Source organism: Triticum urartu, chromosome 6A (genome assembly GCF_056163025.1).
Source record: "Triticum urartu cultivar PI428250 chromosome 6A, HENAU_Tu73, whole genome shotgun sequence".
Taxonomy (NCBI): domain Eukaryota; kingdom Viridiplantae; phylum Streptophyta; class Magnoliopsida; order Poales; family Poaceae; genus Triticum; species Triticum urartu.
The window spans coordinates 208,747,988-208,892,166 of record NC_141878.1 but is presented as its reverse complement, the minus strand read 5'-3'; the positions used below and the strand labels follow the sequence as shown (position 1 = coordinate 208,892,166).

General features: G+C 44.7%; 3 protein-coding genes, 1 long non-coding RNA gene and 1 pseudogene across 4 annotated transcripts; 1 reads left to right on the top strand and 4 right to left on the bottom strand.

The window, feature by feature from the left end:
- The first annotated feature begins 9,382 nt into the window (after positions 1-9,382).
- Positions 9,383-13,868, top strand: LOC147964772 (uncharacterized). Its single transcript, XR_015607929.1, has 3 exons — positions 9,383-10,969; positions 12,302-12,477; positions 13,223-13,868. It is a non-coding gene; the product is annotated as an uncharacterized LOC147964772 (long non-coding RNA).
- A 5,891-nt stretch (positions 13,869-19,759) lies between these two features.
- On the bottom strand, positions 19,760-25,390 carry LOC147964771 (uncharacterized). The gene is made up of 2 exons (XM_087531298.1): positions 24,169-25,390; positions 19,760-20,162 (listed from the first exon to the last, which is right to left on the bottom strand). The coding sequence occupies exons 1-2, from the start codon at positions 25,388-25,390 to the stop codon at positions 20,044-20,046; spliced, it is 1,341 nt and encodes a 446-aa protein (XP_087387424.1). The 3' UTR covers positions 19,760-20,043.
- A 43,177-nt stretch (positions 25,391-68,567) lies between these two features.
- Positions 68,568-71,718, bottom strand: LOC147964770 (uncharacterized). The gene has a single exon (XM_087527591.1). It carries the CDS (start codon positions 71,584-71,586, stop codon positions 69,082-69,084), a length of 2,505 nt encoding a protein of 834 aa, XP_087383717.1. The 5' UTR covers positions 71,587-71,718; the 3' UTR covers positions 68,568-69,081.
- Positions 71,719-72,326: 608 nt separating this feature from the next.
- LOC125515688 (uncharacterized) lies at positions 72,327-73,314 on the bottom strand. Its single transcript, XM_048681205.2, has 2 exons — positions 73,008-73,314; positions 72,327-72,915 (listed from the first exon to the last, which is right to left on the bottom strand). Exons 1-2 carry the CDS (start codon positions 73,189-73,191, stop codon positions 72,659-72,661), a joined length of 441 nt encoding a protein of 146 aa, XP_048537162.1. The 5' UTR covers positions 73,192-73,314; the 3' UTR covers positions 72,327-72,658.
- A 1,491-nt stretch (positions 73,315-74,805) lies between these two features.
- On the bottom strand, positions 74,806-116,341 carry LOC147964769 (uncharacterized; annotated as a pseudogene).
- Positions 116,342-144,179: the final 27,838 nt, after the last annotated feature.

Genomic DNA, 144,179 nt, shown 5'->3' with positions numbered 1-144,179 from the left:
ACAATTCTAGTATGAATAATAAACCTTTATCATGAATAAGGAAATATAAAATGACAAATTTATTATTGCCTCTAGGGCATATTTCCTTCCTATAGCACTATAGGTGGAATAGAATATGGTGGTTGTGGAGAAGACAAAGAAGAAGGAGAAAGACTCACATCAACTAGGCAAATTAATGGGCTATGGAGATGCCCATCAATTGACATCGATGCAAGTGAGTAGGGATTACCATGCAATGGATGCACTAGAGCTATAAGTGTATGAAAGCTCAAAAAGAAACTAAGTGGGTGTGCATCGAACTTGCTTGCTCATGAAGACCTAGGGCAATTTGAGGAAGCCCATCATTGGAATGTACATGCCAAGTTCTATAATGAAAAATTCCCACTAGTACATGAAAGTGACAAAATAGGAGACTCTCTATCATGAAGAACATGTTGCTATTTCGAAGCACAAGTGTGAAAAAGGATAGTGACATTGTCCCTTCTCTCTTTTTCTCTCATTTTTTTGTTGGGCTTCTTTGGCCTCTTATTTTTATTGGGCTTCTTTGGCCTCTTTTATTTTTTTTAAGTCCGGAGACTCATCCCAACTTGTGAGGGAACCATAGCTTCCATCATCCTTTCCTCACATGGGATAATTCTCTAATAGTGATGATCATCACACTTTTATTTACTTACAACTAAAGAATTACAACTCGATACTAGAACAAATATATGACTATATGAATGCCTCATGCATATGAGAACAATATGACAATGATGGTGCGTGTCATAATAAACGAAACGGTGGAAGTTGCATGGCAATATATCTCAGAATGGATATGGAAATGCCATAATAGGTAGGTATGGTGGCTGTTTTGAGGAAGGATATATGGTGGGTTTAATGCATCGACGAAAGTTGCGCGGTACTAGAGAGGCTAGCAATGGTGGAAGGGTGAAGCGCGTATAATCCATAGACTCAACATTAGTCATAAAGAACTCACATACTTATTGCAAAAGTTTATTAGCCATAAAAACAAAGTACTAATACGCATGATCCTAGGGGGTAGATTGGTAGGAAAAGACCATCGCTCATCCCCGACCACCACTCATAAGGAAGACAATCAGAAAAAAATCATGCTCCGACTTCATCACATAATGGTTCACCATACATGCATGCTACAGGAATCACAAACTTTAACACAAGTATTTCTACCAATCCACAATTACTCACTAGCATGACTATAATATCACCATCTTTATATCTCAGAACAAGTGCAAGGAATCAAACTTCTCATATATTCAATGCTCTTTATATGAAAGTTTTTATTATATCCCTCTTGGATGCCCATCATATTAGGACTAAATTCATAAGCTCAGAAAATTACCATGTTGTTTAAAGACTCTCAAAATAATATAAGTGAAGCATGAGAGTTCAACAATTTCTATAAATAAAACCACCGCCGTGCTCTAAAAAGATATAAGTGAAGCACTAGAGCAAACTGCCTAGCTCAAAAGATATAAGTGAAGCACATAGAGTGTTCTAAAAAGTTCACAATTAACACATGTCCCTCTCAAAAGATGTCTATAACAAGGATTATTGTGGAAAACTAAAAAGCAAAGACTCATATCATACAAGATGCTCCAAGCAAAACATATATCATGTGGTGAATAAAAATATAGCCTCAAGTAAATTTACCGATGGATTGAAGACAAAGAGGGGATGCCATCTGGTGCATCCCCAATCTTAGATGCTTTACTTTAATATTACCTTGGGGTTCCTTGGGAATCCCCAAGCTTAGTCTCTTGCCACTCCTTATTCCATAGTCTATCAAATCTTTACCCAAAACTCGAAAACTTCACAACATAAAACTCAACAGAAAAATCGTAAGATCCGTTAGTATAATAAAATAAATCACCACTTTAGGTATTGTTTTGAACTCATTCTAAATTTATATTGGTGTTAGATCTACTATATTGCAACTTATCCATGGTTCATACCCCCTCCGATATTACCCATAGATTCATCAAAATAAGCAAACAACACATAGAAAACAGAATCTATCAAAAACAGAACAGTATGTAGCAATCTGGAAATTTTGTATACTTATGTAACTCCAAAAATTCTGAAATATTAGGAAAATCTAGGAAATTTGTTTATCAATCTTGTGTAGAAAATTCAGATCAAAATCACGTTTCTGTGATTTTCAAAAATTCTAGCAATGAGCACAAATGTTTCTGTTTTTCAGCAAGATCAAATGAACTATCACCATACACCATAGACCATCCTGAAGGTCTTAGTTTGCTCAAGCACTAATTTAAACACCAAAACACAATTACTACAGAAGTAATAATGTGTATTTATTTAAAAACAGTAGAAAAAAATTTGGGTTGCCTCCCAACAAGCGCTATTGTTTAACACTCCTAGCTAGGCATATTGCATAGATCTAGGTGTTGTCATCTTTGGTATTATCCATAAATAGCCCTCATAATAGATTCATATGGTAACTTAATTTTATTTCTTGGAAAGTGTTCCATGCCCTTCCTTAATAATGGAAATTGGAATCTAATGTTTCCTTCTTTCATATCAATAATTGCACCAATCGTTCTAAGGAAAGGTCTACAAAGAATAATAGGACATGTAGGATTGCAATCTATATCAAGCACAATAAAATCTACGCGCACATAATTCCTATTTGCAACAATAAGAACATCGTTAATACTTCCCATAGGTTTCTTAATAGTGGAATCCGCTAGATGCAAATTCAAAGAACAATCATCAAATTTATGGAAACCGTGCACATCACATAAAAGTTTTCAGAATATTGGAAACGCTAGCACCAAATCAGACAAAGCATTGCACTCATAATATTTAATTTTGATCTTAATAGTAGGCTCCCACTCATCATAAAGCTTTCTAGGGATAGAAACTTCCAACTCAAGTTTTTCTTCAGACGATTTCATCATAGCATCAACGATATGTTTAGTAAAGGCTTTATTTTGATTATAAGCATGGGGTGAATTAAGCATGGATTGCCACAAGGAAATACAATATATCAAAGAACAATTATCATAATTAAAGTTCTTGAAATCCAAAAGAGTGGGTTCATTGCTACTTAAAGTTTTGACCTCTTCAATCCCACTTTTTTCAATTTTTTCATTAAGATCTTCACCCTCCAAATTATTGTGATGCCTTCTAACTAAAGTTGACTCATATCCAATCCCATATTTATAAAGATTTATATTAGAAAACAAAGATTCAATAGGATTCACACCGATCACTTTAAGATCTTCATCATTATTGTCGCAAAAACTAGAAGAACATGCTTTTACAAACCAATCTCTCTTAGCACGCATCCTAGCGGTTCTTTCTCTACTTTCATTAATAGAAACTTGGATGGATTTTAGAGATTCAGTAATATCAATCTTGGGTGGAATATATCTAATATTAAAAGAATCAATCTCATGATAAATTCTATCAATGTTCCTAGCCAAATCATCAATCTTAAGCAATTTTTCTTCAACCGTAGCATTGAAAATCTTTTGAGAATTAATGAAATCTTTAATATTGTTCTCAAGATCAGAGGGTATTTTATTATAATTTCCCTGTTGCAGGAATTACCATAATTGTTAGAGGAATTACTAGGAAACGACCTAGAGTTGAAATTACCTCTATATGCGTTATTACCAAAATTATTCCTACCAACAAAATTCACATCCATAGATTCATTATTATTCTCAATCAAAGTGGACAAAGGCATATCATTATGATCAATAGGAGCACTCTTACTAGCAATCAGTTTCATAAGTTCGTCCATCTTTCCATCCAAAGTATTAATTTCTTCAATCGCATGCACTTTTTTACTAGTAGAAGATCTTTCGGTATGACACTGGGAGTAATTTGCCATAATATTATCTAGGAGTTTCGTAGCTTCTCCTAATGTAATTTCCATAAAAGTACCCCCCCTGCGCGGCGGAACGTAAAAGATTTCTAGATGCAAAATTCAATCTGGCATAAAAAAATTGTATGATCATCCAAAAACTTAAACCATGAGTAGGGCAATTTCTTATCATCAATTTCATCCTCCCCCAAGATTGTGCAACATGTTCATGATCAAGTTTCTTAAAATTCATTATATCGTTCCTAAGGCAGATGATCTTAGCGGGAGGAAAATACTTGGAAATAAAAGCATCTTTACACTTATTCCATGAATCAATACTATTTTTAGGCAAAGATGAAAACCAAGTTTTAGCACGATCTCGTAGTGAGAACAGAAATAGCTTCAATTTAACAATATCATTATCCACATATTTTTTAGTTTGCATATCACACAAGTCAACAAAAGTATTTAGATGGGATGCGGCATCTTCATTAGGACTACCAGAAAATTGTTATTTCATAACAAGATTCAACAAAGCGGCATTAATTTCATAAGATTCCACACTAGTGGTGGGAGCAATTGAAGTACTAATAAAATGATTATTATTAGTGCTGGAAAAGTCACACAACTTGGTATTTTCTTGAGACATCGTGACAAAGCAAGTAATCTAGCACACAAGCAAACAAAAAGGCAAACGGAAAGGTGAATGAAAGAAAGGCGAAAAAAGGCAAATATTTTTGTGTTTTTCTGAAAATGTTTTAAAAGTGGGGGAGAGGAAAATGAGAGGCAAATGACAAATAATGTAAGTGCAAGAGATGAGAGTTGATGATAGGTACTTGGTAGGTTTGATGTAGAACGTCCCCGGCAACGGCGCTAGAAATTCTTCCTGCTACTTCTTGAGTTTGCGTTGATTTTTTCCCTTGAAGAGGAAAGGGTAATGCAGCAAAGTAGAGATACGTATTTCCCTCAGTTAAGAACCAAGGTATCAATCCAATAGGAGGCACAAGCAAGTCTCTAATATATGCCCCTGCACAAACTAACAAACACTTGCACACAACGCCAAAAAGGGGTTGCCAATCCCTTCACGGTCACGAACAAGAGTGAGATCTAATAGAGATAGGTATAAAAGAGAAATAAAAGAGAAAACTAAAGTAAATATAAATAAATTGCAGCAAGGTATTTTTTTGGATTTTTGGTTTATAGATCTGAAAATATATGACGGAAAATAGACCCGTGGGGCATAGGTTTCACTAGAGGCTTCTCTCTTGAAGAAAACATACGGTGGATAAAAAAATTACTGTTGAGCAATTGATAGAAAAGTGTAAAGTTATGACGATATATAAGGCAATGATCATGAATATGGGCATCACGTCTATGACAAGTAGACCGACTGCTGCCTGCATCTACTACTATTACTCCACACATCGACCGCTATCCAGCATGCATCTAGAGTATTAAGTTCATAAGAACGGAGTAACACCTTAAGGAAGATGACATGATATAGAGGGATAAACTCAAACAATATGATATAAACCCCATCTTTTTATCCTTGATGGCAACAATACAATACGTGCCTCGCTACCCCTTCTGTCACTGGGTGAGGACACCGCAAGATTGAACCCAAAACTAAGCACCTCTCTCATTGCAAGAAAAACCAATCTAATTAGCCAAACCAAACCGATAGTTCAAAGAGAAATACAAAGATATCTTAATTATGCATAAAAGTGTTCAGAAAAGACTCAAATAATATTCATAGATAATCTGATCATAAATCCACAATTCATCGGATCTCAACAAACGCACCGTAAAAGAAGATTACATCGAATAGTTCTCCAAGAACATCGAGGAGAACATTGTATTGAAGATCAAAGAGAGAGAAGAAGCCATCTAGCTACTAGCTATGGACTCTTAGGTCCGTGGTAAACTACTCACGCTTCATCGAAAGGGCAACAAGGTTGATGTAGAGGCCCTTCGTGATCGAATCCCCCTCCGGCGGAGCGCCGGAAAAGGCCCCAAGATGGGATCTCAGGGGAACAGAAACTTGCGGCGGTGGAAAAGTATTTTTGATGCGCCTTCTGGTATAGGGGGAATATTTGAGGATTTATAGTGCGAAGATTGGGGCTGGAGGGTCTACGAGGGGCCCACAAGTCAGGGGCGCCCCCCTGGGGTGCACCCCCACGGCTTGTGGCCGCCTCGTAGGTCTTTTGGCGTCCTATCCAAGTCTCATGGGTTTCTTCTGGTCCAAGAAAAATCACCGTAAAGTTTTATTCCATTTGGACTCTGTTTGATATTCCTTTTCTGTAGAAGTTAAAAACAAGAAAAAAAACAGAAACTGGCACTAGGCTCTAGGTTAATAGGTTAGTCTGAAAAATAATATAAAATAGCATATTAATGCATATAAAACATCCAAAACAGATAATATAATAGCATGGAACAATAAAAAATTATAGATACGTTGGAGACGTATCAGTGCCCTAACCCCGCCATGATCTGTCCCGAGAGCAGGCGGAATTGGGAGATGAACTGACGATGCGTTGCGAGAGAGGGGTTTGAAATCGGGCGTACCATTGGCCGGAGTAGCTATTGGGAAGGATCCCTCCTCGGCAGCTCGCTCTGTAGGTGATGTGTCGCGTCGTGGCCATCAGGCCCGAGGATCTCGGCGCGTCCCGCTGGATCGGAGAGGCTAGGCGCTGTCGGACCACCGGAAGTCGCGACCGTTGGGGGCGGCGCGCCTTGCAGGAGCATGACTGCGTCCTGCAGCTTGGAGAAGCGCTCCTCTAGATCGGGATTCCATGTGGTGAGGGCCTCCACTTGTGGCGTGTGGTTATCGATCTGGGTCTTGAGCTCCTTGATATCAGCGTGCGTGTCGTCGCTGGCGCCGGGTCCATGGTGGCTAGGAGCTGCTGACACTCGTTCGCCTGCCGGCGAGTCTCCAAGGCGACGACGGAAGGGTGGTGAGGTGGCTACTGATACCACGTGTTATGTATCCAGTACTACTCTCTCATAGATCAATGGAGGAATCAAATATTGTGGCGATTACAAATGGTCTCGAGGAGGAAGAAGAGATACAGGAAAGAACAGATACGCTACAGCCGCCGTGGTTCTTCTGATCCAAGCCAGGATACCCTCGCCGTCTACAGCCTCTCTTTATATATTCACTTACACTCCTTGGGCTCAAAACATGTACGAAACCCACTGGGGGCCCGCGAACTTGTGGTTGAGCTTTCTCTCCCGCCTTGGTCTAGTGGGCTTGACGTTCTCCTCCTCTCGGCCTTGAGCTATTGCTGCTCCAGTTGCTAGGTTGCTGATAAAATGGGTCTTTGGCGGTATGTGTTGCAATTTTTTAGGAATACGCTATTTGCCGCACGTCGGAGCCAACTGTCGGGGCTCCGGAGAGGTCGCCCCTGACAGGGCAGGCCATTTTTTAATATTTTTCCTTTTTTGTTATTTTATTTCCATTCGTTTTACGCTTTCCTTTTTCTTTTCCTTTTTTTTGTTTTCTTTGTTTTTCTTTAAAATTTCCTTTTTCCTTTTTTGTTTTCGTTTTCAAGTTTGCTTTTTCCTTTTCAAACTTGTTTAAATTTTTGAAATATTATCCATTAATTGAAAAAATGTTCTCATTTTTTCACAATCTAAAAGATGTTTGAGAAATTAAGAAAATAATCGTAGTTTTTAAATTTTGTTCACAATGTCAAAAAATAATTCATTTTTCAAAAATACTTCATGATTTCCTAAAATATTCAGCAATTTGAAAAAATATCTGCGGTTGAAATTGGGTGCCCAATTTTAAAAAATGTCCCCTTTTCCTAATTTTTGTTCAGGAGTTTCAAAAAATGTTCACAGTTTCATTGTTTGTTCATAATTTTGAAAAATATTCTTGTGTTTTCAAATTTGTTTTCAAATTGAAAAAATGTTTGGAATTACAAAATTGTTCACATTTAAAAATGGAATTTCGGAAAACAAATTATGTTTTCAAAATTGTTCATGGTTTCCAAGAAATGTTTGAAACTTTACAATAAATGATTTTGACTCTGTTGTTGTTGTCTATCCTTAAAGATTCGTGCTACATGCTAGTCACCAGCAACCATCAATTCGAGTGGTGCATGCGGTCAGTTCTTGTGGTCGCAAGTTCGAGTTCTAGCAAGCGCCCTCTTTTAGGATTTTTGGCATCGCGTTGTTGTGCTCAACTCGCTTCGATTCTATGTTAGTGGGCCAGCCGAGCCATCGTCCCCTACGCGGTGCATGCTCTATTGGATGCAGTGGACGTCCCAATAGAAGCTCTCCTTTCGCCTGGTCATTACAATGGGAGTCGGGCAGATCCTATTTGACGCCCGCAGGCGTCAAAAGGAGGTGGCTCCGCTGAAGCCTGGACACCAGACCCCCTATTTGGGCCGGCCCACGGTCGCGATGCTTTTTCTTATTTTTCCTGTTCCTTTCATTTCTTTTTTTCTGTTTGTATTTATTTTCTTTTCTTCGTATTTATTTTTTTCTTTGTGTTTCTTTTTCGTGTATTATACACATTCCATTGCATATTTATATATAAAAATGTTCATAGTATACTTAAGAAAATGTTCATTGTGTACTTTAAAATTGTACAACACATATTCACAAAATGTTCAATCAGTATTTGAACATTGTTCAGCGTATGTCACCAAAATGTTCAATGTGTATTTAAATACTTGTTCAGCGTATATTATAAAATGCTTAGTGTGTATTTCAAAATTGTTCAGCGTATATCACAAAATGTCCAATGTATATTTATAAATTGTTCATCATTTGAAATTTGATTTATTGTTCATGTTTTGAATAAATGTTGACGTTTTTAAAAGTTTGATCAAATTTAGAAAAAACAATCACGATTTCAAACTCTATTTAAAAAATAAGATTCTTTTCATTTTCCCCAAGAAATGTTGAAAAGTTTGAAAAGAGAAACGAATTTTCCGTTGTGCGTAATAGTTTAATTGATCAGGCGATGTAATTTTGTTCTTATAGTCGTGCGCCGGAAATCTATTACTAGAACACGTCAGGTCTATTGGTTTGGAAGAGCTATACACTAGTCGTAATTCACGAGTTCCAGTTCTCTTGCTTGCGCAACAGTTTCCTGGTCACTTTTTTGTACGCTCGTTGATTTTGGTAGCTCTAACTGGGCCGGCCCGTTCGCGGTGCTGTTCAGCGAAGGCTCAACAGCCTGACGCTCGCGACCGTCAGCCCATTACCTCTTTATCTCACATTTTCACTACACATGCTCGGCTCGGGAGATTCGCGGTCCTGGCGCCTGCAGCGCCCCGCGCTGGGCCGGCCCACGAAACACGCACACCAGTGAACCCAAAAGGCTCGCAAAAGAAGGAAAAAAAACATTGGTCTCTGCAAGCTTCGAACTCACCACCTCCCGTTAGCGTGCAGGTGCAGCCAACCACACAAGCTACTTGTTGTTTGTGTTTAGTAACAGCGGTAAACATCTCTATTATTAAAGAGGGATCGAACGTCGTGATGGTTCAACCTCGATCGATGGTTTGACCTCGCCTTCGCTACCTCCACCTTGTTCGACAAAAATCGCAGGAAATAGAACCCCACGTTCCATGGTAGCGAAAAAATCGAGATAACCCACACGTTCTCCACCTTCTCCCCAACCTGTCCATCTTATCTCCAGATCTCTTTGGCACGAACCCGAACGACCCGGCTCTCTCCTCTCCTGGCGACCGCGCGGCGCCCTCCCTCTCTAGGTTGGCCATAGCCCGAGCCCCCGGGCGACGACCGTCCGAGCCACTCTACCGTCATGGATTGAAGGAGGCAGCGGCGGGGGGCGGTGCGGATCCCATCTTACCCTCCACCGTCACGTATGGAAATAAGCCATGGCAACCAGCTGTCCGAATCCAATCCTTCGCCTGGCAGTTATGTGCGGCTCCCTCCGCCGGAGCTTCTCTGCACATGTACATTGTCTCGTCGGTCTCTTCATCCCTTCCGTCGGCACGCACCAGCGCTGCTGACCCGTGGTTGACCAGCAGCGGAGGCGTGTGTCAGGAGTCTCCAGCCGCTGCATGCTACATTATCAGGTTTGATCTTCTGTTAAATCTTGATCCCTTCAGTTTCCGTTTGGAATATTCCATTCTTGTTAGTGATCATCAGGGATGCCATCAGCCCTCATATCTGGACAAATATATGGGATTTTTCATCTGTGTGTGGTTCAATTGGCATATTATTAGCCATCTAATAAAATTGCCTAAAGGTGACCGCCGAATACCATCCCCTCACCGATGAGGCCTAGAAGATGGTTAAACTCTCACAAGGTGAACACCATGGGGTAAAGCTAGCTTATAATTTAGCGGCGGCGTGGTGTCATCATGGTCGGAGGAGGCAACTCATATGGGGATGCCAAGGTGATCAATCAGAATTCTATCGCTGCTGTTGCACCAAATATCTTTACAGCTGCTATTTTTTTAAATATCCCAAATACAGATTATTTTGTCAATGCAACAAAATGATCAATCTCAATCTGGGACAATGCATTACTCATGGTATCTCTACTATTAAAGAGGGATCGAACGTCGTGATGGTTCAACCTCGATCGATGGTTCGACCTCGCCTTCGCTACCTCCACCTTGTTCGACAAAAATCGCAGGAAATAGAACCCCACGTTCCATGGTAGCGAAAAAATCGAGATAACCCACACGTTCTCCACCTTCTCCCCGACCTGTCCATCTCATCTCCAGATCTCTTTGGCACGAACCCGAACGATCCGGCTCTCTCCTCTCCTCGCGACCGCGCGGCGCCCTCCCTCTCTAGGTTGGCCATAGCCCGAGCCCCCGGGCGACGACCGTCCGAGCCACTCTACCGTCATGGATTGAAGGAGGCAGCGGCGGGGGGCGGTGCGGATCCCATCTTACCCTCCACCGTCACGTATGGAAGGAAGCCATGGCAACCAGCTGTCTGAATCCAATCCTCCGCCTGGCAATTATGTGCGGCTCCCTCCGCCGGAGCTTCTCTGCACATGTACATTGTCTCGTCGGTCTCTTCATCCCTTCCGTCGGCACGCACCGGCGCTGCTGACCCGTGGTTGACCAGCAGCGGAGGCGTGTGTCAGGAGTCTCCAGCCGCTGCATGCTACATTATCAGGTTTGATCTTCTGTTAAATCTTGATCCCTTCAGTTTCCGTTTGGAATATTCCATTCTTGTTAGTGATCATCAGGGATGCCATCAGCCCTCATATCTGGACAGATATATGGGATTTTTCATCTGTGTGTGGTTCAATTGGCATATTATTAGCCATCTGATAAAATTGCCTAAAGGTGACCACCGAACACCATCCCCTCACCGATGAGGCCTAGAAGATGGTTAAACTCTCACAAGGTGAACACCATGGGGTAAAGCTAGCTTATAATTTAGCGGCGGCGTGGTGTCATCATGGTCGGAGGAGGCAACTCATATGGGGATGCCAAGGTGATCAATCAGAATTCTATCGCTGCTGTTGCACCAAATATCTTTACAGCTGCTATTTTTTTAAATATCCCAAATACAGATTATTTTGTCAATGCAACAAAATGATCAATCTCAATCTGGGACAATGCATTACTCATGGTATACTTAATAATTAAGTGGAGTTCCAAAAGCGACGGTGATGGTTGTGCCACCACCAACAGCAGAGAAGAAAGAGGCGTGGCAGTGGTGGTGCAAAAAGAGCGATAGAGAAGTGGGAGGAAACTAAGTAGCGGCATTGGTGTAAAGACTAAGGAAGAAGGGGAGAGCATGGAGAGCAAGATGAGGTTCTGGGGAAATGCGACAGGGTAGTCGCTCCCTAAGCCTATCGGCATGACCCAATTCACTCCAATTTTTTTCCAGGTTCAGTTTTGTTAGCATTGGTATTCACATTCTACTATTCAGAGAAAAATATATTCATTATTACAGGATGGAAGTTATCTGTACTTTTGTTTTGTACATTTTTACAGCTATACCTTTTTTTAATGCCATTATGGCTTTTTTACAGCTATGCCTTACTGGAAGTGAGCCAGGCCCTTGAAAAAAACTCACGGTAGTCACTTCGTTCAGTAACATTTTTGCATGTATAGCATGTAGGTTTCATTCACATCTAGCAAAAGACTCTCCAGACAACGGAGGTTTGCTTTGTAGACTTTATTTTCTAATACAGTCAAACTTCAACATATATTTACTTTTTTTGTTAATCAATACACACATTCAATTGAACATACTACCCGCAGAAAAGTAGTCAGTCAAACATGCTTGCATTTACTTAGATGGTATATAGGTCCGAATTAATGATTGTAGGTGTTGACATACTATGTACAATGTAAGAGAACGACATGGATGATATATTATTAGAGGAAAAAATGAAAGAATTAGGGTGGATGTTAATTTGCTGGAAGTGAGTACTCCACTACAATCTTCTAATAGCTTTATAGTTCTATATATGATGCAAACGTATGTGTTCAGGAGCCGTTTTTGCTACGGAACTCTGAAGCAGGTGGTTGAAGTAAACACTGGACGGAGAAAGACTTTGCATATTCTAGCAGCAGACTCAAAGCTGCTGGTGCGAAAACAGAATTTGCACCGTACAACAGGCAAAGCCTCACTATAGAGTTCCGCCTAGGGATACGCTTTTTGCTAAGGTAATTGAGATTTTTTTTGAATGATGATAATAAAGATTTATACCTTTAATACATGTTCCAGCTATACGAGGATGCCAAGGAGATCAATCAGATTTCTTTACACATTAAGACATCTTCATCTTTTATTGCTACTGTTGCAGCACAATAGCTTTACTGTCGCTATTTTTCAGAAAAATGTCCCAATTTACACATTGTTTTGTCAATTTTAATTTTCAAACGGAGGTTTGTTTGGTAGACATTACTTCTAAATATAGTTAAACTTTAACAGATATATACATTGAGCAGAGTCAACTGAACATGCTACCGGGAGAAAGAGTCAATTAAAACATTATGTATTTTCTTAGTTCTTAGATGGTATGTAGGTCCTGGACTAATAATTGTAGGTGTTGACATACTATTTCTATTGTAAGAGAACTATGTGGATGATGCATCATTAGAAAAAATTGACAGAATTAGAATGGTTGTTATTCTGATGGACGTGATTACTCCACTACAATGCTTCTAATAGCTTTATAGTTTTATGATGCAAACCTATGTGTTCGGGAGCCTTTTTTTCTACGGAAATCTGAAGCATGTGGTTGAAGTAAATACTGTACGGGGAAAGAGTTTGCATATTCAGCAGCAGTGCAGACTGCTGGTACGACAACAGAATCTGTCCAAGCTGAAGTGAAACACATACGGCAAACTGTCAATCTTGTATCGAATGAGAGCCAAAAATTGATGGTAACTTCCTTCATCTTATCAGGACCAGATAGGAAGATCTCCTGAGTACACGGTCGAGAGGAAGCTCGGCAAAGGGGGGCTCGACCATGTTTTCGCCAGCCGGCATTTAGCTGGTGCAACAGGATAGTCCACATGTGCGAGTGCTCAACAGATGGGTGCTATTTTTACATGTTCCCTGCTTTCTTACTATACCCTTTGCCAAAAAAAAACTTTGGCGACGGGTTTTGTACTCACTGATGTGAAGCAAGAGGAAAGCTAATTGCACATTTGGTCACGTTACTGTTTCTGTTTGTGGGTTGCAAGGACTTTGAGATTACCACATGTCCCCTGTTTAATTATCTATATTAAGGCGTGGCCTTCATGTGTAGCCATTTTTTCTAAGAAGCAAAGAACCTACAATTCATTGGAGTTGGATAAAGAGTGCATATGTAACAAAAGCAGCTGCGAGCCCGAGGCAGAGATGAACGACAGAGATGTACCATCGTCATGCTTCATCTTCTTCAGGGTTGGGAGGGAGAAAGGGAAATGGTGATTTCCGAAGAGGGAGCAAGCGGGAGAACTGTAGTTCATCAACGAATGTTGAAAACTGAATGAACGCCTGCTGGATAAATTACATGATCTGAAAACTTGACTCTATGTTGTTGCATATAAATAATTTATCATCCAGTATTCACCAGTCTCCCTGTGTTGTTCAAATTCCCTTCAGTGATGACAAAGCATGCAGGCAACTTTGAGTATGTGTTTCTTATATATCATTGTCAGATTGTAAGATGTTGACGTGTTGTCCACCTTACATTTTCAATGTCTCCAACACAGTATAGTTTTGAAGTTTCTGCACTTGCTTTGACCAGACAAAGGCAATAATTCCAGGACTTAGCCAAATAGGAACACAAGGGAAAGAGGAATAAAAATTTATATTTGAATGGCCTGGTTAGTCCAAATCCGATGGATATCTTCCCAAGTCTTACTTATTTTGCAACATTCTATAGATTGATTTGTTATGCTGATTATATATCAAATGTTCCTCGCGACTCTCGCACAAATTATGTACTTAATTCTAAGAAAGACGGTGGGAACAAATTCCATGATAAAGATATTTGTATATAAAAGAACCAACGTGTGTAGTGGCAAGGATCGAAGGAATGGTCAACACATTGATATTTTGCATGGTAGGCATAACAGAATGAGATGTCATACAAATAAAGTGGGTTTGAGGCGTACATGATAATCAATGAGGAACAAGACACTATTTTTCTAATACATTGTATAGTTTACCGTTGTCACCGTAGCAACGCACGGGTATTTAGCTAGTATAAATAGTAAGCCATAGCGCTATTTTATTGAACAGAACCATTCATCTATTGTACCACTTTTTTTGAATTATTTAAAAAAAGATCGTGATTTTGAACAAATTTCATCATTTTGGAACAAAACGTTTAATGTTTTTTTAAGTTCATCGATTTTGCAAAAAAGTTCATCGAATTTGAATATTGTTCACAAATTCTTAAAAGAAAAAAAATTCAAATTTTAAAAACGTTCATCAAATTTGAGAAAGGGGTTCATCAATTTTGATAAAAAGTTAAGAGATTTTTTAAAACGTTCATCAAATTTGAAAAATGTTAACCGCTTTTCAAAAAAAGTTCATTAGAATCAAAAAAAGTTCACAAAATTTGAAAAAAGTTCATCAAATTTATAAAAATGTTCATTGAAAACATTGATGAAAAATGTGAATTTATGGAAAAAATATAAAAAATTGGATAGTTGAAGAACATGCATAAAAAAGTTGGCCAATGTAAAAAAGGTTCATGTATTCAAATATGTTCAAAAATTCAAAAACAAAAGTTCATGAAATGGAAAAAAGTGCACAAATTTTGTAAAAAAAAGATCACAATAAATGAAAGCGACCATGAGTTTGAAAAAAGTTCACATATTTGAAAAAAGTTCATTGAATTTGAAAAAAAGTTCATCAGATTGGAAAATAGAGTTCTTCGGATTTGAAAATTCTTAATCAAATTTTAAAAAAAGTTCAAAAAGTTCACTAGATTTGGAAAAAGTTCATCAACTTTTCAAAAAAGTTCATCAGATTTTAAAAAGAGTTCATTGAATTTGAAAATTCTTAATCAAATTTGCAAAAAGTTCATCGAGTTTGAAAAAAAGTTCATCTAATTTGAAAATAATTCTTTGAATTTGGAAAAAGTTCATCGAATTTGAAAAAAAATCATCATTTATGAAAATAGTTCACTTAAAATAGGAAAAAGTTCATTGGTTTTGAAAACAAAAACACCATCGAGTTGAAAAAAGTTTACGCATTTAAGAAAGAGAAAAAAACGAAACAAATATATGAGGGAATAAACCAGGAAGAACAAGAAAGAAAAAACAGAAAACGGAAATGAAAAAAAAAGGAAAACTAGAAAAAGGAAAAAGAGAGAGGCATGGAATGAATGAAAGAAGTAAAGAGTTGAAGTTTACCTTATCCGGCTTGCTGGCGCGGTGCTTGTGCGAACGAATCTGTTCCAGCGATGTCTACGGTTCGATTCTCAGTCAGCGCACTAATTTTTTGCGTACGACGAGAATGCACTGTAATGGGCCGGCCCAGCGCTGGGTGCTGCAGGAGCCCGTTTGTAAATTTGCCTATAACGGGCGCCTGCAGCGCTAAATAGGAAATGCCGCTCGGCTCGCCTTTACAGGTTATGTACTGGGCTGACTGTAAAGCACCGTCAGCCCATTACCTCGATTTCTTTCTTAGGCATGAGGACCTCCTATACGGCGCTTCACGTGGACATTAGCGGGCTATGGCCCAACCACTCGCTCACACCACTAATGACGCAGTCGCTTGCTCGTTATACACTAAAAAAAACAAAAGAGAAGCTCTTTTCTTGCTTGATCTGCTGATCCGATCAGTTGACCATTGACCTTATCCATTTTAAAAAAGTTTATCGGCTCTACAGACTGAAAATAATTCATGATTTCAAAAAGTTTGCGAATTCGTAAAAAGTTCACAAATTCATTTATTTTTTTGCGAATTGAAAGAAATCATGGATTTCAAAATTTTCACAAACTTGATTTTTTAAAAATTCAAAAAATGTTCACGAATTTAGAAAATATTCACAAAGTCAAAAACATTGCGACTTTAAAAAAAGTTTGCGAATTTAAAAATCTTCAGGAATTCATAAATGTTCACGAATTCAAAAGAAAGGCACATGAATTTGAAAATAGGTTTTGTGTATTGAAAAAAATCCATGTAGTTGAAAAAAATGAAAAAAGAAAAAGAAAAGGAAAGCAAATAAAACCGAGCAAACTCCTATCCAGAAAACCAAAACGACAGAAACCCTGACCAGAAGCTTAAACACCTGACAAAAAATAATAATTAAATCCAGACAAGAGAAACACAAAAATATCCAGTGAACGAGGGGGGAAAAGCTAGTTAAAGAACGAAAAAAAGCTAGTGAACGAACGCAGTGCGCACGCTTCCGAACTGGATCGGTCATTCTCAATCAGGTGCTCGCGAAGCCACACCTATTTCACATCTACGTGTGTGCCCCGTTCGACTAGATCTAGCTTAGGTATGCCAGCTAAAAAGAGAAGATAACATAGGTGTATTTTCCTGTCATATTTATAATAATATTTATATCATTATTTTTGTTTATCACGCAGTTTATATTTAAAAATGATCATCAGATATTAAAAAAATCTTCACTGAGTACTTCGAAAATTTCCTTTTGTTTTAAAAACAGTGTTTGTGAAATTCCATAAAGGGTTAGTGACATTTAGAAAATGTTCACATGTTTCAAAATAAGCATATGACAATGCAAAAAAAATGTCCACAGAAATATAAAAATATTGTTCGTGTAATATGTAAAAATGTTGATACCATTCAAAAAATGGTCATAAAATTTCCGAAATACTTGCGTATTTAAATTTTTTGAAACAGTGTTCATGTAATGTAAAAAAAGTTCATGTAATTTAAAAAATGCTCATACCACATATAAAAACTTTGTACCTTTAAAAATATCCGCACACTGAAAATAATATTCATGAATGCCCATGTGTTGCACGGAACATCAAGATGCATTTATATGAGTAGTTTATCTTGTGGGAGAGAAAGATGAATAAGGGAATGCCTTATTTGCAAATGTGGAGAGGGGTGTGGGTATCTTTTTGCAAAATTGCCATAGTTTCCTTCCTATCCGTCGGATATAAATCAGATGGCCTATATTGCAGGATGGCAGGAACATCATCATCACCAACTCTGTTTTTTATAAGAATAGAGAAAATGTAAGCAAAATATGTTCATGACATGTAACAAAATGTTCGTACACTAAAACTGCGAGGATTAAAAAAAGTTCAAGAATTTGAAGAACAAAAAAAAGGGAGAAAAACAAACAAACAAAAATAAAAAAACAGAAAACCGATTTAGAAAAAAACACATTAAAAAGATAAATGGAAAAAATCGGTTAGGACCTTTCCAAAATTGGGTGGATGGTTCTCAAAACCAGTGTGCACTATACATGGAAGCTTCCGAAAACCGCTCACAAATAATCATTATCGTCCCGGCCTACTCGGGCAAGCGTGTAGGCGAGTGCTGCATCGGTTCTGCTTTAGGTGAGATAAAGAAGCGCTTAGAATGAGGCCCTTAAGGTTTACAACACATGTCATCAAGTGCAAAGTTGGTTTCAATACAGGGCCACAAATGATCAAGCATGCGCTTTGTAGTGCTCAAATGGAAGGAAGGGTCGGTTAGATGATTAAAGAAAATGCCCTCCCTTCAAGCCTTTATTTTGAGCATTCCATAAGGCCCATGCCAACACCACAAAGGTCAACCAATCTATTTTCGTGTCACACCCCCCCCCCCCCCCCCCCCTCGATTCCTTGAATGAGTTGATGAAATTCTACGAACCCATTCCAAGAGCATCCCCTGGCGTCCCTAATTACACTCTAATTTTTTTGGCTACGATGCATATAAAAATATGTGATCAGAATTATCGTCGTGCCCACACAACAAGCACGTCCTCCCTTGAACGGTATCTTTTGAGAACTTCGTCCCCACTAGGGATCATGTTCCTAGGCATTTGCTAGAGGATTTTTTGATTTTTTGCCGGGATCCTCGCTCTCCAAATACCCCTAATTCACCGAGCCTCAGAGACTTGATGATCTCTTCGTATAGGGAGCCCGTGGAGAATTGTGACGCCCGGACAATTGAGCTACAGTAAACTCACCCAAATGTGCCATGTCATCATGTTTTGCTAAAGCCATTTTGCCACTTGATGAAAACCGAGTCAAATTCAAGTTTCAAATAACAAGTCAAATTCTTATTTTTTCAAACTGTCAAATAAAAATGTTGGTGGTGTTGCAAATATTCATTAACTAATTATCATGATTAAGCCAATATTATTTTATTTACTAAAATTCCCCTAACCTAGTTAAAACTGAGCTGGCAACGGTTAATTGATACATTTTAATTTAAATAAATGTTTGGGCTTTCCGAATATTTCCAGAGCTTGTGTGTGGTCTTGATACATTGTCTAGTATTTATGTATGGAATGTCTAATGCAACGAAAATCAGTTGTTATTAACTTAAATTGCAAAACAGTATGGGAAATGAAAACACAAAGAATATATGAAAATGAAACTAGAAATAAACCTAACCTACTGGGCACTTGGCCCATCTAGCAAAGCTCACGGCCCAGCCCACTCACCACCTCACCTCGTTCCCCTCCTGCTACAGGAGGCGGGGAGACCGTGGCACGCATCCACGGCCATGGTCGCAGCCATGGCGTGCGTGGCGGCCATCGAGCCCCTCCCCGACGCCTTATGACCTGTGCCGCGCCCCCCATAACCCTAGCCCCTCTCTATTCTCCCCCCACCTCTCGCGCCGCCTCCTCTTCCCGCGCCATCACCGAGCTCCGCTCATCGCCGCGCCTCGCCGTGGCCTTGACCAACAGCCTTCCTGAGCCACGTGAATACGTCGAGGAGCTCCGCCCGCCTCATCCTCATCGACGCCAAGCAGCAGCTCAGGCGGCGGAGCACCGCATCGCCACCATCGGGGCATCCTCTCCGCGCACGGCTGTGGCACCTCGCCACCGATTGCATCACCGTCGAGTCGTCCCTGGCCTCCCCGAGCGCGTCATCGAACTCCGCGGTGAGCCGCGCTACCTCCCGCGTATTTTTCCCCGTCGATTCTCCGCTGTAACTCCACCCGTGTTCGCATGGCCGCTATGGCCGGAGCTAGCCGCGGCCACACCAGCGTTCCGCCCGCGCTCTGGCCGTCCATGGCCGCGCGTCCTGGCCTGCCTCCGCTCCCCGACCATGGCAAGGCGCCCGCCCTCGCAACCACGACCCTGCCTGTTGCCCGCACGCTGCTATAGCCGCTGGCTTTTGCTGCTGCTCCTCCTCTGGCCGCGGCTGATCATTTTACCTGCTAACCCTCTTGCCGTCGCTGTCGTTTGCTGCTGCTGCACCTTGTACTGCTACTGCTGCTGCTTTCCTACGCTGATGCTCTTGCTGTTGAGTCGTTGTTCCCTTCTACTGCTATCTCCGTTGCTTTTTTTTCGAACCGGGCTATACCCCTTTCCATTGCAAATGAACGGAAATACAGAGTTCAGACACATGTCAGGAGGAGGGAAAGAGGTAAAGCGAGTCCGGGCACTGCCAGGAAACCCACTACATTCGCCCGCCATCGAAACGAATGTCATGGGGCGAAAACCTAGACAGCACCGAATATCCACGGCAAACACCCATAAGTTTTAGCTACAGACCGAGACATGAGACATTCGCAAAAGAACCATAACGCCACCACATGATCGTACGGTCGCCCAGCTCCAGCCAACGAGGTATTGCAGCCCTTCAATCTCCTCCTATCGCCACCCTCGCCGCATTGCACATCTCCATCATGCGCATCGTGCTCGACCTGATCATCTCAGCACCGCTTCGCAGCTCCTTGGCGCCCTCCTCTTCCTGCAGTCCTGTCCAGTACAGTAGGAAAGAACACATGGAGAAAACAATCTCAAAAGGCGTTTTGATAATCTTTTTTTTGAATGTAGCTCGATTTCGAGCTAGCCAAATGGCCCAGCAAGCAGCAGCCAAGCCCACCGTATAGTACTTTTGTCCATCAGGAAGAAAAGTGTGGCACCAAGCAAAATATTGCCAGTAGCTATTCGGGCACATCTCAGTACCCAGAACCATCCCAACGCATCTCCAGATCACTTTAGCAACAGGGCAAGTAAAAAACAGATGTTGGGAGTTTCCCAACTCATTACAGAAAGAACATGTGGGATTCCCAGTCCATTTCCTCGTTCTCATAACTTGTCTAGTGAGCACAGCGTCCTGGGACAGTTGCCACATGAAGATTTTGATTTTGAGAGGGATCTTGGCTCTCCAAATCAATCTATAATGGCAACCACTAGGAGGGTTTTCAAGCCATTTATACACAGATTTAGTGGAGAATTTGCCATTGCTATTAAGCCCCCAGTAGACCCGGTCCACACCCTGACTCAACTGGATATTATTGATCATTTTGTTTATTTCCTCCCATTGACGAGATAATTCAGGGGTGAGTCTTCTTCTAAAGAAAGAGTGGACGTCCACATACTTGAAACTATCAATAGTGCAATCCTGATTATTGCAGATCTCAAACAGCAAAGGGTAGAGGGTCTGAAAAGGACTCAACCCGTTTATGGAATCTTTCCAGACTCTAACAAGGTCACAAAATTCCAAACGAATTTTCCTACCTACCAAATAGATATCTTTGACTTTAAGCAGGGCTTTCCAACAGGGGTAATTAGAAAAACTGGGCTTTACCGACGCCACAGATTTATTAGTCAAGTAACGCGCCCGAACAATATCTTGCCACATACCCGTTTGGTTCTCTAGTTTCCACCACCATTTGACCATCAAACTAACATTCTGCTTGTGTAAATCCTTTACACCCAGGCCACCCTTATCTCTGGATCTGCAGATCCTATCCCATCTAACCAGATGGTACCTCCTCTTCTTATTGCAGCCTTGCCAGAAAAACTTTCTTCTGTGTTTGTCTAAGCGCTCAATGAAAGTTTTATTCATGAGCCACATAGACATATGATATAAGGATAGTTGGGTGACTACCGAGTCCAGTAAGGTCAGCCTCCCCCCCATCGAAGCTGCATTGCCTATCCAGGCTTCAAATTTTTTCATATATTTCGTAACAATGAATTCCCAATCTGAATTTCTAAGGTTGGTATAGCTGACAGGCATCCCTAGATATTTGATGGGGAAACTGCCCACTTCACAACGAAATAGGTCTGCATACATTTTCACCACATTATCATCGCCTCCCACAGTGAGGATCTCACTTTTCTGGAAGTTCACCTTAAGACCAGACATCAATTCAAAAATATGGAGAAGCATTTTCAAGTTAACAGCTTTGTCAATGTCATGCTCCAGGCATATGATGGTGTCGTCCGCATACTAAAGAACTGCTACTCCATTAGGAATTAAATCAGCGGCCAGCCCCACTATCAGGCCACTTTTTTGGGCATTTGTAATCATTTTAGCCAAACAGTCCACAGCTAAATTGAACAGGAAAGGGGAATGGGGGTCACCTTGCCGGACCCCTTTCGCACTTTGAAAGTAAGGGCCAACTTGGTTATTCAACTTAATGCTCATAGTCCCATTGTGTAGGATACTTCTAATCCACCCGCACCATTTTTCGTTAAAGCCTCGGAGCTTATGACACTCAAGAATAAAATCCCAATTGACTTTGTCGTAAGCCTTCTCAAAATCAAGTTTCAGAATCACCCCCACTCTCTTTTTCACGTGAGTATAGTTAAGAATTTCATGCAGAGACATCACCCCGTCCATGATGTTCCTTTTTTTCACGAAAGTGTTCTGGGCCCTATTTATGAGCTTATCAGCATATTTTTCAACTCGCCTATCTAGGACCTTAGTGATAAGTTTGTACGGACATCTCAGGAGGCAAATCGGCCGGAACTGTTGAATCTTGTCTGCGCCCGCGGTTTTGGGGAGAAGAGTAATCACTCCATAATTAAGGCATTGTACGTCCAATTCCCCTTTATGAAAGTGTTCAAACAGGAGCATAATATCATCCTTCACGATATCCCAACACACCTGATAGAATTCTACAGGAATGTTGTCCGGCCCGGGTGCTCTATTGTGTGCCATAGCAAACAGAGCTTCCTTAACTTCAGTCTCTGTAAAGACCCGACACAAATCAGCATTATGCTCCTCATCAAGTTTTTCATTAATGGTCCAAGTATCAGGATCCATATGGAACTCATTGCCGGGTGCAGGTCCGAAAAGGTTTTTGTAGTACTCTGTTGCATGAGCAATCAAATTACTAGTCCCTTCTATTTCCACATCCCCAACTTTCAGGGAATGGATCGTGTTTTTCCTTTTACGCCCGTTCGCAATCTTATGATAGTAGTCAGTATGGAGATCCCCTTTCAGCAGCCATCTTTCATGAGATTGCTGCAACCAAAAGATCTCTTCGTTCACCAAAAGCTCATGCAGTTCCATACTAATATCCATTTTGTTACTGTACATCTCAGGGGATAGGGGGCCATTTTCTTCCAATTCTTCCAATAAGGCTAACTCCAACCTGAGCTCTTCTTTCCTTCTCTTGTCATGACCATACTTGTTGGACCACCACCCTTTAAAGTAATTCTTAAACCTCTTAAGTTTGATATTTAAGATATCAATAGGGTCCGAGGAGTGCACTTTCCTCGACCAGATCCTACTCACAGTAGGATGGAAATTTTCATCTTTAATCCAAGGAATGTTGAAACGAAACTCACGAGGCTTAGGAGCTTCACGCCCCTCTTCTCCATCAGAGAGAAGTAAAGGATTATGGTCTCTGATTTCTCGAACCAACTTCCTGACAGATGCCATAGGAAACAGATCCTCCCATCCTTCAGACATCAAGATGCGATCCAGTTTTTCCAGGGTAGGGTGAGCTTGGTTATTAGACCAAGTATATTTCCCCCCACTGATATAAATCTCTCTCAGGCTAAGGCATTGATGATGGAATTGAAGATGTCAGTAGCTCTATTATTCTGCATCTTTTTATTTTTCTCATCACCATGGCGCAAGACATTGAAATCACCCCCTACAATATAAGGCACAGTCATGCTACTACAACTAGCAGCCAGTTCTATTAGAAATTCCTCTTTAAACTCCTCATGAGCTGCCCCATAGACCACCAGCAGGCCCCAATCAGCTTTCTTCTTCTTATCGTGCAGGTTTAACTGCAAAACATATTTCCTTTTTGTACAGGAGGTGATTTCCATAGTATCTTGCCTCACTCCTCCTAAGATGCCACCAGACTTCCCCACAGATGGAATCCATTCCCAATGGAAAAGACCAAAAGGGTCAATTCTCCTAATGCATTTAGGAGTAAAATGTTCCTTCATAGTTTCTTGCAAACCAATAAAATCCAGAGAATGGTCACTAATCATGTCTGAGAGGCAGGTGGCCATTCCTTTCTTGCCTACCCCTCTACAGTTCCAAATGAGCCCTCTCATTTGGAACATTTTTTGTGAAAATAAGATCTAGTAGTCCTGCCAGGAGGCAATGCAGGACTACAACACACATCTTCAGAGGATACTGCCTTATTCTGGCTCCTAGTCACAGGCCTAGAGAGCTTAACGGCAGATTTCTTTTTATGTCTCCTATTCTTCAGTTTACCAGAGGCTTTTTGTTCAAATACAGTTTCATCTTGGTCAAGCCAGGTCAAGTTAGTAGGAACGGATTTTCCTAGTCCATTGGTAACTAAAATATCATCCTCAATATCAGTATTATTGTCCCCAATATTCTTTTTACTATCTAGATTTTCTTTCACCCTATCCAGCTCTCTAAGCACATTCACACATGTAAAATCATTATCAGGTATTTTGACCCCCATACAAGTGGCTCTATACATTAATTCTTTATCAGAAAGAGCACCAAAAGAATTCTTGCAAGATATACTGATGTTACCTTCCAGGTTCTTCTTCTGAGCCAGGTTAATAGCTTTAGCTTCAATATGCTCCTGTCCCCCCTGCGTATTGCGCTTGCTGAATCTTAGTGCCACTTCAGGCGCAAGGGAAGGTGTGAGGATGATCTCATCGTTGTGATCAGAAAGAGGAAGCTGTACCATGTAGTCACTTGAGGTCTTCAGATCTGGGTATACGTCACCATTCACCTCCACAACCCAAGCAGAGTTATCCCCAGTAACATCAAAAGACAATGAACGACGAGTTGCGGGTATATCATTTACCTGCACATCTTTAGGCTCAATTACATGTTCCAGCGGGGCCATATGTATATCAGTCTCCATAGCCACCATCCAGCGTGAGGTATCCAGAGTTGTTCCTCCTCCAGCCATCTCATGTTCTTTTGCCAGTGTTTCAATAAGCAGGGATGTATCATTTTCACTATCAGATGATTCTGAGAGGTCATGGTCTTGTGGTGACAGACGACAGGTCTTGCCCCCACGAGCACCAGCACCATCTCTGCTACTCTCAGGGATGTCAGCTTGCTTTTCCTCTTTTTCCTGATCAGCTCGTTTACGTTTAGGAGTCTGACCAGGTTTAGTAGGTGCATCTTTCGCTTCCACTTCCATAGGGTCTTTGATCACAGGATTCCTGACAAGAACTTCTTCCACCTCATAGGTAAACTTATAGAAACGCCCCCCCAGGACACCTTCCGCCGTAGCAGGCAACTGATCAACAGAGCGACATCCAATTTTGGCTCTAACAGACAAAGAACGATTTATAGTAGACACATCTACCTCAAGAGTAATGCCCACTAATCCACCCACATAGGCCACCGTCCTATCACATCTCTTGTTCGGAGGGATCTTCCCAATTCGAACCCAAGCAATTTCCAACAGGCCCTCAGATTCAATATCTTCAGACCAAGGAGAAAACTTAACTGAAACTCCACACTGCTTTAGTCTCACATTTTCCACAAACAGAGCACGATCCACTTCCCTAGGATTAGGCATCCTCATCACAAATTTTTGAGGTGCGAAAAATCTAGCAGAACATCTCCACCCCTGTCCCACATAGATGCTTAATTCATGTTCTATATCTTTGGTCGGAGCAGCCCCCTCAGTTATAGTAACAATCACGTTAAAAATCCTCTCCCTAGCTTGCATATCAATGCTAAAATCAGGAATATAGAAGAATCCCTGCCCCTTGCTTTGGAACGCACACATCATAGGAAAACACTCCCACGGCAGGAACTCAGCACATACCACATGCAAATGACCTTTCTTCTTACATCTATCACACACAGCTTGCGGGCATCTAGTAGTGAAATGACCAGTCAGATTACAGATCTGACATGGTTCAGGGCGAGGAGCAATATTACCAGGGTATGCAGGAGGATCTTGCGTACGAGGAGGAGTGGTGTTCTTCCCATGGGTGCGGACCATGTTCGTGTCCCCTTCATCCGCTCCCCACCGCTCCCGGCGAAGAAGCTCAGCCTGGTTGCCTCCGGCCGCCTTGTCCCACTTCTCCGATCCCGCATCTCTAGATCCCGAAGCTCTCTGTGTCGACGAGTCCCCCGTCTCCGTCTTGCGCTTCCAGACGTGGTGGTCAAGGCCATGGCCGCGTCCCCGGCCACGATCGAAGCGCCCAGCCCCACGACCATGTCGCCCCGCACCAAATCCCTCTCCCCTCATGGTGATTTTGCTTTTGTCAAGCGTATCGAGCGGTGGAATCTGTGTGGGGGATGCCACAACTTGGGCAAAATAACGACTATCTCCACGAATTTTTCCTTCCCACCAGCTGAAGGATTGAGGAACCCTAGATCTAGCCCCCAGCGGCGCGTCCCAGAAGTGAGACAAGCACTTGCTCAGATCGAAAGTGAGGGGCGGGGGCTCAGGATTTGGTTTTATACCTGCAGCGCACAAGGAAACCCTAGGGTTGGGTCTATCATGGCGGTCCGATCTCGTCTGCCCCACGTGTCGACCATCAGGGCCCTGGTGGACCGGTCCATGCCCCAGCAGCCCTGGCCCTCCTGCCAGTGGAGGAGGAAACGTACCCGCACCGCACGCCACAGGCCTCCCCGCTCGATTCTCGTCTTCCGCTCGAACAACACCGGCGACCGGCGCCGGAATTCGATCTCGAACCCTAGCGAAGTGGCAGGGGAACGAGATGATATTTCCGATGTCTACGGACTCACCTTCCCAGAGAAATCGGGCGTCGACTGTGCAACCACGCTCGTCTAGAAGCACGATGCGCAGCGCCTCCCGACGAAACCAGAGAACTCCATCGGACATCGTTACCCGCCGCGCCATCACGATGTCCGACGCGTACAAGACCGCCACCTCGCGTCCTCCCCGGGGTCGGGGACGGCGTGCGCCGCGCCGCCCCGCTCGTGCGTGCGCGCCGCCACGCTTGTGCGCCGCCCCACTCCATTGCTGCTCATAGCCACAGCTGCCGCTGCCTTTTGCTGCTACAGAACGCTCTTGGGCCTCGGTTTTGGCCGTAGCCATGGCCGAGTGTCCTGTGCGGTGCATGTGTGCACATGCGTGAGTCTTGCTATGCCTCTGGCCGGACTGTTCAAATTAGATTAGGCCTAATCATACTAGTTAGTATAATTGCTACACTATGATATATGGCCCCATTTGATCAAGTTAGTTTTTATTTATTAGATTAGATTTAACTTTGTGACATGTGGGCCACCACCTCCCCTTTGACTAGTCAAATTGACTTGGTCAACTCGAATTAAAACAAAACCAGAAATTTTAGAATATTGTTAAAACCTTAGAAGATCATATAAAATAAATCATATATCAGATGAAAATGTTTTGTACATGAAAGTGTCTCCGAATTTCGGGACGAATCCGGTTACACAGCCCGTTCGTCCGCCACACACCCCTATCATATCAAACATGCAACTTTCCCCCTCCGGTTCACCGGTCCGAAAACGCGAAACACCGGGGATACTTTCCCGGATGTTTTCCCCCTTCGCCGGTATCACCTCCTACTGCATTAGGTCACCCCTAGCACCGCGTATCACCATGTTATGCTTTGTGTTGCTTTGATTGCTCTGTTATTTATTATGTTCCCCCTCCGTTACTTCTTTCCGGTAGACTCCGAGACTACTGTCGGTGTCCGTGTGTTCGACTACATTGAAGATGACCCTTCCTTCTTGCTAGAGCAACCAGGCAAGCCCCCCCCTTGATCACCAGATATCGCCTATTCTTCTCTCTACTGCTTGCAATAGAGTAGTGTAGCATGTTACTGCTTTCCGTTAATCCTATTCTGATGCATAGCTTGTCCTTGCTACTACTGTTGTTACCTTACCTGCTATCCTCATGCTTAGTATTGGATGCTAGTGTTCCATCAGTGGCCCTACACTCTTGTCCGTCTGCCATGCTATACTACTGGGCCGTGATCACTTCGGGAGGTGATCACGGGCATATGCGATATACTTTATACTGTTACATTACTTATGATACTGTTCGGAGTTGGGGGCTGAAGGGGCAGGTGGCTCCATCCCGGTAGAGGTGGGCCTGGGTTCCCGACGGCCCCCGACTGTTACTTTGTGGCAGAGTGACAGGGCAGGTTGAGACCACCTAGGAGAGAGGTGGGCCTGGCCCTGGTCGGCGTTCGCGGATACTTATCACGTTTAACGAGATCTTGGTATTTGATCTGAGTCTGGCCACTTGCCTATACGCACTAACCATCTACGCGGGGACAGTTATGGGCACTCGACGTCGTGGTATCAGTCGAAGCCTTCGTGATGTCAGCGACTAAGCGACGCGCGCCGGATTGGACTGGAACGCCTGCTAGGCTAGGTCTGCTTCCGGCCGCCCTCGCAACGTGCAGGTGTGCAATGGGCGATGGGCCCAAACCCCTGCGCCATAGGATTTAGACCGGCGTGCTGACCTCTCTGTTGTGCCTAGGTAGGGCTGCGACGTGTTGATCTTCCGAGGCCGGGCATGACCTAGGAAAGTGTGTCCGGCCAAATGGGATCGAGCGTGTTGGGTTATGTGGTGCACCCCTGCAGGGAAGTTAATCTATTCAAATAGCCATGATCTTCGGTAACAGGACGACTTGGAGTTGTACCTTGACCTTATGACAACTAGAACCGGATACTTAATAAAACACACCCTTCCAAGTGCCAGATACAACCGGTGGTCGCCCTCTCACAGGGCGACGAGGGGAGGATCATCGGTTAGGATTATGCGATGCGATGCTACTTGGTGTACTCGATTGCTGCGACCAGACGATGGAGCCCAGGAGCCAGACGCCACTGTCGTTGACGACTACTACTACTACTCGTGAGGTGCCTACTACTATGTGCAGCCCGCTGACGACGACCAGGAGTAGTTTAGGAGGATCCCAGGCAGGAGGCATGCGCCTCTTTCGATCTATATCCCAGTTTGTGCTAGCCTTCTTAAGGCAAACTTGTTTAACTTATGTCTATACTCAAATATTGTTGCTTCCGCTGACTCGTCTATGATCGAGCTCTTGTATTCGAGCCCTCGAGGCCCCTGGCTTGTAATATGATGCTTGTATGACTTATTTTATTTGTAGAGTTGTGTTGTGATATCTTCCCGTGAGTCCCTGATCTTAATCGTACACGTTTGCGTGTATGATTAGTGTACGGTTGAATCAGGGGTGTCACTAGTTGGTATCAGAGCCGACTGCCTGTAGGAATCCTCCTTCCACACTCCTTGACCGAAGTTGAGTCTAGTCGATGAAAATTGTTTTACTAACTTGGCTGTGCGGCCCATGGGCCCACGTCGCCATTGGGTGATATTAGTATCTTTTACTCCTCGTCTATACTCTGGGACTCTAATCTCTCTCCTATTCGGGTTAAATGATTTGACAACTCTAACTCTAGGTTCTCGTAAATACTTTCTCCCGGAGAGCCCCTCGGTCCGAACGATCGAATGCTTCAACAGAAGATTCTGACAATACTCTCAGATATTCTCCCGAGACTTTGTGCCATCGCTTTTGCAATTCCATTCCATCGATAAACCATATGGATAACCACATACACTTTCCATTCATACAATCATTCTCTATTGATCTTGTTATTACAAGATACCCTGAAATTCTTTTTATTGTTTTGAGAATACTTTGTCCTTACTGCCTTGTAGTTCTTGCAACCTGAATATCCCTATGGATAATTTCTCGCACTTACCGAGAATCCACTCATTCCCAATATTCATGTATTTCATAGAAGCATTCGAAATACCACTCGATCTTCCAAAAATCCTCAACAACCTATTGCTCTTGAAATTCTTGCTTGCTTGCATTATGGTTAATCCCATAAGTTTAGTAATCTTATTGACATTCTTTGTCACTATCATTTTGAGTCCATTGATTCAATAAGTTGTGAATGCTCGCAATCCTCAATCAAATCCTAGAATTCATCCTTGAAGATCAGACGTCATTTTGAACATGAGCTGGCTCGCGACCAATCAAATTGCCATCAATTGCACCCCTATGGCTATTCGACTTATCCATCCCTAATCAAAGTGTTGCTTCTGATCCATTGATTTGGAATTCATAATTCCTTTGCAATTGAGCTTTGAGTTAGTCAGTTGCTTCTATCTTCTGATCTCGTTGCATTCTTTTTCTTCTGGTTGGGTACCGATCATCACATCAGATCCCTCATGGACCACCAGATCCTTTGTTGGATTTTGTCCGACACCGTCCTTCATATTCATTAAACTTGTGAGCCTTTCATCGGATACATAATGCCTTTGGTAAATTGTATCCCCTGCTTTGACAACCATGCTCTACTTTCGAGCTTGTGTTAATTACTCCTAAAAGTTTGTGGTATATGTTTTCACGATGCCCCGATGGGTTGAACCTATGCCTTCCTTAATATGTGTGAACTCGAAAGCTTTCACGAGTCATACTCTTCTGGTATTTTCCTAGATAAAATTTCAACATTACAACCTCTTCGAAAAAGAGAAGTGAATGAAAGGTTATGCATTTGAGAAGTGGGAGTCGACCTTGAACTTTGTGTTCATGCCCATGGACACGATGTAAATCCTATCATGGAAGCTTCTTGAAATAATAACTATTTCCTTGATATAATATCATCTGGTATCTGTGAATTGATCCTTTGCAACTGTGGCTCCGACCATGATTGTTCTCCTTTGATTCCATTTCTCAGACAAGATGAAGTGCTTGTCTTCTGAAGATCATTTCACGTGTCCACCCTCTACTCTGCTCTACCGTCGAGTATTACACTATGGTATCTCGAGAATATCATGGAACTGCATAACTTCTTATGGGTTCTTCATCAACTGTTCTGATTCCAATTTTCCTGGGTTCTGGGTTGTCATCAACTGAGAACACCAAATAGTGAACCGAGTCCGCACTACGGTTCAACAAATTTTAGTAATCTTCTTTACTTATGGGTTGTACCCGATCACGTCATTCCTAGCCTGTTTGGCTATATCATTATCGTGATGATTTTAACTGTGCTACCTGGTCCTTATTCCTGGAGCACCACTTTCGATGATGAGCTAAGCTTACATCGATTCTCCTCGTCATATCATTTCGCCTTGAACAACAAGCTTGATTTCGAGTTCGTGTCGTGTACATCATCGTTCCTTTGACTTGATGTCATCGCCGATCGATTACATCTTCATGAAATCTCGCGACAAATGTGTCGTGAACATCATCAACATTCTGAGCTCTTCCAAGACATCTATCGAATTCTGGATGAGAAATACCATCCTTTGCCTTCGATGATTTGGGTTATCATCGACAACATTATTGCATTCCCTCCAACACAAAACTTGTTCATGTTATGGATGCAACTTGCTATCCAGCTCGTATTATGATCTACCTTGAAGTATTACTGCCTTGTTATCAAGGATCTTGTGAGAATTTCACCACCTCTTGAGAATTCTTGATATAAGTGATACTTCACCATCACCATTCATTTCTTGGTCCCCGTGTTGTTCCTAACAGGAATACCAAAAGATGGACTAGTAATTTTAAAACTTCTAGCAACCTTATTGCTTTGAAGCTAATGGTCGACATTTCATTCTTAGACCATTGGTTATCGAATCACCATCCTAACCTTGATTATGCTACCTAAGTCTGTATTTCAGGTGCACCGTCAACCAATGTCTAATCGTGTATGTTTTCCTCGAGCATAACTCATTATATCATTTGATCTGACAAAAGCTATCTCCTTGTTCACATAATTGTGGAAATCCATCTTTTGGAAATCTTGATGAATTGTCGCTGAGTTCATCAGCCACCTCCTCATTCTCTCCTTGATTTAATAGCGAACTCATGATTCGGAACTTGCTTCCATAGTTCATTTACCGAGAATCTTACAATGTTGTCTCGTCAATTTGTTTTGCACCTTTTCTTCTCAGGCATCCTGGGTCTGTGATATCCTGACAGCAATCAGATCTGAAACTCTGTCAGATATGACGGCTTGAACATATTTCCAAGAGTATAACGTTGGTCTTTAGATGACCCGGTAAGGTGATATCATGCCTAGCGCACCTGGCAGGAGGACCTAGTGTTATAGTTTCCTTTTTAACAAGGTTAACCATTTTCCATGAGGAAATTGAATGCCTTGTTTAATAAGTTTATCCTGATGGATCCTTCGTGTATCCGAAGTCCGACCTTTGCTTGAAGACCATGTCAATGCTATCTCAAAGCATGTATGTGGTACTCCTATCATCAATAAGAACACTTGAAGCACAATGCTAAATTTTCTTAATCAAATTATCCAAACATTGTTGTATGGGTAATGTCATGAAATTTCTCTCCCCTTTCCTAAAGGGTTTTCTTCGTTATATCCTGTCATGGATATCATGCTCTATTTGTCCTTGGGAAGAATATACCCCTATAATATGTGTTTAAACACATTTTCCTTTCCATTGTTCTGTTTAATCTGATAACCATATTCACCTTTCCGTCGTTTGGTTTAACCTTTCTTGTGATCTATATGATCTAAGCAGTAATAATTCACTGCTTATGTAAACCCCTCGGTGTACAACTCTGTCAGTGAGACCCTGTTTCTACTGTTGATGATTTTCCGGTAACCGCCGATGGACGAGAACTTTGCCTATTGGCCCGCCTCGTTCAACGAGCAGGAAAACGGTTCTATTCGTTCCTCGCCCTTGGTACCAATGTTGTTGTTGACATAATCGACATGCTATCTTCTGACATGTCTTGCGTACATGTTTGTGCAAGATGTCATCGCTCTTCCTACTTTTAACCCACATGGTGGGCCCATAACCCACAGGTCCCATGATCGAAACCCGACCTCTTGTACATCCATGTTTCTAAAGTTATTCCTCACACTTGGCTTCATATGAAAATCACGAGCCACCTTCTAGAGATGATCTACTCTAGTATCCAACACATTTTTTCCTTTTGCTCTGAACCCCCTTTTTCACCTTCTGATTAGGCATCGAATGATTTCCTGCCTGTTCGAAACTTTTCTACCATCGCATATTGCTCTCAATGAGTTCCCTGAGTTATAACTCGAGAAATAATCCATGCCTTCTTCCCCAAGTTCACCGTCAGATGCCCACCTTTATGGAGATGCGTTCTTCCAGAGTTTTTTTCCCTCTTATCGCATTCGTAAGACGAATTCCCGAAGAAAGGATGGCAAATTCATCATGAAGACTTGAAGCAGAGAAATGAAGACATCAATATAATGGATCAACCTCTTCAGAGCAACCAAGACCGAGAAGATTCGTTAGAATTTCGTAACCAGATTTTCCCCCTTACTCCACCTCTTAAATCTCGGGACAAGATTTCCTGTAGTGGAGGAGAATTGTGACGCCCGGACAATTGAGCTACAGTAAGATCACCCTAATGTGCCATGTCATCATGTTTTGTTAAAGCCATTTTGCCACTTGATGAAAACCGAGTCAAATTCAAGTTTCAAATAACAAGTCAAATTCTTATTTCTTCAAACTGTCAAATAAAAATGTTGGTGGTGTTGCAAATATTCATTAACTAATTATCATGATTAAGCCAACATTATTTTATTTACTAAAATTCCCCTAACCTAGTTAAAACTGAGCTGGCAATGGTTAATTGATACATTTTAATTTAAATAAATGTTTGGGCTTTCCGAATATTTCCAGAGCTTGTGTGTGGTCTTGATACATTGTCTAGTATTTATCTATGGAATGTCTAATGCAACGAAAATCAGTTGTTATTAACTTAAATTGCAAAACAGCATGAAAAATGAAAACACAAAGAAAATATGAAAATGAAACTAGAAATAAACCTAACCTACTAGGCACTTGGCCCATCTAGCAAAGCTCACGGCCCAGCCCACTCACCACCTCGCCTCATTCCCCTCCCGCTACAGGAGGAGGGGAGACCGTGGCATGCATCCACGGCCATGGTCGCAGCCATGGCGTGTGTGGCGGCCATCGAGCCCCTCCTCGACGCCTTATGACCTGTGTCGCGCCCCCCATAACCCTAGCCCCTCTCTATTCTCCCCCCACCTCTCGCGCCGCCTCCTTTTCCCGCGCCATCACCGAGCTCTGCTCGTCGCCGCACCTCGCCGTGGCCTTGACCAACAGCCTTCTTGAGCCACGTGAATACGTCGAGGAGCTTCGCCCGCCTCATCCTCATCGACGCCAAGCAGCAGCTCAGGTAGCGGAGCACCGCATCACCGCCATCGTGGCATCCTCTTCGCGCACGGCCGTGGCACCTCGCCACCGATTGCATCACCGTCGAGTCGTCCCTGGCCTCCCCGAGCGCATCATCGAACTCTGCGGTGAGCCGCGCTACCTCCCGCGTATTTTTCCCCGTCGATTCTCCGCTGTAACTCCACCCGTGCTCGCATGGCCGCTATGGCCGGAGCTAGCCGCGGCCACACCAGCGTTCCGCCCACGCTCTGGCCGTCCATGGCCGCGCGTCCTGGCCTCAGGGGCGGATCCAGACTTAAAATTACCCGGTGTCCATATAGAAGAACACATGCCTACATATCAAACAATTGAATGGCCTACACACTAAGCTAATAAGTGCATGCAAATTGCACCCGGTGCCAGTGACACCGGGTAGCTATACGTAGCTTCGCCCCTGCCTGGTCTGCCGCCGCTCCCCGACCGTGGCAAGGCGCCCGCCCATGCAACCACGACCCTGCCTGTTGCCCGCACGCTGCTATAGCCGCTGGCTTCTGCTGCTGCTCCTCATCTGGCCGCGGCTGATCATTTTACCTGCTAACCCTCTTGCCGTCGCTGTCATTTGCTGCTGCTGCACCTTGTACTGCTACTGCTGCTGCTTTCCAACGCTGATGCTCTTGCTGTTGAGTCATTGTTCCCTTCTACTGCTATCTCCGTTGCTGTTCATAGCCATAGCCGCCGCTGCCTTTTGCTGCTACTGAACGCTCCTGGGCCTCGGTTTTGGCCGTAGCCATGGCCGAGTGTCCTGTGCGGTGCATGTGTGCACATGCGTGAGGCTTGCTATGCCTCTGGCCGGACTGTTCAAATTAGATAAGGCCTAATCATACTAGTTAGTATAATTGCTACACTATGATATATGGCCCCATTTGATCAAGTTAGTTTTTATTTATTAGATTAGATTTAACTTTGTGACATGTGGGCCACTACCTCCCCTTTGACCAATCAAATTGACTTGGTCAACTCGAATTAAAACAAAACCAGAAAATTTAGAATATTGTTAAAACCTTAGAAGATCATATAAAATAAACCATATATCAGATGAAAATGTTTTGTACATGAAAGTGTCTCCGAATTTCGGGACGAATCCGGTTACACAGCCCGTTCGTCCGCCACAGACCCCTATCATATCAAACACGCAACTTTCCCCCTCCGGTTCACCGGTCCGAAAACGCGAAACACCGGGGATACTTTCCCAGATGTTTTCCCCCTTCGCCGGTATCACCTCCTACTGCGTTAGGTCACCCCTAGCACCGCGTATCACCATGTTATGCTTTGTGTTGCTTTGATTGCTCTGTTATTTATAATGTTTCCCCTCCGTTACTTCTTTCCGGTAGACTCCGAGACTACTGTCGGTGTCCGTGTGTTCGACTACATTGAAGATGACCCTTCCTTCTTGCCAGAGCAACCAGGAAAACCCCCCCTTGATCACCAGATATCGCCTATTCTTCTCTCTACTGCTTGCATTAGAGTAGTGTAGCATGTTATTGCTTTCCGTTAATCCTATTCTGATGCATAGCTTGTCCTTACTACTACTGTTGTTACCTTACCTGCTATCCTCATGTTTAGTATTGGATTCTAGTGTTCCATCAGTGGCCCTACGCTCTTGTCCGTCTGCCATGCTATACTACTGGGCCGTGATCACTTCGAGAGGTGATCACGGGCATATGCGATATACTTTATACTGTTACATTACTTATGATACTGTTCGGAGTTGGGGGCTGAAGGGGCAGGTGGCTCCATCCCGGTAGAGGTGGGCCTGGGTTCCCGACAGCCCCCGACTGTTACTTTGTGGCGGAGTGACAGGGCAGGTTGAGACCACCTAGGAGAGAGGTGGGCCTGGCCCTGGTCGGCGTTCGCGGATACTTAACACGTTTAACGAGATCTTGGTATTTGATCTGAGTCTGGCCACTGGCCTATACGCAATAACCATCTACGCGGGGACAGTTATGGGCACTCAACGTCGTGGTATCAGCCGAAGCCTTCGTGACGTCAGCGACTGAGCGGCGCGCGCCGGATTGGACTGGAACGCCTGCTAGGCTAGGTCTGCTTCCGGCCGCCCTCGCAACGTGCAGGTGTGCAATGGGCGATGGGCCCAGACCACTGCGCCATAGGATTTAGACCGACGCGCTGACCTCTCTGCTGTGCCTAGGTAGGGCTGCGATGTGTTGATCTTCCGAGGCCGGGCATGACCCAGGAAAGTGTGTCTGGCCAAATGGGATCGAGCGTGTTGGGTTATGTGGTGCACCCCTGCAGGGAAGTTAATCTATTCGAATAGCCGTGATCTTCGGTAACAGGACGACTTGGAGTTGTACCTTGACCTTATGACAACTAGAACCGGATACTTAATAAAACACACCCTTCCAAGTGCCAGATACAACCGGTGGCCGCTCTCTCACAGGGCGACGAGGGGAGGATCATCGGTTAGGATTATGCTATGCGATGCTACTTGGTGAACTTACCATCTACTCTCTTCTCCTGCTGCAAGATGGAGGTGACCAGAAGCGTAGTCTTCGATAGGACTAGCTATCCCCCTCTTATTCCGGCATTCTGCAATTCAGCCCACATATGATACCCTTATTCCATTTGATACCAATGCATACATATGTAGTGTAGCGCCTTGCTTGCGAGTACTTTGGATGAGTACTCACGGTTGCTTTGCTCCCTTTTTTCCCTTCCTATACTCGATTGCTGCGACCAGACGATGGAGCCCAGGAGCCAGACGCCACTGTCGTTGACGACTACTACTACTCGGGAGGTGCCTACTACTACGTGCAGCCCGCTGACGACGACCAGGAGTAGTTTAGGAGGATCCCAGGCAGGAGGCCTGCGCCTCTTTCGATCTGTATCCTAGTTTGTGCTAGCCTTCTTAAGGCAAACTTGTTTAACTTATGTCTGTACTCAAATATTGTTGCTTTCGCTGACTCGTCTATGATCGAGCTCTTGTATTCGAGCCCTGGAGGCCCCTAGCTTGTAATATGATGCTTGTATGACTTATTTTATTTGTAGAGTTCTGTTGTGATATCTTCCCGTGAGTCCCTGATCTTGATCGTACACGTTTGTGTGTATGATTAGTGTACGGTTTAATCGGGGGCGTCACAAGAATTCACTCGAGGGCTCAAGTCTCTAGGATACAGTGTCATCATGCTCTGTCAACCGCATCATCATGAGTTCATTGGAAAGCCTCTGCCAATCCTACATGTCAAGTGGTCCTAATGACCATCTAACCCAAGGGTGAATGGCTCCCCGTCCACGTCTCGACAACTTTGCCTTCAGGATTGGCCACAATGATGAACGATGCATGTTGCATAGAGTCTAGAGAATCACAATATAAGCCAAAAGTTCCAGAAATATCAGCAAGAACGCAGTGCTTCTTGTACATGGTTAAAAAAGACATGCATAGTGCGTGCAAACTTGAGAGGCCTCCAAATACTCTCTTTTGATGGTCTTTACGATTTCTGTTGTGTTTCCTTCATAGAAAATAAAACAGAGGTAATTAAAATTACATACCACAATTTTCATATGCCCTTCCCTTTTTGAATTTCATTTAGCAAATATCGCATTTTATTACCAATCAATTAAATAGTGTACATTGATTGTACGTGACTTAGGAGAAAAAAAGCGGCCAATCTACGCACCTCTCCATGAGGACAGATGGCCTTGCTTCCCCTAGTCTAGGAAAAGCATCAATTTTTCCCAAGTAGGTTTATCAAACTAATAAGAGTATTTGTACTATGCTAATGATCAGTACCTACACACACAAATACATAACTTGTCTTGGCCCCTAACGAAACTAATAGGATTGCTAGTCTTGCTACTTTGAAGGATTAATGCAACTTGTGTTCGAAAATATTTATTTCAACTAAAGAAATAAAATTTCATATTGTAAATGGAACTGAGATAACGTTGATTGAGATTGATAGCAATAGGGATGAGTGGAAATGACCATAATTTCACTAGTGGCATCTCTCCATAAAAGGTAACATGACATGGTGAACAAATTAAAGTTGCATATTGATTAAATTGCTGATTTTATGATTATGATCGTACATGGCATAATTGCATGTAGGCATCACATCGATACATATATAGACCATTAATCAAACACCATCTATAGCTAATATTTTACCCCAATACCACTATCCAACATGCATGTCAAAGTATTATGTAAAATTGAGTATCGAATTAATTATGATGACATGATGTAGATAGTCTATTGTCTTGACCCTGCATTTAAAGGACAACTACACAACTTTGTTTTTATCCTTAGTGGCGACAACACAACAGAAAACTTTTTATGTTTCTATCACTATGGTAGATTACTTAAAAGATCGAACCCAACTAACATACACAACTCCCTTTTGGAGACCATTCATCTAAACATGGCCAATGCAAGACTGGTAGATCACAGAACATATATGTATATAAATTATGCATCAAAGAACTCAAATTAATCCATGAATTAATCATATATAAGTATGATGATAAAATTACAATTGATCACACCGCAACAAACACACCATAAAAATTACATCAGATGGATCACAATAATGTAGGACAGTGCTGCTAATGGTGGTTAGCCTTTGTTGGGCTCCTCGATCTAGTAGTTTGTAGTACGCAACAAGCCTTCTCTTAGGCTGTGTTTGGTTGGGCTTTTTACCCAACTTCGGCTTTGAAAAATCTAGAAGCCAACCAAAGGGATAAATTTTTGAAGCAGTTTTTGACAATATGTAGCTTTTACATAGTGTAAATTTCACAACTGGGGTACCCCCAACTTCTCAGCTTCTAAACCAACCGTTTTTAGCTGTCCCCTTACAGTTGAGAAGTATTTACCCACCAATGCCACTAGCAAGTCATACCGCTTCGATCTTTCTCTTTCCTCTAGCACGAAAGGAACGAGTTGGCTCGCACTCGCGCACGAGCGACGGGAAAGGACGGGAGCAGCCGCCGCCTCCCACGCACGGCTAGGGTTTGGCCGTCGCCGGTCGCCGCTCACTGCCACCGCCCGCCACCTGAATCCGCCCGCCGCCCGAGGACCCTCCTATATCCTTCCTCCCTCCTCCCTCCTCCCACATCCCTACTTCCTTCCTCTTCCTCCCCCGCTCACGGCGGCACTGGTCCAGCCGCCCGACTGACGGCACCGGCGCACTATTCCTTCGGTCTCCTCCTCCCGTCGCTTCTCCCTCCCACTCCTCCCTCCTCATCTTCCATCCCTCCCCCTCCCTTGCTCACGGTGGCCCTGATCCACTGGCGCCGGCGCACCGGCCCTCTGGTCTTCTACTCCCTCCCCTCCTCCCTCCATCCCTCCTCCTCATCCAACATCCCCATCTATCGTTCCCTCTTCATTATTCATTTCTGTTTTTTGTGATGTAACGATTAATAACACAGATTGGACATGGTGAGTACATTTTCATTAGTAGTTGTTGTATATTGTTGCTATCAGTGCATTTTCAAGTATATGTGTGCGTGGAATATTGTGATTTATATGTGTACTCCCTCCATTTACTTATACAAGGCCACTATGGGATATACGTTTTGCATCTATACAAGGCCACCAACAGTAATCGAGGAAAGAATTAATGATATTTCCTCATACTAGTAACATGTTTAATACTTATATGCATGCTAATATAATGACACTAGCTACTTCCTCCACTCAGTATCCTTGCATGCATGTTGCGTATTAATGATCCCAGTAAACGAAAAAAGGTTGACTTGCAAAGTATGCATTAAATTTTACCTTGTATATAAAAATGGAGGGAGTATGTGGTAATGCTTCTACGGCCAAATGATTGGAATATCTTGTTGAATTTGTGATTGGATATCATCCGATGCTATTATGCTCACACAAATTCTATGTGGTTTCTTTTTTTAAACACAATTCTATGTTTCATTGCCTAACAATGTACAGGTCACTGTTTTCCTAAACAACTGGATCCAGATTTTCTATATTGTCTTCGGCTCAGTTGGATCAAGTTAATTTTTTGTATATATAGTATAAAGCAACATCTAAAAGATGATTTTTTTTCCTTATCAAAACAACCACTTACAAATAAGTGTTTTACGGTCAATCAGTAGTTGGTTGCAAATTCAACCATATGTATTTTGTATGATGCACGTGTTCCGTAATAATAGTCGTCGAGTTACGTATGCGTTAACTATGAATCACCTGCATTGTCATAATTTTTCTTTGCAAAATGATCGTTCAATTACCTACAAATGTACACATCACTGCTTTATGGTCAATTAGCATATAAACATATTCACTCAGGCCCCATGGACATTACAGACAATTCACAGCCAAATCTACAGTTTCACAGTCGTTTTAACCAAACAACTTCCAGCTTTTTCACAGCAGCATTTTCACAGCAGCTTTTCCACAGCAGCTTTTCAGAATCTATAGCTCAACCAAACACAGCCTTAGTTAGAAACCAATGTACCAATATGTGGATGTAACTATATTCATGTGATAGTTGAATGCTCTGAAGTTGAGAAACCAAGGTATCAATATGTGGAGGTTTCACTTATGGTGTTGGAGGGTCTCAATTTTGGCAGGGGTTGATGAATGTTAGAGAAATTTGATTGAGCTTATCCAATAGGATTGTTGTTGATGGGTCTAAAACTCTATTGTGGGAGGATGTATGGTTAGAGGACAAATCACTGGCTCAGCAATTCCCTAAATTTTATAATGTTTCTTTTACAAATATGGTGACTGTGAAGCAGGTTAAAGAGGCTGGATGGGAGTGTTTTGAATTTAGGAGTTTACATGGCAAGACTGCTATCAGTGGGCTGCAATGGGGCTGATAGGCCGTTTTGATTAATGAGAAAGACATATTGAGATGGAACCTCACTAAAAGAAAACAAGTGGTGAGAGATTTGTACATTATCCTGAAATCCTCAACCATAGTGGGCTTTAGAGGCATTTGGAAGCTGAAGATTCCCCAGTAGATTAAGATGTTTCTTTGGTTGATGCTAAAGCAGAGTATCTTGACTAAAAAAGTCTTGTCAGAAGAGGATGGACTCTTAAATCACAACGAGGAGTGTCATTTTTGTGGGATCAAGGAGAGTGTCGATCATTTGCTCTTTAGATGTAATATTTCTAAACTTGCTTGGCAAGTGGTGAATTTTCTTTGGCCTATTAAAGCCTCCTAGTAGGGGTGGCTGATACGACGGGACCTGGTTGCACCCCCTCCCTTGAAATCGAAGACATTTGGGTATGAGGGGTGGGGGACAGTTAATGTTTGCTGGACAATATGAAAGACTAAAAATAGGGCTTGTTTGACAAAAAAATCATGATAATCATTCTGCTATGGTTTTTCATTTGTGCTATTATCTTAAAACATGGAGCATTTTGCAAAGAAGCCAAGACTAGGAAATAACCGAGCAAGAAACAATGTGGATGAAGATGGTCATGGAGAAAATCTATGCAAGGGAGCATGGTTGGAACCCAATGGTGAGGAGTATTGTGCTTTCTATTTCTAGTTGTTCCTCCCTCAGTGTTTTCCTTTGGCCAATTCCTTTTTTTCTTCTGGTTGTGATGTGGTCTCTTGGCTTGTATTTTGTAATAGCATGTTTCCTTCAACATGCCTTAACAATGAAAGGATTCTTTGATAAATAGCGTTAGTGGATCCAAAATTTTGTTACTGGAGGTAGTGAGGCTATCAAAGTCAATGATGATGTAGGTCATTACTTTTAGATGTAAAAGGACTACACCAGAGTGACTCCATGTCTCTAGTGTTATTTAACATTGTTGCTACCATGTTGGCCATTCTATTTCATCATGTCAATTAGGACGGTCATATTGTGGGAGAAGTGCCACAACTATGGATGGTGGACTCTCTATTCCACAATATGTCGATGCTTCTTTTTTATGGAACATGACCAGGATATGACTCGCAACCTGAAAGTCTCACTTTCAACGTTTGAGCAAATGTCGGGTCTTAAACTTAACTTCCACAAGAGCGAATTGTTCTGCTTTGAAGAAGCCAATGAGATGGCGGTTGATTACACCTACATGTTTGGTTGTGCGGAAGGTCATTTCCTCATTAAATATTGGAGAATTCTGATTCATCATTGGTGTCACACTAATGCAGAGTGAAAACATGTAGAGGAGCGCACAAAGAAGCGGTTGAGAAGTTGGACAGGCAAGTTGCTCTTTGTTGGAGGATGGCTGGTCTTAATCAACTCCGTCCTCGCAAATATGGTTCTTTATATGCTCGCTTTTTTTAACTCCAAACAGGGGTCTTGTAAAGGCTGGATTATTTCAGATCCAGATTCTTCAGTAAGGAGACAATGAAAAGAAAAGGTACAGGCTGACCAAATGAAACGTGGTTTGTAGGCCGAAAGACAGAGGTGGACTTGGTATTCATGACCTACAAGTAAAGAATGATGCATTACTTTGTAAATGGTTGTTCATACTATTTATTGAGGATGAAGTTTGGAAATCTCTGCTGCGTAATATGTATCTAGGCGAAAAAGCCGTGTCTCAGGCCTATTGAATACCTGGTGACTTGCACTTTTGGGCTGGTCTAATCTATATCTATACCAATATAAAAAGACCCAAAGGGGCAGATCCAATTAATCTCAGTCATCAAATCATGTCAATCCAACGACCTAGACTGCTTCGATGTCGAGCGCTCAACACATTTAGCGTGCAGTTAATTTCATGCCAAAATAGTGCTAATCACATAATAACACGCAAATAATATCCTACTTAATATCCGCATGCACTTAATATACTTCCAAATTAACGTGCATTGCACATACACATTGACTAGTGACAACAAAGAAACACATTTTCTGCTCCGGATCCTTTGTGATAAATGACGGGTATGAGATTCGTTTCTCGAAGGACAAGTGGCTAGGCAATGCAAGCCACCAAGAACAATATCCAACTTTGTACCACATTGTTTGCGGTAAGAATGATACTATTGCACAGGTGCTCAGTTCATTCCCGTCGGATATTTCTTTCATAAGAGATTTGATTGGCTCCCATCTTATGTCGTGACAAAATCTTTTACCCTGATTGAATTTGATTAACCTGACACAAGTATGGGATGTGTTTTGCTGGAATCTCACTACATCTGAATCCTTTATACTTCCTTCGTCCCAAAATAAGTCTCAAGTTTGTGGTAACTGCTTGAGACACATATTTTGAGACGGAGGGAGTAGTATTTATCTGTAGAGGAGAGTTTTGCTAACCAAAGACAACCCCGCCGGTTGCAATCGGCAAGGAAACAAGAAGTATAGTTTTTGTACTCATGATGAGACAATCAAACACCTCTTTTTATAGTGCAAGTTTGCACGTTTATGTGGTCAGACATCCACATAGTGTTCAGTTTGTATTCGCCAGTAGTGTTGCCAATATCTTTGGTCATTGGTTCGACGGGGATTCAAAGTACTAATAAAAGTGGAAGCTTATGCCTTATTATGATAGTTTTGGCTAGGTGAAAATGATTTGATTTTTAGTTACAAAAACTCTTCTTCTTTACAGGTTATTTATCGTTAGAGACACTCGCTTCGTAAGTGGTCTACGCTACATCGAATGAAGTACCAATCGTTGTTTAATGCGGTGTTTATGCTGTTGAAGCGGGTGATCGCGGAGGTTTTTACCCGTTGTTGGTAGCAACATAATCTTCAGGTCGGTCCACCATACTCTACCGTGGCCGATATATCGATATTTTATTTTCTTTTGTCAGACTAACGATGTTTTGGCCGTATGCATCTTAGTTTATAGAGGCCGGGTGTTGGTCATCATACATCATACCAGTTTGATGCTACATTTTGAATTAATACTAGCAAGATGCACATGCGTTCCACGGAACATCAACATGATCAAAGGGAGGCCTTATTTGCAAATACGAAGAGGGGTGTGGGTATCTTTTTTCAAAATTGCCATAGTTTCCTTCCTATCCGTCAGATATAAATCGGACGGCCTATATTGCAGGATGGCAGGCACATCATCATCGACAACTCTGTTTTTTATAAAAGTAGAGAAAACGTCATTTATCATTTAAAAAAACTTGTATTTGCTGCACTGAGCCTGACTTGTGTGCCTTTTGCTTGTTTTGAGGTTGCTTAGCACATACACCATGTGGTAGCCTATGCTCTGAGTTTGGTTTTGGTTTTGGTTTCAGTACATGGTTTGTAATAACTTTGTGGCATTCTTTTTAATGAAAATTGCTGATGCTCGTCTTTCCGAAGAGAGCAATAATTGATCAAACCATAGAAGATATGAGCAAGCACCCGGCTGCGTTCCTGATATTGTATTACCATCTCTTTTTTGTAGGAAGAAGAAGAAAAGCACAAAGGAAATAGTACAATGGTAGGTAGAAGACCAGCAAGCAAGTCCTAGTTTATTCTGCTCCCGGTCCGCATGCTTGGCATATACTACAACTCGCCTTCATATAGTACCGCAATCAAGCAATGTACTTACACTGGTATATTACACCAAAAGTGGATACAGGAATCTTCCTCGCCGGTTGTGAACATGCGCTGCCTGTCCTGCTCCGGCACCAACCTGTTTACGGCCAAACCGAGCGAGATCACATGTGCAACACACACAAAACCTTTCAATGCATCATCCTTGCATGATGCAACGGCTTCCTGAGCCACCACCCTAGGGGACCGAGGGAAGCAGTCAGCATTTTCGTGTTTGCCAGCACACTTTTCTTGCTAGTCATGGGAAAATTCGTGAATGTAATGCACGATATACCATGTGGACTTGTATATTCAACCAAAAACGTGATTAGTTGTGACAAAAGAAAACAAGAGCTACTGACTAGTGTATTGTATAAAACGGTTAACACCAAGGGGGTGATTATACGGGCCTTAGAGCATCTACAACCGGACTTGTCAAATCCGGCCCCTCAAACGCCTGTGGACGCGTCTGGACACGTCCGCGGGCACTAACCGGGCACCCCTCAAATGTTGCGCCACAGATCCACAAATCGCAATTTTCGATCCTCAAATTCATGCAATTTATGCACGTCGATCATACAATACAAACTGTTCGAATGCCAAAATTGCCGCATATTGGATCCATCGTTGTGACCAACAAAGATGTCCTCAAATCTTGAGAATGCCAGACCTCTTGCCTTCGGCGTCTTGGTCTTCTTCTTCTTGCTCGGATTGGGATCAGATGTTGTCCCAACTTCAAATGCGGTGGTGGCCTCCAATTCATACTCCATTTCGATCGGTTCTTCATTGTCATTGATCATGTTCGACAAGAATGCCTCCTACATGGTTCAAATTTGCAAGCATTCATCACGAGCAAATGAACTAGTGGTCTATGCTAAAATATGACCGGACAAGAGTAAAGAAAGCGTACTGACTCTTGTTCGGTCATTCCGTTGAACATGTTGAGGGCATCCCGGGCACTGCCGAAGCACGTACTCATTTGCGCCCAAATGAGCTGCGGCGAGTCACACACGTCGACCACCGACATCTGCATGGGCGGAAAGCTCTCCAGAATGGCCTAGCCAGCGCTTGGATCATCCTCTGTCCCAAAGGGGGCAGACAGCGTAATCCGCATAGGCGCTCGGAGGGAAGGTGTGCGGGGATCTGGGCGCGGCGGAGGAGACAGCCGCTCCACCACGTCTGAACCTCCCTGCGCCGCCGCCGCCTCCCTCTCTTGCTGCCGGCGTCGCCGCAACTTGCGGGCGACGTTCTTCGCCTTGCAAGTCACCGACAACGACACCGCGCTCCCACAGACGAGGCGGGCCGCGTCTCCGTCGCGATGGTGTGGCTCGGGCTGGACGACATCTCCGCGGTGTATCAGGACCGAAGGTGAGGATTGGGAGTAAGGGTGGAGGTCGGCGAGGGTCCGGACGTGGGAATGGTTTGAGGGCGACAGGAGGAGAAGGAAGGGTTTGGTGAATTTGATGCAATTTGGAGCGGGGTTGGGCTGTCGGGTCCGACGTGGCAGGCGTGCCCGGGCGCCCCCATATCTGCCCCATATTTGGGCTGGATATGGGGGGTGTCGATCAGCCCGAGCGTTTGAGAGGCCCGTCTGGGTCAAAAAAACGTGACCAGGAAGCGACCGGACAGCCTGCCGGGCGTTTGAGATGGGCTTGAGGGGTCCGGTTGTAGATGCTCTTAGAGCATCAACAACCAGACCCCCATACCCGCACCAAACGCCCGGGTGGGTTACCTAGTCAGTGCTAGGACGTTGTTTGACCACCCATCCGGGCTCCCATAGCTGGCCCAAATGTTCGAACTGAGCAACACTACTCATACTCGGCTCATATCTGAGTGGATATGAGGATACCCGGCTCATATCTGAGTGGACACAGAGAGACCGCTGGTTCGATGGGCGTCTCCTTCGTTCCATGACACGTGGCGCCGCTCCGACATGCTTTCCGAGGAAGAAAGGTCGCCTATTTAAGCTGGACGACAGCAACCGAATCCTATCCCGTCCCATTTCTTCCCCTTTCTCCTCTCCGCTGCCGCCCGCTTGCCATGCTGAGGCGCCGGATCACCACTTATGCCATGCTCACTCCGGAGTGGCGACTGCAGTTGCTGGAGGAGATCCGGGCCAGACCCGTTGCTCGTTTCGCTGCCGGCCTGCCTCCGGATTTGCCGGAGCCAAAGAAGGTTGAGGAGGAGCAGGCAGAGGAGGAGGAGGGGGAGCAGCAGCCATAGGAGGAGGTGGTGGAGGAGGGGAAGCATCCGCCAGAAGCGGAGCCCAAACCCATGGAGGAGGCGGAGCCGGCTGCAGGCTTCGCCGTGAAGGACGCCATGGTGGAGTACGAGGTCGTGCAAGAGACGAAGATGGCGGAGCAGTCATCCATCTGCGAGTCCATCCGAATGAGGCCTATGTAGAGGCCAACTGACGCTTCATCTGGCAGAAAATGACGGAGATCGACGAGCTCTTCGCCTCTAATTCAAACGACAACGAGTCGGAGCTGCTGCAGTTGTTCGTCTACCCGAGCCGGGCATGAGGATCGATGATATCTCCGACGATAAGTAGTTTAAGATATGTATGTAGTACGTAGGTTTTCAATCTGCATGATTATAGATAGTTTAAAATATGTACGTAGTATGTAGGTTTTCAATTTACATGACTATAGGTAGTTTAAGATATGTACTCCTTCCGTTTTTTTAAGTCTGTATATAAAATTTGGTCAAAGTCAAATTTTATAAAGTTTAATCAACTTTATAGAAAAAAATATATCAACATCTATAATACTAAAATCTATATAGTGTGAAAATTAATTTCATGATGAATCTAACAATATTGATTTCATACTATGAATCTTGATATATTTTTTCTATAAACTTAGTTCTTTTTTCGAGAGTACGCCAATGGCGCACCATATTTTTATGGAAGAGAGCAAACATAATTATAAGAGGCTAGGCATAGATGCGAACATCATGCTAGCAGAACCCACTCAACACCTAAAGGAGAAAAGATCTAACTTCTCACAAAATGGTGTATTCTTCCTACTCCGGCGTCATCCCATTCTCTAAGCTCGTCAAAGATTTGTCGCACCAATTGTGTTGGCCTCCTCTGTTGCTCCAGACGCCCAAAGACTCTGGCATTTCTTTGTTTCCATAGTGACCAAGCGACGAATATGATAATAGTGTCAAAACCTCTTCTATCCCTTGTCACAATTGCACTCCTCACTTGAAGCCACCATGCCTCAAGTGAGTCACCAGGTTGCGGTTGCCTCACGGTGACACTGATTTGTGTGAAGCATAGATGCCACACCTCCCGGGCGTAGGGGCAATGAAGAAGTATGTGATCGACCGTGTCTTCCTCTTGTAAGCATGTAAAGCAAGCAGCCGTACTATCCTGCAGGCCGTGCCTAGCTCTCCGATCCGACGTCCAAAGTCTATATTGCACCGCAAGCCATGCAAAGATTTTGCATTTGAGGATCGCCCCACTCCTCCAAATACACTCATACGTTGGAGAGGTCGCAAGCCCTAGGTGCAGAGCCCGATACACGGACCGAGCTGTGTACTGCCCCGAAGCGTCCCACGGCCAGGTAAACGTATCCGGAGCTTGAGGGTCATTATAAGCATCCCTAGTAGCCACTCTGAGATGCATGAGCTGTATAAGGGCCATGAAAGGTGGTTCTCCATTAATATCCATCTCCCACGTGCTATCCACCATGGCCTGACCGACTGTCCGCTTGTTTTGCACTCTGGTGGGAACCAAAGGCAAGATGGCCGGCGCAATGTCTTCAACCGCCATGCCGTTCATCCATCGATCCTTCCAAAATAGCACTTTGTTGCCGGCACCCACCGTGATTTGCACGAGTTGGTTGTAGAGCTGCCTCGCTTCTTCATCGACCAAGAACGGTATGCCTTGCCAGGGCCTTTTCAAGTCCGTTCGCCTCAACCATTCCCATCTCACCCGGAGAGCCATAGCTTGCAGCTTCAGATTCTTAACTCCGAGGCCTCCAAACCTTGTTGGGCGACATATGGTGTTCCACGCCACAAGGCATTGCCCGCAGTTAACCTTGTCCTTCCCAGCCCAAAAGAACGACCGCATCCAGGCGTTAATCTCATCAAACACCCAATCAGGAGCATTAAGCACCATTAGTTGATGGATGGGTCTCGCCGCCACCACTGATTTGATGAGGACAAGACGCCCTGGCTGTTGAATAAGACCTCGTTGCCAGGATGTGAAGAAACTCATCACTTGATCTACGAGAGGCTGCCAATCCGCTCTGGTCAGTTGATGGATCGCCAGGGGAATGCCCAAGTACTTGCAAGGGAACTGCCCAATATCACATTGCAGATGCGCGGCAACTCTGCGCTGGTCATCCTCCGTGCCCCGAATCAAAATTGCCTTAGATTTCCTATAGTTCACCTCCAAACCTGATGCATGTCCAAAGCTTGCTAGTGCCTGTTTGACAAAGATCAAGTCCATCTCCGTTGGCTTGATGAACAGCGCAACGTCATCCGCGTAGATTGATAACCTTTGAGTCGGGGAGATCCCAGTGAGGTTGCTGACCACGCCTTCGTCGGCGCCTTTGCTAAATATCACCGTTAGGGCTTCCATCGCGATGACAAACAGTAGTGGTGAAACTGGGTCCCCTTGGTGAAGCCCGCAAGCGTGAACAAAGCTCTGTCCCGGACATCCGTTCACCACCACCTTAGTGCTAGCTGTCTGAAGCAGAATGGCCACCCACCTGATCCACGCCTCCCCAAACCCTTTCTTCCTCAATACTTGGAACAAAAACGGCCAGGATAAGGAGTCGAACTCCCGCGTAATATCGAGCTTTAGGAACACTCCGGGCGTTTTTCTTGCGTGAAGTTTCCTCGCAATCTGTCTGACCAGTAGATAGTTGTCGTGTAAGCATCTTCCGGCGATGAAAGCTGACTGATTTGCCTGGACAATTTCCTTCATACGTCTCCTCGCCCTGAGAGCCAGCGCTTTGGCGAAGAGTTTCGCAAAGCTATGCGTTAGGCTAATCGGGCGAAAATCTCCCACTGAATCAGCATCCGCGCGCTTAGGAATAAGAGTGATCAGCGCTTTGTTTAACTTGCCAAATCCGCGGCTGTCTCCGACATAAAGCTTCATAATAGCAGCCATAATGTCATGCTTGATAATAGGCCATGCCTTCTGGTAGAACATGCCAATAAATCCGTCCGGCCCCGGCGCACGATCAGCAGGAAGGTCTTTCATTACATTCCAAATCTCCTCCTTCGTAAATATGGCGTCTAGTTCATGGAGGTCCACAGCTTCCATCTCAAGGTAATCAAGGTCAAGGGTGAAATCTCTGGCTTGGTACTTTCCCATTCTATTCCTGAATTCAGAGGTGAACACCTCTTCCTTTTGGTGCTGCTCAGTGATAATATTATCACCCTCCTTGACATGCGCAATGTAGTTCTTGGTGCGCCTACCGTTAGCCACCGCCTGGAAGAGTCTGGTGTTGGCATCGCCAGCACCCAGCCATCTAATCCTCGAGCGTTGCCTGGCAATCGTCCTCTCAAGCGATGCCAGCCCAAGCACAGTCATCTTCAAGGTTCTCCGTAACCATAGCTCTTCCGCGGTGAGGGTGCCTTGAAGAAAATATGCCCTAGAGGCAATAATAAAGTTATTATTTATTTCCTTATAATCATGATAAAGGTTTATTATTCATGCTAGAATTGTATTAACCGGAAACATAATACATGTGTGAATACATAGACAAACAAAGTGTCACTAGTATGCCTCTACTTGACTAGCTCGTTAATCAAAGATGGTTATGTTTCCTAACCATGAACAATGAGTTGTTATTTGATTAACGAGGTCACATCATTAGTTGAATGATCTGATTGACATGACCCATTCCATTAGCTTAGCACCCGATCGTTTAGTATGTTGCTATTGCTTTCTTCATGACTTATACATGTTCCTATAACTATGAGATTATGCAACTCCTGTTTGTCGGAGGAACACTTTGGGTGCTACCAAACATCACAACGTAACTGGGTGATTATAAAGGAGCATTACAGGTGTCTCCAAAGGTAGATGTTGGGTTGGCGTATTTCGAGATTAGGATTTGTCCGATTGTCGGAGAGGTATCTCTGGGCCCTCTCGGTAATGCACATCACTTAAGCCTTGCAAGCATTGCAACTAAATGAGTTAGTTGCGGGATGATGTATTACAGAATGAGTAAAGAGACTTGCCGGTAACGAGATTGAGCTAGGTATTGGAATACCGACGATCGAATCTCGGGCAAGTAACATACCGATGACAAAGGGAACAACGTATGTTGTTATGCGGTCTGACCGATAAAGATCTTCGTAGAATATGTAGGAGCCAATATGGGCATCCAGGTCCCGCTATTGGTTATTGACCGGAGACGTGTCTCGGTCATGTCTACATTGTTCTCGAACCCGTAGGGTCCGCACGCTTAAGGTTATGATGACAGTTATATTATGAGTTTATGCATTTTGATGTACCGAAGGTTGTTCGGAGTCCCGGATGTGATCACGGACATGACGAGGAGTCTCGAAATGGTCGAGACGTAAAGATTGATATATTGGAAGCCTATGTTTGGATATCGGAAGTGTTCCGGGTGAAATCGGGATTTTACCGGAGTACCGGGAAGGTTACAGGAACCCCCCGGGAGCTAAATGGGCCATGATGGGCCTTAGTGGAAAAGAGAAGAGGCAGCCCTACATGGGCTGTGCGCCTCCCCCTTCCCCTAGTACTATTAGGACTAGGAGAGGTGGCCGGCCCCCTCTCTCTCTTTTCCCCCTCCGCGAATCCTATTCCAACTAGGATTGGGGGGGGGGGGAATCCTACTCCCAGAGGGAGTACGACTCTCCTGGCGCGCCACACCTTGGCCGGCCAGCCTCCCCCCTCTAGTCCTTTATATACTGAGGCAGAGGCACCCTAGAACACACAAGTTGATCCACGTGATCTATTCCTTAGCCGTGCGCGGTGCCCCCTGCCACCATAGTCCTCGATAATACTGTAGCGGAGTTTAGGCGAAGCCCTGCTACTGTAGTGCATCAAGATCGTCACCACGCCGTCGTGCTGACGGAACTCTTCCCCGACACTTTGCTGGATCGGAGTTCGGGGATCGTCATTGAGCTGAACGTGTGCTCGAACTCGGAGGTGCGGTAGTTTCGGTGCTTGATTGGTTGGATCGTGAAGACGTACGACTACTTCCTCTACGTTGTGTCAATGCTTCCGCAGTCGGTCTGCGTGGGTACGTAGACAACACTCTCCCCTCTCGTTGCTATGCATCACATGATCTTGCGTGTGCGTAGGAATTTTTTTGAAATTACTACGTTCCCCAACAGTGGTATCAGAGCCTAGGTTATTTATGTTGATGTTATATGCACGAGTAGAACACAAGTGAGTTGTGGGCGATATAAGTCATACTGCCTACCAGCATGTCATACTTTGGTTCAGCGGCATTGTTGGACGAGACGACCCGGACCAACATTACGTGTACGCTTACGCGAGACCAGTTCCCCCGACGTGCTTTGCACATAGGTGGCTTGCGGGCGACTGTCTCTCCAACTTTAGTTGAACCAAGTGTGGCTACGCCCGGTCCTTGCGAAGGTTAAAACGGAGTCTATTTGACAAACTATCGTTGTGGTTTTGACGCGTAGGTGAGATTGGTTCTTGCTTAAGCCCGTAGCAGCCACGTAAAACTTGCAACAACAAAGTAGAGGACGTCTAACTTGTTTTTGCAGGGCATGTTGTGATGTGATATGGTCAAGACATGATGCTGAATTTTATTGTATGAGATGATCATGTTTTTTAACCGAGTTATCAGCAACTGGCAGGAGCCTTATGGTTGTCGTTTTATTGTATGCAATGCAATCGCGATGTAATGCTTTACTTTTATCACTAAGCGGTAGCGATAGTCGTGGAAGCACAAGCTTGGCGAGATGACAACAATGCTACGATGGAGATCAAGGTGTCACGCCGGTGACGATGGTGATCATGACGGTGCTTCGGAGATGGAGATCACAAGCACAAGATGATGATGGCCATATCATATCACTTATATTGATTGCATGTGATGTTTATCCTTTTATGCATCTTATCTTGCTTTGATTGATGGTAGCATTATAAGATGATCTCTCACTAAATTATCAAGAAGTGTTCTCCCTGAGTATGCACCGTTGCGAAAGTTCTTCGTGCTGAGACACCACGTGATGATCGGGTGTGATAGGTTCTACGTTCAAATACAATGGGTGCAAAACAGTTGCACACGCGGAATACTTAGGTTATACTTGACGAGCCAAGCATATACAGATATGGCCTCGGAACACGGAGACCGAAAGGTCGAGCGTGAATCATATAGTAGATATGATCAACATAGTGATGTTCACCAATGAAACTACTCCATCTCACGTGATGATCGGACATGGTTTAGTTGATTTGGATCACGTGATCACTTAGAGGATTAGAGGGATGTCTATCTAAGTGGGAGTTCTTAAGTAATATGATTAAATTGAACTTAAATTTATCATGAACTTAGTCCTGGTAGTATTTTGCAAATCATGTTGTAGATCAATAGCTCGCGTTGTTGCTTCCCTGTGTTTATTTTGATATGTTCCTAGAGAAAATTGTGTTGAAAGATGTTAGTAGCAAAGATGCGGATTGGATCCGAGATCTGAGGTTTATCCTCATTGTTGCATAGAAGAATTATGTCCTTGATGCACCGCTAGGTGACGGACCTATTGCAGGAGCAGATGCAGACGTTATGAACGTTTGGCTAGCTAAATATGATGACTACTTGATAGTTTAGTGCACCATGCTTAACGGCTTAGAATCGGGACTTCAAAGACGTTTTGAACGTCATGGACCATATGAGATGTTCCAGGAATTGAAGTTAATATTTCAAGCAAATACCCGAGTTGAGAGATATGAAGTCTCCAACAAGTTCTATAGCTAAAAGATGGAGGAGAATCGCTCAACTAGTGAGCATGTGCTCAAATTGTCTGGGTACTACAATCGCTTGAATCAAGTGGGAGTTAATCTTCCAGATAAGATAGTGATTGACAGAATTCTCTAGTCACCATCACCAAGTTTGTAGAACTTCGTGATGAACTATAGTATGCAAGGGATGACGAAAACGAATCTCGAGTTTTTCATGATGATGAAATCGATGAAGGTAGAAATCGAGAAAAACATCAAGTGTTGATCGTAGACAAAACCACTAGTTTCAAGAAAAGGGCAAAGGGAAGAAGGGGAACTTCAAGAAGAACGGCAAGCAAGTTGCTGCTCAAGTGAAGAAGCCCAAGTCTGGTCCTAAGCCTGAGACTAAGTGCTTCTACTGCAAAGGGACTGGTCACTGGAAGCGGAACTGCCCCAAGTATTTGGCGGATAAGAAGGATGGCAAAGTGAACAAAAGTATATTTGATATACATGTTATTGATGTGTACTTTACTAGTGTTTATAGCAACCCCTCAGTATTTGATACTAGTTCAGTTGCTAAGATTAGTAACTCGAAACGGGAGTTGCAGAATAAACAGAGACTAGTTAAGGGTGAAGTGACGATGTGTGTTGGAAGTAGTTCCAAGATTGATATGATCATCATCGCACACTCCCCTATACTTTCGGGATTAGTGTTGAACCTAAATAAGTGTTATTTGGTTTTTGCGTTGAGCATGAATATGATTTGATCATGTTTATTGCAATACGGTTATTCATGTAAGTAAGAGAATAAATTGTTGTTCTGTTTACATGAATAAAACCTTATATGGTTTCACACCCAATGAAAATAGTTCGTTGGATCTCGATCGTAGTGATACACATAATCATAATATTGAAACCAAAAGATGCGAAGTTAATAATGATAGTGCAACTTATTTGTGGCACTGTCGTTTAGGTCATATTGGTGTAAAGCGCATGAAGAAACTCCATGCTGATGGGATTTTGGAATCACTTGATGATTGCGAACCATGCCTCATGGGCAAGATGACTAAGACTCCGTTCTCCGGAGCGAGCAACTGACTTATTGGAAATAATACATACTGATGTATGCGGTCCGATGAGTGTTAAGGCTCACGACAAGTATCGTTATTTTCTAAACTTCACAGATGATTTGAGCAGATATGAGTATATCTATTTGATGAAACATAAGTCTGAAACATTTGAAAAGTTCAAAGAATTTCAGAGTGAAGTGAAAAATCATCGTAAAAAGGAAAATAAAGTTTCTACGATCTGATCGTAGAGAAGAGTATTTGAGTTACGAGTTTGGCCTTCAATTAAAACAATGTGAAATAGTTTCACTACTCACGCCACCTGGACCACCATAGTGTAATGGTGTGTCCGAATGTCATAACCGTACTTTATTGGATATAGTGCGATCTATGATGTCTCTTACCTATCTACCACTATCATTTTGGGGTTATGCATTAGAGACAGCTGCATTCACGTTAAATAGGGCACCATCTAAGTCCGTTGAGACGACACAATCTGAATTGTGGTTTGGCAAGAAACCAAAGTTGTCGTTTCTTAAAGTTTGGGGTTGTGATGCTTATATGAAAAAGTTTCATCCTAATAAGCTCAAACCCAAATCGGAGAAATATGTCTTCATAGGATACCCAAAGGAGACTGTTGGGTACACCTTCTATCACAAATCCGAAGGCAAGACTTTTTTTGCTAAATTCGGAGTTTTTCTAGAGAAGGAGTTTCTCTCGAAAGAAGTGAGTGGGAGGAAAGTAGAACTTGATGAGGTAACTGTACCTGCTCCCTTATTGGAAAGTAGTTCATCACAGAAATCTGTTCCTGTGACTACTACACCAATTAGTGAGGAAGCTAATGATGATGATCATGTAACTTCAGATCAAGTTACTACCAAATCTCGTAGGTAAACCAGAGTGAGATCCGCACCAGAGTGGTATGGTAATCCTATTCTGGAAGTCATGTTACTAGACCATGACGAACTTGCGAACTATGAGGAAGCGATGATGAGCCCAGATTCCGCGAAATGGTTTGAGGCCATGAAATCTGAGATATGATCCATGTATGAGAACAAAGTATGGACTTTGGTTGACTTGCTCGATGATCGGCAAGCCATAGATAATAAATGGATCTTCAAGAGGAAGACGGACGCTGATAGTAGTGTTACTATCTACAAAGATAGAATTGTCTCAAAAGGTTTTCGACAAGTTCAAAGTGTTGACTATGATGAGATTTTCTCACTCGTATCTATGCTTAAGTCTGTCCGAATCATGTTAGAAATTGCCGCATTTTATGAAATCTGGCAAATGGATAAATAAAACTGCATTCCTTAATGGATTTACTAAAAAAGAGTTGTATACGATGCAACTAGAAGGTTTTGTCGATCCTAAAGGTGTTAACTAAATATGCAAGCTCCAGCGATCCATCTATGGACTAGTGCAAGAATCTCGGAGTTGGAATATACGCTTTGATAAGTTGATCAAAGCATATAGTTTTATACAGACTTGCGGTGAAGCCTGTATTACATGAAAGTGAGTGGGAGCACTACAACATTTCTGATAAGTATATGTGAATGACATATTGTTGATCAGAAATAATGTAGAATTATTCTGCAAAGCATAAAGGAGTGTTTGAAAGGAATTTTTCAAAGAAAGACCTCGGTAAAGCTGCTTACATATTGAGCATCAAGATCTATAGAGATAGATTAAGACGCTTGATAAGTTTTTTCAATGAGTACATACCTTGACAAGATTTTGAAGTAGTTCAAAATGGAACAGTCAAAGAAAAAGTTTCTTGCCTGTGTTACAAGGTGTGAAATTGAGTAAAGACTCAAAGCCCGACCACGGCAGAAGATAGAAAGAGAATGAATGTCATTCCCTATGCCTTGGTCATAGGTTCTATAAAGTATGCCATGCTGTGTACCAGATCTATTGTATACCCTACCACTTTGTTAAGCAAGGGAGTACAATAGTGATCTAAGAGTAGATCACTGGACAGCGGTCAAAATTATCCTTAGTGGAATAAGGAAATATTTCTCAATTATGGAGGTGACAAAAAAAAGGTTCGTCGTAAAAAGTTACGTCAATGCAAGTTTTGACACAGATCTAGATGACTCTAAGTCTCGATCTAGATACATATTGAAAGTGGGAGCAATAAGCTAGAGTAGCTCCGTGCAGAGCATTGTTGACATAGAAATTCGCAAAATACTTACAGATCTGAATGTGACAGACCTGTTGACTAAAATTATCTCACAAGCAAAACATGATCACACCTTAGTACTCTTTGGGTGTTAATCACATAGCGATGTGAACTATATTACTGACTCTAGTAAACCCTTTGGGTGTTGATCACATATCGATGTGAACTATGGGTGTTAATCACATGGTGATGTGAACTATTGCTATTAAATCACATGGCGATGTGAACTAGATTATTGACTCTAGTGCAAGTGGGAGACTGAAGGAAATATGCCCTAGAGGCAATAATAAAGTTACTATTTATTTCCTTATAATCATGATAAAGGTTTATTATTCATGCTAGAATTGTATTAACCGGAAACATAATACATGTGTGAATACATAGACAAACAAAGTGTCACTAGTATGCCTCTACTTGACTAGCTCGTTAATCAAAGATGGTTATGTTTCCTAACCATGAACAATGAGTTGTTATTTGATTAACGAGGTCACATCATTAGTTGAATGATCTGATTGACATGACCCATTCCATTAGCTTAGCACCCGATCGTTTAGTATGTTGCTATTGCTTTCTTCATGACTTATACATGTTCCTATAACTATGAGATTGTGCAACTCCCATTTGCCGGAGGAACACTTTGGGTGCTACCAAACGTCACAATGTAACTGGGTGATTATAAAGGAGCATTACAGGTGTCTCCAAAGGTAGATGTTGGGTTTGCGTATTTCGAGATTAGGATTTGTCACTCCGATTGTCGGAGAGGTATCTCTGGGCCCTCTCGGTAATGCACATCACTTAAGCCTTGCAAGCATTGCAACTAAATGAGTTAGTTGCGGGATGATGTATTACAGAACGAGTAAAGAGACTTGCCGGTAACGAGATTGAACTAGGTATTGGAATACCGACGATCGAATCTCGGGCAAGTAACATACCGATGACAAAGGGAACAACGTATGTTGTTATGCGGTCTGACCGATAAAGATCTTCGTAGAATATGTAGGAGCCAATATGGGCATCTAGGTCCCGCTATTGGTTATTGACCGGAGACGTGTCTCGGTCATGTCTACATTGTTCTCGAACCCGTAGGGTCCGCACGCTTAAGGTTACGATGACAGTTATATTATGAGTTTATGCATTTTGATGTACCGAAGGTTGTTCGGAGTCCCGGATGTGATCACGGACATGACGAGGAGTCTCGAAATGGTCGAGACGTAAATATTGATATATTGGAAGCCTATGTTTGGATATCGGAAGTGTTCCGGGTGAAATCGGGATTTTACCGGAGTACCGGGAAGGTTACCGGAACCCCCCGGGAGCTAAATGGGCCATGATGGGCCTTAGTGGAAAAGAGAAGAGGCAGCCCTACATGGGCTGTGCGCCTCCCCCTTCCCCTAGTCCTATTAGGACTAGGAGAGGTGGCCGGCCCCCTCTCTCTCTTTTCCCCCTCCGCGAATCCTATTCCAACTAGGATTGGGGGGGGGGGGAATCCTACTCCTAGAGGGAGTAGGACTGTCCTGGCGCGCCACACCTTGGCCGGCCAGCCTCCCCCCTCTAGTCCTTTATATACTGAGGCAGAGGCACCCTAGAACACACAAGTTGATCCACGTGATCTATTCCTTAGCCGTGCGCGGTGCCCCCTGCCACCATAGTCCTCGATAATACTGTAGCGGAGTTTAGGCGAAGCCCTGCTGCTGTAGTGCATCAAGATCGTTACCACGCCGTCGTGCTGACGGAACTCTTCCCCGACACTTTGCTGGATCGGAGTCCGGGGATCGTCATCGAGCTGAACGTGTGCTCGAACTCGGAGGTGCCGTAGTTTCGGTGCTTGATCAGTTGGATCGTGAAGTGAAAGCTCAAGCGCTCCCTAGGTGGTTTTGATAATTGATGACAACATATCTCTTGTTGGACTAACACTTCTATCTAGCATGTTTCAGATAAGTTCAACAATGGAGTGGCATGGACTAAAGGTTGTGGGAACTCCTTCAAGATGCTAAGGACAAAGGATTGGCTAAAGCTTCAAGCTCAAGACTCTTCATTTTACATTTTAGTGATCCAAGATCACATTGAGTCCATAGGAAAAGCCAATACTATCAAGGAGGGATGAGGTGTTGCTTAATGAGCCTCTTGCTTCATGTGCTTAATGATATGCTCCAAAATCCTCAGCTACTTTCCCACTTCCACATATGACCTAAACCCTAATCCAAACTCGGTCCTACCGATTTTTCCTATCCGGCGCCACCGAGTTTCACTTGTCATAAGCCACTGCCAAACCCTAATCATTTCGGTCTCACCGATGGGATCTCGGTCTCACCGAGATGGGCTTGCAAACTCTCTGTTACCCATTGCAATATTCTCGGTCCCACCAAGATATGCAATTGATTCCACCGAGTTTGCTTGGCCAAATCTCAGTTTCACTTATTACCCAAATCGGTCCCACCGAGTTTGAGTAATCGGTCAAACCGAGTTCTGGATTTACCCTAACCCTAGCACATCGGTCCCACCGAGTTGATCCAGTCGGTCCCACCGAAATCACTAACGGTCACTAGGTTTACATTTTCGGTCCGACCGAGTTTATTGATTCGGTCCCACCGAGATTGGAAAACTGTGTGTAACGGTTGGATTTTGTGTGGAGGCTATATATACCCCTCCACCTCCTCCTCATTCAAAAGGAGAGCCATCAGAACATACACACCATTCCAACTCATATGTTCTGAGAGAGAACCACCTACTCATGTGTTGAGACCAAGATATTCCATTCCTACCATATGAATCTTGATCTCTAGCCTTTCCCAAATTGCTTTCCACTCAAATCTTCTTTCCACCAAATCCAAATCCTATGGGAGAGAGTTGAGTGTTTGGGAGACTATCATTTGAAGCACAAGAGCAAGGAGTTCATTACCTACACACCATTTGTTACTTCTTGGAGAGTGGTGTCTCCTAGATTGGTTAGGTGTCACTTGGGAGCCTCCGACAAGATTGTGGAGTTGAACCAAGGAGTTTGTAAGGGCAAGGAGATCGCCTACTTCGTGAAGATCTACCGCTAGTGAGGCAAGTCCTGTGTGGGCGATGGCCATGGTGGGATAGACAAGGTTGCTTCTTCGTGGACCCTTTGTGGGTGGTTGCTTCTTCGTGGACCCTTCGTGGGTGGAGCCCTGTGTGGACTCGCGCAACCGTTACCCTTGGGTGGAGCCCTGTGTGGACTCGCGCAACCGTTACCCTTCGTGGGTTGAAGTCTCCATCAACGTGGATGTAGGATAGCACCACCTATCCGAACCACGGGAAAAACATCCATGTCTCCAATTGCATTTGATCTCTCCAAACCCTTCCCTTTACATTCTTGCAAGTTGCATGCTTTACATTCCACTGCTCATATACTCTTTCCATGCTTGCTTGATATGTATTGTGTGTGTTGAAATTGTGCCTAAACTCCACTTAAACCGAAAAAGCTTAAAAATTGCAACTTTAGCACTAAGTGTCTAATCACCCCCCTCTAGACACATCTGCTTCTAGATCCTACAAGTGGTATCAGAGCGTTGGTCTCCATTGCCTTGGTTTAATCACCATTGGAGGAAGATGGATGTGTCTACTCTAGGGAGTCTTAGACATAGAGTGCCTATTCTTGATGGAGAGTACTTTCATGAGTGGAAAAATGAGATGCTTGTAATCTTCAATCAATATCATTTGAACAAGTACATTGCTAGTCCTTGTGCACCCCATATTGATCCCTTGCATCCTACCCTAGATGAAGATATTGACATGATTCGCAATCTTAGAACTATTGAGCTCATCATTAGAGGATTGCCCAAAAATTTGATTGCTAGTTTGCCTACTCAAAATTGCGCCTATACTATATGGAAATTTCTTGAGGAACGGTTTCCCAATCACTCCTTGAAAACCTTGGATGAAATTCTCCATAAATCTATTGCCTTGAGTAAGATGAACTCTAGTGATCCTAGTTTTGGTAAATGTCGAACTTGCCAATCTTAAGCATGCTAAAGGAGATGTTGGAATCATTAATGATATCATATTCAAAGCTATAAGAATTCATAAAAGTAACCACTTTGATCATTTATCTAATGAATTACCCTCTCTAGGAAATGATGAGTCACAAGATCATGATGAACATGAATATTATGATGATGATGATGATGATGATAGTGACTTCGATCTTGATGATGCAATGAGACATTTTGGTCTTATGGCAAATCTTCGGGGATATGAATCAGGAGGAAAGGAATGGGTTCTTGATATTGGATGTACTGATCATATGACCGGAGATGAAGAGATGTTTCGTGAGCTTGCTGAAAACAACAGCCCTCGAAAATATGTCACCTTTGGTGATAATTCAAAGGGTAAAGTGGTTGGCCTCGGTAAGGTGGCCATCTCACATGATAGTTCCATTCAAAATATCATGCTCGTTGAATCTCTTGGCTACAACTTACTTTCAGTATCTAGACTTGCTGATTTCGGTTTGAATGTCCTATTTACTGAGGTAGATTGTCAAGTATTTCGTCGAGACAATCATAAAATGGTCTTTACGGGTATGCGTAGAGGAGATCTTTACATTGTCGATTTCTCTAAAAAGGCACAACCTAAAACTTGCTTGGTTGCTAAATCCTCAAAAGGTTGGTTGTGGCATAGACGACTAGGTCACGTTGGCATGAGAAACCTTGACAAGCTTATTAAAGGAAATCATATCCTTGGAGTTAATGATGTCATATTTGATAAGGATAGACTTTGCAGTGCTTGTCAAGCAGGTAAACAGGTTGGAGGAAGACATCCCGTGAAGAACATCATGACCACGAGGAGGCCACTAGAGCTACTTCACATGGATCTTTTTGGACCCAACGCCTACAAGAGTCTCGGTGGAAATTCTTTTGGTCTAGTTATAGTTGATGATTTTTCAAGATTTACGTGGGTGTTCTTTCTTAATGACAAATCGCAGGTCCAGAAGATCTTCAGAAACTTCGCTAGGAAGGCCCAAAATCAGTTTGATGTGAAGATCAAGAAGGTTCGGAGTGACAACGGAACGGAGTTCAAGAACGCAAATGTGGACACCTTTCTTGACGAAGAAGGGATTTCACATGAGTTCTCGGCTACGTACACACCTCAACAAAATGGAGTTGTTGAGAGGAAGAACCGGACGCTCATCGAAATGGCAAGAACGATGCTTTATGAATACAAGACGCCAAAGCACTTTTGGGCAGAAGCGGTTGAGACAGCTTGTCACGCAACAAATCGCTTATATCTTCACAAGCTACTCGGCAAGACGGCATACGAGCTCCTCACCGGTAACAAGCCTCAAGTTGGATACTTTCGAGTATTTGGCTCAAAGTGCTACATTCTTGATAAGCATCGTCGTTCAAAGTTTGCTCCTAAATCTCATGAAGGTTTTCTACTTGGTTATGGCTCAAACTCTCACACTTACCGTGTCTACAACAATTTCACCCGAAAAGTTGAAGAGACAGTAGATGTGAAGTTTGATGAATCTAATGGCTCGCAAGTAGAGCAATTGCCTATTGATGTAGGAGACAAAGACCCTTCAGAAGCAATTCAGGACTTGTCCATTGGCAAAATTCGTCCAACGGAGGTGAAGCAGAGTACTTCATCCGTCCAAGTGGAAGCTTCTACTTCACGACAAGGTGAACCAAGAATCGACACGGAAGCATCCACAAGTGGGACACATCAAGATGAAGAAAACGAGGAAATACGTCAAGACGAACATCAACAACCTCCTTCTCCACCATGACAAGAGAACGACGACGTCAACAATGAAGAAGGCCAAGAAGAAGAACAAGATGAAGAAGATGTTCAACGAAGACCCAAGCAAAAGCTCTCACGAGTTCGAGCAAGAATTGCCAAAGATCATCCCGTCGAGCAAATCCTCAATGATATACAAACCGGGAGAATCACTCGCTCAAAAAATCGTTTAGCTAACTTTTGTGAAAACTATTCATTCATCTCTAGCATTGAACCAATGAAGGTTGAAGAAGCATTGGAAGATCCGGATTGGATAAACGCTATGCATGAAGAGCTACATAATTTTGAGAGAAACCAAGTTTGGACATTGGTTGAGAAGCCCGACAACAACCACAACATCATTGGTACCAAATGGGTGTTTCGCAACAAGCAAGATGAAGATGGACAAGTGGTTCGCAACAAAGCACGTCTCGTCGCCCAAGGGTACACACAAGTCGAAGGTATGGACTATGGTGAGACGTATGCTCCCGTTGCTAGACTTGAGTCCATTCGCATCTTACTTGCCTATGCTAATCACCATAATATCACCTTGTACCAAATGTACATTAAAAGTGCTTTTCTAAACGGTGAAATAGAGGAGGAAGTTTATGTCAAACAACCTCCCGGCTTTGTCAATCCTAAGAAACCAAATCATGTTTACAAACTTCACAAAGCTCTTTATGGTCTTAAACAAGCTCCTAGAGCATGGTATAAATGCTTGACCAAGTTCCTTACTACAAGTGGTTTTGAAATTGGTAAAATTGATTCTACTCTTTTTACTAAAAGGGTTAATGGAGAACTATTTGTATGCCAAATTTATGTTGATGATATCATATTTGGTTCAACTAACCCTCTCTTTAGTGAAAAGTTTGGAAAGCCAATGTCAGAGAAGTTTGAGATGTCTATGATGAGTGAACTCAAATTCTTTCTCGGGTTGCAAATCAAGCAAACTAAGGAAGGTACATTTGGCTCTCAAACAAAGTACAGCAAGGACTTATTCAAGAAGTTCAATATGCAAGAATGCAAAGGTATGTCTACACCCATGCCTACTAGTGGACATAATGATTTGACCAAAGATGGTGAACCTATTGATCAAAAGGTTTATCGCTCTATGATTGGTTCATTGTTATACCTATGTGCTTCACGTCCCGATATTATGCTAAGTGTGTGCATGTGTGCACGATATCAAGCTGCTCCTAAAGATTGTCATCTTAAGGCTGTGAAAAGGATAGTGAGATATTTAATCCATACACCAAATTTTGGAATTTGGTATCCTAAGAGGTCTTCTTTTGATCTTGTTGGCTATTCCGACTCGGATTATGCCGGAGACAAGGTTGATAGAAAGTCCACTTCGGGCACTTGTCAATTTCTTGGTAGATCTCTTGTGTCTTGGTCTTCCAAGAAACAAAACTCGATATCCTTATCCACCGCCGAAGCGGAATACATTGCCGCTGGTTCATGTTGCGCTCAATTACTTTGGATGACCCAAACTCTTAAAGATTATGGGATTTATGTGAAACATGTTCCACTGCTTTGTGACAATGAAAGTGCTATCAAAATTGGTCATAATCCTGTACAACATTCTCGAACTAAGCATATTGAAGTTCTTCATCATTTCATTTGAGATCATGTTGCTAAGGGTGACATCGATCTTAAGCATGTTCACACCGACAAGCAATTAGCGGATATATTCACTAAACCACTTGATGAGAAAGTGTTCTGCCGGTTGAGAGGAGAATTGAACATCATTGATGCTTCGAACTTGGAGTAGAAACTCCATTGGATACATGCAAGACATGAGCTTATGACTAATCCATGATATATCTCTTATGATAACTATCTTATGTCTTGGATATATTTGCACCTTGCATGTTGTCTAACCCATGTAGGTGCTTGGTTGAGTCTAATTCCATGAGATTGCGACTCACTCATATCTTGAGCAATCTCTACATCACCAAGACTACACAATAGTGGTTGAAGACAAGGAAGCACAAAACCATGAAACATATCCTTTGACAAACTCTATGATTAAGCTTCATGATTGTCATTTTTGGATACACAAGTGCTCTTCCTTGCAAGAACTAACCCATGTAGGTAGATGAACTCAAACTCCAAGTGGTGCTCCCAACTCTTGATGAACTACATCAACCTTGAGCACCCACACAAGTTCAACTACATGATCAAGAACCACATCACCACCCAAGGTATGTTATTCCATCTTAGAGAAGCTTTACTCCAAGATATGAGTCAAAGCAACTCAACAAGATGTGAATACATCAAGATGCTTAAACGAAAAATGGTAACCCCATTTTGAGCTTAAACGATGAGTATGACCTATGATCAAGTGTCCTCACTTGACTCCTAAGTCAATATACTCTAACATAGGTGACTATGTCACCGCCCAATTCTAGATGAAGTTCTCTTGTGTTCTTTTCCAAGTTATTGCATTTGTCCCTTGCATATTTGTTTCCTTCTCTTCTAAACAAAAAAAACTTCATCTAAAAACTTTCACTCTTTTCTTTTTGGTTTTTGTTCTGCATATTTCTGCATCAGATTCCTTCCAAATCTTTCAGCTAATTCATTGCAAATCTTTGTGAGATCTTACTCGACTAGTGAGCTGAGGTGACAAGTGTTTTTCTCTGTGATGAACTCGGTTTCACCGAATTGCCATTTTCGGTCGAACCGAATCCCTTCGGTACTACCGAAACATGCCACTCGGTTCCACCGATTTCGCAACAGGAAAAACAGTTTGCCACATATTCTATATTTCTTCTGATCCATCTCCACTCAATGAATCTTGTCCTCTACAAGCATCACAGTTTTATTCACTGCTTTATGCTAAATCTCAAGGACCAAACCTATTCGACGGATTCCAGGAAAAACCTTCTTGGAAATTGATGTCAAAGGGGGAGAGAGAGATCACATCAAAGCTTATCATCAGAGAGAGAGAGAGATCACATCAAAAGCTTATCACCTAAGGGGGAGAGAATACTCAAGGATCCCATATATTAAGGGGGAGAAAGAAATCTCCAAGGGGGAGAGAATACTCAAGGATCCCAGATGCTTGATGTTCAAGAGGAGAGATGCCACATGTCTTTTTGGGGGAAAGACATGTTCATATGAACTCATTTGAATTTAGTTCTTTTCATATCCTTCAGCTCTGATTTTCTGTTTCCTATCTTCTCCCAATATCCCATGAAAGATTCAGGGGGAGCAAGACACCTAAGGGAAAGAAATTAGTCAAATTCATTGCATATCTTTATTCTTGGGGACATGTTGAATTCTATATGGTACCTTGTACTCACTCTCTACATGTCATCCCAATCTTGGTATTCTTGTGGTTTCTTTTGTTTGCTCTGGCTAGTGGATGTACCTGTATTATCTAACTTTGTTTGTGCGGGTTCATTCCATCCTAAGCCAACTCAAGACCACAAGGTAAGTATATGCATCAAAATCATGAGTATGAGGAGTTCTTGCTTCTGTACATACTGTTTGCAAGAAGGACTCATGAGCATGAAGGTATTTTTCCTTGATAATCTTTTGCTCTGATGCATATGGCCAAGATACATGTAACACATTGCCTACTCCGTCATGGTTATGCTCTCACATGCCTCTATATTTCACATTTACATGAGTGCATACATGTAGGGGGAGCCTATGCTTGTTACATGTCCTTCCAAAGCTTTACTTGTTGTTCTTTATATCTTTATCTAAAGCTTTGATGTATGTTGCCATCAATTACCAAAAAGGGGGAGATTGAAAGCTCAAGCGCTCCCTAGGTGGTTTTGATAATTGATGACAACATATCTCTTGTTGGACTAACACTTCTATCTAGCATGTTTCAGATAAGTTCAACAATGGAGTGGCATGGACTAAAGGTTGTGGGAACTCCTTCAAGATGCTAAGGACAAAGGATTGGCTAAAGCTTCAAGCTCAAGACTCTTCATTTTACATTTTAGTGATCCAAGATCACATTGAGTCCATAGGAAAAGCCAATACTATCAAGGAGGGATGAGGTGTTTCTTAATGAGCCTCTTGCTTCATGTGCTTAATGATATGCTCCAAAATCCTCAGCTACTTTCCCACTTCCACATATGACCTAAACCCTAAGCCAAACTCAGTCCTACCGATTTTTCCTATCCGGCGCCACCGAGTTTCACTTGTCATAAGCCACTGCCAAACCCTAATTATTTCGGTCTCACCGATGGGATCTCGGTCTCACCGAGATGGGCTTGCAAACTCTCTGTTACCTATTGCAATATTCTCGGTCCCACCGAGATATGCAATCGATTCCACCGAGTTTGCTTGGCCAAATCTCAGTTTCACTTATTACCCAAATCGGTCCCACCGAGTTTGAGTAATCGGTCAAACCGAGTTCTGGATTTACCCTAACCCTAGCACATCGGTCCCACCGAGTTGATCCAGTCGGTCCCACCGAAATCACTAATGGTCACTAGGTTTACATTTTCGGTCCGACCGAGTTTATTGATTCGGTCCCACCGAGATTGGAAAACTGTGTGTAACGGTTGGATTTTGTGTGGAGGCTATATATACCCCTCCACCTCCTCCTCATTCAAAAGGAGAGCCATCAGAACACACACACCATTCCAACTCATATGTTCTGAGAGAGAACCACCTACTCTTGTGTTGAGACCAAAATATTCCATTCCTACCATATGAATCTTGATCTCTAGCCTTTCCCAAATTGCTTTCCACTCAAATCTTCTTTCCACCAAATCCAAATCCTATGAGAGAGAGTTGAGTGTTGGGGAGACTATCATTTGAAGCACAAGAGCAAGGAGTTCATTACCTACACACCATTTATTACTTCTTGGAGAGTGGTGTCTCCTAGATTGGCTAGGTGTCACTTGGGAGCCTCCGACAAGATTGTGGAGTTGAACCAAGGAGTTTGTAAGGGCAAGGAGATCGCCTACTTCGTGAAGATCTACCGCTAGTGAGGCAAGTCCTGTGTGGGCGATGGCCATGGTGGGATAGACAAGGTTGCTTCTTCGTGGACCCTTTGTGGGTGGTTGCTTCTTCGTGGACCCTTCGTGGGTGGAGCCCTGTGTGGACTCGCGCAACCGTTACCCTTGGGTGGAGCCCTGTGTGGACTCGCGCAACCGTTACCCTTCGTGGATTGAAGTCTCCATCAACGTGGATGTAGGATAGCACCACCTATCCGAACCACGGGAAAAACATCCGTGTCTCCAATTGCGTTTGATCTCTCCAAACCCTTCCCTTTACATTCTTGCAAGTTGCATGCTTTACATTCCGCTGCTCATATACTCTTTGCATGCTTGCTTGATATGTATTGTGTGTGTTGAAATTGTGCCTAAACTCCACTTAAACCGAAAAAGCTTAAAAATTGCAACTTTAGCACTAAGTGTCTAATCACCCCCCTCTAGACACATCTACTTCTAGATCCTACATGAAGACGTACGACTACTTCCTCTACGTTGTGTCAACGCTTCCGCAGTCGGTCTGCGTGGGTACGTAGACAACACTCTCCCCTCTCGTTGCTATGCATCACATGATCTTGCGTGTGCATAGGAATTTTTTTGAAATTACTACGTTCCCCAACATGCGTGACTCCTGCGCTTGCTCTAGCCTTAAGATCACCCAGTTTGCTACTGCCAACCTGACTTTGATGTTACCCGTCTTCCTCTGCCCCCACGATTGCAGAGACATGGCCGTGTTCCGAAATAGGGCATCAAGTCTTTTGAAAGGATCCACGATGGCCTCATCACACACCCAGGCCTCTCGGACAGCATCCTCAAACCCTTCCAGCTTAGTCCAGTACATTTCGAATCTAAACCTCCGCTTGGGGGTGCACATGGCCTGCATACATAAGTGAAGTGGGGCGTGGTCCGAGACGTTTGTCCCCAGCGCCTGGAGAAAGCAGTCCGGGTTCGCAAGGTCCCAATCCACAGAGACTAGGACACGATCGATTTTGGTAAGAGTAGGGTTGTCCCTCTCATTAGACCACGTGAAGCGCCTCCCATGCATGTACAGTTCTTTCAGTTCTAAATCATCCACGAAAGCTCTGAAGTAGTTCATGGTGCGCCGGTTAATGTTAGAGTTATTCTTCTCCGAGGCCCTGAGAATCATGTTAAAGTCTCCCAGAAGCATCCAGGGACCGGGGCATGCCGTGCTTTGATGCGGCAGTTCCTGCAAAAACTCTAGCTTCTGATCGTCTTCTTGTGGAGCATATACTACTGTGATCCACCATAAGCTTCCGTCAAGGTTATGCACCTGACCGGTTAGAGCGTGTGTATCCAACACAACATGATCAACCTGCACCACGGTTGAATCCCACGCCAAGACCACACCCCCACGGGTGTTAGTCGCCGAAAGGTAAGCAAAGCCATCATATGATGGTCCGATACATTGCATGATAGTAAATTGGTCTACGACATCCAGTTTCGTCTCCTGGAGACACACCATATTACACTTGACCGATGAGATGAACTCCCTGACCGCCTTCTTCTTCGCCGGGTTATTTAGGCCTCGCACGTTCCAACATGTAATCGAAGGGCTTGGATCCATTCAGCAACATGTGGAGACTCCAGCTGCCCTACTAGACAAGACTACGCGGCCAATGCCAACGTGTTGCCTCCCTCAAGCTCGGGCCGTGGTGGTAACATCTTGCCGAAGATCGCAGCAATCACACGTACATGTTGCTCACGGAGTGGTGAGTCAAACAACTCCTTGAGCTCCTCCACAACCGCCTCATCTGGCTCCAGGTCCTCCGGAACCAAGCCAAGTGCCCTCAACAGTACATTCTCCGCCGGCGTCGCCTTTGATGTAGCATGCATCCCGGCCCTCTTGGCAGCTCTGGTCGTGGGACGGGGGGTGAAGGGCTCCGCCTCCAGTCGAAGGGATGATGCATGAACTTCCTTAAGGATGGGTGGTGCTAACCTCTTGATAATGTTAGAGCAGAATGTCTTCATCCGTCCGCATGCAACCTCCTCCTGCTGCAAAACTCCCTTGGCAGCCGAGGAGTCCTGCTCCAAATGCACCGCGGACTGCAGAACCACATTCGTAGCGACCTGAGCTTCAACTTGCACTCCCTGTGCGTTTGCATGGTGGGAACCATCACCATGCATGGGTGATATGACAGCCACGTCCCGCATCTCCAGGCGTGCATGGGCATGCGCCAATGGGAGTGAATCCGTCTCCACCTCGCATCCCGATGAGCCAGCAGGTGGGTCTGCGCCTCCCGCAGATGTAAGCTGGCAATCATTGCCGAACGCGTCCTGTCCCACCATGCATGGATGCGGACCGGTGTATGCAGAGGGGGCATGCACCAAAGGGTCCCTTTCCTCGTCCTTGTCCTTATCCGTGGCGGCATCAAGTAGCATGTGCTTGTCGGCACGCGACTCCTGGCACCGTACTGTCTCGAAACCCGGCCCCAGCGGTGTAGGGTCGGAGGCCCGTCCACTCGAACTGCTATGCCCACCTCCGTCTTGTCCCCAACCGAATCTGCCAGCACTGCGGCCGGGCCCTCCTGCGACTGTGGAGTGCACTGGATTGGCTCCTGCTCCTCGACCCCAGTGATGGTCGCATTAGCCTGGATAGGGATTTGAATCATGCTAGCTCCCACCACCGCGTCTTTGGGATCCGAGGCGGGGGCCAAGTTCTGGGTCACCTCGGGTACCACCACAATTGAAGCCAGCTGTTGCCGTTGGCCCCCTACCTCCTCCACAGCCGAAATGCCCACATGCGCAGGGCCACGATCCACTGCCAAAGCGTTTGGCGAAAGTTCTCTGGGCCCCGAGCGAGCTGCGCCTGTCTGATCCTGAACCTGATCCTGATCCTGAGCCTGCCCAGAGGGAGCCCGCACAGTCAAACGGTCAAAAGCTGAGGTCCTGACCGCAATCCTATCGCTTACGTGGCCCAGCTGGCGCACCGGGGCCACCACCGACGAATCCTCCATGGCGGGCAGCTTCCACTCCGTGGCCGCCATTGCCGGACCACGGCCGTTGCCGGCAGCGCTCGCTCCGGAGCCGCCACGCCCCGAGCTCGGACCACCTCGTGAGTCCCGAACACCGAACTGCCAAGACCTGCGGCGAGCGACGGCTCCACCACCACCATCCATGCTGCCCTCAGAATCCGGCAAACCGCTCTGGCCACTGCTAGAAGACCCGCCCCCAAGAAACCATGGCTCCTCCGCCTCCGCGAAATCCTGAACTTGCACGAGATGAACGAGGACTTCGTACTGCAGCAGCGCCGGCTGGGAGGGCCGCACCCCTAGGCCAGGTTCGGGCACCCCCAGCCATCGGAGCGTCGGGATCGCCTCCGGGTCGGCCGTCCACGCCGTGACCTTGGAGGAGGAAAGGTCCGCGCGAGAGCTCGTCTCCGGCGCCATCGCATCCACCAGGCAGGACGATCCTAGGATCCGCTCCACCACCTCTAGCTCCCACGCGTGCGGCGGGATGCCCTCCAACTCAATCCACACCTTGGATCTGAACACCGAATGCACAGCTTGGGCTTGCCGATTCCACTGACGAAAGAACAATCTGACCCCACGATGATCCACCACCGGCATAGCGCAGAGCCTGTTCCTGTGCTCCGGGCGCGCGAAGACAATGAGAAAATCCTCCGGCCGGTAGCGATGCACAGACACCCACTGCGGCTCAATGCCCACCTTGACCTGCAGCACCTCGAGAATGAACTCCGGCGAGATATCCTTCCTTGCACCCGCCGCGTAAGCCACCATGGATAGCTGCAGCCGGCCTTCGAGCCCCTCCATGGATTGTGAGCGACGCACGATGCAGAGCTCCGACGGGTCGAACTCCTCGTCCAAGGGAAGCACCGGGCGCGGCACCGGGTGATGACGGGGCCAGACCGGAGGCATAGGGGCGACGACGGAGGCGAGGCCAGACCGGCGGCACCGCAGCAGACGCAGGAGGCGGCGGCGGGGGAGGTGCCCCCCCCCCCGACGCCCCCCAAGACCGCGACTAGCGGGAGCAGAGCCCATGCCCCGGTGAGCCACTTTCTCGACGACGAGCCTCCGAAGCTCCTCCGGCGACGATGGGCTGCGGGGCCTCTTGCAGTCCCGAGATCCATGACCCGACAACCCACACCTGAAGCAGACGATGTCGTTGGTGCAATCCTTTCTGTAGTGCCCGTCCTGGAAACAGCGGAAGCACAGGCCGACCATCTCCGACGACACCTCGCGGGGAGGGGGGGAAGACCGCGGCTGAGCGCGCGGCGGCTGCGCAGCCGGGTCATGGCAGCGCCTCCACTTGGCACGCCCAGAGGGGGGCGGGCGTTCCCACGGCACCTGCTGCAGGCCCTCGACCTCAGCAGCCCGAGGCCGTGACGAGGCCTCCACCCCCTCTGGGGCGGCCGACGGCGCCGAGCAGGACGACAGACCAAGGCCAGATACGATAGGGCGTTCCCCCGCGGGGCGCGAGGTCGCGTAGTGTGAGTGCGGGCTGGCGTCCATGGCGAAGAGGAGCGGGAAGGGTGGCCGACGCGGCCGGAGTGGCGAGCACCGGGAGAGGTGGACGCCGGCGCCGGAGTGACGCGCGGCGGTGCTCAGGCGCGGACAGGAACAGTGGCTTGGTAAACCTGCCAAGGTTCACAGGGCGCAGGGCGCGGAGACGCCGAGACCGTAAGCTGTGCGTCTGGCGTGCCCCCTCTATAAACTTAGTCAAAGTTAACAAAATTTGACTTTGATTAAATCTTACATGCAAAGTAAAAAGAAACGGAAGGAGTACGTACTACGTAGGTTTTCAATGTGCATAACCACTATGGATTTGAGGTATGATGTTTGAGGTTCATGAATGTACCAGATGGTTTTTGTGTGTAGCCCAGTCACTGTCCACGGACATGCCCGGGGTGTTTGTACGAGGAGAAAATGAATTACAACATGAGCGCACCTGACGACAGGGTGGCGCAGGCTGAGCTGAGCGCGCCAGCGACCGAGTTTAACACGGCTCAGACTCATTCGTAGCGCGAGGGTGCTCCGTCGCCCGCCGCTCGACGGCCGAGTCCGCGGTCTACACGCGTCCGGTGTTTACCCGTGTACCCGTTTGGCACCCAAAAGAGAACTCCACCCAAAACAACAACCTTCCCCAGCCCTCCGTCAATTAACCACCTGTTCCTTTTTTAAGTAATCCTGAAGATATATCTCAAGATATGTTCACACAAAACTACTACTACTGTAATTGAGATGCAACTGCGTGTAGGAAGCAAACTGAACCCAGGCTTCCATCATCCTTTTTCTCATCTTACGACAAAAGAAAATGACAGGTGGTTTTATGTACACAGGAAATGCAAAGGTAGATCGACACCAAAGCGTAAATCATCTACTGCTACTCCTAATTGGCTAACAATCCATTTGCACACCAGGAGTCAACAGCCTGCCTGCCGATGCCAAAGCAACCAGACACCAACGGCACAGCAAGAAACCCAAGAAAGAAGCAACAGGACCAGGCAAAAGCAGGGGACGGGGACGGGCTGGGCTAATCGGGCACGGCGGCGGGCGGGCGTCGGGCCGACCGGTCGGTGGCCGGTCAGTAGGAGTAGGCGGTCCTGTGCACGGAGCGGTCGCGGAGCATGCCGCGGTACAGAGCCTCCCGGTTCGCCGGCATCCGGTGGTCCGATCCCGTCACGCTTCCCCTGCACGTCGGCTCGGCCGCTGCCGGCGCCGGCGGGGGCGCGGAGGAGGACCTGGCCACGGGGGGCGCGCCCTCATTGTCGATGACGCCCTCCGCGAAGCGCACCCGCTTCTCCCCCTTCCGCCGCAGCTTCCCACCGCGCGGGCGCTTCTCTGTTACGCCAAGAATCAAGGAAGCTCCGTCAGGATCCCGTGCACAGAGAAGAAGATGAAGAAGAAACGTCACGAGATCAGCAGTGGCCTACCTGGGGAGGAGGAGGGGGAGGAGAGGCATGGACGAAGGGACGCGGGGTCGTCCGAAGCAGGGGCGTCGTCGTCGAGGCTGGGCTTGGCGAAGCGGCGGAGGGAGAAGAGGACGAGGGAACCGGAGAGCGCCATGGCGGTGGCCGCGGCGAGCGCGCCCATGGACGATGAGGAGGAGGAGGACATGGTCGTGGTCGTGGCGGGGTGGGTGAGCGTTGAAGGCTGGCTGGCTGGCAGGTGGCTGACTTGACTCGTGGAGTCCTGGCCTGTTTTGGGTTCGGTGCAGGTTTGGATGGAGCGCCGGGGGCGGCACTGCTGTGCTATATAGGGCGAGGAGGGCCGCATGTCTGCGGGAGACGGGTCGCGGTTTTTGGACTCAACACAACACCTCCGTTCCGAACTGTTTTCAAAATAAAAATATCTCCGTTTCGAACTGTTTCCAAAATAATAATCTCCGTTTCGAACTGTTTTCAAAAATAAAATCTCCGTTTCGAATTCACACGGGGTATGATCCGCTCATGACGAGAGGCGCTAATATTTTCCTTTTCTGTGACAGGAATGGGATGACGGACGCTAATACAAGTACAACGTAATAACTTCTCATACAAGACATAACGTGGGATTCGTTGTTTAAAAGAAAAAGAAAATAAACTAACGGTCTTCTTTTTTTGGATGAAAAGGGATCATTATTATTACTCAGGAGCTAGTTCATTCTTACATAGGTCAGCGATATCATCTGGACCTGAACCCAGCCACACGACGGTGCGGCATTTAGTTCTACCAAAGGAAGCAAGGTAATGGCTTATGCCATTCTGCTCTCTACATACATGCACTAGCTTAACTAATCTCCCTTCTCCCTTCTCTCATGAGCCTTTTAATCTGGTCCACAGGCATGGAGTAACAAGACCGATCTCTCTCTTCCTATGATCATGTTTAGAGCGACAAGGCAGTCTGCTTCCACTACGATAGGTTGTTACGTCCATTGTGATTGTATAAGGCAAGGTTCAGGCCGTCCATACACGCAAGCAGTTCGGCTTCTAGGGGTTCCGCACATGACCTCAGTTCTCTGCATGAGGAGAATATGATCTCGCCGTCACTATCGCGCAGAATAATACCCGCTCCAGCCGTAATAGTCGATGCACAGAACGAGCCGTTGATGTTGAGTTTTGTCCAGCCTGCAGGCGAAAGTGTCCATCGAAGTTGTGGCCCAGCTACAACAAGAGCATGTGATGTGGGTATGGTCTGCACCACTGCATCCACCACTTGCTTACCCTTCACCGGATCTGCACTCGGGTTATTTTGTATGCCCACAAGCGAGTCGATGAAGCTGAGGAGGAAAGTTCTCGAGGCTTCGACTGGGGGCGGTTGCTTATGGTGTGTCATCTCGTTTCGTACATGCCAGCAGCGCCACAGAGTCATCATGAGTTCCATCCTCTCCGTGTCAGGAAGGTCGCAGAGAGTTTGGGCGAGCCACTCCGAGCCCGTCCTCTGGAATGACGATGCAGCTGGAATCCTCCATCTCTCAGCCATAGCTTTGCCATAACGCCACAGCCCTCGGGCACCTGCAAAAGGCATGAAACATGTCCTCCGGCTCCATAGCGCAGAGAGGGCATTGATAAGATACCTCCAGTCCTCAACGTTTTTTATTTACCCAAGTGGGCAAACAATTAGTGATCAACCGCCAGGTAAAGGTTCGAACCTTGGGAGGAGCAGGGCACCTCCAAATAAAAGCCCAAATGGCTCGTCGCCCAGCCGGTGCCCTGCTCGCCGCGACTGAAGAAGATCGAGTCGATAAGCGCTCTACGCCGAGAAGCACCCATTGAGTTCTGGACCCCATGCAAGGATGTCGTCGCCCATCCTCAGTGATGTTCTGATCTTGGCTATCTCCTATGCGTCCACCGAAAAAAATGTCTCCCAGACCACATCCATATGCCAAGCGCCATGGTTGTCCAGCATCTCACTCACCCGGCGGAGACGACAGCGACCCTGCTGTGTCATGATACATCTCCAACGTATCTATAATTTTTGATTATTCCATGTTGTTATATTATCAATCTTGGATGTTTTATAATCATTTTATATCATTTTCTGGTACTAACCTATTGACATAGTGCCAAGTGCCAGTTGCTGTTTTTTTGCATGTTTTTTACATCGCAGAAAATCAATACCAAACGGAGTCCAAATGCAATGAAACTTTACGGAGATTTTTTATGGACCAGAAGACACCTAATGGGCCAAGGCAGCGCCTGGGGGTGCTCTGAGGGGAGCACAACCCACCAGGGCATGCCAGGAGGCCCAGACGCGCCCTGGTGGGTTGTGCCCACCTCGGGTGCCCCTCGGACCGCCTCTTTGCTCTATAAATACCCAATATTCCAGAAACCCTAGGGGGGGTCGACGAAAATCAATTCCAGCCGCTGTAGAGTCCAGAACCACCAGGTCCAATCTAGACACCATCACGGAGGGGTTCACCACTTCCACTGGTGCTTCTTCGATGATGCGTGAGTAGTTCTTTGTAGACCTTCAGGTCCGTAGTTAGTAGCTAGATGGCTTCCTCTCTCTCGTTTGATTCTCAATACAATGATCTCTTGGAGATCCATATGATGTAACTCTTTTTGCGGTGTGTTTGTTGGGATCGGATGAACTTTGAGTTTATGATCAGATCTATCTTGTTATATCCATGAAAGTTATTTGAGTTTCTTTGATCTCTTATATGCATGATTGCTTATAGCCTCGTATTTCTTCTCCAATATTTGGGTTTTGTTTGGCCAACTTGATCTATTTATCTTGCAATGGGAAGAGGTGCTCTGTGGTGGGTTCGATCTTACGGTGCTTGATCCTAGTGACAGAAGGGGAACCGACACGTATGTATCATTACTACTAAGGATAAAACGATGGGGTCTATCTCTACATAGATAGATCTTGTCTACATCATGTCATCATTTGTAGGATCTAGAAGAGGTGTCTAGAGGGGGGGGGTGATTAGATCCTCAACAAAGAAAAGTAGCAGTTTTCAATTTCTTTTAAGTTAAGGTGGAGTTTTAGCACAAGTTTAAACATTCACAATACATTTCAAGCAAACATGGCAAGAGTATATGAGTAGCGGAAAATAAAGCATGCAACTTGCTAGAAAGTAAAGGGATGGGGTTGGAGTGTGCAAACGCAATTGGAGACACAGAGATTTTTGGCATGGTTCCGATAAGTGGTGCTATCGTACATCCACGTTGATGGAGACTTCAACCCACGAAGGGTAATGGTTGCGCGAGTCCACGGAGGGCTCCACCCACGAAGGGTACATGAAGAAGCAACCTTGTCTATCCCACCATGGCCATCGCCCACGAAGGACTTGCCTCACTTGGGTAGATCTTCACGAAGTAGGCGATCTCCTTGCCCTTACAAACTCCTTGGTTCAACTCCACAATCTTGACGGAGGCTCCCAAGTGACACCTAACCAATCTAGGAGACACCACTCTCCAAAAGGTAATAGATGGTGTGTTGATGATGAACTCCTTGCTCTTGTGCTTCAAATGATAGTCTCCCCAACACTCAACTCTCTCTCACAGATTTGGATTTGGTGGAAAGATGATTTGAGTGGAAAGCAATTTGGGGAAGGCTAGAGATCAACATTCTTGTGGTTGGAATGGAATATCTTGGTCTCAACACATGAGTAGGTGGTTCTCTTTCAGAAAATGTATGCTGTAAGTGTAGGCACATTCTGATGGCTCTCCTGACGAATGGAGGATAGGTATATATAGCCTCCACACAAAATCTAGCCGTTACACACAATTCACAAAACTCGGTGGGACCGAATCGAGAAACTTGGTCAGACCAATTTAGTTCAAAATGTGAACGTTAGGATTTTCGGTGGGACCGATATGATCAACTCGGTGGGACCGATGTGCTAGGGTTAGGGTAAAACCTCAACTCGGTTTGACCGATTACATACTCGGTGGGACCGATTTTGGTAATAAGCAAAATAGAGAGTTGGTCAAGCAAACTCAGTGGGACCGATTACATATCTCGGTGAGATCGAAATGATTGCAACAGGCAACAGAGAGTTTGCAAGCCCATCTTGGTGAGACCAAGATCCCATCGGTGAGACCGAATTGATTAGGGTTTCTGGCAGTGGCTATGTCAAATGGACTCGGTGGCGCCGGATAGATCAAATCAGTGGGGCTGAGTTTGACTTTAGGTTTGGGACAAATGTGGATATGAGAAAGTGATTGAGGGCTTTTGGAGCATATCACTAAGCACTTTGAGCAAGCAAGCCATTAAGCAACACTTCATCCCCTTTTAATAGTATTGACTTTCCTATGGACTCAATGTGATATTGGATCACTAAAATGGAAATGTAGAGTCTCGAGCTTTAGCCAATCCTTGTCCTTAGCTTCTTGAAGGGGTTCCACATTCTCTTGTCCATGCCACTCCACTGTTGAACTTATCTGAAATATACTAGATAGAAGTATTAGTCCAAAAAGAGACATGTTGACATTAATTACCAAAATCACCCAGGGAGCACTTGTGCTTTCAATCTCCCCCTTTTTGGTAATTGATGCCAACATACATCAAAGCGTTAGATAAAGATATGAAGAATAACAAGTAAAGCTTTGGAAAAAACATGTAACATGCATAGGCCCCCCTACATGTATGCAATCATGTAAATATGGAATGTAAGAGCATGTGAATGCATAATCATGACAGAGCAAGCAATGAGTTACATGTATCTTGGCTATATGCATCAGAGCAAATAATATGAATATAGGAAGTGTACCTCCATGTTCATGCTTCCTTCTTGCAAACAATGTGTACAGTACTAGGAAATCATCATGCACATGAGTGTGATGCATATACTTACCTTGTGGTCTTGAGGAAGCTTTGGAAGAGATGAACCTGAGTAAACAAGGTTAGATAACAAAGAAACATCTACTAAACAGAGCAAGAACACTAAACCACAAGAGTACCAAGATTGGGATGACATGTAGAGAGTGAGTACTAGGTACTCTATGTGATATAGACATGTCCCCAAAGAGTAAATATATGCAATGAATTCGAAGATTTCCTTCCCTTAGATGTCTTTCCCCCCTGAATCTTATATGGAAAATGGGAGAAGATAGGGAAAAGAAAATCAGAGCAAAACAAGAAAAACATAACAACACAGTCATAACACATACTAACATGCCTTTCCCCTCTTAAAGACATGTGACTTCTCTCCTCTTGAATACCAGGCATTTGGGGTCTCTCTCCCTTTGATGTGATTAAGATTTGATGTGATCTCTCTCCCCCTTTGACATCAATTTCCAAGAAGGGTCTACTGGAATGTGAGTCGAAAAGGGTTTGGTCCTTGAGTCACAAAACATAGCAGCATATAGAATGTGATGCAGTTAGAGGACAAGAATCATTGAGTGGAGGTGGAACAAATATGCAGGATACAAATGGCAAAGTGTCTCCTCAGCATTGAAATCGGTAATACCGAGTTGTTTTCTTCGGTGGCACCGAAATGATTCGGTTTGACCGAAGGAGACAAACCAGTGTATCCGAGTTCAATAGAGAGAGAACAATTTTCATCTCAGCTCACTAGGCAAATAAGATCTCACAAAGATTTGCAAGGAATTGGCTGAAATATTTGCAATGAATTGGATGTAGGGAATGCAGAAACGAACAGAGAAATTAAAGAAATCTAGATGAAGTTTTTTGATTAAAGAAGGGGAACAAATATGCAAGATACAAATGCAAGAACTTAGAGAAACACTAGAGAACTTCATCTAGAATTCGTCGGTGACAAAGTCACCTATGTTAGAGTATATTGACTAAGGAGTCAAGTGAGAACACTTGATTGTAGGTCATACTCATCGTTTAAGTTCAAAATGGGGTTACCATTTTTTGTTTAAGAATTTTGATGTATTCACATCTTGTTGAGCTGCTTTGACCCATGACTTGGGGTAAAGCTTCTCTAAGATGGAATAACATACCTTGGGTGGTGGTGTATATCTTGATCATGTAGTTGAACTTGTCTGGGATGCTCAAGGTTGATGTAGCTCATCAAGAGTTGGGAGCACCACTTGTAGTTTTGAGTTCATCTACCTACATGGGTTAGTCTTGCAAGGAAGAGCACTTGTGTATCCAAAATGACAATCATGAAATTTTATACCAAATGAAATTTGAAATACAAAAAAATTGTCAAAGGATATGTTGAAGGATTTCATGCTTCCTTGTCTTCAACCACCATGTTGTAGAGACTTGATGATGTAGAGATTGCTCAAGATGTGAGTGTTTGCAATATCATAGATTTAGATTCATCCAAGTACCTACAAGGGTTAGATAGCATGCAAGGGTGCAAATATATCCAATACATATGATCATCATCATAAGAGAAATATCAAGGATTAGTCAAAGGCTCATGCCTTACATGTATCCAAATGGAGTTTCTACTCCAAGTTTGAAGCATCAATGATGTTCAATTCACCTCTCAAACGGCAAAATAGTTTCTCATCAAGCGGTTTGGTGAATATATCCGCCAATTGCTTATCGGTACGAACATGCTTAAGATCAATGTCCCCTTTGGCAACATGATCTCGAATGAAATGACGACGAACTTCAATATGCTTAGTTTGAGAATGTTGCACGTGATCGTGAGCAATCTTAATAGCACTTTCATTGTCACAAAGCAATGGAACATGTTTCACATAGATCCCATAGTCTTTAAGAGTTTCGGTCATCCAAAGTAATTGAGCACAATATGAACCGGCGACAATGTATTCTGCTTAGGCGGTAGATAAGGATACAGAGTTTTGTTTCTTGGAGGACCAAGACACAAGAGATCTACCAAGAAATTGACAAGTACCTGAAGTGGACTTTCTATCAACCTTGTCCCCGGCATAGACAACAAGATCAAAAGAAGACTTCTTAGGATACCAAATGCCAAAATTTGGTGTATGAATTAAGTATCTCACTATCCTTTTCACAGCCTTAAGATGACATTCTTTGGGGGCCGCTTGATATCGTGCACACATGCACATACTTAGAATAATATTGGGACGGGAGGCACATAGATATAACAATGAACCAATCATAGAGCGATAAACCTTTTGGTCAACCGGTTTGCCATCTTTAGTCAAGTCAAGATGTCCACTAGTAGGCATGGGTGTATTCATACCTTTCCATTCTTGCATGTTGAACTTCTTGAATAAGTCCTTGGTATACTTTGTTTGGGAAACAAAGGTAACCACATTAGTTTGCTTGATTTGCAAACCAAGAAAGAACTTGAGTTCACCCATCATACACATCTCAAACTTCTCCGACACCAGCTTTCCAAACTTTTCACTAGAATGAGGGTTAGTTGAACCAAATATGTTATCATCAACATAAATTTGGCACACAAATAATTCTCCATTAACCCTTTTAGTAAAAAGAGTAGAATCAATTTTTCCAATCTCAAAGCCTTTTTCAATAAGGAACTTGGTCAAGAATTTATACCATGCTCTAGGAACTTGTTTAAGACCATAAAGAGCTTTGTGAAGTTTGTAAACATGATCAGGTTTCTTAGGATTAACAAAACCAGGAGGTTGTTTAACATAAACTTACTCCTCAATTTCACCATTTAGAAAGGCACTTTTAATGTCCATTTGGTACAAGGTAATATCATGGTGATTACCATAGGCAAGTAAGATGCAGATGGACTCAAGTCTAGCAACGGGGGCATATGTCTCACCATAGTCCATACCTTCGACTTGAGTGTAGTCTTGGGCAACGAGACATGCTTTGTTGTGAACGACTTGTCCATCTTCGTCTTGCTTGTTGCAAAACACCCATTTGGTACCGATGATGTTGTGGTTATTGTCGGGCTTCTCAACCAATGTCCACACTTGGTTCCTCTCAAAGTTGTGTAGCTCTTCATGCATGGCATTTATCCAATTCGGATCTTCCAATGCTTCTTCAACCTTCATAGGTTCAATGCTAGAGATGAATGAATAATGTTCACAAAAAATTGCCAAATGAGTTTTAGAGCGAGTGATTCTCCCGGTTTGAATATCATTGAAGATTTGCTCGACAGGATGGTCTCGTGAAACTCTTGCTCTAACTCGTGAGAGATTTTGTTTGGGTCGGGGTGGAACATCTTATCCATCATCTTGTTCTTCTTCTTAGCCTTCTTCATTGTTGACGTTGTCATTCTCTTGTCGAGGTGGAGAAGGAGGTTAATGAGGTTCATCTTTGTGTACTTCCTCGTTCTCTTCATTTTGGTGTGTCCCACTTGTGGATGCCTTCATGTCAACTCTTGGTTCACCTTGTCGTGAGGTAGAAGCTTCCACTTGGACGGATGAGGTACTCTCCTTCACCTCCGTTGGACGAATCTTGCCAATAGACAAGTCTTGGATTGCTTCCGAAGGGTCTTTGTCTCCTACATCAATTGGCAATTACTCTACTTACGAGCCGTTATATTCATCAAACTTCACATCTACCGTCTCTTCAACCTTTCAGGTGAAATTGTTGTAGACACAATAAGTGTGAGAGTTTGAGCCATAACCAAGGAGGAAACCCTCATGAGATTTAGGAGAAAATCTAGAACGACGATTGAGGGAGTCCTGGATTAGGGGGTCCTCGGACAGCCGGACTATATACTTTGGCCGGACTGTTGGACTATGAAGATACAAGATTGAAGACTTCGTCCCGTGTCCGGGTGGGACTCTCCTTTGCGTGGAAGGCAAGCTTGGCAATTCGGATATGTGGATCTCCTCCCTTGTAACCGACTCTGTGTAACCCTAGCCCCCTCCGGTGTCTATATAAACTGGAGGGTTTAGTCTGTAGGACGAGAACAATCATAATCATAGGCTAGCTTCTAGGGTTTAGCCTCTACGATCTCGTGGTATATCAACTCTTGTAATACTCATATAATCAAGATCAATCAAGCAGGAAGTAGGGTATTACCTCCATCGAGAGGGCCCGAACCTGGGTAAACATTGTGTCCCCCGCCTCCTGTTACCATCCGCCTTAGACGCACAGTTCGGGACCCCCTACCCGAGATCCACCGGTTTTGACACCGACATTGGTGCTTTCATTGAGAGTTCCACTGTGTCGTCACCATAAGGCTTGATGGCTCCTTCGATCATCGGCAATGATGCGATCCAGGGTGGGTTTTCCTCCCCGGACAGATCTTCGTATTCGGCGGCTTCGCACTAAGGGCCAACTCGCTTGGCCATCTGGAGCAGATCGAGAGCTATGCCCCTGGCTGTCAGGTCAGGTTTGGAAACTTAAACTATACTGCAGACATCCGCGGAGACTTGATCTTCGACGGATTCGAGCCCATGTCAAGTGAGCCGCACAGTCAAGACGAGCATGACTTAGCTCTGCCGCCGGATGGTGTTCGAGAGATCACACCTATGGCTACTCCGGCCCTCAATCCGGAGCAGATCATGCCGTCCGAGGACGGGTGGATGGACCCCGCCACGGAAGTTGCACACTCAGCGGCGATAGAGCCGAATACTGACTTCACCCCCTATGAGACCTGTGTTGCCGGACCCTTGGATTCATCCCCAGCCACAGGCTCTGAACCGCCTGCGTCCGTGCCTATCGAATCTGATTGGGCACCGATCATGGAGTTTACCTCCATGGATATCTTTCAACACTCGCCCTTGGGCGACATGCTAAATTCATTGAGGTCTCTCTCCTTGTCAGGAGACCCTTGACCGAACTATGTCCGGCTTGAGTGGGAAGAGGACGACGAAGAAATTCGTTCCCCACCCAGCACCCACTTAATAGCCACTATCGACGATTTAATCGACATGCTTGATTTCGACTCTGAAGACATCGACGGTATGGACGACGATGCAGGAAAGGAATAGGAACCACCGCTCATAAGGCGCTGGACAGCCACTTCATCACACGATATATACATGGTGGATACACCCAAAGAAAACAATGACGAGGAATGGAAGGATGCAGCGAAGGACAATCCCCCCGAGAAGCAACCAAAGCGACGACGTTGGCGCCACTCCAAATCCCGCCTCAGCAAAAACAACGATAACATCGCTGGAAAGAATAATACCCCGGTCGACTCCCAAGGAAACGACAACCACATGGACCCAGCAACGGAGCAGGATGAACCAGCGGACGGTGAACATAGTATGGAGCCGCTGCCCGATCACGGCGACGCCAAGGGTAAAGCTAATCAACCTGTCTCCGGAGAGGAGAACAGTCCGGACGACGATGCACACATCATCCTGGAAAGGCACTTGGAGCAAGAGAACCTCCATAGAAGGCTTATTGCCACTGCGAGGAGTCTAAAGAAGCAGAAGCAAAGGCTTAAAGCTATGCAAAATACACTCAACAGTAGATGGAACAAAGTGCTCGACACTGAAGAAAAGTACGGTGGCAGTCGCCACACAAAGAGCTATCCAAAGCGCAAGCTGCTGCCTGAATTCGATGACGAGGCTTTAGAGCCTACACAGTCGAAAAATAAAACGGCCGATCAGCCGGATCGACCACCCCGTGGCCGCGATAGGGCGGCTAACGATGTCGAACATAAGTCAGTAAACGATTTACATGAGGACTTGCACCAAAAAGCTGGTCTGACCAGGTCCATCTACGGATCTAGGAAGTGCGCTCCGGCACATAATCAAAACCGAACACTACAACCGTCAGAACGCCATGACACATCCGAATACAGGGGTGCCGCGCACCCCCTATGCTTCACCGATGAGGTGCTGGATCACGAATTTCCCGAGGGATTCAAACCGGTGAACATAGAGGCATATGACGGAACGACAAACCCTGGGGTCTGGATCAAGGACTTTATCCTCTATATCCACATGGCTTGCGGAGATGATCTCCACGCCATCAAATACTTGCCCCTCAAGTTGAAAGGACCAGCTCGACACTGGCTGAAGAGCCTCCCCGAAAACTCAATTGGAAGTTGGGAAGAGCTTGAGGATGCTTTTAGGGCTAATTTTCAAGGGACCTATGTCCGACCTCCAGATGCAGACGATTTAATTCACATAATTTAACAGCCCAGAGAGTCAGCCCGAAAGCTTTGGAACAGATTCCTCACTAAGAAGAATCAAATTGTCGATTGCCCGGACGCCTGATACATCCATTTTGCATCATGCTTTTATATCGATATTTATTGCATTATGGGTTGTTATTTCACATTATGTCACAATACTTATGGCTATTCTCTCTTAGTTTACAAGGTTTACATAAGAAGGGAGAATGCCGACAGCTGGAATTCTGGGCTGGAAAAGGAGTAAATATTAGAGACCTATTCTGCACAACTCCAAAAGTCCTGAAACTCCACGGAACACCTTATAATAAATAATGAAAAATCCTCGCCAAAGATGAAGACCAGGGGGGCCACACCCTTCTCACGAGGGTGGGGGCACCCCCCTAGGGCGCGCCCCTACCTCGTGGGCCCCCTGGTGGCTCTCCGATGACCATCTTCTCCTATATGAAGTCTTTCGTCGAGAAAAAAAGAAGAAGCAACCTTTCGGGACGAAACTCCGCCGCCACGAGGCGGAACCTTGGCGGATCCAATCTAGAGCTCCGGCAGAGCTGTTCTGCCGGGGAAACTTCCCTCCCGGAGGGGGAAATCATCGCCATCATCATCACCAACGCTCCTCTCATCGGGAGAGGGCAATCTCCATCAACATTTTCATCAGCACCATCTCATCTCAAAACCCTAGTTCATCTCTTGTATCCGATTCTTGTCTTCAAGTCCGGGATTGGTGCTAGTAGGTTGCTAGTAGTGTTAATTACTCCTTGTAGTTGATGCTAGTTGGTTTAATTGGTGGAAGATCATATGTTCAAATCCTTTATGCATATTAATACCCCTCTGATTATGAACATGTTTATGCTTTGTGAGTAGTTACGTTTGTTCCTGAGGACAAGGGAGAAGTCTAGCCTCTAGTGGTGTTATGTGAACGTCGACTACATAACACTTCACCATTATTTGGGCCTAGAGGAGGGCATTGGGAAGTAATAAGTAGATGATGGGTTGATAGAGTGAGAGAAGCTTAAACCCTAGTTTATGTGTTGCTTCATAAGGGGCTGATTTGGATCCATATGTTTCATGCTATGGTTAGGTTTACCTTAATACTTTTGTTGTAGTTGCGGATGCTTGCAATAGAGGTTAATCATAAGCGGGATGCTTGTTCAAGTAAGAATAGCACCCAAGCACCGCTCCACCCACATATCAAATTATCAAAGTACCGAACGCGAATCATATGAACGTGATGAAAATTAGCTTGACGATATTCCCATGTGTCCTCGAGAGCGCTTTTCCTTATATAAGAGTTTGTCCAGGCTTGTCCTTTGCTACAAAAAGGATTGGGCCACCTTGCTGCACTTTATTTACTGTTGTTACTTGTTGCTCGTTACAAATTATCTCATTACAAAACTATCTGTTACCACTTATTTCAGTACTTGCAGAGAATACCTTGCTGAAAACCGTTTATCATTTCCTTCTGCTCCTCATTGGGTTCGGCACTCTTACTTATCGAAAGGACTACGATATATCCCATATACTTGTGGGTCATCAACGCCAAAGCCTTAGCGGCTTTCAAACATAGTGTCCGGGATGAATGGCTCGCCAGACACCTCGGCCAGGAAAAACCGAGGACAATGATAGCCCTAACAAGCCTGATGACCCGCTTTTGCGCGGGAGAAGATAGTTGGCTGGCCCGTAGCGGCACCAGCAACCCAGGCACATCTGGAGTCAGGGATGGCAACGGAAAACCACGCGAAATAAAAGCAAGCGTCGAAACAATGAAGACAGCCCAGACAACACGGCGGTAAACGCCGGATTCAGGGGCTCTCGACCCGGTCAACGGAAAAATCCATTCAAAGGCAGGAGAGATGGACCGTCCAACCTAAACAAGATTCTAGATAGATTGTGTCAGATTCATGGCACCTCCGATAAACCTGCAAACCACACCAACAGAGAATGCTGGGTCTTCAAGCAGGCCAGCAAGCTAAACGCCGAACACAAAGGGAGAGAGACACCAAGTGAAGACGAGGATGAGCCTCGCCAGCCGAACACTGGGGGACAGAAAAAATTCCCACCAGAGGTCAAAACAGTGAACATGATTCACGTAACGAAAAGGTGGAGCAAACGCGCACTCCGAGACGTATGCAACGTGGAGCCCGTCACCCCAAGTTCAACCCCTGGACGGCCTGCCCAATCACTTTTGATCGCAAGGATCACCCGACTAGTATCCGGCACGGAGGATCGGCTGCCTTGGTACTAGACCCAATAATTGACGGATACCATCTCACCCAAGTCCTTATGGACGGTGGTAGTAGTATTAATCTGATATATCAGGACACAGTCCGCAAAATGTGGATAGACCCAACAAGAATCAGCCAAAGCAATACTACCTTTAAAGGAGTAATACCAGGCCCAGTGGCCCACTGCACGGGCTCTCTAGTACTAGAGGTTGTATTCGGTTCTCCCGAAAACTTCTGAAGTGAAAAGTTAACCTTCAACATCGCTCCATTCCGAAGCGGCTATCAAGCACTACTCGGAAGAACGGCCTTCGCTCGTTTTGATGCAATACCGCATTACGCTTATCTCAAGCTTAAGATGCCCAGTCCACGTGGCATCATCATAGTTAGCGGAAACACTGAGCGTTCCTTACGTGCGGAAGAATGTGTGGCAGCTTTAGCAGCCAAACACTGAGCGACCTCTACAACCAGAATAAATGATCGGTCGTCAAGACCATGGACACGGCTAGACGAGTCCGGCTCACCACTAGCTGTAACATCTCAGATAAATGATACGTCTCCAACGTATCTATAATTTTTGATTGCTCCATGCTATATTATCTACTGTTTTGGACTATATTGGGCTTTATTTTCCACTTTTATATTATTTTTGGGACTAACCTATTAACCGGAGGCCCAGCCCAGAATTGTTGTTTTTTTGCCTATTTCAGTGTTTCGGATAAACGGAATATCAAACGGAGTCCAAATAGAATAAAATCTTCGGGAACGTGATTTTCTCACCGAACGTGATCCAGGAGACTTGGACCCTGCTCCAAGGAACAAAAGAGGCGGTCACGAGGGTGGGGGGCGCGCCCCCTACCTCGTGGGCCCCTCGTTGCTCCTTTGGCGTACTTCTTCCTCCTATATATACACACGTACCCCCAAACGATCAGATGAGGATCCAAAAACCTAATTCCACCTCCGCAACTTTCTGTATCCACGAGATCTCATCTTGGGGCCTGTTCCGTAGCTCCACCGGAAGAGGGCCGTCATCACGGAGGGCTTCTACATCATTATAGCCTCTCTGATGAAGTGTGAGTAGTTTACCTCAGACCTTCGGGTCCATAGTTAGTAGCTAGATGGCTTCTTCTCTCTCTTTGAATCTCAATAAAAAGTTCTCCCCCTCTCTTGTGGAGATCTATTCGATGTAATCTTCTTTTTGCGGTGTGTTTGTTGAGAACGATGAATTGTGGGTTTATGATCAAGTCTATCTATGAATAATATTTGAATCTTCTCTGAATTGTTTTATGTATGATTGGTTATCTTTGCAAGTCTCTTCGAATTATCCGTTTGGTTTGGCCAACTAGATTGGTAGTTCTTGCCATGGGAGAAGTGCTTAGCTTTGGGTTCGATCTTGCGGTGTCCTTACCCAGTGAAAGAAGGGGCAGCAAGGCACGTATTGTATCGTTGCCATCGAGGATAGCAAGATGGGGTTTATTTCATATTGCATGAATTTATCTCTCTACATCATGTCATATTGCTTAAGGCGTTACTCTGTTTTTAACTTAATACTCTAGATGCATGCTGGATAGCGGTCGATGAGTGGAGTAATAGTAGTAGATGCAGAATCATTTCGATCTACTTGTCACGGACGTGATGCCTATATACATGATCATGCCTAGATATTCTCATAACTATGCTCAATTCTGTCAATTGCTCAACAGTTATTCGTTCACCCACCGTAGAATACTTATGCTCTTGAGAGAAGCCACTAGTGAAACCTATGGCCCCCGGGTCTATTCTCATCATATTAATCTCCATCACTTTAATCTTTCTTTGTTTTTTTACTTTGATTTTAGTTTTTTACTTTGCATCTTTATACCAAAAATATTATATCTATCAGATCTCACTCTCGTAAGTGACCGTGAAGGGATTGACAACCCCTAATTGCGTTGGTTGCGAGTAGCTATCGCTTTGTGCAGGTACGAGGGACTTGAGCGTGGGCTCCTACTGGATTGATACCTTGGTTCTCAAAAACTGAGGGAAATACTTACGCTACTCTGCTGCATCATCCCTTCCTCTTCGAAGAAAACCAACGCAAGCTCAAGATGTAGCAAGAAGGATTTCTGGCGCCATTGCCAGGGAGTCTACGCAAAAAGTCAACATACCAAGTACCCATCACAATCCCTATCTCTCGCATTACATTATTTGCCATTTGCCTCTTGTTTTCCTCTCCCCCCAATTCACCCTTGCCGTTTTATTCGCCCTCTCTCTCTATCCTCCCTCTCTATTTGCCTCTTTTTGCTCGCTTGCTTTTTGTTTGCCCGTGTGTTAGATTGCTTGTTTGTCGCGATGGCTCAAGATAGTACTAAATTGTGTGACTTCACCAATACCAATAATAATGATTTCCTTAGCACTCCGATTGCTCCTCTTACCGATGCTGAATCTTGTGAAATTAATACTGCTTTGTTGAATCTTGTTATGAAAGATTAATTCGCCGGCCTTCCTAGTGAAGATGCCGCTACTCATCTGAATAGCTTCGTTGATTTATGTGATATGCAAAAGAAAAAAGATGTCAATAATGATGTCGTTAAATTGAAGCTATTTCCTTTTTCGCTTAGAGATCGTGCTAAAGCTTGGTTTTCGTCTTTGCCTAAGAATAGTATTGATTCATGGAACAAGTGCAAAGATGCTTTTATCTCTAAGTATTTTCCTCCCGCTAAGATCATCTCTCTTAGAAACGATATTATGAACTTTAAACAACTTGATCATGAACATGTTGCACAAGCTTGGGAGAGAATGAAATTAATGATACGTAATTGCCCTACTCATGGTTTGAATTTGTGGATGATTATACAAAATTTTTATGCCGGATTGAATTTTGCTTCTAGAAATCTTTTAGATTCGGCCGCGGGAGGCACTTTTATGGAAATCACTTTAGGAGATGCTACTAAACTCCTAGATAATATTATGGTTAATTATTCTCAATGGCATACTGAAAGATCTTCTAATAAAAAAGTGCATGCGATAGAAGAAATCAATGTGTTGAGTGGAAAGATGGATGAACTTATGAAATTATTTGCTACTAAGAGTGTTTCTTCTGATCCTAATGATATGCCTTTGTCTACTTTGATTGAGAATAACAATGTATCTATGGATGTGAATTTTGTTGGTAGGAATAATTTTGGTAACAACACTTATAGAGGGAATTTTAATCCTAGGCCATATCCTAGTAATCATTCTAATAATTATGGTAATTCCTACAACAACTCTTATGGAAATTATAATAAGATGCCCTCTGAATTTGAGAATAGTGTTAAAGAGTTTATGAATTCACAAAAGAATTTTAATGCTTTGCTTGAGGAGAAATTGCTTAAAGTTGATGATTTGGCTAGAAACGTTGATAGAATTTCTCTTGAGGTTGATTCTTTAAAGCTTAGATCTATTCCTCCTAAACATGATATCAATGAGTCTCTCAAAGCCATGAGAATTTCCATTGATGAGTGCAAGGAAAGAACCGCTAGGATGCGTGCTTCCAAAGATGCCTTTATTAAAGCGTGTTCCTCCAATTCCTATGAAAATCAAGATGAAGATCTAAAAGTTATTGATGTGTCTCCTATTAAATCTTTGTTTTGCAATATGAATCTTGATGAAACTGAATATGATCTTCCTTTACCTAGAAGGCGTTCTAAAAATTCGGAGTATTTAGATCTTAATGATGAAATTGACGAAAGTGGGATTGAAAGAAATAAAAATCTAGATGTTGCTAAACCCACTATGAAAGTTTCTTTTTAATTGATTGTATTTCCTTGTTGCAATCCGTGCTAAATTCTCCACATGCTTATAGTCAAAATAAAGTCTTCACCGAACATATTGTTGATGCCTTGATGCAATCTTATGAAGAAAAAATTGAGTTGAAAGTTTCTATCCCTAGAAAACTCTATGATGAGTGGGAAAAAACTATTAAAATTAAAATTAAAGATCATGAGTTTTATGCTTTGTGTGATTTGGGTGCTAGTGTCTCTACTATTCCCAAGACTTTGTGTGATTTACTAGATTTCCGTAATTTTGATGATTGCTCTCTAAACTTGCATCTTGCGGATTCCACTATTAAGAAACCTATAGGAAGGATTAATGATGTTCTTATTGTTGCAAATAGTAATTATGTGCCCGTAGATTTCATTGTTCTTGATATAGATTGCAATCCTTCTTGCCCTATTATTCTTGCTAGACCTTTCCTCAGAACGGTTGGTGCGATTATTGATATGAAGGAAGGGAATATTAGATTTCAATTTCCATTAAAAAAGGGCATGGAACACTTTCCAAGAAATAAAATAAAATTACCATATGAAACTATCATGAGAGCCACCTATGGATTGCCTACCAAAGATGGCAATACCTAGATCTATCCCCGCTTTTATGCCTAGCTAGGGGCGTTAAACGATAGCGCTTGTTGGGAGGCAACCCAATTTTATTTTTATTCCTTGATTTTTGCTCCTGCTTATTAATAAATAAATTATTTAGCCTCTGTTTTTGTTGTGTTTTTTGTGTTTAATTAGTGTTTGTGCCAAGTAGAACCGTTGGGAAGACTTGGGGAAAGTCTTGTTGAACTTGCTGTAAAAAACAGAAACTTTAGCGCTCACGAGAACTGCTGTAATTTTTATTTGAAGAGTGCTATTTAGTTAATTCTTTTTTCAGATGGTTAATAGATAAATTCCTCACATCCAGTAATTTATTTTAGAATTTTTGGGGTTCCAGATCTTGCGCTAACTACAGATTACTACAGACTGTTCTGTTTTTGACAGATTCTGTTTTTCGTGTGTTGTTTGCTTATTTTGATGAATCTATGGCTAGTAAAATAGTTTATAATCCATAGAGAAGTTGGAATAAAGTAGATTTAACACCAATATAAATAAATAATGAGTTCATTACAGTACCTTGAAGTGGTCTTTTGTTTTCTTTCGCTAACGGAGCTCACGAGTTTTCTATTTTGAGTTTTGTGTTGTGAAGTTTTCAAGTTTTGGGTGAATTTTTTTGATGGATCATGGAAAAAGGAGTGGCAAGAGCCTAAGATTGGGGATTCCCATGGCACCCCCAAGATAATCCAAGGACACCAAAAAGTCAAAGCTTGGGGATGCCCCGGAATGCATCCCCTCTTTCGTCCACTTCCAACGGTAATTTACTTGGAGCTATATTTTTATTCACCAACATGATATGTGTTTTGCTTGGAGCGTCTTGTATTATTTGTGTCTTTGTGTCTTAGTATGCCAAAATCATCCTTGCTGTACACACCTTTTGAGAGAGCCATACATGAATTAAAATTTGATAGAATACTCTATGTGCTTCACTTATATCTTTTGAGCTAGATAAGTTTGCTCTATGTGCTTCACTTATATCTTTTTGAGCTAAGTAGTTTTGCTCTATGTGCTTCACTTATATCTTTTGAGCTAGATAATTTTGCTCTATGTGATTCACTTAGATCTTTTATAGCACGGTGGTGGATTTGTTTTAAAGAAACTATTGATCTCTCATGCTTCACTTAAATTATTTTGAGAGTATTAATAGCATGGTAATTTGCTTAATAATAATATGCTTGGTATTCAAGATTTGTGAAACTTTCTTTTGAGTGTGTTGAATACTAAGAAAAGATTGAAGCATGATAATTGTTTTGAGATATGGAGGTGATAATATTAAAGTCATGCTAGTTGAGTAGTTGTGAATTTAAAGAATACTTGTGTTAAAGTTTGTGATTCCCGTAGCATGCACGTATGGTGAACCGTTATGTGATGAAGTCGGAGCATGATTTATTTATTGATTGTCTTCCTTATGAGTGGCGGTCGAGGATGAGAGATGGTCTTTTCCTACCAATCTATCCCCCTAGGAGCATGCGTGTAATACTTTGCTTTGATAACTTCTAGATTTTTGCAATAAGTATATGAGTTCTTTATGACTAATGTTGAGTCCATGGATTATACGCACTTTTCTCACCCTTCCACCTTTGCTAGCCTCTCTAATACCGCGCACCTTTCGCCGGTATCATACACCTACCATATACCTTCCTCAAAACTGCCACCATACCTACCTATTATGGTATTTCCATAGCCATTCCGAGATATATTGCCATGCAACTTTCCACCACCTAGTTCATCATGACACACTCCATCATTGTCATATTGCATATCCCGGTACACCACCGGATGCATTCATATAGAGTCATATTTTGTTCTAAGTATTGAGTTGTAAGAAAAATAAAAGTGTGATGATCATCATTATTAGAGCATTGTCCCAGTGAGGAAAGAATGATCGAGACTATGATTCCCCCATAAGTCGGGATGAGACTCCGGACGAAAAAAGAGAGGCCAAAGAAGCCCAAATAAAAAAAGAGGCCATAATAAAAACGAGAAAAGGCCCAAACAAAAAATATATAAATAAAAAAATGAGAGAAAAATAGAGAAGGGACAATGTTACTATCCTTTTACGACACTTGTGCTTCAAAGTAGCACCATGATCTTCATAGTAGAGAGTCTCTCATGTTATCACTTTCATATACTAGTATGAATTTTTCATTATAGAACTTGGCTTGTATATTCCAATGATGGGCTTCCTCAAATTGCCCTAGGTCTTCATGAGCAAGCAAGTTGGATGCACACCCACTTAGTTTCTTTTTGAGCTTTCATATACTTATAGCTCTAGTGCATCCGTTGCATGGCAATCCCTACTCACTCACATTGATATCTGTTGATGGGCATCTCCATAGCCCGTTAATACACCTAGTTGATGTGAGACTACCTTCTCCTTTTTGTCTTCTCCACAACCACCATTCTATTCCACCTATAGTGTTATATCCATGGCTCACGCTCATGTATTGCGTGAAGATTGAAAAAGTTCTGAAAAAGTTAGAGTATGAAACAATTGCTTGGCTTGTCATCGGGGTTGTGCATGATTTAAATACTTTGTGTGGTGAAGATGGAGCATAGCCAGACTATATGATTTTGTAGGTATAACTTTCTTTGGCCATGTTATTTTGAGAAGACATAATTGCTTTGTTAGTATGCTTGAAGTATTATTATTTTTATGTCAATATAAACTTTTGTCTTGAATCTTTCTAATCTGAATATTCATACCACAATTAAGAAGATTTGCATTGAAATTATGCCAAGTAGCACTCCGCATCAAAAATTCTCTTTTTATCATTTACCTACTCGAGGACGAGCAGGAATTAAGCTTGGGGATGCCTGATACGTCTCCAACATATCTATAATTTTTGATTGCTTCATGCTATATTATCTACTGTTTTGGTCTATATTGGGCTTTATTTTCCACTTTTATATTATTTTTGGGACTAACCTATTAACCAGAGGCCCAGCCCAGAATTGCTGTTTTTGCCTACTTCAGTGTTTCGGATAAACGGAATATCAAACGGAGTCCAAACGGAATAAAATCTTCGGGAACATGATTTCTCACCAAACGTGATCCAGGAGACTTGGACCCTGCTCCAAGGAACAAAAGAGGCGGTCACAAGGGTGGGGGGCACGCCCCCCTGCCTCATGGGCCCCTCATTGCTCCTCCGGCGTACTTCTTCCTCCTATATATACACACGTACCCCCAAACGACCAGAGGAGGAGCCAAAAACCTAATTCCACCGCCGCAACTTTCTGTATCCACGAGATCCCATCTTGGGGCCTGTTCCGGAGCTCCGCCGGAAGAGGGTCGTCATCACGGAGGGCTTCTACATCATCCTAGCCTCTGCGATGAAGTGTGAGTAGTTTACCTCAGACCTTCGGGTCCATAGTTAGTATCTAGATGGCTTCTTCTCTCTCTTTGAATCTCAATACAAAGTTCTCCCCCTCTCTTGTGGAGATCTATTTGATGTAATCTTCTTTTTGCGGTGTGTTTGTTGAGACTGATGAATTGTGGGTTTATGATCAAGTCTATCTATGAATAATATTTGAATCTTCTCTAAATTCTTTTATGTATGATTGGTTATCTTTGCAAGTCTCTTCGAATTATCCGTTTGGATTGGCCAACTAGATTGGTAGTTCTTGCCATGGGAGAAGTGCTTAGCTTTGGGTTCGATCTTGCGGAATCCTTACCCAGTGACAGAAGGGGCAGCAAGGCACGTATTGTATCGTTGCCATCGAGGATAACAAGATGGGGTTTATTTCATATTGCATGAATTTATCTCTCTACATCATGTCATCTTGCTTAAGGCGTTACTCTGTTTTTAACTTAATACTCTAGATGCATGCTGGATAGCGGTCGATGAGTGGAGTAATAGTAGTAGATGCAGAATCGTTTCGATCTACTTGTCACGGACGTGATGCCTATATACATGATCATGCCTAGATATTCTCATAACTGTGCTCAATTCTGTCAATTGCTCAATAGTAATTTGTTCACCCACCATAGAATACTTATGCTCTTGAGAGAAGCCACTAGTTAAACCTATGGCCCCCGGGTCTATTCTCATCATATTAATATCCATCACTTTAATCTTGCTTTGCTTTTTTACTTTGCTTTTACTTTTTACTTTGCATCTTTATACCAAAAATACCAAAAATATCATATCTATCAGATCTCACTCTCATAAGTGACCGTGAAGGGATTGACAACCCCTAATCTCGTTGGTTGCGAGTAGCTATCGCTTTGTGCAGGTACGAGGGACTTGAGAGTGGGCTCCTACTGGATTGATACCTTGGTTCTCAAAAACTGAGGGAAATACTTACGCTACTCTGCTGCATCATCCCTTCCTCTTCGGGGAAAACCAACGCAAGCTCTAGACGTAGCAATAAACCTAAGACTGGGGTCGATGGATATACCCCCATAGGTGGTGCTAGGGGCTTCCCACATGTAAAAAGGACTACAGTTCGGCTTGACCTTTTTTAGATTGAATTTTAATGGTTTATTAAGAATAACCAATTTTTTGCACGAAAACTTTCACCTGGGTTTTTCTATCTTACAGATGATCATCGTGCTACACCCCTCCAGGATACGGCACAACAGAGACACAGACGCAGACATGCAGCAGGGCCCCGTTCAAAGGTTTCTTTTTAGATTAAGACCCTGTGTAAACCTTTTTTACTCTCTCTTGTTGCTTCACACCCTCCGGATACTCAACATAACAAAGAGGGATGCTGGCGTTATTGGCATTTCATCACGTCAGACTAATGCACGTACCTGGAAATTCAGGGCTTACTATCGAGGGCGTTACTCAGCCCAGTATACGTTGTAAAGACCGAATACCTTAGGGAGTGTTCGGCGTCACGGGTTTGGCCTTATATGCATCAGCTCTGAATCATGTCTTTGGTCAATAGTTGGGTTTGCCCGGCTCCTGTGTTTTGCTACCTTATGTTCCGCTCCATTGGCTAAGGTGGCACCGAGAGAACTACTGCGATTGTGCCCTGGTTCATCTGGATGAGCACCTCAGTAGAGAAAGCCGAAAACTGACTATCATGATAAAGCGCGAGACTGGTCAACCACTCGAGGACTCAGCGGAATCTTTGCGATTCCTCCGCATTAACGAAGTACCGGTTTCCCGGTCATGTATTTATGCACACCGTATTCGTATAAGCGCGGAAGTACCAGGGGCTATATAGTAGCCCCACTGTCAAACTCCTATGGCTAAGTGAAAGTTTTAAAGCAATATAGTCTGATTGCCTTGTTCGCCGCGCTATCACCTCCTTAATGGACCAAGACGTTGGATCAAGTGTGAATACGCACTTTTACGAACACCCCCGCATTATATGCGTGGGGGCTGAAGCCGACGACTGCAAACTTTAAGGTTATATACATACATAAACGGCCGCACATGAGGCATCATAATACTTTCAGGCAAAAGTATAAACGCAGCCTTTATAATCCAAATAGCATTGTTTTTACAATTGGGATACATGTCACTCAAACATGATACTCTTCGAGCACTGAGCCTCTATTAAACGAGCGCCTTCTAGAACTTCTTCAAAATAGCGCTCGGCCGAGACCTGGCCTACGGCCGGACCCCGGGTTGCAATAGCGGTGGCATCCATCTCTGTCCGGTATGTATTAACACGGGCAAGAGCCATCCGCGCACCCTCTATGCACGCCGACCTCCTTACATCGTCGATATGCGGCACAACACCAAGGAATCGTTGCACTAAACTAAAACAACTATTCGGCCTTGGTCCTTCTGGCCAAAGATGATCCACGACAGACCTCATGGCAAGCCCGGACAACCTATGGAGCTCAGCCCACTCGGCCATTTGCTCATTTAACAGCAGCGGACGCGTTGGAGCACTGAACTGCGACCAGAACAACTTTTCCACTTCATGATCTTTTTGATCTTTGAAAAACGCAGTTGCATCAGCAGGACTCATTGCCAAGTCCGAATACGCGTCTGCAGCACTCCATAATTGATCCAGAGGGGCATACTTCGGATCTCCGAACTTCGTCCACAACAAAAAGTGCTTCCCGGCCGTGATATCTTCGGCTTGATGGAGCTCCTCCTTCACCGCTCTGATTTTAGAACGGGTTTCCTTGGCTGCTTCCACGGCTTTCTTCAGGTCAGCCGCTCTCGCTTGGCTTTCCTTTTCGAGAAGCTCATATCGGCTGGGGCATCTTTTAGCTCAATAGCCATCTTGGCTATTATATCTTCGCTCTTGCGATGAGCAGCATGTTCGGCTCTTAAGTCTTCGCCCGCCTTTAGGGCGGCCGCATCACTCCTCCTGGCTTGTTCCTTGGCTCGGGCAAGTTCTGCCCGAAGGGTCTCCACGGCGGCAGCTCCATCTGCAGTCACAACATATTATAGATACTAGCATTATGCTCCTCTTAATATTTGTTGACCACCCGAAAATACATACCCCGTGCCTCGTCAAGCCGCTTGTTCACAAGCGCAATGTCGGCATCTGCCGTGTCAAGTTGCCGGCTCAGTCCGGCAAACTCAGCAGTCCGGCCAGCCACCGGACCGTCAGCCCCCTGCACATGAAAGCAGTGCGATCATTACCTGGGACTATGATCCTCTGTTTGCCGCCTCTGGACAGCAACCAGAGTCTCAGGGGCTACTATCTGTACAGAGCACACCTAGCGTGCGCGGTACCGTCAAAATTTTTATATATTACTTTGCGTACCTCAAAGCCTCTTAGTAGGCTCGTAAAAGCTTCATGCAACCCACTTGTGGCGGATGAGATCCTCTCAACCACCGTACCCATTAAAGTACGATGCTCCTCCGAGATAGACGCTTGCTCTAAAAGACCCATCAGTATGTCCGGTTGCGCACCGGACAATCCCGCACTCTTTTTGTTGCTCCCCTTAGGAGCCGAATACTCCGGACTCCGGGTGGCCGAAGGGTTACCTTCTGGCCTTGGCGGATCAGGAGAAATCCCCCGTGATGACACCTCAGGGTCGTCCGCCCCAGGAGGCGGGGAGACAGGGGAAGGCATTTGCTCTCCATCATCTCTAGAAGAAGATCCCCCGAAGACGAACTCTGTCGAGAAGGGCTACGATCCGGCCTGCAAGACATATGTCTCGGTTATTGTCTTCGGAGATAAAGCAGGATATATTTACCAAAAGTACTCTTGTTCACTTACAGCTTGGTGGAGGGCTGATCCCCTTGCGGGCACTGTGCGGTAAGGATGCCCTTCGGGGCAGGGCCCCCTGGCGAAGGTTTATTCCCTCGCTTGGAAACCCTTGTTTCCAAGTCTTCAGAGGCGGTCCTTTTCCTTCCTTGGGGAGAGGGAATTTCAGATTCTTCTCCCCGATTATCCTCCTTCGCGGAGACACTAATTCCCCCGGTTTGTATGAGTAATGCGTGAGGCCCGCTTTCGGCTTCTTTACCCCCCTTTATCTTCCCCTGATGGCACTTGATAAGGTGCGTGCTCAAGCATCCTGGCTAGTACAGGATCCGGTGAGCCTTCGGGAAGGGGGGCCAAACACCTGATCATCTTCGCCTTTCTTATCCAGTCCTGGCCAAGAGCACTTTTTTCAGAATGATGTTATGAAAAATGAAAAGACAGCATGTTCGGCCGCAGAATTACTTATGTGGGTATCTGGACGATTGCAGTTTAGACCCGCATCCTCGGTGGTGTCCGGACACTTTATTCGTGATCCGAAGAACAATCCATACATCTCTTCGAGCTTCACGCTGAAGAATTGCTGAATAGTTCGCGGTCCTTCCGGGTTGAACTCCCACATACGGAGAGGTCGACGTTGGCATGGCAGGACCCGATGAACTAACATGACTTGCATTACCTTGACAAGGCTGACATCTCTCTTGAGGAGATCTCGGATGCGACTATGCAATGTCGGCACGTCATTAGCCAGCCCCCAATCTAGTCCCTTGTTAACCCATGACGCCAGTTGTGGCGATGGGCCCGAACGGAAGGCGGGGGGAGCTACCCACTTAGTACTTCGGGGAGCTGTGATGTAAAACCACTCCCGCTGCCATAAGTTGGACATCTCCGGGAAGGAACCCTTTGGCCATGGAGCATCGGTGCCTTTGCTTATTATGGCACCTCCGCATTCTGCGTGTCGCCCATCAATCATCTTTGGCTTCACATTGAAGGTCTTGAGCCATAATCCGAAGTGTGGGGTGATGCGGAGGAAGGCCTCACACACGACGATAAACGACGAGATTTGAAGGATGGAATCTGGAGCTAGATCGTGGAAGTCGAGCCCGTAATAGTACATGAGCCCTCTAACAAAGGGATCAAGACTAAAGCCTAGCCCTCGGAGGAAGTGGGAAACAAATATGACACTCTCGTTGGGTTCGGGAGTGGGGATGACCTGCCCTTGAGCAGGAAGCCTGTGCGAGATTGCGGCGGTCAGATACCTGGCTTCCCTTAGCTTCTTGATGTCCTCCTCTGTGACAGAGGAAGCCATCCACCGGCCTTGAAGGTTCGATCCGGACATGGTTGAAGGTTTGAAGCGCTTAGCCTGAGCCTTGGGTGTTGGAACTCGGGGTGGGGGAAGGGAAGGATTGAGCGCGAGAAGAAAAGGACAGGCCTTGGCCCCTTTATAAAGAGGGTGAATATCCAGCGTCCTCCGCGTGGCCGTTTGGAACTTGCCTAAAATCGAGGAGTCATACTAACAAGCACGTTTGGGTTACCCACACCTGTATTGATGAGAATCCCGCGATAAGGGGAACACGATCTTTACTTCGACAAGACATGCCAATAAAACCGCCTCGCAACACGTGCAGTGGCAGGCAGGGAAAAATGGTTTGTAATGACCGGGCCACGGCAGGACGTCACGTTATGAAGAGTTGTCAGCATATTAGGTTTGTGGAATAATATATTCTCTACGGTGGTATGTGGAATTTGTTTTGCAGGGTCGGACACTATCCTGGTGTTCGAAATCTTCTATGGAGTATTCGGTGGAGGAACCCGCCTTGCAATGCCAAAGAAAATCCGCGCGCCAGACTCATCGTCATTGAAGCCTGGTTCAGGGGCTACTGAGGGAGTCCTGGATTAGGGGGTCCTCGGACAGCCAGACTATATACTTTGGCCGGACTGTTGGACTATGAAGATACAAGATTGAAGACTTCGTCCCGTGTCTGGGTGGGACTCTCCTTTGCGTGGAAGGCAAGCTTGGCAATTCGTATATGTGGATCTCCTCCCTTGTAACCGACTCTGTGTAACCCTAGCCCCCTCCGGTGTCTATATAAACCGGAGGGTTTAGTCCGTAGGATGAGAACACTCATAATCATAGGCTAGCTTCTAGGGTTTAGCCTCTACGATCTCGTGGTAGATCAACTCTTGTAATACTCATGTCATCAAGATCAATCAAGCAGGAAGCAGGGTATTACCTCCATCGAGAGGGCCCGAACATGGGTAAACATTGTGTCTCGCGCCTCCTGTTACCATCCGCCTTAGACGCACAGTTCGGGACCCCCTACCCGAGATCCGCCGGTTTTGACACCGACAACGATGCTTATCAAGAATGTAATACTTTGAGCCGAATACTCAAAAGTATCCAACCTGGGGTTTGTTACCGGTGAGAAGCTCGTATGCCGTCTTGCCGAGTAGCTTGTGAAGATATAAGCGATTTGTTGCATCAGAAGCTGTCTCTACCGTTTCTGCCCAAAAGTGTTTTGGCGTCTTGTACTCATCAAGAATCGTTCTCACCATCTCAATAAGAGTCCGGTTCTTCCTGTCAACAACTCCATTTTGTTGAGGCATGTTCATAGCCGAGAACTCGTGTGAGATCCGTTCTTCATCAAGAAAGGTATCCACATTTGCGTTCTTGAACTTCGTTCTGTTATCACTGCGGACCTTCTTGATCTTCACTTCAAATTGATTTTGGGCCTTCCTAGTGAAGTTCTTTAAGATCTTTTGGACCTACGATATATCATCAAGAAAGAACACCCACGTAAATCTTGAAAATCCATCGACTATGGCTAGACCAAATGAGTTTCCACCGAGACTTTTATAGGCATTGGGACCGAAGAGATCCATATGAAGTAGCTCGAGCGGTCTTCTCATGGTCATGATGTTCTTCACGGGGTGACATCCTCCAACTTGTTTTCCTACTTGACAAGCACTGCACAGTCTATCCTTGTCAAATATAACATCTTTCACTCCAAGGATATGATCACCTTTAATAAGCTTATCAAGATTTTGCATGCCAACATGACCTAACCTTCTATGCCACAACCAACCTTCAGAAGATTTAGCAATTAAGCAAGTTCTAGGTTGAGCCTTTTTAGTGAAATCAACAATTTATAAATCACCTCTACATATACCGGTAAAGACCATATTATGATTATCTCTATGGAACACTTGGCAATCTACTTTAGTAAATAGGACATTGAAACCAAAGTCAGCAAGTCTAGATACGGAAAGTAAATTATAGCCAAGGGATTCGACGAGCACAACATTTTGTATAGAGCTATCATGTGAGATGGCCACCTTACCAAGGCCAACCACCTTACCCTTTGAGTTATCACCAAAGGTGACATACTTTCAAGGGCCGTCGTTTTCAGCAAGCTGACAAAACATGTCCTTGTCTCCGGTCATGTGATCGATACATCCACTATCAAAAACCCGTTCCTTTCCTCCAGCCATGTAGCCGCGAAGATTAGCCATAAGACCCAAAATGTCTAATAGACTCATCGAGATCAAAGTCACTATCCTCATCCTCATCATAGTATCCATGTTCAACATTATCTTGTGATTGATCAATTCCTAGAGAGAGTGATTCATTAGATAGGTGATCATCACAATGTTCCTCTTTATGAATTCAAATGGCTTCGGAGATGATATTGCTAATGATTCCAACATCTCCTTTTGCACGCATGAGGTTAGTAAGCTCAAATAGACAATCACCAAACTTAGGATCGTTAGAATTCATCTTACTCAAAGCAACAGACTTGTGAAGAATCTCATCTAAGTTTTGCAAGGAATAGTTTGGAAATCGTTCCTCAAGAAATCTCCATATGGTGTAAGCACAGTCAAGAGAAGGCAAGCTAGCAATCAAGTTTCTAGGTAATCCTCTAGTGATTAAGTTGGCAGTTCTCAGATTACAGATCATGTCAATAGACTCATCAAGGGTAGAAGCAAGGGGTTAACAGGGGGTGCACAAGGGCTAGTAATGTACTTGTTCAAGTGATATTCATTGAAAATCTCAAGCATCTCAATTTTCCACTCATGAAAGAACTCTCCATCAAGTATAGGTACTCTATGTCTAAGACTCCCCAACGTAGACTCATCCATCTTCCTCCAATGGTGATTAAACCAAAGCAATGGAGACCAATGCTATGATACCAATTGTAGGGTCAAGAAGAGGTGTCTAGAGGGGGGGGGGGTGATTAGACCCTCAACAAAGAAAAGTAGCAGTTTTTAATTTCTTTTAAGTTAAGGTGGAGTTTTAGCACAAGTTTAAACATTCACAATACATTTCAAGCAAGCATGGCAAGATATATGAGCATTGGAAAGTAAAGCATGCAACTTGCAAGAAAGTAAAGGGATGGGGTTGGAGTGTGCAAACGCAATTGGAGACACGGAGATTTTTGGCGTGGTTCCGATAGGTGGTGCTCTCGTACATCCATGTTGATGGAGACTTCAACCCATGAAGGGTAACGGTTGCACGAGTCCACGGAGGGCTCCACCCACGAAGGGTACACGAAGAAGCAACCTTGTTTATCCCACCATGGCCCTCGCCCACAAAGGACTTGCCTCACTTGGGTAGATCTTCACGAAGTAGGCGATCTCCTTGCCCTTAAAAGCTCCTTGGTTCAACTCCACAATCTTGACGGAGGCTCCCAAGTGACACCAAACCAATTTAGGATACACCACTCTCTAAAAGGTAATAGATGGTGTGTTGATGATGAACTCCTTGCTCTTGTGCTTCAAATGATAGTCTCCCCAACACTCAACTCTCTCTCACAAATTTGGATTTGGTGGAAAGATGATTTGAGTGGAAAGCAATTTGGGGAAGGCTAGAGATCAAGATTCTTGTGGTTAGAATGGAATATATTGGTCTCAACAAATGAGTAGCTGGTTCTCTCTCAGAAAATGTATGTTGGAAGTGTACGCAAGTTCTGATGAATCTCCTCATGAATGGAGGATGGGTGGAGGGGTATATATAGCCTCCACACAAAATCTAGCCGTTACAAACAATTCACAAAACTCAGTTAGACCGTTTTAGTTCAAAATGTGAACGTTAGGATTTTCGGTGCGACCGATATGATCAACTCGGTGGGACCGATGTGCTAGGGTTAGGGTGAAACCTCAACTCGGTTTGACCAATTACACAAACTCGGTGGGACTGATTTTGGTAATAAGCAAAACAGAGAGTTGGTCAAGCAAACTCGGTGAGACCGATTGCATATCTCGGTGAGACCAAAACGATTGCAACATGCATCTGAGAGTTTGCAAGCCCATCTCGGTGAGACCGAGATCCCATCGATGAGACCGAATTGATTGGGGTTTCTGGCAGTGGCTATGTCAAATGGACTCGGTGGCGCCGGATAGATCAAATTGGTGGGGCCGAGTTTGACTTTAGGTTTGGGACAAATGTGGATATGAGAAAGTGGTTGAGGGCTTTTGAAGCATATCACTAAGAACTTTGAGCAAGCAAGCCATTAAGCAACACTTCATCCCCTTTTAATAGTATTGGCTTTCCTATGGACTCAATGTGATCTTGGATCACTAAAATGAAAATGCAGAGTCTTGAGCTTTAGCCAATCATTGTCCTTAGCTTCTTGAAGGGGTTCCACATTCTCTTGTCCATGCCACTCCACTGTTGAACTTATCTGAAATATACTGGATAGAAGTATTAGTCCAACAAGAGATATGTTGACATTAATTACCAAAATCACCCAGGGAGCACTTGTGCTTTCATCGTTCTTATTGCATTACTCTGTTTCTGCATGAACTTAATACACTAGATGCATGCTGGATAGCGTTCGATGTGTGGACTAATAGTAGTAGATGTAGGCAGGAGTCGGTCTACTAATCTTGGACGTGTTGCCTATGTAATGATCATTGCTTGGATATCGTCATGATTATTTGAAGTTCTATCAATTGCCCAACAGTAATTTGTTTACCCACCGTTTGCTATTTTTCTCGAGAGAAGCCACTAGTGAAACCTACGGCCCCCGGGTCTCTTTCTCATATTATTTGCCTTTGCGATCTATTTTCCTTTGCTTTTATTTTCAGATCTATTAAACCAAAAATACAAAAATACCTCACTGCAAATTTTTTTTGGCGTTCGATCTATCAATATTTACAACTTTCTCCCGTCCACGTGCCAATTTCTGGCGCCGTTGCCCGAAAGGGATTGCCAACCCCTTTAACACGCCGGGTTGCGAGTATTTGTTATTTTTGTGCAGGTGCTGTTTACGTTGTGTTGCTTGGTTCTCCTACTGGTTTGATAACCTTGGTTTCACATCTGAGGGAAATACCTACCGCCGCTGTGCTGCATCATCCCTTCCTCTTTGGGAAAATACCGACGTAGCTTCAAGCGACATCAAAAGGAATTTCTGGCGCCGTTACCAGGGAGGATCTTCAACATATACCAGGTTCCTAATCACAAATCTCATCTCCTCGCAATTTACATTATTTTCCATTTGCCTCTCGTTTTCCTCTCCCCCACTTCACAAAAATTTCCCATTTATTCGCCCCTCTTTTTCGTTCGCTGTTTTCTTGCCGGATCTGTTTTTGTGTGTGTTCTTGTTTGCATAGTCATGATGCCTCAAAGAAAATATTATGATGTTCCTTACCCCAATATTTTGCTTGAAATTGAGAAAAGTACCAAGGAATATATGACTACACAATTTGAGCATAATAAGTATTTTACCGAAGAACTTAAGGAATAATCCGTTGTGCTTGATGCTATAACAAAAGAACTTGATTATATTAGTAGAGAAGTTTGTAATCTCCAATCTAAGTATGCTTTTGCTGAAAGTTTGCTACGAAAAATATATGATGCACAAGCTACTCTAGTAAATCAAATGGCCGCTAAACCAATCTCACTAGAGGATAAAAATGATGAAGATCTTAAAATGATTGGTGTTTCTTCCATTGGTTCCTTGTTTGGTAAAGTTAAGATTGATGAAAAAGGGACTGGAGAAGAGTCAACTTTAGTTAGAAGGCGTCCCGATATTCCGGAGGGTTAAATCTTGTTGAGAAAATTGATAAAAGTGGGTTTGAAGAGGTCAAAACTTTTAACTAGTGATGTGCCCACTCTTTTGGATTACAAATACTTTAATTATGATAGTTGCCCTTTGATTGATTTTATGGTGCAATTAATGATAAATTCACCCCATGCTTATGAACAAAATAAAGCTTTTACTAAACATATTGTTGATGCTCTGATGAAAGCTTTAGAAGAAAAGTTGGAATTAAAAGTTTCAATTCCTAGAAAATTGCATGATGAACGGGAACCTACTATCAAAGTCATGATTAAAAATTATGAGTCTTTTGCTTTGTGTGACTTGGGTGCTAGTGTTTCTACAATTCCGAAATCTTTATGTGATGTGCTTGGTCTTACCGATATTGAATCATGTTCTTTGAATTTGCACTTGGCGGATTCTACTATTAAAAAGCCTATGGGAAGAATTAATGATGTTCTTATTCTTGAAAATAGGAATTATGTGCCCATAGATATTATTTTTCTTGATATTGATTGCAATCCATCTTGTCCAATTCTTCTTGGTAGACCGTTTTACGCACTATCGGTGCTGTCATTGATATGAAAGAAGGCAATATTAAATTCCAATTTACTTTGAGGAAGGGTATGGAACACTTCCCTAGAAGAAGAATTAGGCCATCACATGAAACAATCGTGAGGGCATCTTATGTATCTCGAAACAAAGATGACAAAACTTAGATACTTGCTTTATGCCTAGCTAAGGGTGTAAAACTATAGCACTTGTTGGGAGGCAACCCAATGAATAAAATTTATTTTTGCTTTTTGCTTTCTATTTTTGAGTGTTAGCACAATTCTGCTACTATTATGATTGTATTTTTTGTGTTTTAATTGTGTTTGTGCCAAGTAAAGCCTTTAGGATCTTCTTGGGTGATAGTTGTTTGATCTTGCTGAAAAAACAGAAACTTTTGTGCTTGCAAAAATAATTTCCGTTTTTAACCAGAGAGCGATAAAATACCCATTCCTTTTTCAGTAGATTAATATACAAATTGCCCAGGTCGTCCTAATTTTTCAGTGTTTTTGGACTTACAGAAGTATTCGAATCACCCAGATTGCTACAGGGTGTTCTGTTTTTGACAGATTCTATTTTCTTTGCGTTGTGTGCTCGTTTTGATGGCTCTATGGTTTTCTTTGAAGAGTTTTTGCCATAGAAAAGTTGGAATACAGTAGATATACTGCAATAACAAAATATGAATTGGTTTACTATAGCACTTATAGTAGTGATTTGTTTTCTTATACTAACGGATCTCACGAAGGCTTTTGTTGAGTTTTGTGTGATTGAAGTTTTCAAGTTTTGGGTTATCTTACAATGGATGAAGGAATAAGGAGTAAGAAGAGCCTAAGCTTGGGGATTCCCAGGCATCCCAAACCATTATCCAAAAGAGAGCAAGCAACTAGGCCTGGGGATGTCGCCGAGTGGCATCCCCTCTTTCTTCTAACGACCATCGGTATTTTACTCGAAGCTACATTTTTATTCGTCACATACTATGTGTTTAGCTTGGAGCGTCTTGTATGATATGAGTCTTTGCTTGTTTTATTTTGTGATTTCAGTCTTGATTCCTTGCCCGACACACCTATTTGAGAGAGCCAAAATTATGCCATAACTTGCTAGAATTGCTCTCTATGCTTCACTTAAACTTTTAATGAGCTATGGACTTGCTCTAGTGCTTCACTTATATCTTTTTGAGCACGGTGTGCTTTAGTATTTTTAAACAAATGCTCTCTTGCTTCACTTAGATTTATTTGAGAGTTAGTAAAATTTTCAATAAATTCTCTCTTGCTTCACTTAAATTAATTTGAGAGAAAGAAATATTATGCTCATAATCTTCACTTATATTTGTTTGAGCTTGTCAAAAGCAACACATGAAAATTAGTCCCAAAGTGATAGATATCAAGAATGATATAATAAAAACTTCCATGAAGATCATTGGATAAAATAAACTTGATTCTTAGTAATAGTTTTGAGATATGATGATGTGATATGTGAGTCATTTTGATGAGTAATTATGTTTTAGTAAGAATATTGGTGTTAAGATTTGTGATTCCCTATGCAAGCACGAAAGTCAATAGTTATGCAATGAAATTATATCCTACTTGTGGTGCATTATTCGGTGTTAATTATGCTTAATGCTTGCTTATGAGATTATTCATTTCTTCGTTGGTCGCTTCTCAATCTGTTACTAGCCTTCATTTTGCACTAAGTATGATCACTACTTGTGCATCCAAAAACCTTTAAACCAGTTTTGCCACATGAGTCCACTATACCTACCTATATGCGGTATTCTTTTGCCGTCCTAAGCAAATTTGTATGTGCCATCTCTAATTTTCAAAATAAACTTCTCTTTTGTGTGTTCGTTCCGCTCGCAGAGCGGTGAGGGGTGGCTAATATTTTCCATGATGTGTTGTTCTCACGATGAGTGTTTATTCACTTTTCATTGCACGAGAGTAAGGCAAAGGTATTAGGGATACCCAGTCTCAAAATGAAAAATGAATTTACTTTATGTTGTCAAATAATAAATTCTTTGGAAAGTGTTGGTATGGAAGGCACCCATGGATATGGTTAGCCATGGAAAGTGAAAGTATGGTGGAAAAAGGAATAAACTTTATTTCCTGTTTGGGAACCGCCTATGATATATCTAGCATGGAAAGTGTTGGTAACTCTAAGTCGTTTTCATTGGTGGGAAGGACACACCTCCCAAAATGTTTTTATCTCTAAGTTTTTCGCTTTGAGCTCTGGCATCTCTACAGATCCCTACTTCCCTCTGTGAAGGGCCTTTCTTTTACTTTATGCAATTTTTATTTTTGAATTTGAGTCTCTGTCTTCTCTTATAAAGGTACCAACTAGGAGGCACTATGATCGTACTTGAGCACTGGGTGTAGTTAATAAGATAGTGTGTTTCATGAATGGATCAATGATTGAGCATGATTGGCTAGGGATAGCTTATTTTAGTGTTGATATTTTGAAAGACATGGTTTCTTGTTGATATGCTTGAGTATTTAAGTTATCGTGTCAAAACTAGACTATTGCTTTGAACAGTATAAAAGTCCAAATGTTCAAATGTCCACGCTATAGAGAAAAGAATATGATATGGCATGTTAGGCAGCATTCCACATCAAAAATTCTGTTTTTATCACTTACCTACTCGAGGACGAGCATGAGTTAAGCTTGGGGATGCTGATACGTCTCCAACATATCTATAATTTTTGATTGTTCCATGCTATTATATTATCAATCTTGGATGTTCTATAATCATTTCATAGTCATTTTATATCATTATTGGTACTAACCTATTGACATAGTGCCAAGTGCGAGTTGCGGTTTTTTTGCATGTTTTTTACATCACAGAAAATCAATACCAAATGGAGTCCAAATGCAACGAAACTTTACGGAGAATTTTTATGGACCAAAAGACACCTAATTGGCCAAGGCAACGCCTGGGCGGTGATCCGAGGGGAGCACAACCCACCAGGGCGCGCCAGGAGGCCCAGACACGCCCTGGTGGATTGTGCCCACCTAGGGTTCCCCCCGGACCGCCTCTTTGCTCTATAAATACCCCAATATTCCTAAAACCCTAGGGGAGTTGATGAAAATCAATTCCTGATGCCCCAGAGTCCACAACCACCAGATCCAATCTAGACACCATCACGGAGGGGTTCACCACTTCCATTGGTGCCTCTCCGATGATGCGTGAGTAGTTCTTTGTAGACCTTCGGGTCCGTAGTTAGTAGATAGATGACTTCCTCTCTCTCGTTTGATTCTCAATACAATGGTCTCTTGGAGATCCATATGATGTAACTCTTTTTGCGGTGTGTTTGTTGGGATCGGATGAACTTTGAGTTTATGATCAGATCTATCTTTTTATATCCATGAAAGTTATTTGAGTTTCTTTGATCTCTTATATGCATGATTGCTTATAGCCTCGTATTTCTTCTCCGATATTTGGGTTTTGTTTGGCCAACTTGATCTATTTATCTTGCAATGGGAAGAGGTGCTTTGTAGTGGGTTCGATCTTACGGTGCTTGATCCCAGTGACAGAAGGGGAACCGACACATATGTATCATTGCTACTAAGGATAAAATGATGGGGTCTATGTCTACATAGACAGATCTTGTCTACATCATGTGATCGTTCTTATTGCATTACTCTGTTTCCCCATGAACTTAATACACTAGATGCATGCTGGATAGCAGTCGATGTGTGGAGTAATAGTAGTAGATGCAGGTAGGAGTCCGTCTACTAATGTTGGACGTGATGCCTATGTAGTGATCATTGACTGGATATCATCATGATTATTTGAAGTTCTATCAATTGCCTAACAATATTTTTTTACCCACCGTTTTGCTATTTTTTCTCGAGAGAAGCCACTAGTGAAACCTACGGCCCCCGGGTCTCTTTCTCATATTATTTGCCTTTGCGATCTATTTTCCTTTCCTTTTATTTTCAGATATATTAAACCAAAAATACAAAAATACCTCGCTGCAACTTATTTTATTTGGCGTTAGATCTATCAATATTTACAACTTTCTCCCGTCCACGTGCCAATTTCTGGCACCGTTGCCCGAAAGGGATTGACAACCCCTTTAACACGTCAGATTGCGAGTATTTTTTATTTGTGTGCAGGTGCTGTTCACGTTGTGTTGCTTGGTTCTCCTACTGGTTCGGTAACCTTGGTTTCACATCTAAGGGAAATACCTACCGCCGCTGTGCTGCATCATCCTTTCCTCTTTGGGGAAATACCGACATAGCTTCAAGCGACATCATGTCACCAGTGTGCCGCTGCCATTCCTTGGGAGCCAATGGTTGCGCCAAATTCTGATGGAGTTCTCATTGCCCACACACCAAAGAAGTCATGTTTTTAAGAGATCAAGAACATGTACCACCCCTTGCCATGTCGCTGAGGCACCACTTGAGAATACCATGTCCTCCAAGTTGCCATTTGGGTAGTACCTTGCCTTCAAAATACGGGTGCACAGGCTATCCGGGTTGATCAACAGCCGCCAAGCTTGGCGCGCGAGGAGGGCTTGATTAAATAGACATAGATCACCAAAACCCAACCCCCCTTGTGACTTAGTTTTGATCAAGTGAATCCATGCTCTCAAATGCATCTCCTTTATCTACGCCCCCAAAAAAGTTCCAAATCATTCTAATAAGGTCCTCGCGGGTTGGTCTCTAGCATCGATCTGATCCATGGCACAGAGCAAAAGGGCAGAACATTTTGGGCCAACAATCATATGTGGTTCCATGAGCACAAGCATTTCCGCAACCATGTGGTCGCTCAACCATTGATGGTACAACATCCAAGAGGCCGTGTCCAAGTATTGCAGCCATTTGAAGCAACTAATCAGTCGATGGCCAAATAGTGCAATGATACGTCCATTTTTCATCATGTTTCCTATTGTTATTTTAATATTTTGATCAATATAATACTTTGTGGTGCAATTATAATGCCTTTTCTCTCTTAATTTGCAAGATTTACATGAAGAGGGTGATTGCTGGCAGCTGGAATTCTGGACCTGAAAAAGCTATATCAGAGATACCTATTCTGCACAACTCCAAAAGAGCTAAAATTTCACAGAGAATTATTTTGAAATATATATATAATATTGGTGAAAATAAATAGTAGAGGAGGTCCACCAGGTGCCCACGAGGCACCTGGGCGCGCCCTGGTGGCTCGTGGGGCCCCTAGCCATCCTCAGAGGCCCATCTTCTGCTATATGAAGCCATTTGCCCTAGAAAAAAATACAATAAGAGGACTTTCGGGATGAAGCGCCACCGTCTCGAGGCGGAACATACGAAGGGGCACTTTTGCTTGCTGCTGGAGCGATTCTGCCGAGGATACTTTCCTCCAGGAGGGGGAAATCGAAGTCATTGACATCAACAACAACCTTCTCATTGTGGGAGGACCAATCTTCATTAACATCTTCACCAACACCATCTCATCTCAAACCTAGTTCATCTCTTGTATTCCATGTTTGTCTCAAAACCTCAGATTGGTACATATGGGTTGCTATAATGTTGATTTCATCTTGTAGTTGATGCTAGCTGGTTTATTTGGTGGAATATTATATGTTCATATTCTTGATGCTATTTAATACCCCTCTAATCTTGAACATGGATATGATTTCTGAATAGTTCCTTTTATTCTGGAGGACATGGGAGAAGTCTTGTCGAAAGTAATCATCTGAATTTGGTATTCATTCGATATTTTGATGATATGTAGGTTGTTGTTTCCCTTAGTGGTGTCGTGTGAACATCGACTACATGACACTTCACCGTACTTGGGCCTAAGGGAAGGCATTATGGATTAGTAATTAGATGATGGGTTGCTAGAGTGACAGAAGCTTAAACCCTCGTTTATGTGCTATTCCGTAAGGGGCTAATTTGGATCCATATGTTTCATGCTATGGTTAGATTTATCTTAATTCTTCTTTTGTAGTTGCGGATGCATGCGAGAGGGGGTAATTATAAGTGGGAGGTTAGTTCAAGTAAGTGAAGGGAAACGTAGCATGCAATATCAAAAATTTCCTACGCTCACGCAAGATCTATCTAGGAGATGCATAGCAACGAGAAGGGGAGAGTGTGTCCACGTACCCTCGTAGACCAAAAGGGGAAGCGTTAGTTTAACGCGATTGATGTAGTCGAATGTCTTCTCGATTCAACCGATCAAGCACCGCACGTACGTCACCTCCGAGTTCTACACACGATCAGCTCGATGACGTCCCTCGAACTCTTGATCCAGCAAAGTGTCGAGGGAGAGTTTCGTCAGCACGACTGCGTGTTGACAGTGATGGTGAAGTGATCCGCGCAGGGCTTCGCCTAAGCACTATGACAATATGACCATAGGCATACACTGTGGAGGGGGGCACCGCACACGGCTTGGAACAATTGATCTATGTTAGAGGTGCCCTACCCCCGTATATAAAGGAGTGAGAGGGGAGGCGGCTGGCCCTAGGCATGCCCCAAGTGGGAGGAGTCCCACTTGGGCTCCTAGTAGGATTCACCCCCTCCCTTTTATCGGAGGGGGAAAGGGGGAAGGACGAGAGGAGGAGAAGGAAAGGGGGGCGCCGCCCCTAGTCCAATTCGGACTCCTCCCTTGGGGGGGGGGGGCGCCGCCTCTTGTGGGCTGGCTTGACTCCCTCCTATGGCCCATATGGCCCATATCTTCCCCCGGGGGGTTCTGGTAACCCCCCCCGGTACCCCGATATGTACCCGATACAATCCGAAACACTTCCAGTGTCCGAATACTATCATCCAATATATCAATCTTTACCCCTCGACCATTTCGAGACTCCTCGTCGTGTCTGTGATCTCATCCGGGACTCCGAACAACATTCGGTCACCAAATCACAAAACTCATAATACAAATCATCGACATCGAACATTAAGCGTGCAGACCATACGGGTTCGAGAACTATGTAGACATGACCGAGACATCTCTCCGGTCAATAACCAACAACAAAACCTGGATGCTCATATTGGTTCCTACATATTCTACGAAGATCTTTATCGGTCAAACTGTAATGAAAATAGTCATTCCCTTTGTCATCGGTATGTTACTTGCCCGAGATTCGATCGTCGGTATCTTCATACCTAGTTCAATCTCATTACCATCGAGTCTCTTTACTCGTTCTGTAATGCATCATCCCGCAACTAACTCATTAGTCACATTGCTTGCCAGGCTTATTATGATGTGCATTACCGAGAGGGCCCAAAGGTACCTCTCCAATACTCGGAGTGACAAATCCTAATCTCGGTCTATGCCAACCCAACAAACACCTTCGGGGATACCTGTAGAGCATATTTATAATCAACCGGTTATGTTGTGACGTTTTCTAGCACACAAGGTATTCCTCCGGTATCCGGGAGTTGCATAATCTCATAGTCAAAGGAATATGTATATGACATGAAGAAAGCAATAGCAATAAAACTGAAGGATCAACATGCTAAGCCAATAGATGGGTCTTGTCCATCACATCATTTTCCTAATGATGTGACCCCGTTCATCAAATGACAACACATGTATATGGTTAGGAAACTTAAGCATCTTTGATTAATGAGCTAGTCTAGTAGAGGCTTACTAGGGACACGATGTTTTGTCTATGTATTCACACATGTATCAAGTTTCCTGAAATAGCTGAAAATGATGTTCTTGACCGCTGTCCCACGATCCACTCCTGGATTGCTTTGGTACCTCTCTGCGAGACTTATAGCAAGGCACACATCAAGTCTGGTACACAACATTGCATACATGATAGAACCTATGGCTGAGGCATAGGGAATGACTTTCATTTTCTCTCCATCTTCTGCAGTGGTCGGGCATTGAGTCTGACTCAACTTCTTCAAAACTTTATCAAGGTATGTGCTTTGTTAAAGTCTAATTAAGCGTCTTGATCTATCTCTATAGATCTTGATGCCCAATATATAAGCAGCTTCACCAAGGTGTTTCATTGAAAAACTCTTATTCAAGTATCCTTTTATGCTATCCAGAAATTCTATATCATTTCCAATCAACAATATGTCATGCACATATAATATTAGAAATGCTAAAGAGCTCCCACTTACTTTCTTGTAAATACATGATTCTCCAAAATTCTATATAAAACCATATGCTTTGATCACACTATCAAAGCACATATTCCAACTCCTAGATTCTTGCACCAGTCCATAAATGGATCACTGGAGCTTGCACACTTTGTTAGCACCTTTAGGATCGACAAAACCTTCTGGTTGCATCATATACAACTCTTGTTTGAGAAATCCATTAAGGAATGCAGTTTTAACATCCATTTGCCAAATTTCATAATCATAAAATGCGGCAATTGCTAACATGATTCGGTCAGACTTAAGCATCGCTACGGGTGAGAAAGTCTCATCGTAGTCAACTCCTTGAACTTGTTGAAAACCTTTTGCAATAAGTCGAGCTTTGTAGACAGTAACATTACCATCAGTGTCAGTCTTCTTCTTGAAGATCCATTTATTCTCTATGGCTTGCCGATCATCGGGGAAGTCAACCAAAGTCCATACTTTGTTCTCATACATGGATCCTATCTCATACTTCATGGCCTGAAGCCATTTCATGGAATTTGGGCTCATCATGGCTTCCTCATAGTTCGTAGGTTCATCATGGTCTAGTAACACGACTTCCAGAACAGGATTACCATACCACTCTGGTGCGGAACGTATTCTGGTTGACCTACGAGGTTCGGCAGCAACTTGATCTGAAGTTTCATGATCATCATCATTAGCTTCCTCACTAATTGGTGTAGGCATCACGGGAACGTTTTTCTGTGATGAGCTAGTTTCCAATTCGAGAGAAGGTACAATTACCTCATCAAGTTCTACTCTCCTCCCACTCACATCTTTTGAGAGAAACCCCTTCTCCAGAAAGGATCCATTCTTAGCAACAAATATCTTGCCTTCGAAACTGTGATATAAGGTGTACCCAACAGTTTATTTTGGGTATCCTATGAAGACGCACTTCTCCGATTTGGGTTTGAGCTTATCAGGTTGAAGCTTTTTCACATAAGCATCGCAACCCCAAACTTTAAGAAACGACAGCTTAGGTTTCTTGCCAAACCATAGTTCATACGGTGTCATCTCAATGGATTTAGATGGTACCCTATTTAACGTGAATGCAGTTGTCTCTAATGCATAACCCCAAAACGATAGTGGTAAATCGGTAAGAGACATCATAGATCGCACCATATTTAATGAAGTACGGTTACGACGTTCGGACACACCATTATGCTGTGGTGTTCCAGGTGGCATGAGTTGTGAAACTATTTCACATTGTTTTAAATGAAGGCCAAACTCGTAACTTAAATATTCGCCTCCGTGATCAGATCGCAGAAACTTTATTTTCTTGTTACGATGATTTTCCACTTCACTCTAAAATTCTTCGAACTTTTGAAATGTTTCAGACTTGTGTTTCATTAAGTAGATATACCCACATCTGCTCAAATCATCTATGAAGGTCAGAAAATAACGATACCCACCGCGAGCCTCAACACTCATCGGACCGCATACATCATTATGTATTATTTCCAATAAGTCAGTGGCTTGCTCCATTGTTGTGGAGAACGGAGTCTTAGTCATCTTGCCCATGAGGCATGATTCGCAAGCATCAAATGATTCATAATCAAGTGATTCCAACTGTCCAGCTATATGGAGTTTCTTCATGCACTTTACACCAATATGACCTAAACGGTAGTGCCACAAATATGTTGCACTATCATTATCGAATTTGCATATTTTGGCATCAATATTATGAATATGTGTATCACCATGATCGAGATTCAACAAAAATAGACCACTCTTCAAGGGTGCATGACCATAAAACATATTACTCATATAAATAGAACAACCATTATTCTCTGATTTAAATGAAGAAGCGTCTCGCATCAAAAAAGATCTAGATATAATGTTCATGCTTAACGCTGGCACCGAATAACAATTATTCATGTCTAAAACTAATCCCAAAGGTAGATGTAGAGGTAGCGTGCCGACGGCGATCACATCGACCTTGGAACTATTCCCGACATGCATCGTCACCTCGTCCTTAGGCAATCTTCGTTTAATCCATAGCCCCTGTTTTGAGTTGCAAATATGAGCAACAGAACTAGTATCAAATACCCAGGCACTACTACGAGCATTAGTAAGGTACACATCAATAACATGTATATCAAATATACCTTTGTTCACTTTTCCATCCTTCTTATCTGCCAAATACTTGGGGCAATTCCGCTTCCAGTGACCAGTCCCTTTGAAGTAGAAGCACTCAGTTCCAGGCTTTGGTCCAGACTTGGGCTTCTTCCCGGGAGTGACAACTTGCTTGCCATTCTTCTTGAAGTCCCCCTTCTTTCCCTTGCCCTTTTTCTTGAAACTAGTGGTCTTGTTAACCATCAACACTTGATGCTCTTTCTTGATTTCTACCTCCGCAGCTTTGAGCATAGCGAAGAGCTCGGGAATTGTCTTATCCATCCCTTGCATATTGTAGTTCATCATGAAGCCTTTGTAGCTTGGTGTCTGTGATTGAAGAACTCTGTCAATAACACTATCATCTGGAAGATTAACTCCCAGCTGAGTCAAGTGGTTATGGTACCCAGACATTCTGAGTATGTGTTCACTGACAGAACTGTTCTCCTCCATCTTGCAGCTATAGAACTTGTTGGAGACTTCATATCTCTCAACTCAGACATTTGCTTGAAATATTAACTTCAATTCCTATAACATCTTATATGGTCCATGACATTCAAAACGTCTTTGAAGTCCCGATTCTAAGCCGTAAAGCATGGCACACTGAACTATAGAGTAGTCATCAAACCGCGTCTGCCAGACGTTCAAGGCGTCTACATTAGCAGGAGGGGGCTTGTCACCTAGCGGTGCATCAAGGACATAATTCTTCTGTGGAGCAATGAGGATAATCCTCAAGTTACGGACCCAGTCTGTGTAGTTGCTACCATCATCTTTCAACTTAGCTTTCTCTAGGAACACATTAAAATTCATGGGAACGGTAGCACGGGCCATTGATCTACAACAAAGATATGCAAAAACTATCAGGACTAAGTTCATGATAAATTAAGTTCAACTAATCATATTACTTAAGAACTCCCACTTAGATAGAAATCCCTCGAGTCATCTAAATGATCACGTGATCCATATCAACTAAACCATGTACGATCATCACGTGAGATGGAGTAGTTTTCGATGGTGAACATCTCTATGTTGATCATATCTACTATATGATTCACATTCGGCCTTTCGGTCTCCAGTGTTGTGAGGTCATGTCTGTACATGCTAGGCTCGCCAAGTTTAACCCGAGTATTCCGCACGTGCAAAACTGTCTTACCCCCGTTGCATGTGAACGTCAAGTGTGTTGTTTTAACCTTCAACAAGGACCGACCGTAGTCAAATTTGATTCAACTAAAGTTGGAGAAACAGCAACCCGCCAGCCACCCTTGTGCAAAACAAGTTGCACGTCTGTCGGTGGAACCGGTCTCATGAAGGTGGTCATGTTAGGTTGGTCCGGGCTACTTCATCCAACAATACCGTCGAATCAAAATGAGACGTTGGTGGTAAGAAGTATGACTATCATTGCCCACAACTCTTTGTGTTCTACTCGTGCATATCATCTACGCATAGACCTGGCTCAGATGCCACTGAAGGGAAACGTAGGATGCAATTTCAAAAGTTTCTTACGCTCACACCAGATCTATCTAGGAGATGCATAGCAATGAGAGGGGGAGAGTGTGTCCATGTACCCTCGTAGACCAAAAGCGGAAGTGTTAGTTTAACATGGTTGATGTAGTCGAACGTCTTCTCGATTCAACCGATCAAGCATCGAACATACAACACCTCCGAGTTCTGCACACGTTTAGCTTGATGACGTCCCTCAAACTCCTTATCCAGCAAAGTGTCAAGGGAGAGTTTCGTCAGGATGACGGCGTGTTGACGGTGATGATGTAGTGATCCATGCAGGGGTTCACCTAAGCACTACGACAATATGACCGGAGGCGTAGATTGTGGAGGGGGCGCCGCACACGGCTTGGAACAATTGATCTGTGTTAGAGGCACCCCCACCCTCGTATATAAAGGAGGGAGAGGGGAGGAGGCCGGCCCTAGGTGTGCCCCAAGTGGGAGGAGTCCAACTTGGGCTCCTAGTAGATTCGCCCCCCTCCTTTTATCGGAGGGGGAAGGAGGAGAGGAGGAGAAGGAAAGGGGAGCGCCGCCCCCTCCCCTAGTCCAATTCAGACTTCTCCCTTGGGGGGGGGGGCGCCACCACTTATGGGCTGGCTTGCCTTCCTCATATGGCCCATATCTTCCCCCGAGGGGTTCCGATAACCCCCCGGTACTCCGATATGTACCTGAGGGAGTCCTGGATTAGGGGGTCTCTGGACAGCCAGACTATATCCTTTGGCCGGACTGTTAGACTATGAAGATACAAGATTGAAGACTTCGTCTCGTATCCGGATGGGACTCTACTTGGCGTGGAAGGCAAGCTAGGCAATACGGATATGTATATCTCCTCCTTTGTAACCGACCTTGTGTAACCCTAGCCCTCTCCGGTGTCTATATAAACCGGAGGGTTTTAGTCCGTAGGACAACATACAGTCATACCATAGGCTAGCTTCTATGGTTTAACCTCTCTGATCTCGTGGTAGATCTACTCTTGTACTACCCATATCATCAATATTAATCAAGTAGGACGTAGGGTTTTACCTCCATCAAGAGGGCCCGAACCAGGGTAAAACTTCGTGTCCCCTGCCTCCTGTTACCATCCGCCTAGACGCACAGTTCGGGACCCCCTACCCGAGATCCGCCGGTTTTGACACCGACATTGGTGCTTTCATTGAGAGTTCCTCTGTGCCGTCGCCAGAAGGAAGGATGTCTCGTCTCATCTTTAAAGACGGTACTACTGTTGGGGGAGCTTTGGCTATCGGCCAAACTCTCCGGCTAGGCGGTTCCATCATGACCGCCTGTTCCGCCGCCGCGCCGATGATGACTTCTCGGGTCATCGAAAAAAGCCTCCACGTCAAATCGGCACTCGCCGAACAGATGGATCCAATGGAGCTCGCGTCCTTAAACGAGCTCTTAGATCGCATCGCCGCCTTGGGAGTCGCTATGGACTATGATCGGATTGGGCTTAAACCCGATCAAAGGGAGATTAACTCTCCACCGGTCACCCATCATATTGCAGTGGTGGAGGAACAATGCGGCGACCTTTCCTCCATCTTGAGGACCAACTATGTCCGGATTCCCGAGCTCTCTGAGCCGGGCGCCCGTTCGCGGGAGGACAACATCCAATCCCTGAACTTAGAGTCAGGCAGCGGGCCAGGATTATCGGGTCACACCCCGGAACCGGAACTTCCAAAATTGGAAATTCCTCGGCCCCTGGATCCCAGATCAGGTGAGGGTTCGGATTCAATTCCACCCACCCACCCAAACATAAGCGATCTTTCCCACATCAGGCAAGAGCCCCAGGAAATAGTACATCACTATTGGGCCAGATTCCTCCTTGCGATGAACAAGGTTAAGGACTGTCGCGAGGAAGACGCAATCCTATTTTTCTGCAATAATTGCACGGACAAGGGAATCCTTAACGCCATAAATCGCCATGAGATAACATGCTTCGCTGACTTGGCGTCCATAGTACGAAAGTACTGTGCGATGGAAAGTGCCTGCAAAACCAAAATGAACTTTTGGGATAATCCGGCCCTGAATACAAACCCAGTCTGAAACAAAAGGTGCATTATCACAATACACCCGGGCAACTACCAAAAAGCAAAAACCCTCTACAGGGTATGGAACCGTACTGGAGGGATGGCTCAACGGACCCTGCAAAATTCATAGTACAGCAGATACAATACCAATGCACAACCTTAGAGCATGTTGGATACTCCGGCAGGTGGCCAAAAGTGGTGAGGATCTACTTCTCCCAAATACCACAGAGCACCATCCCATGGATAACAATACAGTGTTAACGGTCTTTGAGACCTTCGCGTCAAATAATAGACGCAAGCGAACACTACGCAGCATGGCCGAAATCTGCCACGTAGCAGCAATAAATCCATGGAGTGACATGGCTATTACCTTCAATGCCAGTGATGAACCTAAATTCCGAACAGCCCGAGCACCAGCCACACTGGTCCTCAGTCCAATCGTGGATGGCTTTCGACTCACCAAAGTACTCATGGACGGCAGCAGCGGATTAAACCTCATTTATGAGGAAACTCTTCAAAAGATGGAAATAGACTGGAACTGCATTGAGCAAAGTAGCAAAACCTTTAGAGGAATCATCCCCAGTCGGGAAGCACGCTGTGCTGGGAAAATCACACTAGATGTGGTATTCGGCATGCCGGATAATTACAGGTCCGAAGAAATTACATTCCAAGTGGTCTCGTTCAGCAGTGGTTATCACGCTCTTTTAGGACGGGAGGCATTCACGATCTTCCAAGCCGTACCCCATTACGGGTACATGAAGCTCAAAATGCCCGGGCCCAATGGAATCATCACTCTCGCCAGCGATCCGGACACAGCACTCCGCGTCGAAAACAAAACAACCGCATTGGCCCTCGAGGCATTATCCTAAGCCCTCTCGGCCGAGGAATTAACCACGCTACGTCCACAGTGGACAGGGACGATGTGATACTCGACAAGAGATCCAAGTCCACCTCTTTTAAACCAGCAGATGAAATAGTCAAATTCCAAGTCCACCCAACGGACCCTACAAAAACAGCCTCCATCGGGGCACAGCTAAGCCCCGCTGTGGACGCCGCACTACGAGAGTTCCTACGCGAGAACTAGGACATATTCGCCTAGCATCCCTCAGACATGCCAGGAATCCCACACAGGCTGGCCGAGCATAGCCTCAATATCCTAAAGGAATTCAAGCCGGTCAAGCAAGCTCTTCGGCGTTTCTACGAACCTAAGAGATAGGCCATGCGAGAGGAACTAGCCAAGTTATTGGAGGCCGGATTCATCAAAGAAATAAAACACCCGGACTGGCTAGCAAACTTGGTGATGGTACCAAAGAAGGACAAATCCTGGCGCCTTTGTGTCGATTTCAATGACCTCAATAAAGCTTGCCCAAAGGATCCCTTCCCCCTCCCACGCATCGATCAAATCATTGATGCTACCGCAGGACACGAGTCATTGTGTTTCCTCGACGCATACTCCGGTTACCACCAAATCAAGATGGCGGAGTCCGGCCAATCCGCAACGGCATTCATCACACCATACGGTCCCGTCTGTTTTAACACAATGCCTTTTGGGCTAAAGAACACTGGCGCAACATATCAGCGCATGATTCAGACATGTCTGGAGAAACAAATCGGCAAAATAGTAGAGGCATACGTAGACGATGTGGTTGTTAAAACCAAACACGTCGACTCTTTGATAGATGACTTGAGGCTCACATTCGACAACCTCTGAACATACGACATCAAGCTCAATCCGGAAAAATGTGTTTTCGGCGTACCAGCCGAAAAGCTCCTGGGTTTCATTGTCTCCAGTAGAGGTATCGAAGCTAATCCGGCCAAAATCCGAGTGTCGGTGTCAAAACTGGCAGATCTTGGGTAGGGGGTCCCGAACTGTGCGTCTAGGCCGGATGGTAATAGGAGACAGGGGACACTTTGTTTTACCCAGGTTCGGGCCCTCTCGATGGAGGTAAAACCCTACTCCTGCTTGATTAATATTGATGATATGGGTAGTACAAGAGTAGATCTACCACGAGTTAGAGGAGGCTAAACCCTAGAAGCTAGCCTATGGTATGATTGTTGTGTATGGAGTTGATCGTCTACGGACTACAACCCTCCGGTTTATATAGACACCGGATAGGGTTAGGGTTACACAGAGTCGGTTACAATGGTAGGAGATCTTGAATATCCGCATCGCCAAGCTTGCCTTCCACGCCAAGGAAAGTCCCATCCGGACACGGGACGAAGTCTTCAATCTTGTATCTTCATAGTCCAGGAGTCCGGCTGAAGGTATAGTCCGGCTACCCGAACACCCCCTAATCCAGGACTCCCTCAGTAGCCCCTGAACCAGGCTTCAATGACGACGAGTCCGGTGTGCAAATTTTCTTCAGCATTGCAAGGCAGGTTCCTCCTCCAAGTCCTTCATAGAAGATTTGTAAACACCAAGAGTGGTGTCCGGTTCTGCAAAATAAGTTTCCACATATCGCCATAGAGAGAATAATAATATTAACACAAATCAAATCTGCTGACGTATTCTGTAGTGCGCTATCACACTACAGCCAAGTCCTTTACTCAAATCATTTTTACTTTTCCACCTCAACATGTTTTGCGAGGCGGTTTCCTTGGCACGTCTTGTTAAAGTAGAGATCGTGTACCCTTTTTTACGGGTTTCTCATCAATACGGACGTGGGTAACCCTAACCGCGCCCTTTACCACGGCGCTCGGGAGGCAAGCGAGTTTTATTAGGCAGGTGGGGACGCACAACCGCATCCGCCCATATAAGGGGATAAGGATCCACCTTTTTACCTACGCCTTCTTCCTCCTTTTCCTACCCATCTCCTGCGCACTCGAGCTCCAGCGCCCAAGCCCGCACTTCCTACCTCAACCTTTCTCCAGCGATGTCCGGAGCGGGAGGCAAGTGGAAGGTCTCCACCATCACAGAGGGTGACGTCAAAAAGCTTAGGAAGGCCGGATACTTGTCCAAAGACATCGCGCACCGGCTTCCCGAGGCGGGGCAGCTTGTCCCCACCCCAAGGCCCCATGAGAGGGTAGTATTTCTTCCCCACTTCCTCCGCGGACTGGGTTTTCCACTCCATCCATTCGTCCGGGGGCTCATGTTCTACTACGGCCTGGATTTCCATGATCTGGCCCCGAACTTCATCCTCAACATCTCGGCGTTTATCGTTGTGTGCGAGGCTTTCCTCCGCGTCCGCCCCCATTTTGGCCTCTGGCTCAAGTCCTTCAACGTCAAGCCCAAGGTGGTGCGCGGCAACCAGGCGGAGTGCGGAGGAGCCATGGCGGGCAAGATTGCCAACGTCCTGTGGTTCGAGGGCTCCTTCGTAGAGACCCTAAAGGGGTGGCAAGCCGGATGGTTTTACATCACCGAGCCACGCGATCCGGACTAGATCGCACCCCCGAATTCCGATCCGGACCCCCCACGCGGCTCATGTCCTGGAAAGAGACGGGCCTGTCGTGGGGTAACGAGAAAGAGGTGACCGGACTAAAGACATGGATCCATTCCCTGGTAAACAAGTCAATCAGGCTTGTAAATGTAGTCCAGGTCATGCTCGTTCGTCGAATCCTCCCGTGTTAACAACGGGACTTTACTTTGTAGGAGTTCGACCCGGCACGACACCGAACCTTTAACAGGCTCTTCGACACGACGTATGAAGACGTCTGGAAGGTGCTAATCAAAGGTGCCGGGGCTCCCGCATCCGCTTCCGAGGACCGTGGATACAGCTCACAGCGTCACGCTAGCGAGGTAAGCCATTTTAGCCTTTTACAGGATGTTCAGCTTTTTTCATAGTTTAACTCTATGCGGGATTTAAACTCCCTTACCTTTGACAGGCTTGGCGAGCGGTATCCGGACCGATTAACTGTCCGGCTCCGCTGCCCGAAGACCCAGCCCCAGCTCTACTGGTGAAGCTGCTGGCTCCGGTGCCTTATGTGGTGCCGGAAAATAAGGCCAAGAAGAAGAAGACCACGGGGACTCGAAAGAGTACTCGCAACGTGGTGTTGTCGGGCTCGTCGTCCGACGAGTCCGGGGCGCCCTCCTCCCGTGAAAATGAGGAGGAGGAAGAAGAAAGCTCTCCCCCCTCATCGGAGGGAGGAAAGAAAAGGAAGGCCACCCCAGGGGGAAGGCCGAAGGGTCCAAGAGGAGGAAAACCCTTCCGCCGGACTACGCCCCCGACGCCGACGAGGACGAAGAGGAGTGGCCGGACAGGGCCAGGCGTCCGGCAAAATCGTGAGTGTTTGGATACCAGAGTAACTCATGATATTCCTTTTGTTGCACAGCTTTCCCTAATGTCGAATATAATCATGCAGCCCGCCCCGGGCCGAACTCAACGAGTCGTCGAGCGGCTCCCTGGATTCATCGGGCGTGAACTCAGTTCCGCCCGTTGTCTCCCCCCGCACTGCGGATGACACCGAAGTGGCGTCGCAACGAGCTCCGGGGCAGGAGGAGGTGGTCCTGGAGGAGCCACAAGGCGACCTCCGGGACCCCAGGAGTAAAAGGGGACAAGACCCCCCAGGGCTCCAAGTCCGGCTTTGATCCGGACACCGTGCCGGAATCTCCAACGATTCCGGACCGCGGCGGGCGAACTCCTTTAAAGAGGAGCAAGCCTTCTGAGCCGGCAGCCTCCGTCCAACCGGAGGTGCCGGACAATCTGCTGGCGGCGCTTGAAGGCGCCTCCATCGACGAGGAGCACCGTACTATTATGAGTACGGTGATCCAGAAGGTTCAGTCCGCCAAGAGCGGACTGAGTGAAGCTTGCGCTAGCCTTCTAACAGGCTTTGAGGTAAGTAAAAATATGTAAAAATATTACCGCATAGACAGTAGCCCCTGATGCTCTGTTTGGCGTTCGAAAAGAAAAGCCGAATAGAGGATCTATTAAATTTCGTAGGAGTCTAACAATAAAGAGTCAATATGCGTATGTAGGCTTCGCTGCTATCCACCGCCACACTGACTGCGGAGGTGGGTATCCTGAAGCAGGACCTCGATCGGACCGAGCAAGAGCTCGGCCTTGCCAAGCGGCAGCTCGAGGAGACAGAAGGTAAGAAATACCTTACTGAAAAGGATGCCTATAGAGAGGCGTGATTGCAAAAAATAACAGGATTGTACTGCTTATTGTAGGGGCCACTACTGAGGTGGCGACCCTCAAACATGCGCTATCTGAGGCCGAAAAGAAAACGGCCACGGAGCGCACCGAGCGAGAGAAACTTGGGGCTCAGGTCAGCGAGGTGCAGCAAGAGCTTCAGGCTCTCGTGAAAAAACATGAGAGTTTGGAGCTTGAGTCCAAGACCCAAGCGTCCGAGCTCGCGGTGGCCCTTGAGACTGCCAAGTCTGCCAAGGACGAAGCCCAAAAGGCCCTCCAAGAGTTGGAGGAGGTGAAAAGGATAGCAGCGGGTAAGGCATTCTTTATGCAAAGCAGAAATATAAAAGTAAACTATTTGTTACTTACTCGAATCTGGAGCTCTCCAGGGGCATTCGCAGATCTTCCCCGCAGCGTATCCGACGCTGCCGCATTCTACCGAGCTGAGGAGGGTAGCTCGACAGAGAAGGTGTTCTGGTCTCAGTATGCTGAGGCCGAACACCCTGTGCCCTTGAGAGACCAGCTGAAACAGCTGGTCGAGCTCCACAAGGCGGCCGAACAGGCCATGAAAGGGTTCATAGTTCAGCTGTGGCCCGGAGAGGCCCTGCCTGGGAGCTACTTCGGGCTGGTGCGGCGGCTGGTGGAGGCCTGTCCAAGGCTCGAGGTTATCAAGCGGTCCGTCTGCATCGAAGGAGCCCGTAGGGCCCTTGCCCGTGCGAAGGTGCACTGGGGCAAGCTGGACGGTGAGAAGCTTGTGAGGGACGGGCCGCCGCCAGGGAAGGAGCATCGCAAGCCCGAGAACTATCACAAGGATGTTCTTGCAGGTGCCCGCCTTGTGGCGGATGAATGTACCAAGGATGTAATTTTTGAATAAACTCGCTCGTTTTTATCCTGTGCGCTGAAAACTTGTTCATAGGCGCTTTAAGCAATGCTTATTGAATTTAAAATATTATTTTCTGTGCGGCTGTTTATCAAAAATTGAGAGATGGCCAGTCGTCGGCTTCTGCCCCCATGCCACTAGTGCTGGGGTGTTCGGTGATAAACCTGAGCGCTCTTTTTCCCATGGTTGGGTCCTTCGAGGGAGGCGCTCAGCACGACGAACCAGGCAATCGGACTATAATGCTTGAACACTCTCACTTAGCCATAGAACTTTATAATTTTAAATTTTGGCAAAGCCCCTTGTTTGGAAGACCGACTTCGGGGCGCTATCCACGCCTTGGCTGGGGTTATCCAGCTCCTCGCTCGAAGCGGCATAAGTCTTTAGGGACTCGAAAAACCTCTCGAACAGCGACCGGTCTCTCGCCTCATCATGACAGTCAGTTTTAGCTTTCTCCACTAAGGTGCTTAACCCAGCTCAACCGGGGCACAATCGCAGTGGTTCTCCTAGTGCTACCTTAGCCGATAGAGCGGAACGTAAGGCACCAAAACATAGGAGCCGGGCAAACCCAACTATTGACCCAAATCATGATTCGGAGCCGATGCATATAGTGCTATAAGTTTGGGGTGCCGCACTTGTGAAAGTGTACGGACTTCTCACACCATGTTAAAGGGTACTGAAGCCCCTGGCGTATTTGCCGTACCACAGTGTACGGGTTCAACATGTCACAAATGAACATATATAAAAGAGAGTAATGCAAAAAATAGACAAAAAGCTATGCATTGTTTATAGAGAGGCTATTTATCAAAGCCGAACGATACAAATAGTGCGGTAAGCAAAAGATATTGGACTATTCAGTATGTCCTGACCAGGGGCAGGCCGCAGAATTGTATTTAAAACAGGTATACCGCTTGTAACAGAGACCACCTGGGAGTTCCATAATGCGGCATGGCTTGTCTGCTTCCCTGGATCTTGCATCGTTTGTGCGGCAGTCGAATTGCCGAACAGGTCGTCCGAAGTATGGAGTCCTGAAAGTAAGAAAAAATGAAAAAAAGAATCCGGCAGCCCCTAGTACGTTTTAAGCCGTATTTTGGGCGTGCCGTTATTGTGCCCCATCCCCTGTGCCCATGGTATTTCCAGGGCGTAGTTATGTATGCGAGGTACTGGTTTCGCTATGTTGCGAAAGCTGGGGTTGGGGACGTATTGCTATGCTTGCTCAGAGCGTGCCAGGCGGTCCTGCTGTGGATTACTCCAGGCGCGCTTGGCAGTGTCTGGCTTTTTAATGGCCGGACTGGAGGATTGCCTGAGAAGGCTACTTTGTACCTCTGCCGCGAGAACCGCCGTATGCTCCTCCGTATGGAGGGAGCGCTCGGTGTTTCCGTTGACCGTAATTACTCCTTGAGGGCCTGGCATCTTGAGCTTGAGATATGCGTAGTGCGGCACCGCATTGAACTTTGCGAATGCGGTTCGTCTGAGCAGGGCATGATAGCCACTGCGAAACGGGACTATATCGAAGATGAACTCTTCGCTTCGGAAATTGTCCGGGGATCCGAAGACCACGTCAAGTGTTACTGAGCCTGTACAATTGGCTTCTACACCTGGTATGACGCCTTTAAAGATCGTTCTTGTGGGCTTAATCCTTGAGGGATCTATGCCCATTTTCCGCACTGTATCCTGATAAAGCAGGTTCAGGCTACTGCCGCCGTCCATGAGGACTCTTGTGAGATGAAATCCGTCGATGATTGGGTCGAGAACCAATGTGGCGAAGCCGCCATGACGGATGCTAGTGGGATGGTCCCTCCGATCAAAAGTGATCGGGCAGGAGGACCATGGGTTAAACTTTGGGGCGACTGGCTCCATCGCGTATACGTCCCGTAGCGCACGCTTCCGCTCCCGCTTGGGGATGTGGGTTGCGTATATCATGTTCACCGTCCGCACTTGTTGGGGAAAGCCCTTCTGTCCATTGTTGTTCAGCGGCTTGGGCTCCTCGTCGTCGCTGTGCAGCCCCTTGTCTCTGTTTTCGGCCCTTAACTTGCCTGCCTGCTTGAACACCCAACAATCCCTGTTAGTGTGATTGGCTGGCCTTTCGGGGGTGCCATGTATCTAGCACAAGCGATTGAGTATTCGGTCCAAACTGGATGGGCCCTGAGTATTCTTTTTAAATGCCTTTTTCCGCTGACCAGATTTATAGCCTTTGAATCCGGCATTGACTGTCGTGTCTTCATTGCTGTCGCTGTTAACGCGGCGCTTTTGCTTATTCCGACGTGTCCTGCCACTTTTGTCCTTGGTATCCGAATTACCAGGGTTCTTTGATAAGTTGTTACTGCGAGCTAGCCAGCTGTCTTCTCCCGCGCAAAAGCGGGTCATGAGTGTCGTGAGGGCTGCCATGGATTTCGGCTTTTCCTATCCCAGGTGCCGGGCAAGCCACTCGTCGTGGATGTTGTGTTTGAAGGCTGCTAGGGCCTCAGCGTCCGGACAGTCGACTATCTGGTTTTTCTTTGTTAGGAACCGTGTCCAAAATTGTCTGGCCGATTCTTCTGGCTGCTGAATTATGTGGCTTAAGTCGTCGGCATCCGGCGGTCGCACGTAAGTGCCCTGGAAGTTGTTGAGGAATGCGGCTTCCAAGTCCTCCCAAGAACCGATTGAGTCTGCTGGCAAGCTGTTAAGCCAATGCTGGGCCGGTCCTTTAAGTTTGAGCGGGAGGTATTTGATGGCGTGTAGATCATCGCCACGTGCCATGTGGATGTGAAGGAGATAATCCTCGATCCATACCGCCGGGTCTGTTGTACCATCATATGATTCGATGTTTACTGGTTTGAAGCCCTCTGGGATTTTATGATCCATTACTTCATCCGTGAAGCATAGCGGGTGTGCGGCGCCTCTGTACTGGGCTGTATCATGACGCAGCTCAGAAGAGCTATGTCTGTTGTGTTCGGCCCGGCCGGATTTATTGTATCCGGAGCGAAGATCATTGTCACGTGCCGTAGGGCGCCTGCGCGATCCGTAGATCGATCTTGTTTGTCTTGCCTTATCCTCCAGTATGTCTCGTAGGTCGGGCGCATTTTCCCGTGCCTTAGTTGAGCGGCGTTGGGGCATGGCTTGGGAGGAGGGCCTACAGGCCTCTCTGTCGCGGCTGCGAGGTGGACGGTCTGCCATGTCATGTGCTGGTGATGTAGGTGTTTCCTCTTCTGATTGGCGTAGCGGCCCGCGCTTCGGGTAACTCTTGGAGGGGCGTTCGAGTTCGTACTCTTCGGCCGCAAGGTCTTCAGTCCATCTGTCAGCTAGCAATTCTTGGGCAGCTCTAAGCTGTTGCTGCTTTTTCTTGAGGCTGCTTGCCGTGGCTAAAAGCCTGCGTTTAAAACGCTCTTGTTCGGCGGGGTCTGATGGTATGACGAATTCGTCGTCATCGAGGCTAGCCTCGTCTTCGGAGGGAGGCGTACAGTTATCATCCTCAACCTCTCGGTCTGCCACTCTTTCATGAGGGCTGGTTTCTCCATCTTCCTGTGCCGAATTCTGCTGAGGTGGGTGTTCTTTGGTGCTGTCCGGGGTAGTATTATCTCCCATGCCGGAATCACCGTTTTTGCTTTGGCGGGATTTAGAGCGGCGCCGCTGACGCCGACGCTTTTGCTATTTCTTGGGGGCGTCATCCCCCACTGTTCCATCGCCATCTCCATCCTTTGGAGTATCCACCATATATATGTCATATGATGAGGTGGCCTTCCAGTGCCCTACAGGTGCTGGTTCTTGTTCGTCTCCTGCATCGTCGTCCATGCCGTCGATGTCTTCGGAGTTGAAGTCAAGCGTGTCGGTTAAGTCGTCGACAGTGGCTACGAAGTGGGTGGTGGGCGGGCTTTGAATTTCTTCGTCGTCCGTATCCCAACCTTGTTGAACGTAATCCGGCCAGGGCTCTCCTGATAAAGAGAGAGACTTTAGAGAATTCAGGATGTCGCCGAAGGGCGAGTGCTGAAAGATGTCCGCGGCGGTGAACTCCATGGTCGGCGGCCGATCGGATTCGATCGGCAGGGGCGCGGGGGGTTCGGAGCTCGGAGAGGAATCCGGATCCTCGGAGTCACGGGACATGCGGAGTGCGGGGCTGGAGTTCGGCTCAATCGCCTCTGAGATCGCAGCCCCTGAGGCAGCGTCTAACCGCTGATCCTCGATCGGTGCAGTAGGCTCCGAATCAATGGTTGGAACCGATGCGTGTGCGGCCTCCAAGGCGCTGTTCGGTGGCAGAGCTATATCATGCCCATTGAGACAGTGCGGCGCGCTTGGCTGTGGCTCGAATCCGTCGAAGATCAAGTCCCCGTGGATGTCAGCCGTGTTGTTTAGGCTTCCAAACCTGACCTGACGGCCAGGGGCGTAGCTTTCGATCTGCTGAAGGTGGCCAAGCGAATTGGCCCGCAGAGCGAAGCCGCCGAAGACGAAGATCTGTCCGGGGAGAAAAGTCTCACCCCGGGCTGCATCGTTGTTGATGATCGAAGGAGCCATCGGGCCTAAAGGCGACAACACAGAGGAACTCTCAATGAAAGCACCAATGTCGGTGTCAAAACCGGCGGATCTCGGGTAGGGGGTCCCGAACTGTGCGTCTAGGCCGGATGGTAACAGGAGACAGGGGACACTTTGTTTTACCCAGGTTCGGGCCCTCTAGATGGAGGTAAAACCCTACTCCTGCTTGATTAATATTGATGATATGGGTAGTACAAGAGTAGATCTACCACGAGATCAAGGAGGCTAAACCCTAGAATCTAGCCTATGGTATGATTGTTGTGTATGGAGTTGATCATCTACGGACTACAACCCTCCGGTTTATATAGACACCGGATAGGGTTAGGGTTACACAGAGTCGGTTACAATGGTAGGAGATCTTGAATATCCGCATCGCCAAGCTTGCCTTCCACGCCAAGGAAAGTCCCATCCGGACACAGGACGAAGTCTTCAATCTTGTATCTTCATAGTCCAGGAGTCCGGTTGAAGGTATAGTCCGGCTACCCGAACACCCCCTAATCCAGGACTCCCTCACCGAGCTTTGTCACAGTTGGCTACACCAACAGACCTCAAACAAATCCAGAAGTTAACTGGATGCGTGGCGGCTCTAAGCCGCTTTATCTCCCGCTTAGGAGAAAAAGCTTTACCCCTTTATCGCCTTCTTCGGCGCACCGAACACTTCGAGTGGACGGACGCTGCCACAGCCGGATTGGAAGAAATAAAGGCCATTTTGGCAACCAACCCAATCCTGGCCGTGCCAAACATTGGCGAACCAATGCTATTGTACATTGCGGCAACTCATCAAGTTGTAAGTGCAGTGCTCGTCGTCGAACGAAAAGCTGCCGGACATAAATTCCCTCTTCAAAAACTGGTATACTATGTATCCACTGTCCTCACTCCATGCAAATCACGGTACCCACATTATCAAAAGATAGCCTATGCGGTATTCATGGCGTCCCGGAAGCTACGACACTACTTCCAAGAGTGTTCGATTACGGTAGCCTCGGAAGTGCCACTTAATGATATTATAAACAACCGCAACGCTACGGGCCGGATTGCCAAATGGGCCATTGAGCTCCTCCTGTTCGACATAACATACAAACCCCGATGAACCATTAAATCGCATGTATTGGCCGAATTCGTCGCTGAATGGACGGAGGCCGAACTCCCTAAAGAGTACGGTGCATACTCCAACTGGATCATGCACTTCGACGGTTCTAAAATGCTGGCCGGTCTAGGGGCTGGCGTCGTCCTGACATCCCCAACCGGGGATACCATTCAGTACGTACTGCAAATATTGTATACAAACTCCAACAATGCAGCCGAATACGAAGCTCTGTTGCATGGTCTTCGGATGGCAGTCTCCATGGGTATTCAACGCCTGGAGGTGCGTGGGGATTCAAACCTCGCAATATCCCAAATAAATGGAGACTTTGACGCCAAGGATCCGAAAATGACGGCCTATCGAAACGCCGTCCTAAAAATGTCAGCTCTGTTCGAGGGGTTCGAATTTCACCATGTGGCTCGGGAAAACAATCAGGCGGCGGATGTCCTCGCCCGCATCGGCGCAAAACGCGATACGATCCCCCCAACATATTCCTGGAAAGGCTGTTCAAGCCATCCGTAGTATGGGAAGGAGACACCGGTAACAATAGTCCGGACCCGGCCAAAATGCCCGATACCGAATACTCTGACACAATCAGAGGCTCTGCCACCGAAATAACACCTTTAGCCCACGTAAATATGGCCATTATTGCCCCGTGGACAGAACCATTACTGGCCTACCTAACTAGACAGGAACTTCCGGAGGACCAAAATGAGGCATGCTGCATAGTGCGGCGATCCAAGGCCTACAGGGTCCATGAGGGAGAATTGTACAAAAAAAGCACTACCGGAGCCCTTCAAAGGTGCATCTCCGAAGAGGAAGGACGGAATCTTTTGGCAGAAATTCACGCCGGACTCGGCGGTCATCACGCCGCAGCCCGGGCCCTTGTAAGAAAGGCCTTCCGCACAGGATTCTATTGGCCAACAGCCCGGGCAGACGCACAAGACTTGGTCCAACGTTATGCCGGTTGCCAGCTCTTTGCAAATCAAAGCCACATGCCACCCACCGCCCTCCAAACAATCCCCATTACATGGCCCTTTGCGGTCTGGGAGCTTGACATGGTTGGACCCCTTAAATGGGGAACCTGATGTCTACTACACAACCTTCTTCTTGTAGACGTTGTTGGGACTCCAAGTGCAGAGGTTTGTAGGACAGTAGCAAATTTCCCTCAAGTGGATGACCTAAGGTTTATCAATCCATGGGAGGCGTAGGATGAATATGGTCTCTCTCAAGCAACCCTGCAACCAAATAACAAAGAGTCTCTTGTGTCCCCAACACACCCAATACAATGGTAAATTGTATAGGTGCACTAGTTCGGCGAAGAGATGGTGAAACAAGTGGTATATGGATAGTAGATAAAGGTATTTGTAATCTGAAATAATAAAAACAGCAAGTTAACTAATGATAAAAGTGAGCGTAAACGGTATTGCAATGCGTGGAAATAAGGCCTAGGGTTCATACTTTCGCTAGTGTAAGTTCCCTCAACAATAATAACATAGTTGGATCATATAACTATCCCTCAACATGCAACAAAGAGTCACTCCAAAGTCACTAATAGCGGATAACAAACGAAGAGATTATGGTAGGGTACGAAACCACCACAAAGTTATTCTTTCCAATCAATCCGTTGGGCTATTCCTGTAAGTGTCACAAACAACCCTAGAGTTCGTACTAGAATAACACCTTAAGACACAAATCAATCAAACCCCTAATGTCACCTAGATACTCCAATGTCACCTCAAGTATCTGTGGGTATGATTATACGATATACATCACACAATCTCAGATTCATCTATTCAACCAACACAAAGGACCTCAAAGAGTGCCCCAAAGTTCTACCGGAGAATCACGACGAAATCGTGTGCCAACCCCTATGCATAGGTTCATGGGAGGAACCCGCAAGTTGATCACCAAAACATACATCAAGTGAATCACGTGATATCCCATTGTCACCACAGATATGCACGGCAAGACATACATCAAGTGTTCTCAAATCTTTAAAGACTCGATCCGATAAGATAAACTCAAAGGGGAAACTCAATTCATTACAAGAGAGTAGAGGGGGAGGAGAAACATAAGATCCAACTATAATAGCAAAGCTCGCGATACATCAAGATCGTGCCAAATCAAGAACACGAGAGAGAGAGAGAGAGATCAAACACATAGCTACTGGTACATACCCTCAGCCCCGAGGGAGAACTACTCCCTCCTCATCATTGAGAGCACCGGGATGATGAAGATGGCCACCGGAGAGGGATTGCCCCCTCCGGCAGGGTGCCGGAACGGGTCTAGATTGGCTTTCGGTGGCTACGGAGGCTTCTGGCGGCGGAACTCCCGATCTATTGTGCTCTCGGATGTTTTTAGGGTATATGGAGATATATAGGCGGAAGAAATACGTCAGGGGGGGCATGAGGGGCCCACGAGGGTGGAGGGCATGCCCAGGGGGGTGGGCGTGCCCCCCTGCCTCGTGGCCTCCTTGCAGGTCCCCCGACGTGCACTCCAAGACTTCTAGGCTTCTTTCCTTCCAAAAATGAGTTCCATCAAGTTTCAGGTCAATTGGACTCCGTTTGATTTTCCTTTTCTTCGAAACCCTAAAACAGGGTAAAAACAGAAACTGACATTGGGCTCTGGGTTAATAGGTTAGTCCCAAAATGATATAAAAGTGTATAATAAAGCCCATAAACATTCAAAATAGTAGATAATATAGCATGGAGCAATCAAAAATTATAGATACGTTGGAGACGTATCAGCATCCCCAAGCTTAATTCCTACTCGGCCTCGAGTAGGTAAATGATAAAAGAAAGAATTTTTGATGTGGAATGCTAGTTGGCATAATTTCAATGTAATTCTTCTTAATTGTCGTATGAATATTCAGATCTGAAAGATTCAAGACAAAAGTTAATATTGACATAAAAATAATAATACTTCAAGCATACTAACTAAGCAATCATGTCTTCTCAAAATAACATGGCCAAAGAAAGTTATCCATACAAAATCATATAGTCTGGCTATGCTCTATCTTCACCACACAAAATATTTAAATCATGCACAACCCCGATGACAAGCCAAGCAATTGTTTCATACTTTTAATGTTCTCAAACTTTTTCAATCTTCACGCAATACATGAGCGTGACCCATGGACATAGCACTATAGGTGGAATAGAATGGTGGTTGTGGAGAAGACAAAAAGGGAGAAGATAGTCTCACATCAACTAGGCGTATCAACAGGCTATGGAGATGCCCATTAATAGATATCAATGTGAGTGAGTAGGGATTGCCATGCAACGGATGCACTAGAGCTATAAGTGTATGAAAGCTCAACAAAAGAAACTAGTGGGTGTGCATCCAACTCGCTTGCTCACGAAGACCTAGGGCATTTTGAGGAAGCCCATCATTGGAATATACAAGCCAAGTTCTATAGTGAAAGATTCCCACTAGTATATTAAAGTGAGAACATAGGAGACTCTCTATCATGAAGATCATGGTGCTACTTTGAAGCACAAGTGTGGTAAAAGGATAGTAGCATTGTCCCTTCTCTCTTTTTCTCTCATTTTTTTATTTTTTTATTTGGGCTTTTTCTCTTTTTTATGGCCTCTTTTCTTTTTTTATTTGGGCTTCTTTGGCCTCTTTTATTTATTTTTCGTCTGGAGTCTCATCCCGACTTGTGGGGGAATCATAGTCTCCATCATCCTTTCCTCACTGGGACAATGCTCTAATAATGATGATAATCACACTTTTATTTACTACAACTCAAGAATTACAACTCGATACTTAGAACAAGATATGAGTCTATATGAATGCCTCCGGCGGTGTACCGGGATGTGCTATGACTCATGAGTGACATGTATGAAAGAATTATGAATGGTGGCTTTGCCACAAATACGATGTCAACTACATGATCATGCTAAGCAATATGACAATGATGGAGTGTGTCATAATAAACGGAACGGTGGAAAGTTGCATGGAAATATATCTCGGAATGGCTATGGAAATGCCATAATAGGTAGGTATGGTGGCTGTTTTGAGGAAGGTATATGGTGGGTTTATGGTACCGGCAAAAGTTGCACGGTACTAGAGAGGCTAGCAATGGTGCAAGGGTGAGAGTGCGTATAATCCATGGACTCAACATTAGTCATAAAGAACTCACATACTTATTGCAAAAATCTACAAGTTATCAAAGCAAAGTATTATGCGCATGCTCCTAGGGGGATAGATTGGTAGGAAAAGACCATCGCTCGTCCCCGACTGCCACTCATAAGGAAGGCAATCAATAAATATATCATGCTCCAACTTCATCACATAACGGTTCACCATACGTGCATGCTACGGGAATCACAAACTTCAACACAAGTATTTCTAAAATTCACAACTACTCAACTAGCATGACTCTAATATTACCATCCTCATATCTCAAAACAATCATCAAGTATCAAACTTCTCTTAGTATTCAACACACTCATAAGAGAATTTTATTATTAATCTTGTATACCTAGCATATTAGGATTTTAAGAAAATTACCATGCTATTTAAGACTCTCAAAATAATCTAAGTGAAGCATGAGAGTTCATCTATTTCTTCAAAATAAAACTATGACCATGCTCTAAAAGATATAAGTGAAGCACTAGAGCAAATGACAAACTACTCCGAAAGATATAAGTGAAGATCAATGAGTAGTTGAATAATTATTCAACTATGTGGAGACTCTCTAACATTTAATAATTTCAGATCTTGGTATTATATTCAAACATCAAGCAAAGAAAAATAAAATGACATTCTAAGAATAGCAAACATCATGTGAAGAAGCAAAAAGTTAGGATCAACCAATACTAACCGATAGTTGTTGAAGAAGAAAGGTGGGATGCCAACCGGGGAATCCCCAAGCTTAGACGCTTGAGACTTATTGAAATATTATCTCGGGATGCCTTGGGCATCCCAAAGCTTGAGCTTTTGTGTCTCCTTAATTCCTCTCATATCACGGTCTCCCTAAATCTCAGAAGCTTCATCCACACAAAACTCAACAAGGACTCATGAGATAAGTTAGTATAAACCATTGCCAAAACCTTATCATACTCTACTGTAGCAAATCCCTAAAATTATTATTCAACATTGCATACTAAATGCCTCTGCATATTTAATAGTCCTATCCTCAAATAGAATCATTAAAGAAGCAAACATATGCAAACAATGCAAACATAACAGCAATCTGCCTAAATAGGACAGTCTGTAAAGAATGCAGCAACATCCATACTTCCCTAGATCCAAAAATTATGAAATAAAATTACCACTATAGTAAATTTATCAGAGCTTAATATTCAAAAGGTTTCAACATTTTATCACATTCTGAATTTTCTAGGGAATTATTGCAACAGCGGTAAACTTTATGTTTTCAAACAGCAACAAGTGGACTTCTAAAATAGGCATAGTAAAGACTATCAATGCCACTTTTATTGAAATAAAAGATGCAAAACATTGTTCTAAATAACATTAAGCAAATTATAACAAAATAAATTGACGCTCCAAGCAAAACACATATCATGTGGCGAATAAAAATATAGCTCCAAGTAAAGTTACCGATGAACGAAGACAAAAGAGGGGATGCCTTCCGGGGCATCCCCAAGCTTAGGCTCTTGGCTATCCTTGAATATTACCTTGGGGTGACTTGGGCATCCCCAAGCTTAGGCTCTTGCCACTACTTATTCCATAGTCCATCGAATCCTTACCCAAAACTTGAAAACTTCACAACGCAAAACTTAACAGAAAACTCGTAAGCTCCGTTAGTATAAGAAAATAAATCACCACTTCAAGGTACTGTAATGAACTCATTCTTTATTTATATTGGTGTTAAACCTACTTTATTCCAACTTCTCTATGGTTTATAAACTATTTTACTAGCCATAGATTCATCAAAATAAGTAAACAACACATGAAAAACAGAATCTGTCAAAAACAGAACAGTCTGTAGTAATCTGGATCAAACGTATAATTATGGAACTCATAAAATTCGCAAATAAATTTCTGGACCTGAGGAATTTATCTATTAATCATATGAAAAAAGAATTAACTAAATAGAGCTCTCCAAATAAAAATGGCAGTAATTCTCGTGAGCACTAAAGTTTCTGTTTTTTACAGCATGATCATAAAGACTTCACCCAAGTCTTCCCAAAGGTTCTACTTGGCACAAACACTAATTAAAAGCATAAAACCACATATAAACAGAGGATAGATGAATTATTTATTACTAAACAGGAACAAAAGGCAAGGAACAAAAATAAAGTTGGGTTGCCTCCCAACAAGCGATATCGTTTAATGCCCCTAGATAGGCATGATGATTTCAATGATGCTCACATAATAGATAGGAATTGAAATATAAAGAGAGCATCATGAAGAATATGACTAGCACATTTAAGTCTAACACACTTAATATGCATAGGGATTTTGTGAGCAAACAACTTGTGGGAACAAGAATCAACTTGCATAGGAAGGTAAAACAAGCATAACTTCAAAACTTTAAGCACATAGAGAGGAAACTTGATATTATTGCAATTCCTACAAGCATATATTCCTACCTCATAATAATTTTCAGTAGCATCATGAATGAATTCAACAATATAACCAGAACCTAAAGCATTCTTTTCATGATCTATAAGCATAGAAATTTTATTACTCTCCACATAAGCACAGTTCTTCTCATCAATAGTAGTGGGAGCAAACTCAACGAAATAACTATCATGGGATTGAAAATTGAAATCAAGATGACAAGTTTCATTGTTATCATTACTCTTTAAAGCATACGTGTCATCACAATAATCATCATATATAGGAGGCATGCTTTCATCATAATAAATTTGCTCATCAAAACATGGGGGGCAAAAAATATTGTCTTCATCAAACATAGCTTCCCCAAGCTTGTGGCTTTGCATATCATTAGCATCATGGATATTCAAGGAATTCATACTAACAACATTGCAATCATGCTCATCATTCAAATATTTAGTGCCAAACATTTTATAGATTTCTTCTTCTAGCACTTGAGCATAGTTTTCCTTTCCATCATACTCACGAAAGATATTAAAAAGGTGAAGCATATGAGACAAACTCAATTCCATTTTTATAGTTTTCTTTTATAAACTAAACTAGTGATAAAACAAGAAACTAACAGACTCGATTGCAAGATCTAAAGATATACCTTCAAGTGCTAACCTCCCCGGCAATGGCGCCATAAAAGAGCTTGATGTCTACTACACAACCTTCTTCTTGTAGACGTTGTTGGGCCTCCAAGTGCAGAGGTTTGTAGGACAGTAGCAAATTTCCCTCAAGTGGATGACCTAAGGTTTATCAATCCGTGGAGGCGTAGGATGAAGATGGTCTCTCTCAAGAAACCTTGCAACCAAATAACAAAGAGTCTCTTGTGTCCCCAACACACCCAATAAAATGGTAAATTGTATAGGTGCACTAGTTCGGCGAAGAGATGGTGAAACAAGTGGTATATGGATAGTAGATAAAGGTATTTGTAATCTGAAATAATAAAAACAGCAAGGTAACTAATGATAAAAGTGAGCGTAAACGGTATTGCAATGCGTGGAAATAAGGCCTAGGGTTCATACTTTCGCTAGTGTAAGTTCCCTCAACAATAATAACATAGTTGGATCATATAACTATCCCTCAACATGCAACAAAGAGTCACTCCAAAGTCACTAATAGCGGAGAACAAACGAAGAGATTATGGTAGGGTACGAAACCACCTCAAAGTTATTCTTTCCAATCAATCCGTTGGGCTATTCCTATAAGTGTCACAAACAACGCTAGAGTTCGTACTAGAATAACACCTTAAGACACAAATCAATCAAAACCCTAATGTCACCTAGATACTCCAATGTCACCTCAAGTATCCGTGGGTATGATTATACGATATGCATCACACAATCTCAGATTCATCTATTCAACCAACACAAAGGACCTCAAAGAGTGCCCCAAAGTTCTACCGAAGAATCACGACGAAAACGTGTGCCAACCCCTATGCATAGGTTCATGGGCGGAACCCGCAAGTTGATCACCAAAACATACATCAAGTGAATCACGTGATATCCCATTGTCACCACAGATACGCACGGCAAGACATACATCAAGTGTTCTCAAATCTTTAGAGACTCGATCCGATAAGATAACCTCCAAGGGGAAACTCAATTCATTACAAGAGAGTAGAGGGGGAGGAGAAACATAAGATCCAACTATAATAGCAAAGCTCGCGATACATCAAGATCGTGCCAAATCAAGAATACGAGAGAGAGAGAGATCAAACACATAGCTACTGGTACATACCCTCAGCCCCGAGGGAGAACTACTCCCTCCTTGTCATGGAGAGCACTACGATGATGAAGATGGCCACCGGAGAGGGATTGCCCCCTCCGGCAGGGTGCCGAAACGGGTCTAGATTGGCTTTCGGTGGCTACAGAGGCTTCTGGCGGTGGAACTCCTGATCTATTGTGCTCTCGGATGTTTTTAGGGTATATGGAGATATATAGGCAGAAGAAATATGTCAGGGGGACCACGAGGGGCCCACGAGGGTGGAGGGCGCGCCCAGGGGGGTGGGCACGCCCCCCTGCCTCGTGGCCTCCTCGCAGGTCCCCCGACGTGCACTCCAAGTCTTCTGGGCTTCTTTCCTTCCAAAAATGAGTTTCGTGAAGTTTCAGGTCAATTGGACTCCGTTTGATTTTCCTTTTCTTCGAAACCCTAAAACAAGGTAAAAACAGAAACTGGCACTGGGCTCTGTGTTAATAGATTAGTCCCAAAATGATATAAAAGTGTATAATAAAGCCCATAAACATTCAAAATAGTAGATAATATAGCATGGAGCAATCAAAAATTATAGATACGTTGGAGACGTATCAGAACCCACAAGAAAAAATACTTATTGGTCATGGTGGATAAATTCACCATATGGATAGATGCCAAACGTGTTAAAACAGCCGAATCCGGACCGGTGATAGACTTTATATACGGGGTTGTACACCGTTATGGCGTCCCCCACAGCATCATCACTGACAATGGCACAAACTTCACGGCCGACGAGGTAAAACTCTGGTGCAGCAAAATGGGCATCAAGCTCGATTATGCTTCAGTCTATCACCCACAAACCAACGGTCAAGTCGAGCGAGCAAACGGTCTTATAATGAGAGGCATTAGACCCAGATTAGTGCATTCCTTAACAGAGTCTGACACGCACTGGGTAGAGGAGCTCGACTCCGTACTCTGGGGGCTGCGGACCACGCCAAATCGTAGTACCGGATATACACCGTTCTTTATGGTGTACGACGCAGAGGCAGTCTTGCCCTGTGACATAATTCATGACTCACCTCAAGTGCGCATGTATGAAGAAAGAGAAGCCGAGCTCGATCGGCAGGACAGTCTGGACACCTTGGAGGAGGAGCGCGATGTAGCCAAAGCCCATTCCGCATTTTATCAGCAACAGGCTCGCAGATACCAAAGCAGAGAAGTACGGGACAAAACTTATAACGTTGGCGAACTAGTTCTACGCCTGCCGGGTAAGAAAAAGAAGAAGCTCGAGCCCAAATGGTAAGGTCCCTTCATTATTGACCAAGTTCTGACCGGTGGAGCGTACCGACCGCGGGATGCATCGACTTTTCGACTCGAGCCGAACCCATGGAACGCGGCCAGGCTCCGAAGATTCTACGCCTAGCACCGGACTCTATGTTAGTCCCCTCCCTTTGTCCATTTTCTGCATATACATCATCTGTCTTTTTTCCCTTTCTTTCTTTCTTTCTCTTATTATTTCTCTAGGCCTTCAAGGGTCACCTTGTGCCTCGCTTGTACATTATAGATGCGCTAGCCGCACTCTTCATATCTGGGGGCTTCTCACAGAAGCTTAAATTATTTATCTAGGCCTCACGCCCAACACATGTGTTATACTTCCGCATGTACCTTTTTTCACCATTATATGCATCATTATGACTTAAGTTTTGGCCAAGCTGGGTTGCCTGGCTCTTGTATTTATGCCCTACGTTCCCGTTAATTCGGCTAGGGCATAAGGGGAGCACCTCTACGATTGTTACTGCCGGGTCAGCCGGATGTGTACCTCAGACTGGGTGAAGCCGAAAGCTAGCGTTCTTAAGGGAATATTCGGTCGGTGAACAAAAGATGATTTTTATTTATTGTCCATATCTGCCCCAAATGCTTTTTCTGCGTTTCTTATCACAGTCTGGACATGCACTTTAGGGCATGCTTACCCAGGGAAAGGAACCCTTAACGGAACTATTCTCCCTGGAAGATGTTTCTTACTACCCATGTAATATAACATAACTAGTTGGGCACTTGTCTGATAAAGTACTAATGACCCCTACGCCTGGTCTCCATGCATACCCCGGTTTTATATAACTGAGCGGGTATTCAGATTCACTCCGGACTATCGGGCCCGGAGGTTGAAGCAAAAAGGTCCGCAACGACAAATGATCTACAATCCGGCTAGAAGGCATTATACATGTCACTTTAATTACATAGTCATGTGGACTGACTAAATTCCTCCTCTATACCATCCAACAGGCGGTCCAGCTTACAATCCTGTTGAGAATACTTTGCTGCTAATTCTACTTGCCCATAAACTAAGCTAACGGGGATCTCTTTTCCGTCGGGCCCCACAGGTCTGACCTCAGCCATGTGATTTGGGTCTGCCTTAGTATACCGCGTCTTCACCATGGCCCAGGCTTCTCTGGCACCCTGTCGGCATGCTGATATCTTCCATAAATAGAAGCGCCACCGTGCTCCCTTCAGCTTCTCCGCAAGCTCTGCAACGCCTTCTGGCAGGGAGATGGACGGCCACAAGGCCTGGGCAACGCCCTGCATCACCTGCCGAACTTGTTCGTGCAGATGTGACAGCTCGGACAGAAGATCACCTGCAGACCCGGGCGTTTCCTCCGCGGGATGACCCGTCAGCATACCTACAGACATAACGCTGTTAGATAGCTTCTTCGCCGAACTCCTTTAAAAAGGATTCGTTCAAACACTTACTGAAAATGCCGCGCCGAAGCCGCTTATTCTCCTTCTCGGAGTCCGCAAGCTGGCCCCGAACGTCTTTTAGTTCCACGTTCATCTTAATGTTGGCGTCTTGGAGATTATTTTTCTCCAGCATAACCTTAGTCAGCACACGTTTGCCAGCCTCTAGCTGTCGCATAACATGCTGGTCCCCCGGACTTTCTCCGGACTCATCTGCAAAATCAATTGTTAGATCTGCAGACACGCCGCACACTATATGGCAACCACCATTCTTTAAAGTAAATGTTATCAGTGATAGGCTTTTTCTGTTCCTGCAATGCGGCAAGAGCGCCCCCCAGTTGGGTCTTGCATTCCTCCAGCTCCTGGGACAGCCTAGTATTCTTCTCTGTAAGAACCTGCACATTAAAGATGATCCTTAAATCAATTCTGCTAACTGTTTCAAGTCTCATGGGCTACTGATACATATAAATCCTCAGATTTACTCACCCGTACATCCTTTACATACTGATCCGTGGCTCTGGCTAGACCATCTTGAGTAGCACGGAGGTACGCCTCTCCAGAATTGAAGGCGTCGAACGCCTCTGGTGAGAAACAAGCATCGCGGAGTACGGCCCGGCGGCGCCTATGATTCATGGCGCTTTCCACTTCTGTGTTTGTAGCAGATAATCTATCCGCATCCTCTGTAGGGGGATTATCCGGCGCCTGCCCCATATCGCCTTCCACCTCCATGTCCGGTCCTGGCGCCCGACTGGTGGAAGCTTGATTGGCAGCATCGCCGGACATATTCTGGCGAGCGTTCTTTCTGTTAAAGAAATGCGGGTGTCATTACATTTTGAGAAAGGCGACAACCACGGAGCGGGTTTTTCCTCTACCTTCGCACTGGCGTCTCCGTCCTGACCGCCTTCCTTTTTGGCCTACCCGGCCTCGGTACCTCTTGTTGGCGAGTTGCTGCGGGTTCGGCAGGGCGTCCCGAATGCCTTTCCTATAAAAGATGCCATGTGTATATGGTGGGTGAAGTGCCTAAAAGGGGATCCTAGTTTTGGAGTTGGGACTTTTTGATTTTTCTTACCTGCGACGCAGGGAGCAGTCCGGGATAGTCGGCCGTAATGGCCACCAGGGCATCGTCGCAGCTTAACTGGTAGAACTGCCGGTCTATCAGTTCCACGGAGATAATCGGATCTTCTTCAAGTCCGGAATCGAGGGCACGGTCAGGGTCCTCTGGTTGTGGAGAAGGGCTGTTGACCTCCTTTATGGCTTTTCGCAGTTCCTGCCGCAAAGTGGTAAGGTGAATACTTACGATTAAGAATGCGGGTAAAATGGGGGCAGGGAGATATAACTTACCCAGCTTGGAGGACTGTACATGGAGAATCCATCCCGTGGCTTAATGCGGGTGAACTCCTCTTCCTCACCCTTGAACAGTTCGGGAAGAATTTTCGCTAGAGCGGCAGCATTGTCCGGACCCTTACGCCCACAACGGGTGGCGTCATCTGCCCCGTTATAACACCACAAGGGGTACCCACGATATTGAAGTGGCTGCACTCCCCGGATTATGCAAATCGACATAACTTCGATTATTGTCAATCCTGATCGAGCCAGTGCTTTGATCCGGTTCATCAGATAAAGGACTTCTCCGTTGTATTCCGCCTGGGGGCTCCATGGGCGCCAACTTCGGTGCTTCTTCAAAGGAGCATTGTTGAACTCAAGAACACCCCGCCGAATAGGGTCCGGAAGGGGGACGTCCTCCATATAAGACCATTCTGACGGCCAGTCTTCGGACGGATTCTTTGGGGTACCGGACATGTATCCAGTATCGGCAATGCGCCATATTTTGGCTCCGCCCACTTGATAAAGTGATTCCCTTTGTGTGCGAGGGACAAGGCAGAATAGCCTTTTCCACAGCTCGAAGTGAGCCTCGCAGCCTAGGAACAACTCGCAGAGAGCAACATAGCCGGCGATATGTAGAATGGAGGCAGGGGTGAGATTGTCTAATTGGAGGCCGTAGAACTCCAGGAGCCCGCGGAGGAACGGATGAATTGGAAATCCGAGTTCCCTTAGTAAGTAAGGAACAAGGCAGACCCGTTCCCCCATGGAGGGACAAGGAAAGTTCTCCGCTTGCGCCCCACCATTGTAGGTGGCAAGCTCGGCTCGAACGGGCACCATATACGCCGGAGGGAGAAATCCCTTAGTCTGCAGCTCGACTAATCGACTATGCGGGACTGAACACCTCTCTCAATCACCGGGCTTAGGGTTACGTGGGCGGGAGGAGGAGCTGCGGAGGTCGACCATGCTGGAATGGATCTTTCCGAAACACGCTCTGATGAACTCTCGCTGGGGGAGGATGGTATGGATCGGATCTAAGAATCCCAATTCCTTTAATAGACAATTTATTTATCTGGCTAGGGGGTGAAGGTAAAAATGCCCTGGCGCCTCGTATTCGCTCGATGCGTGGGAGAAAGCCCTTATTGGGCACAGAAGCCAAGAGGTTCAACATTTATGGAGCCGGACACTGCTTACGAACACTTGAAAGTTGGAGAAGAACCCGCCTTGCAATGCCGAAGACAACACTGCGTGCCAGACTCATCGTCATTGAAGCCTGGTTCGGGGG

Excerpts from the sequence above, each read along its gene's own strand:
- LOC125515688 (XM_048681205.2), bottom strand. The coding sequence starts at position 73,191 with ATGTCCTCCTCCTCCTCATCGTCCATGGGCGCGCTCGCCGCGGCCACC. Across the intron at positions 72,916-73,007 it reads CTCCCCCTCCTCCTCCCCAG|AGAAGCGCCCGCGCGGTGGG; the intron begins GTAGGCCACTGC and ends TTGGCGTAACAG.
- LOC147964771 (XM_087531298.1), bottom strand. The coding sequence starts at position 25,390 with ATGTGTGCGTTCCAAAGCAAGGGGCAGGGATTCTTCTATATTCCTGAT. Across the intron at positions 20,163-24,168 it reads TCAGAAGAAGAACCTGGAAG|GACTGCAGGAAGAGGAGGGC; the intron begins GTAACATCAGTA and ends TGTACTGGACAG.
- LOC147964770 (XM_087527591.1), bottom strand. The coding sequence starts at position 71,586 with ATGGACGCCAGCCCGCACTCACACTACGCGACCTCGCGCCCCGCGGGG.